This window comes from Varanus komodoensis, unplaced genomic scaffold (genome assembly GCF_004798865.1).
Source record: "Varanus komodoensis strain SLA01 unplaced genomic scaffold, ASM479886v1 scaffold133, whole genome shotgun sequence".
In the NCBI taxonomy this organism is placed as follows: domain Eukaryota; kingdom Metazoa; phylum Chordata; class Lepidosauria; order Squamata; family Varanidae; genus Varanus; species Varanus komodoensis.
The window spans coordinates 38,145-178,528 of NW_025335384.1; the positions used below are offsets into that span (position 1 = coordinate 38,145).

General features: G+C 48.6%; 6 protein-coding genes and 2 pseudogenes across 10 annotated transcripts in view; 2 read left to right on the forward strand and 6 right to left on the reverse strand.

Moving 5' to 3' along the window:
* Nucleotides 1-2,398: 2,398 nt before the first annotated feature.
* On the reverse strand, nt 2,399-18,574 carry LOC123019648 (protein ANTAGONIST OF LIKE HETEROCHROMATIN PROTEIN 1-like). 3 transcript variants are annotated; one of them, XM_044422692.1, is made up of 4 exons: nt 18,554-18,574; nt 18,198-18,298; nt 8,860-8,894; nt 2,399-4,107 (listed from the first exon to the last, which is right to left on the reverse strand). In XM_044422692.1, the coding sequence occupies exon 4, from the start codon at nt 4,011-4,013 to the stop codon at nt 2,583-2,585; it is 1,431 nt and encodes a 476-aa protein (XP_044278627.1). In that variant the 5' UTR covers nt 4,014-4,107; nt 8,860-8,894; nt 18,198-18,298; nt 18,554-18,574; the 3' UTR covers nt 2,399-2,582. The 3 variants fall into 3 exon arrangements, 2 of the variants coding, with proteins under 2 accessions (XP_044278627.1, XP_044278626.1); XM_044422691.1 differs by lacking the exon at nt 18,554-18,574 and having other exon boundaries at nt 18,198-18,409; XR_006413945.1 differs by lacking the exons at nt 2,399-4,107; nt 18,198-18,298; nt 18,554-18,574 and adding an exon at nt 12,142-12,620 and having other exon boundaries at nt 8,530-8,894.
* Nucleotides 18,575-24,561: 5,987 nt separating this feature from the next.
* Nucleotides 24,562-73,548, reverse strand: LOC123019660. The gene is made up of 15 exons (XM_044422705.1): nt 73,477-73,548; nt 71,641-72,575; nt 71,310-71,436; nt 68,651-68,718; nt 68,106-68,229; nt 64,857-65,963; nt 59,754-59,822; nt 57,732-57,804; nt 57,411-57,506; nt 38,709-39,097; nt 33,078-33,652; nt 32,759-32,885; nt 31,842-31,912; nt 30,647-30,773; nt 24,562-29,035 (listed from the first exon to the last, which is right to left on the reverse strand). Exons 2-15 carry the CDS (start codon nt 72,382-72,384, stop codon nt 26,616-26,618), a joined length of 6,117 nt encoding a protein of 2,038 aa, XP_044278640.1. The 5' UTR covers nt 72,385-72,575; nt 73,477-73,548; the 3' UTR covers nt 24,562-26,615.
* On the reverse strand, nt 37,248-39,720 carry LOC123019647 (zinc finger protein OZF-like). Its single transcript, XM_044422690.1, has one exon. It carries the CDS (start codon nt 39,637-39,639, stop codon nt 38,182-38,184), a length of 1,458 nt encoding a protein of 485 aa, XP_044278625.1. The 5' UTR covers nt 39,640-39,720; the 3' UTR covers nt 37,248-38,181.
* Nucleotides 44,854-53,849, forward strand: LOC123019643 (annotated as a pseudogene).
* Nucleotides 73,549-79,823: 6,275 nt separating the features above from the next.
* LOC123019641 lies at nt 79,824-86,460 on the reverse strand (annotated as a pseudogene).
* A 5,191-nt stretch (nt 86,461-91,651) lies between these two features.
* LOC123019638 (oocyte zinc finger protein XlCOF6-like) lies at nt 91,652-120,335 on the reverse strand. Of its 3 annotated transcripts, XM_044422670.1 has the most exons (8): nt 120,087-120,335; nt 117,038-117,459; nt 116,741-116,861; nt 116,048-116,118; nt 115,595-115,721; nt 113,184-114,127; nt 94,032-95,743; nt 91,652-91,774 (listed from the first exon to the last, which is right to left on the reverse strand). In XM_044422670.1, the coding sequence occupies exons 1-7, from the start codon at nt 120,328-120,330 to the stop codon at nt 94,580-94,582; spliced, it is 3,093 nt and encodes a 1,030-aa protein (XP_044278605.1). In that variant the 5' UTR covers nt 120,331-120,335; the 3' UTR covers nt 91,652-91,774; nt 94,032-94,579. The 3 variants fall into 3 exon arrangements, with proteins under 3 accessions (XP_044278605.1, XP_044278607.1, XP_044278606.1); XM_044422672.1 differs by lacking the exons at nt 91,652-91,774; nt 94,032-95,743 and adding an exon at nt 111,796-112,652 and having other exon boundaries at nt 112,821-114,127; XM_044422671.1 differs by lacking the exons at nt 91,652-91,774; nt 94,032-95,743 and having other exon boundaries at nt 111,796-114,127.
* Nucleotides 95,753-108,295, reverse strand: LOC123019655 (zinc finger and SCAN domain-containing protein 21-like; the record flags this gene model as incomplete). Its single annotated transcript, XM_044422703.1, has 7 exons — nt 108,267-108,295; nt 106,721-106,824; nt 99,435-99,711; nt 98,930-99,047; nt 98,601-98,671; nt 96,811-96,937; nt 95,753-96,333 (listed from the first exon to the last, which is right to left on the reverse strand). Coding segments are annotated over exons 3-7 (1,164 nt in total), but the record flags the coding sequence as incomplete, so codon positions are not given.
* A 634-nt stretch (nt 120,336-120,969) lies between the features above and the next one.
* LOC123019661 overlaps nt 120,970-140,384 on the forward strand; it is a 35,550-nt gene continuing 16,135 nt past the window's right edge. The window contains 13 exon segments of the mRNA XM_044422706.1: nt 120,970-121,070; nt 122,338-122,774; nt 122,966-123,092; nt 123,467-123,537; nt 123,888-124,014; nt 125,657-126,866; nt 132,567-132,633; nt 132,958-133,172; nt 133,841-134,348; nt 134,482-134,593; nt 135,160-135,254; nt 135,536-135,662; nt 138,347-139,355. Of these exon segments, the coding sequence (XP_044278641.1) occupies nt 121,019-121,070; nt 122,338-122,774; nt 122,966-123,092; nt 123,467-123,537; nt 123,888-124,014; nt 125,657-126,866; nt 132,567-132,633; nt 132,958-133,172; nt 133,841-134,348; nt 134,482-134,593; nt 135,160-135,254; nt 135,536-135,662; nt 138,347-139,355 (4,157 nt within the window). The 5' untranslated portion in view covers nt 120,970-121,018.

The following is a 140,384-nucleotide window of genomic DNA, read 5'->3' on the forward strand; positions in this document are numbered from 1 at the left end:
AAAGACAGTTGATTTGCAACTAATATTTTGTATCTGGAATGAAACAAGCTAAAACACACACACACACACACACACACACACACACACACACACACAAAATATGTCCTGGTAGATCAATAGATTCAGATGTATGTTTCTGACTTGTGACAACAGCATCATTATAGCTAATGTGAGGAATTTTCTCTCTGAAAAACAAACCCACAGAAGACCTGGATCCAAACCCTAGTGGTTTATTATGTAAATTGTCCCAAGAGCCAAAATGCTATTGCAACTGTATATGAGTGTTAAATAAGTAAATAAATAGACCAGAAAACTCACAGGCCTGTGGAAGGCACCTAGATTATCCAGTTCAAATGAAACAAGGATACCTCTCTTTCATCTGCAGAAAAGAGAGACGGCCTGTGACTGCGAATCCACTGTTATCGCATCCCGAGTCCAGTTTTGGGGTCGCAGAAACAGTTCAAGAAATGAAGTGTGGCTCAGATATAGTGCCCAGGTTGCAGGCCGAAGGTCCTAGTGGTAGGGCTGTGGGGCTGGTGCCCAGGGCCCATCTCAAGAGAATGAGCAAGGAGCTCCTGATCCCAGCACGGGAGTTGGCGGAGCACATTTTGAAGGAAGTGGAATAACGCGCTGGACTATCTAAAGGGAAAGATCGGGGAGGCAAAAGGTCATGAGATCCAGCAGGGAAATAGAACCCTATTAAGACTAGTGTCTACAGTTATCAAATTGCACTGCTGGGTCTCTTCTTCTCCACTGAATGGGATCGGGCTTGAGACCCAGAAAAGCCCTTCCCAGACAGGAGAAACAAATCTGGGCTAGACAGATGCATCATCCGACCTTCACCGGGGCAGGTTTTCATGTCCCAACAAAAGCCTCTCCATGAATCACCTGTGCAGTTTCCCTGCCTCCAACAAGACAGGTAAGGTCTTGGCCTCTTCCATCCACCCTGCACTGCAGAAACAGGATTATGGCCACACAAACACTTTGCATCTTTTGCTCAAAAGGGTCTCCAGTTTGGAGCAAACTCACAATACCAAGGCAATTCAGAGCCATTTCACTTTCCAGACAGATGGAATAAGATGGTGAGTCTTGTAGTACTTTTTCCTCCCTTCTCTGTTTGTGGTACTGTAGTTTTGCTCCTCCCCAAATTTCCCCTTTTCTCTAGGAACTTGATCATGACTGTCGAGTTCATTATTAGAGGGCCAAATACTACACGCTTCTCTCTGGGCAGGTCCCAATTTGCTTAAAACGTTTGATTTCATTTATATGTTGTGGCCAACTTGTTTTCATGTGTGTTTGCGTATTTGTAAAGATGCACTTCATTTTTCCAATATGTTTATTGGTGGAAGCTAGTGCTCTTTTATGAGCACAGTCCTCTATTTGAAAGATTGCCAGAGGCTTCTCCATTGAAGTGGCTGCACATAGATAGCAAAATGAGCAAGGCCCCTCAGTCACTTGATCAAGTCTTCTGCACTAGGCCGAAATGGTTCATAGGAAAAACGCAGCTAAAACTAGGCATGGTGACCTATTTACGATTTGGCATCTGGCAGGAATAATTTGCTTAATTACCAGCCCTAGCATAGCTTGGCGTATCATCTGAATCTGGACAGTCTTGCTCATTTCAGAGGGAAAATCTCCCCAAATAACCCATGGCTTGTTGTTATCAACTGGGCTCCGGTGAACATGCGAACTGTGCCACTGGGGCCACTTTGCACATCACAACAGCCCATGGTTTATAGCTTGAGGTGTTTCGTGGTGTGCTTTCCCATCTCACGGGTTGTTTATGGCACCCTCCCCTGAAGTCTTTGTCACTCTGAAGGCCAGCCCAATGGTATTTTATTTTATTTATTCTTAAACGCATATCCCGCAACCAAGTTAGTCCAACAGGGCCCTAGGCGGATTATGTGCAAGGCTTCACTCCGCAAGGCAGCCTCCTCACCGCCGGTTCAGGGTCTGTCCCGTGTTGGTTGCCTTCTGGAAAGCGTCTGCTGTGCCAACAAATTCCTCCCCTTTCCGCTCGCAGCTGCTTGTCTCCCCTCGAAGACTCTTTGCGGCAAACCTCCCTTGCTGCCCACTGAGGTCCAGAGCTGGAAGGGCCGCGACACTCGAGCGCACCTGAAGCGCTGGTTAGACAAGCTCCTTTCTTCATCCGTGCTTCTTCCTCCCGCTGCTTCTCTGCACTTTTCCCCATCCTTTCGACTGCCACATCAACATGTCCGTGGATTCCCCGTCTCCCAACCTGTGTCCCTTGCCCTGCGCATGGCCGTCGACTTCCATGCTAAGCGGCACTGAAATATACCTACTCCTCTTGATGCTGCATTCAAACCGCCCTCCCCTCCGACGCCTCTCCCTTGCAAAGGGGAGCTCCCGAACTTTTAGGACAAAAACACACTCCGGATGCGCATTGCCCAACACGTTTTATTCATAGCTGGTTCAGGTTGGGGAGCTTTTTGCAGCCCCTCTGTCAGCACCGGGCTGTGAAAGCGGGGCTCCCACCCCGGCCGGAAGGGAGTGCTGGCAACACAATGCCCCTCCCGGCCACACGATCCGGAAAACGATACCAGCTGTGGCGGCACAGCACCTTAGCCACAACTAACGTGCGGATTGTGGTCCCAGATGAAGTCCGCTATGGCCGCGTGCACGGCTTGCGCCTCGCGGCGCAGCGCTGCCTCCGAGCGGGGACTCGGCGGCTGCTGGCCGGGCTGCTCGGTCTCGGGCTCCACGGGGAGGGCGTCACTCTCGGCCCCGGGTCCCGGGAGGTGTGGGTTGTCCTGCAGGAGCACGTCTCCCCTCGATTCGCAGATGTTGTGAAGCACACAGCACACGACGATCACGTCCGCTATGAGGTCATCCTCCACGTCCAGGAGCGAGTGGAGAGAGCACCAGCGCGACTTCAGCCGCTCGAAGGCTCTCTCCGCCTGCAGCCTTGCCCTGCTGTGGTAATAGTTGAAGTTCTTTTCCTTGCTGGTCTTCGGACTGTGGAACGGGGCCAGGAGCCAGGGCTGAGGGGCAAAAGACTGGCTGCCCAAGACGAGGGGCCGCACGGCGACGCCGTTCAGCATCACGGGGGGACCGGTGAAGAACGTGCCTTTGGACAGTTTCTCTGCCACTGGGGAGCTCCAGAAGACGCAGGAGTCACGACCTTTCCCAGATAGACCCGTGTACACATCCATGAACCTGCCCTTCGCATCCACTACAGCCTGCAAAACCATGCGGTAGAAGCACTTTTGGTTGTGGTACTCCGGGCCCCGCTGCTCCGGAGCAAGGATTCTTATATAGGATGAATCCAGGCTGGCCCCCACGTACGGAAATCCAAGCTCACGGAAGCCTTGGATGTTCTTCTCCTCATCTCCCACCTTAATAACGTCAGCGAGATACAGATGATTCAGAGCTCGTACCGTGTCTCTGAAAATTTCACAGGCCGTCGACTTCCCCACACCGAAGGTGGTACTCAGCGGGAGGTAGCTCAGGTTGAACGCCAGTTTGTACAGAGTCAGAGCTAACCTTTTCTTGACCGGTATCGCCCGCCGCATGACTGTATTTTGTCTCTGGATGATTGGACTGATTTCTTCAGCGATGGCGTCGAACGTTTCCCGCGACATCCGGAAGCTTCCGCGGAAGCGGGCGTCATCCCAGTTGTCCAGCTCGAGCATGGAGGCCCACACGGCCTCCGTGCGGGGCAGGGTCCAGTTGCGCGTGAAGGACAGGTCTGTGTTCAGGTGGTCGGCCATGGCGATGGTGGCCATGGCCACCTGCGCCTTCTCCACGATGACGTTCATCCTCTGGTGCATCTGGCTGAAGCTCCGCGTGTGGTCCCACAGCTGGTCCCTGTCGAAGTGCAGGACGGCCCCTTCCACAGCCCTGACTGTGCTGAGGTGCTGCTGGAGGGCCTCGGCCGCCATCCGGTGGACCCGCAAGTGCTGCTGGAACAGCTCCTCCTCGGCGTCGTGATTCTCGATGATGCACTGCAGGATCGTGTGCATGGACGCCATGAGTGCGGCTTTCTCGCCCATACTGGCTTCTCGGCCTTTGCTGGTGGAGCTGTTTGTTCAGGGAACGAGCAGGGTGCGCTCAGCTTCGGCTGGAGAAGGAACAGTTGGCGGCCAACTGTGGGCAGAGAAAGGTTTGGAAAACAAGAAGAGCTCACGGTTTAAACAGCCCAGGCTTCGCAACCTAATGACACATCGTGGGTTCTCAGCATGGGTTGTTCATGGCTGACGACAGACACTAAAGCCATCGTGCTGGGTTCACACAACAGGACTGCCTTTATTATTGTTATTACATTGCATTTACAGCCCATCATTTGTCCTCCGGTGAAGAACCCAAGATGGCTTGCACGGCTCCATTTTCACCTCATAAAAACAGCCCTGCGAGGTAGGCTAGGCTGAGTACGTGACTGGCCCAGGTCATTCAGTGACCTTCATGGCCAAGCAGGAACGAGGTGCCCAGGCCAGCAGTCCAAGCACCACACCAGACCTATAGCAGGGGTTATTTATCATAGATTGCCGTCTGATGTAAAACGAGTCTGTATTCCTTTTAAAGTTAATTATGCTTATGATATATTTGTAATAACAATCCAGTTATCATAACCATTATTTCTAAGTTTGTATCTACACATCTTACAATTTACAATGTGCACATGCTACACAATTAGCACATACACATTTTATGCTAATTCATGTCCTCTTTTGCCCCTTTTTTGGTCATACAGTTCCTCCTTTTTCAGAATTCACGTGCCCAAACTGCAAATCTAACAAATAATAATAATAATAATGGACAGCAAATGAACATAACGTAGTCTGCCACTTTTCTGAGTCACACAGCACTCTTCCTCAGCCCAGCCCTATAATAAATCTCCCTGTTCTTTTTTTAATCATTGGAGTTTTTATTCAGAAAGTGCTCAAAGGGACACATCAGTGTATCTGCACCTGTACCTTGCAAGGTAGGACAGGTTGCAAGACACCCTTTTCTGGTCTTCCGCAGGTGTCACACACCCTTATCTTTTTGCTATCCTGCCCCCAGGAGAAGGCAGGCTCCTGGCTTTTATATATGGAAAAAGAGGGGTCCTTTGTCAGAGCATCTTCTAAACTCCCTAACAGACTGATTAGGGTATTTGCAAAGTGGTGAGCCCATGGGAAGACAATTAAAGGCAACTGCCCTTTCGAATCTTCATCATGCATTTGTTGAAGGATCAAGCAGAAAGACATTGAGAAATACTCTAGCTAAAATCTTTCTTTTATATTTTATATTTTTATTTATTTTATATTGTTAATTTTAATTTTATATTGTTATTTTTGTATTTTATTGTATTTTACTGTGTTTGTAAGCTGCCCTGAGGCTTCGGCAAGGGGCGGCATAGAAATGTTATAATAATAATAACAATAATAACAATAATAATAATAAAATCGAGCATTCGAGCATTGAGAAATTCTAAAGCTGAAACACCTAGAGCTTACTGATCAGAGGCCAAAAAAGTGCTCTCCAAAACAGCTCACAAGCTGTGGGAGGGAGAAGCCCCCAGTCTGGGACTTCCTCACACATTTGGGCTGATGTTTGTTTATTTATCTATCTAAAACTTTTAAATGCCGTCCCTTATGCATAGCATCTCAGGACAGCTTACAATCATTAAAATCAAATGCATTAAAACAATCTCTAACAATAATAAATAACATATAGCGAATAAAAAAAATTAAGTAAAAAGCGACTGTACATTAAAGTACTAACTTTTAAAATACCGGTTAAATAAAAAGGGTTTGATCTGGCGCGGAAGGGAGTATAAGCTCGGTGCCAGGCGAATCCCTCCCAGCAGCGCATTCCATAATTTTGCTTCTTCCCTTTTCAAGTGGGAAAAACATGACCTTTTCCAAGGGCCAAAATATGTTTCTGAGGCTGAACAATGCCCAGGGAGGCGAATTCAAACTGACCAATCCTTAAGCGGGGGTGGGGGGGTGTCCTCAAGTATTCATTCTCCCTCTGCCCTCCAAAGCTTCTTTTACATGGGGTGGGGGGTGTTGTTCAAGAAGCACAAGTGGAAGTCAGCCCAGAAGGCACAGGGGTGCAGATTGGGAGGCCACATCTGGCCCTGTTGTTTGTTCAAAGCTATCTCTAGAAAGGAGAGGGGCAGGGTCTGAGGTCTGATCCATCACAGCACTGAACAGAAGTTAAAGCCAAAGGGCCTCGCTTACAGTTTTGCCAACTCCAGATTTCAAGCCTCTTTCAGGAAGCAGGGTAAGGGGACAGATGAATACAATTGTCACATAGTGGTTAGCGTGACAGTGTGGTTTAGTGGTTAGAGTGTAGGACCAGGGCTCGGGAGAGCCAGGTTTTAGACCCCACATGGCCAAGAAGCTCACTGGATAACTTGGGTCAGTTGCCAACTGTCAGCCTAACCTACCTCACAGGGTTGTTGTGAAGATCAAATGGAAAGAAAGAGGACAATGTAAGTTGTTTGGGTTTCTTGTAGGGGAAAATGGTGGGGTATAAACATACTAAAAAGATAAGTACATTAACAAGTGTCTCAAGTACAAACATACACACAATCTCTGTGCCTTCTGGAAAAGGGGTGGAGACCAAAGAAACATCTCTTACTTTCTTTCCTGTGATTCCTACAGAGGCTGTTGCGACTGGAATGGATCTTAGGGAAATATTGGAGAGATGCTCCCAAGGGAACTAGACCGTATTATCATCACATGGCATTTATAGCTCACATCTTCCCCTGAGGAGGAGCTCAAGGCAGTTTACACAGTTCCATCTCATCCTCACAACAACAACCCTGTGAGGTAGGTTGACCTGAGAGTGAATGACTGGCCCCCAAAACCCCATGGCTGAGGGAGGACTAGAACCCAGATCTCCCAGGTCCCCAGACCAACACCCTTATCTGCAGACCATACTGGCTCTCCTCTGGAAGTAAGCTCAGCATAATATTTCCCAATTGTTGCTTTTGATCCTCCCTCTTTTTAGTGCATTAATTTTGTTGCAGGGTGCCCTGAAGCAGTGTTAGATTGTGGTTAAAGTTGCTAGAGCGGAAAGGGTCCCTGGAATATTCTATCCTCCCTGGTAAACTCTACCTCACATAGTCAATGGGATGCTAAAGTGCGACTCAATGTTGAAGGAGATTTTTTTTTCAAATGTCCCCCCATCACATGAAAGCCTAAAACAAAACTCCCTGAAAATTAAAATCCAGCAGAGAGTTTCTAACCCAGCCCTTTTCCTGCTATGCCAGTTTTCTGCTTCTAGGGATTTTAATTCTTCAAAAATGAATATTTCAAAATGAAATCCCCTACCTGCAGCCCAAAGTGGTACAGTCCAGCTTGCCTCCTCATTTTGGTGTATATGGAACGCTAGCTCTGGTTAGCTCAATTTCCCAAATTCTACAGGAACAACCATATGAACATGGAGAAGATTCTCCCTGCTCCTAGTTGTAGCAAATATTAATTCCAAGAATTCTTAGAATTTTTTTCCAGGCAAAAATAGGTCCTTGCAGGAAGAAAAGTAGTCTGTCAGGAAATGCTGCTCCTGTTCCATGATGTGCTAGTTGTCTACATGCAGGGGCTTTTAGTGTTTCTAGGCCTGGTGTGATGCAGCAGCTTTAGTGCATTAGACTTCCATCTGTGCTCAGTTCCCCTTTCCGCTTCAGAGCTCCCTGGACAACTCTCAGTCTAACCTACCTCAATTTTGGGGAAGATTTGAAGTCAAAATGTGGGGTTCTCCATGAGCTTCTTGGAGGCAGGGTGGGTTAAAAATGAAATGTAGGAAAAGCAAAAACCCTAAATTCTAGAGTCTGTTTGCTAACGATATTTTAAGATAGGATAGCTGCTAGAGTTGGAAGTACCTTCAAGGTTGTCTAGTCCACCCCAATGTTTTGTGCAGGAATCTTATCGCTACCTGGCAGGGGGCGTCTCATCCTATGATCACCGTCATCAAAGGAGAACTGGCCGCCTTCCAAGGAGTCTGCTCCACAGAGGAAGAGCTCTTCGGAAATATCTTCTAATGTTTAGCTGAAATCTGCTTCTCATGCCCACCAGAGCAAAAGACAAGTCCCTGGCGGCTTTTTATAGTCTGGCAATACTTGGGTGCATGTCCAAATTTACCACTGCAGCTTAGATGAGGACCCAGAGCTGAAGCATCCCATGAGCAGTAAATCCACTGCCCCACATCAGATCCCCAGACAGGCAGCTCGGGAATGCAAGAGGGAACTTCTGGATGTCAAACCTGTCTCTTCTCTCCCTTCCTCCCTCTTTTTTTTGGGAGGGGGATGTTTGCAGATTGCTGGGCTGTCATGCTACCAATCAAACCATTCTGAGCGTTTTGCAAGCTACCAACAGTATACAAAAGCAGCAAATAAATCAATAAATAAGATTTGTTGCTAGTTGCGAAGTCGTGTCCGACCCATCGCGGCCCCATGGACAACACTCCTCCAGGCCCTCCTGTCCTCCACCATCCCCCGGGGTCCACCTAAGCTCAGGCCTACTGCTTCAGGGACTCCATCCAGCCACCTCACCTTCTGCCTCCCCTCCTTCTTTTGCCATCTATTGTTCCCAGCATGCTATTCTGCTATTCTGTTTTCCTCTCTTTGGCTTTCTCGGATTCCTATGCCCGACTAGGCAAATGCCAACATTGTGGGAGGAGTCATGCATCTCACCTGGCAAGGACGCTTGGGGGAGACGGAGACCAAGGAAGGCTCCAGAGGAATCTTATCCTGCCCTCTTCCGTCTTCTGCCTTTCCCACCCACCGAAGTGCCTCTGCACAAATGAAAATGTAACCGAGAGGCACCTTCCATGCCCATTGTAAAAACTGCACCTGTTCCAGTGATACCGTGGAATGGCGTGCTTTGGTCTTACCATTATTGGGATGTTTACCTTTTCAGTAGTTTTCTGGTTTTCTTCTGGACCACCTAGGAGATTTATTTCCATGCAGAAAAAAACATGAATAAATAACATCAACTGAGGAGATAATTAATATATGAAATGTGCATAGAAAAAATGCAATATAAAACAGAAGTAAGAGGATCTTTAATCTGAATCTCTCAAAGCAGAACTAAGGAAATGTCCTACTGTGAAGGTATTTCTCCCTCCAGTTTCCCAGGGGAACTAGGGCTGCATTTTGTACCCAGTTACGTGAGAGCTGAATGCAACAGGGCTTATTTCTACCGCAGAACATTTTTGCTCCTTTTTAAATTTCAGTGTCCTGAGCTGACCTGTTGCATCTCTTGTGATCTTCTGAAACTCTGGACAAGAACAGCCTCTGAACAGGGTGCAACATTTTAACAACCAAAACAAATTGCACAAAAGTTCAAAAGTTTGATCTGGCAAAAATATATATAGTACCGGGCAGAACAATCGATGCCAACAGTACCTGGGAGTTAGTCCTGCTTGGAAAGATTCTGAGCTCTGAATTGACCTTTAAGTGAAATACGCACATCTGGAGACCCGCAGAGGCAGGGGATTTGGGGAAGAAGGGGCGGGTCTTCTGGAGGAAGTGCATCTTCCTCCTACAGGCCCTTCCTGTCCTCCCTTCCTCCTTCAGAGGCAAGAGTTCTTTTAAATTTTGCAGGTCTTGCTTCCATGATTCTTGTGGCATCAAGTGAACTCCTGCCTTTCCTTGAGTATTTGGGGGGAGTCATTGGGCTGGAGAGGCGAGGAGAGGGATGGGCAGCAGGAGAGTGAGGAGGGGTGCGAAGACCTGTAAGGGGGATGTGTCCAAATTCACCCCCTGCACATCAGATGAGGATCTGACCTTGGATGATGAAGGGGAAGAGGGCCCACCCATAGGAAGGTGGCCTGTGCAGGTAGGTGATAAGAAATTATTCAGTGGTAATAAGATGTACATTTGAGAGAAGCTTTTTCCACACTCCAAACACTTACATGGTTTCTCCCTTGTATAGTTTATTTGCTGTTTACTGAGGTTTGCATTCTTATTTAAACTCTTTCTGCACTCCAAGCACGTAGCATGGGTTGTCCCCTGTGCAAATTCTTTGATATCTAAGGAGGTGTGGTCTTTCAGAAATGCTTCCTGTATTCAGAAGGTCTGGAAATTGTGCTACTTGAACTAGATTTAACATAACTGCTCTTATGGGAGAAGATGGAACAAACTAGGGGTCACCCCTTCCCACTGTCACAAGCAAACCATTCACCATCCTACTTAAGCAATCGGCCAACCCTTTCCACTATCTTTTTATTTCCCCCCTAATATAGCCAACAGCGGCCACAGGATTGGAAAAGGTCAGTTTACATTCCGATCCCAAAGAAGGGCAATGCCAAAGAATGTTCAAACTACCGCACCACTGCACTCATTTCACGTGCTAGCAAAATTATGCTCAAAATCCTACAAGCCAGGCTCCAGCAGTACGTGGACTGAGAACTACCAGAGGTACAGGCAGGGTTTCGAAGAGGCAGAGGAGCTAGAGATCAAATTGCCAACATACGCTGGATCATGGAGAAAGCTAGGGAGTTCCAGAAAAACATCTACTTCTGCTTCATTGACAATGCTAAAACCTTAGATTGTGTGGATCACAACAAATTGTGGCAAGTCCTTAAAGAGATGGGAGTACCAGACCATCTTATTTGTCTCTTGAGAAACCTATATGCGGGTCAAGAAGCAACAGTGAGAACTGGACAAGGAACCACGGATTGGTTCAAAATTGAGAAAGGAGTTCGGCAAGGCTGTATATTGTTGCCCTGCCTATTTAACTTATATGCAGAGCACATCATGAGAAAGGCGGGCCTAGATGAATCACCAGTTGGAATTAAGATTGCTGGGAGAAATATCAACAACTTCAGATATGCAGATGATACCACTCTCATGGCAGAAAGTGAAGAGGATCTAAAGAGATGCATGTGAAGGAGGAGAGCGCAGAAGTTGGCTTGAAACTCAACATTAAGAAAACTAAGATCATGGCATCCGGTCCTCTCACTTCCTGGCAAATAAATAGGGAAGAAATGGCAGTAGTGACAGATTTTATTTTCCTGGGCTCTAAGATCACCGCAGACGTGGACTGCAGCCAAGAAATTAAAAGACACTTGCTCCTTGGAAGGAAAGCTATGGCAAATCTAGACAGCATACTAAAAAGCAGAGACATCATCCTGCCGACAAAAGTGCGTATAGTCAAGGCTATGGTTTTCCCAGTTGCAATTTATGGCTGTGAAAGTTGGACCATAAGGAAGGCTGAGCGCCAAAGGATCGAGGCCTTTGAATTGTGGTGCTGGAGGGGACTGCTGTGAGTCCCCTGGACCGCAAGGTGATCAAACCCAGGGGAGATCAACCCTGACTGCTCTTTAGAAGGCCAGATCCTGAAGATGAAACTCAAATACTTTGGCCACCTAATGAGAAGGAAGGACTCCCTGGAGAAGAGCCTAATGCTGGGAACAATGGATGGCAAAAGAAGAAGGGGACATCAGAGAATGAGGCTGTCAGATGGAGTCACTGAAGCAGTTGGTGTGAGCTTAGCTGGACTCGGGGGATGGCGGAGGACAGGAAGGCCTGGAGGAATGTTGTCCATGGGGTCGTGCTGGGTTGGACACAACTGCACAACTAACAACAACAGTAACAAATATAGCCAAAGAAGCCCTTTTTGTTTTCTCAGATATTTCAGGCACAAGTTTAGATGGAGAGCCTGGGAACCCATCCTATCTTGCCTTAAGAAACATCTGGTTCAGCACATCTGATGAGCACCAGGTTTGGGAGATGTGGTCAAACTTGCAAATACATACTAGACTATTTATATCAGTGCATGGCTTTTTAAAATTATACTAATATATGTTTTAATTTAATTTTATTGTTTCATTGTTTTATTGATTTTATTTATTATGTTATTTTAAGTCTATCATTTAATTAATGTTATTTTTGATATTATATTGTAATGGCTGCTCAGATGTTGCTAACAGGCAGCTTTTACACAAATTTAATAAATAAACAAACCCATACAACTTTTGGCTGCAGATCGGTTTAGCTCAGCAACCTGGAGGATTCCTCTAGAAATACAGCAAAGCACAGACGCTTCACAAGGCAAGGCCAAGAAAGAGTATATGGAGGATACACAAACAACAAGATCCTTTTCTGCATTTCTCAAAGCAGGATCAAGGAAACGTTTCTAAATTTCTTTTTCGCAGAAGAACTAGGAGCACAATCTGGTACCCACTTACCTGGGAACTGAAGTCAGTGGCGCTTACTTCCAAGTAGGCATACACCGGATTGCACTTCGGTACCACCACCCCGTGTTTATGTTTCTGTGTCCTGGGCTGACTTGCACAAGTTTCTTGTGGCCTTTCCTTGGCAAGAACAGGCTCTAAACAGCGAACAAAGTTTCACAAGCCATGTGCCCTATCATGTTGGGCGAACCTAGCAATTAGCTGAACAGTTTTATTCGGGGTGGGGGAGCAGAAAAGAGTGGAAAAGAGTATAAAACAGTCAGTGCCGGCAGCACCCCAAAGAAAGCCGCCCCTCCCAATCACTGTGGAGTAAATGTATTGCGCTAAAGTAGTTCTACTCTGCGAGATCCAGAGAAAAGGCCTCTGCTGCGTGGCCTTCCGAGGGTTAAATGAACTGTGCTAGGAGATTTCTAGAGAAAGGGGATTAGGGGACGGAAGGAGACCCCCCCCATCCTTTACAGGAAATGCTCCTCATTTAACCCTCAGAAGGCCAATCCCACACATACACACGCATACACGCACGCGAAACGCTTTCATTCCGCAAGAAAGCAGAAAAGCTCTCCGTCAGCAACGGAACAAGCGGTTGCTGCAAGCAGCGCTTGCGGGGAAGCCACCCATTAATGCAGACAATGCACGTTTCCTACTGTGAGAGCTCCAGAAGAGGCGGCGGCGGCGGCGGCGGCGGCGGCGGCTGCTCGGATTGCCAAGAGTTAAATGAACTGAACTAGGAGATGCCTAGAGAGGAAGATCATTTGGGGAGGGAAGCCGGGCGCAGGTCCTCCACGCCATTGCGCTTTCCCGCCCCCGTTGCCTTGCTCATCCTGCCTTGTTGCAACGAGTAAGCGGAACTTGGTATGCTTCAGGCATTGCGTTGGCGACCCCCCCCCCCAATTCCGGGATCAGGTGAGCCCCTGTCCCTTTCTGCACTCGGGTGAAGGCAGCCGGGAGGGGGAGATCAGGTGTGGGCATGCCCAAATTAAACCCCCAGCACGTCCAAGGCGGGGAGGGGGATGTGGTTTTGCGTCATGGAGCGGGCGGAAAAAATGCAACCTGGACCAGCCCCTGCGTTCACCAGGGGTTTCTGTTGTCTTCTCTTGGCGGAGCCTGGACGCTGCAAGGTTTCGGGGTGGGGGCGAAATGCCAGCGGCAACGCTGACTTCGTTAATCAAATTGATCAACTGATTGTGCTATTTTACAATTAAATCCATTGCCGCGTGGATTTATTCCTGCTCTCCCTGGTTCGCTACTGGCCCAGTTGGACTGCTGGGAGGCCCGGCGGGGAAATTGGGTAGGCAGATCCTACCCTTGCGCGGAATGAGGGGACACCTCACACTTCGGGCAGAACATCTTTAGTTTTTACATTTGCTTTTACTAGAGCATAACTGCTAGAATAATTTGAGGGGGAGGATTGCCCCAGGAGACAATCCTGTTATTTATTTATTATGCCTCTGTCCTCTCTCTTCTACCACAAGGAAGCCAAAGCAGCTTGCAGAATCCTGCTCCTTTCCGTTTTGTCCTCACAACAACAACCCTGTGAAGTAGGTTAGGCTGAGAACCAGCAACTGGCCCAAGTCACCCAGTAAGCCTCATGCCTGAGCGGAGACTAGAACCCGGATCTCCCCAGCCCAGCACTTTAACCACTGTATCATAGTGTCACACTTCTACCCGGGAAGGAGGAAATATCCTGCCTGAGCCAGCCTAGAGGCAGCTGGAAGCAGAGTCAGTTCAAGGAAGTGTCTTACTATTACTGGGGAGGGAAGAGTACAAGAATGAAAGACAGGCCTTAGAAAGAGAAGCTCCCCAAAGTCCCTGGGTTGGACACCCTCAGTGATTCCCCTTCCTCCATGAGACTACCTTTCCACTGCCTTGACCCCAGCTGCTCTTGCTCTGCCTCCTCTCCCTCCTCCTCGGTCGTGCCTGCTTGCTTGACAGGCGAGAGAGCCACTGAGCAAGAACAACTGGGCATCTCTTGAGCTTCCTCCACCTCACCAGGTTTGTCTGGGCAGAGGCAGCTGAACAGGCAGGTTGCCATGGAGAAGATGGGGAGCAGCTCTTGTCAGTGGGTCTCTGCAGAGGTGTGGGCCCAGCCAAGCCTGTCCCAATGCCAGCCCCGATAGAGAGGCGGCTGGAAAGGAGTCTGTTCAGAAAAGAGTCTTAATAACAGTTGTGGCAGAGCACAACCAATTAGTCCCAGGTTTGGGGGGTGCAAAGCTTGTGGGGTCTTCTAAAGCAGGGTGCTTTCCTGTGCACACATTTGCTGTGCTCTAGTTAGCCAACCCCCTTCATGGACCACTGCCTTGCCGTGGCAAAGGGGCTTGTGCAGCACAATGCAGCCATGAGCCGTGCCGTGCAGGGCCACCCAAGACAGACACGTCATGGCAGAGGGCTCTGACAAAAGCTGATGCAGTGGAGAAGGGAATGGCAACCCGCCCCAGTGCCCTTGCCATGAAATCCCCATGGACAGTATGAACAGGCAAAGCAGAGCACATCATGCAAATGGCGGGCCTAGATGAATCACAAGTTGGAACTAAGATTGCCAGGAGAAATATCAGCAACCTCAGATATGCAGATGATGCCACTCTCGTGGCAGAAAGTGAAGAGGAACTCAAGAGCCTCTTGATATGGGTAAAAGAGGAGAGTGCAAACGTTGGCTGGAAACTCAACATTAAGAAAACTAAGATCATGGCATCTGGTCCTCTCACTTCCTGACAAATAGATGGGGAAGAAATGGAGGTAGTGACAGATTTTATTTTCCTGGGCTCCAAGATCACTGCAGACAGGGACTGAAGACCCTAATGCTGGGAACAATAGATGGCAAAAGAAGAAGGGGACGGTAGAGGATGAGGTGGCTGGATGGAGTCACTGAAACAGGTGGCGTGAGCATAGGTGGACTCCGGGGGATGGTGGAGGATAGGAGAGCCTGGAGGAATGTTGTCCATGGGGTTGCGATGCGTCGAGCATGACTTTGTGACTAACATAACATAAGCGAGGCAACTCTTGGCAATGTGAATTAAGAATGAAGCTTCCATTTGCTGAGGCAGTGTATCTCACAAAATCAAGGAAATCAAGATACTGCATATAGCTATTGACTCTAAAATAACAGTTGTCACACTTCAAATGCTTTTCACATCTGGGCCTCATGAGCTCCATATTGGAATAAGTTAAACCTTTAGAAAGTTTGAATATAAAATAAATCACCTAGAGAAAACCTTTTAATTCTCCCAATATTTCAGTAGTTAGATTTTTATCATCTTTTATTTTTACTGTTCTTCTAAGATTGTTTTAGTCGCAGTGGAGGAGGGTGGATTATTGTATTTTTTGTACTATTGGATTTATTGATTGCATTGTTATAATTTTTGTAATACAGTGGTACCTTGGCTCACAAACTTAATTTGTTCCAGGATTCTGGTCATGACCCAAATTGGTCATGAGCCAAGTTAAATTTCCCCATAAGGTTCAGTGTAAATAAGGTTAATCTGTTCTGTAACCATTTTTTTTAATCAGAAAAATGTGAAGCAAAGTGACAAAGAACATCAAAGATTGTGGCCATCTCCCCATCCCCACCCCAAGGACAAGCACGACCATCTCCCCATCCCCCCCAGCACGACCAAGATTGCACCCGTCATCCCTGCAGGTGCCTGTCATCGCGGAGCGCTGGGGGTGGGGAGAGAGATGGGCGCGATCTCGGCCATCTCCCCCCACAACCAGCACGATCATGGCCATCTACCCACTTGGGGAGGGGGAGATGGCCGCGATTGTACTGGTTGTGGGGGGAGATGGCCGAGATTGCACCTGTCTTTCCTGTAGGAATGTGCCCGTGATCACGCACATCTTCCTTGCACAAACTCAACCACAATCATGGCCATCGCCCCACTTGGGGGTGGGGTGGGGAGATGGCTGTGATCTTGGTCGCCACCCAATGCAGAGTTTGCGACCCACGTCAAAATTTTAATGACATTTTTGTTTGCGACCCGATTTGGTCGTGAACCAAGGCGTTCGTGAGCCGAGGTACCACTGTATGTTTATATTCATTATTGTATTTTTTATTTGTAAACCACTGAAAGAGTCTTTGGGCTGATAAGCAACGTAGAAATATAATAAATAAGTTGCATGTAACATGTAGATTTGAATTATTTCATTCCAGGAATTCTAACAGTCCTCAAAACTGACCAATGAAGCAGCATCAAATTATTTTTTTAACTGCATTTAAGTGTAAAAGGTAATGGAGTACTTGGGCTGAGCAAGGCAGAGGAATTATTTAAGACAATCACTGGTTTGCACATCATGATGTTGGGAAAGCCCAAATAAATCCTCAGATAAAATGATAACGCGTTTGTGTGTCCTTTAACATAAAATCTGGCAGCAGTGCCCCAAGCTATGCCAGTGATCCATCTGCTTTCTTTCACCTGCTGCGCTTCCTTTGCAATGTCAAAATACCTAGTTCATGCTTTGTCTTAAGGAATTTTGTATCTCTGATTGTAAAAACCAAAACATTGAAACCTGCTAGATTTCTGTAACTCCTGATTATTTATCTGTTACTCAAGCCTTCCTAATGCCTGTCATGACTTCTCAATTTTTCTGTATTATTCCCCACTGTCTTCACCTTCTTACCCATTCAGAAGATCATCACTGCCTTGAAACTGTGTATGTGATCCACAACTTATTAAAAAAATCCTGTCAATGATCTGGAAGCTTGTAGCCAATTCAGTTTACTGGCTACCCAACAGCACTTGATTTTTCCTCTGTCAGAGAAGCGTACCTGGGTGTCCTGCCAATGAACTGCTGAGACTGAGCACAGCATCTCCCTGTGAATCTGAACTTACATTCTCCTGGTTCTGCTAATAGAGATTTCCTGACAGATCTGGTGATGAAGGTGGAATTTACAGGTCCCCTGAATGGACAGTAAGATTGGCCATACTTCTCATTTTGGGGCACAGGCACTGGCCATGCCAAGAAGGGCTTGGACATTGGGGTAATGGGCGAGTCTGTCAGACCCACATTGCACGCAGGTTGTATGGGAGGCATCTAGGGGTCCTGGGGGGTTCAGGATCTTGGGAAGTCACCTGATGCAACGGGTGGGGCACTGTGGCTGTTTGCAGCAGTGTGCATCAGGTGACTTCCCAACCTGGCATGTCCCCAAAAGAAGACTGGTCTGCCTGTGTCAGCCTGCTTGGCCCCAGTTAACTGCAGGAGATTCGGATCTCACCTGCCCCCCACCCCAGGTTGTCGGACGTTGGAGTATCAGTCCATCTGGACTGACCAGGCAGAGAAACTAAAGCTAGCTACCAAGATGGGTGTCTGCATGCAGGATCTTGCGTTGGTGCACCAGGAGCCACAAAATATGGGATTTGTTTAAAGATCAACATGCGTAACTATAGGACATTTTTATACTGGGCTTTATGTGCAAGTCTGTTTGCATCTGTCGTGTTTGTCTTGGTTTAAACATGTTCCCCTTTCAGAAGTGGCTCAGAGTGGGTGGTTGGGGGTACCTCAGGAAACAAAAGTCCCCATGTAGCTGCACCACTGATCCTGTGGGGCCAGTTGTCTGATGACCAAGCTTCGTCTGGAGGCAAAGGCATGGAGCCTGCATGCAACCAGCGTGACGGAGGGAAAGATCCATGAGGTCATTGCCTGAGCTCAAAGTCCGGCTGGGGGAAGGCAGTGATCAGGGTGTGTGTGTGAAATCCTCTCCTTTCCCCATCCTTCCTGCTGTGGTGAAAATGAGCCGGAATAGGGAAATAAGCCATACAGGTCCTACCCATCCTGGATGTCCTCAGTAAGCTCATCCTGACTGGGACCCTGTGAGAAAGGGGGTACAGAGGGAAAAACTTGACGCAGGTCCATTTCCTTGCCAAAAATGGGAACACTGGTGTCCTATGTGTCATTAGGAACAGAAACAGAGTGAGTCAGAAGGGGTCTCCTGGGCCATTTAGTCTGACACCCCCCCACCCCCAGCTCCACTCATGACATGCCTACCATGTGTATGTCATCTGTTCAAAGTCTTGCAAGTGGTTAAGCCACCCTCTCTGATCTACCTAATCGCTGCTCACCTAGACAAAGAAGCCTTTTTGTTGATTCGGACAAATGAGTGCATTTGCAATTGCAGGAGAGGAGGCAGATGAGGAGATGGATGGTGACTGGTTTGTCTTTGCTGGAAAAAGCAAAAAGAAAAAGATGCTGAGAATAAGCATGGTGGGGATCTAAAAGACTTCTAGAAAAAAGAAAGATACAGAGAGAAAGGTTTCTTTTACAATATTGGGGGATTGTTGTGGTTGTTAGCCGCAAAGTCATGCCCGACCCATCGCAACCCCATGGACAACATTCCTCCAGGCCGTCCTGTCCTCCACCATCCCCCAGGAGTCCACCCAAGCCCACACCCACCACCCCAGTGACCCCATCCAGCCACCTCATCCTCTGCCATCCCCTCTCCTTTTGCCGTCAATCAGCAACAGGGTCTTCTGCAAAGGGTTGGTAAATTCCTGGGACACTGTATGGTTGCATCTAGCAGATAGCCCCAGCGGTGGCAGCCTGGAGGTCAAGGCAGGAAAAGGTAAGATCAAAAGGGAAGACCGATTGTGATAAGCCATTCGATGGTCCCAGATGCAGCGGGGTGGGGGGGGGCGAGCCCTGAGAACAGGGACTAGCTCTGGGCGCGGCCCTTGCGCCTTCCCGCCCACACTGCTGTTGGAAGTCCGCCTGGCCAGGTAGGAAATACACTGCATCTCCTCTTTCCTTGGGTAGTTCTTTTCCTCCCTGTTGAACACGAAGCTGTTTGGAATGCGGAGCCAGTCTGAAAGGCAGCAAGAATGTTTGCTGGATGGTGGGTGCGTGTGTGCGCGTGCGTGTGTGCGCGAGCGCGCGCGTCTTGCGGGGAGATGGGGTGCGGTAGCGGCTCAACACGCAGGTCCACGCACACAGGACGCCCCGGACGGGAAATCGCCGCGGCGGCACCGGAGGAAGATCCGCAGGCCGGAAGGGGGCAATGCGAGCTGTTTCCGCGCCCTCTTGGGAACGCCGCGGAGAAAGGATCTCGCCGCCTGGCCTCTGAGGGGTTAAAGAGATAGAAATGGAGCTCCTAGAGAGGAAAGTGGGGAAGGGAAATGGCGCCTCCCGCAAAGGCTCTTCCTGTCCCGCCTCCCTCGCGAGCAAGGGGGCGTGGAGCTTGCAGCACGTGCGGCTGGGGGCTCCCGTGCGTGGGGCCGCTGAGACTCGCCCGGCCGCGCCTGCTGCACAAGAGGGAAGCTGCGCTGCGGGGGGGGCAGGCGAGTGAGGAGGGGCTGGGGGGGCCCCTGTCTGTGCAGGCGATGCCCCATTGCAACCCCCCTTTTTCACCCCGTAGGAGGCAGCCTATATGGCTGGTGCGTGTTTGTCCCCATAGAATCTGGGAGCTCACCCCCACCCCGCTTTTCAGCGTGAGACCCCTGGTGCAGTTCTGCATGCGGCTGAGGCTTTCCTCTGGTTCTCTGTTGGACTGGGCTGGGGGCAAGGGCCCGCCTCCCCCAGAAAAGGCAGCGCATTCTTACCGGGAAGGGAAAAGGCACTTGTAAGATCCCACTCTCCCTCCGTCCAACTGGGCATTATATGCCTTGCCTTGCGGTGGGCGTTAGTTAAGGCGGCAAATGACGCCAGCCTCGTGTGGCAGAAGCACTCGGATGCGCACCTACAAACAGCACCTGCAGTGAATCATTTCTAATAAGACGGCAAGGATGGAGAAATGGGGAGAGAAATAGAAGAGAAAGGGGGAAATGCACAAGATAGAAGGAAAAGAACAAGATCTCAACAGAGCACAGCTTGTCAATCCTAGTTTTTGCGGAAAGCAAAGTTTGTGGTCTTCTCAGAATTAGGACATTCTTACTTTGCTCAATAATGCAGTTCCAGACAGTGACTCTTGGAAATGGGGCCTCTGTCTGATAATTAATGGAAAATGTGATGGGTTTTTAAAACTTATTTAATGCAAAGTAAGATGCCTAAAGGAGGTTATGTATTCCTTTCTAGCTATATATAAGCTTGATTGATCCATATGGCTTTGAAAAATCTGACTTAAAAATCAGATGATTAGTGAACAAATTAATTGCACTCAAAGACACTAGAACAAGTAGTTAAGATTTCAAGTAAAAGGGGCTTAAAGACAGCGTGCTTTTAAGGAAAAGGCATTATATAAAAGGGCTGGTGGGGGCAGGGGGGGGGCAGAGGGTTTGGGTGAGGAAGGGCCAGGACCTGGATGGAAGGCTGTGGGAGAGAATGTGTTGATGGGGTCCGGATGTGGAACACTGTGCTGGTGTGGGGTGAGACTGACTCGCAAGTAATTGAAGGAATGTTGTCAGCGGCTTTGAGGAGAAACATCCTCCCCAGTTCTCTGGTCTCTTTGGGGGTCTTTTCATTTGCCTGCCTTTGCTTCCAGGACAGAAACTTGTTGCTAGCTGCGATCATCCTCATTTCATTTCAGCGTGATACTATTACAGTTCTTTAATAAAACCATTTCTTGGCTTTGCAGAGCTTTAGCGGCACCTCTTTTATGTTTTGCCTTTAGCAAATTGGGATTCACCAGCTGTGCTCCATGGAGCATTTTCTTTCTCTATCGGAGCCTTTTTAATACCGACTTTTCGTTTTTCCTCCCCTCCCCCATCCATGGCGCTGCACTTCCTCAGACAGACTCATGTCCAGGTGCCTCCATCAGAAAGAACTGTGGGTGCTTTTAGCAAATTCCCACTCCTCACCTCTCTGCCAAATGCCTGCCTGCCTGCCAAGGCTAAAGGCTGGGTGAGTACACTCAGGCCTGGTTTTGCGCTCTCTCCAGTGCCCCTTCTGCACACAGGTAGCCTTTCTATGGGGTGGAATGGGGGGTGGGGGACCAGCTCATCTCAGATCTCGGATGCAGTTGCAGATCCCACATTGACACGCTGGGAGTTGAACCTGGACCTCCCCCCATCGGATTCTTCCCAGCCCCTCGTCACTGTTTCGCCTCCCTGCAGCCCAGGGGTGCCCGGCCGTTCACCCAATGCTCCAGGCGGGGGTGGGGGGAGGCTGTTTTTGCCAGGCGCTTGCAGCCTCTTGGGGAAGCTCAGCACATCGCAAGATGGCGCCGCTGACATAGTAAACTCCAGCGTGGTCCTACACACATCTACTCAGAATGGAGCCCCACCAAGTTCCACTGAGCTCGCTCCCCGGGAAGTGTGCATGGAAACCTAATCTGAGCTGGGATCCTCCAGGTGCTTTGGGCTGCACACCCCCTGACCTTCCGCTCCGTGGCTTTGGATGACGCAAGCTGCAATCCATGACACTTCGAGGGCACCAGCTTGGAGGAGGTCAGCTCGAAGCTCACAATAGGAAATAGCACCGATTTGCTGATGGAATAAAGGACTGAGAGGGGACATTGGAACAGTGTGTGGACAGGGAGCCAAAGGGGAGCCATGGGGAGGAGGAGCTGATAATCAGGAGAAACCTGGACAGAGAGGGTTGGAGAGGACTCGGCCTCCAGAAACGAGAGAAGCGGCTGAAAGGAGGATGGGCAAAAGCCGCCCAGCGTCCAAAGATGGGCAGAAATTGCTTTACCATTTAATCTTGGGTTAAGTGAAGAAATAGTCCAGACTAGGAGTGGGTGGATGGATCTGTATTGGTTCTTTTCATATCCCAAAGGCTTTGTGTGGATGGCTTCCGATTATTATTATTATAACATTTCTATGTTATATATAAATGAAGCATGGCCAGTCTAAACACATAGTTTTGAAGTGCTCCAGTGGAGGTCTTGGCAAAGGGTAGTTTAGCACCTAGTCCTAGTCTGGGGTATGATTTTTAGTAGAGCGCTAAGTTTCTGGCTCACAAGGAGACAAAACCAAGATTGTGGTCTGACAAATGCAGGCAGCAGGTTGAGAGCCAGTGTGGTGCAGTGGTTCAGAGCAGGGGACTGGGACTCGGGCGATCCGGGTTCGAGTCCCCACTCAGCCATGGAGCCAACTGGGTGACTTTGGGCCAGTCACAGACTCTCAGCCCCACCTACCTCACAGGGTGGTGGTTGTGGGGATAAGAGAGAGCAGGAGAATGATGTAAGCCACTTTGAGTTCTTTAAAAAAAGTGAGAAATCTGTGCCCTGGCATACCCCAGTTCTCTAATTAGTTATTTTGGTTGAGGCTTTTTCATAACACCGGAGCCCAGGGGCTTCCCATGGAATTGACTGGTGGGAGCTGAGACAGATAAAAAGAACTTTTTCACCCATCCCTTAGTTAGCATTATGGAATTCACTTCCCCAAGTGGGGATGCTTGACCAATTGGGATGGCTTTTCCTAGTGTGGACTGCATTCTACTAGCAGTTCGGCCTCTTATGACCTCAGTGGAGGTGGGCAGGTTGATGCAGAAGGGGCTCTTCCGGGAATCGTCCTTCAAACTTGTTTAGGGTTTATACATTGGTACCTAAACCATACATCTCGTCTAGTAGTGAATAGGCAGCCAGTGCAGTTCCTTCAACGCAGGATTTCTATACTTAAAAGGGGAGAGGCTTCTTAACAGCTGAGAAGTTGGAGAGGGCAGGAAGTTTCAGGGGTCAGAAGGTAAGTGCTCCTTCAGACCACCTAATGTTCTTGGTTCCTGCCCGTGACTCCCACAGCCAGAATAAATTCTGCAAAATATACTCCAGATGGAGAAATACTGCTCCTTTCAGCAGTTGTAGGGCAGAGGTCTCTTTATTCTATCTTGGAAATGTCTTGGACTTGTCTCTTCCCAATTAAAGCTCTCACAGCCTTTCTCAAGCAACACTTTCTCCCTCACCATTATTTAGAAAATAGGCAAGAACAACAAGCATTGTGCTTCATTTAAAATGTGTTTGTTGTATATGGTTGCTTTGTTTTTTTGGTTTTCTGTTTTTTGTAAGCTGTCCAGAGACTTTTAGTATTGGGATGACATATAAAAACTTTAAACAAACAAACAAACATGCTACGTCCGCTTCTGGTTCCTCAGTGCTTTGCGATCAACTGTAAGGTAAAGGTTTCCCCTTGACATTAAGTCCAGTCATGCCTGACTCTAGGGGGCGGCGCTCATCTCCATCTCCTAGCCGAGGGAGCCAGCGTTTGTCTGCAGTCTCCATGCTCATGTGGCCGGCATGACTAAACACGGCATGACTAAGTGCACAGAGCGCTGTTACCTGCCCACCGAAGGGGTACCTTTTTATCTACCTGCATTTGGATGCTTTCGAACTGCAAGGTTGGCAGGAGCTGGGACAGAGCAACAGGAGCTCACCCCATTGTGCAGATTTGAACTGGCGACCTTTCGATCTACAGCACTTATGAAGTTCAGTATCCCCAAAGGTGCTGCCCAATGCATTTTGTTACAATTGTCTGCAAGGATTATTTGCAGGAGTTCCTTCCTTCTAAAGATGCATGGCTTATAGGTGTTAATAATTAAGAACTTTGCGATCTAAAAGCAAAAAGATTTCCAAAGTCAGCACCTGATGGGGAGAGCTGTGAGCGGGATGAGATTTACCCCTCATTGGCATCACATAGCAAGTCTCTCTAAGCAAGAAAGCACATATGCTGATGACACATGCTCTGTAGGACAGCAGTACAAGGAACACGTCCAAATCCCGTGGAGTCCTGTTTCCCTTTGCCCAGCTCTGGTCAGGCCTCATCCGGTGTCCAATTCTGGGCTCTTCAGTTAAGAAAGATGCAGGCAAGCTGGAAGGGGTCAGAGGAGGGCGACAAGGGTGATCCGGGGACTGGAAACAAAGGTCTGTGAGGCGAGAGGGAAAGAACTGGGCTTGCTTAGCCTTGAATAGAGAAGACTGAGAGGAGATGGGCTGGCACTTGTCAGGTACTTGAAGGCTGTCACTTAGAAGAGGGCCAGGATCTCTTCTTGACCATCCAGGGTGCAGGACCTGGGATAATGGGCTCAAGTTACAGGAGGCCAAAGCCCAACTAGATTTCAGGAAAATTTTCCTGACTGTTAGAGCAGTATGGCAGTAGAACCAATTGCCTAAGGAGGTTATGGGCTCTCCCACAGCAGAGGCATTGAACAGGTAGTGGGACAGCCATCTGCTAGGGTTGCTTTAATGGGAATCCTGCGCTGAGCAGAGCGTTGGACTCCGTGGCCTTATAGGCCCCTTCCAACTCTACTGTTCTAGGATTCTAAGAATGTGGAGAAAACTGTGTGTACGAAATGGCACCAGGAAAAAGGAAACAAAGGCTCATGACTTAACACTCATGCCCCACGATCAGTGCTGATGTCGTGCAACGTCACAAATTGTGTTTCTTTACAACTTAGCCTCCATAAATGCACCCACAATTCCCCTTCCAGGCACAAATCCACAGGGAGGACTGAGCGCCTGGAAACAGCAAAGACAGTCCATATTACCTGGGTCCTCTCTTGCCTCATCAAGGATCTGAACCGCATGGCTTGAACCCAGTCCTTCAAACACAGACTCTGGCATTGTGTCAATGCAACTCAGTGAGATTCTTTATTATGGAAAATCCCAATATTTCTCCAAAATCATTCAGCTAGTCTGAACAAGTGATTCTACAACATTCCAAAGATGCTAGATTTAAGAGATCCAGAGAATATGGTTTCCCCGTTGTTGTCCCTGTGGCTCAGGACATAGGGCGGGGGCTGAATGAGTCCTGGGGTCATCCATCTCAGGCAGGTGAAGGCAAGGATCCTGGAGAAAAACCTGAACAAACCCATGCATAAGTGCCAACCTTACAAATCGTGCTGGAACCTTCGTGTTCCGAGAACCCAGTCCTATCAAATCGAGGACTCCAAAGACAAGGGTAAGTCCAGAGTAACCTCACACATCCAGTTAACCAGAAGCAATGCCTCCACTTTGGAATCGCCCCAAAGCATGGATCCAGGCACACGAAAGTGCGAGAGTGAGGCTTAGCCCCAAGGCTGGAGGGCTCAGGATTCCTTGAGGCTGAAGCACCACCCAAATTCATGGTCAACGAGAAGTACAGCAGGTATTTCACAGGATGAAGTCCAAAGACGCTAGGGTTATCTGGCCATGTGCTCCCTCCTTCCCCAGAGGTAGCCTGACTGCCCACACTGGATGCTGAGGAGCTTAGGCAGGAGGTCCTGCACCCACAGACAGCTGCTTTGCCCCTCTGAGCAGATTCTGGCTATAAATGTAGGGCCCTCCGCAGAACTGGAGCTGGGCCACAACACTTCACTGGTTTGCTACTGGGCTCCTCCAGTGAGTTGGCTGGCCCGTGCCTGCTTCGTTGTCCTAGCTGTCACACAGGAACACGTAGTGTTATCTGGCTTTTTGGAACTAAAGGAACAGATGTACATTGGTGCAGCACAGAATCCATGCAAAACAGTGCAGCTCTGGCATCCCCGGAGCCTGAGATGATGATCAAACACGGCCAAACTAATTCTGAGAGCAGCTGCTGCCATAGGCTTGAATGGGGCAGGAAAACCTCATTGATCTGCAACCCACCAACCAATAAGAACTCCCCAGAACAAAATGCATCAATAGTTTTCACCCAAGAAATGATCCGCCTTTCCTGAAAATTCGGGAACAAAGGGGAATTGTGTTAACTAAGCACTTTCAAACCTGCTAGTTTTTATCATAATGGCTTGAAATTAGGAATAATGGTAGCTTTCATCAGATGGATCTCTGAATTCAAGAGACACAGTATTAACTCAAGAGGTCACTGTATAAGCCATAAAACATTGGGACTTATCATGCTGGAACTTTTTGTGCATGACTCCACCAAAGGACCAATCCTTTACCCCCTGAAGGTACATTAACTGGATTCTGCAAAGTGCACATATTTAATTAGTGTTGGAGTATGTATTTTTTCCTTCTTAACCCCTTTACAAAAATAATTGACAAGTTTATTGGTGTTCCCTTGATGCACCTAAACCTCTGAATTCAGCAGCTTATGTGCATCTCCTTCCTGCCCTTGGCACACCCCTTTGACCCCTCTCAGGCCCAGATAGAACCAGCATGCATCTACCCACGTTGGGTGTGATGGAGGTGAAGTGGGGACTCAGCCTTTGGAGTTGTGGGACCTCAGAGCTGGGACCCTGAATAGGCCTACAGACTCCCAGAAGATGTTGCAAAGCCAAAACATTGAGCCCTGTAGAAATCTGGAATGCCCTTAACAGAGAAAACCCATCCTGCACAATATTTGGGGAACAGTCATGGTCCAGAAGTCATTGTATTTCACTGTGTGATATAAGCAAAAAATAACAGTTACTAAAGTTCTTTCCAGGTTTTCCCCTGGTGTGAATTCTCTGATGAGCAGTAAGGTCAGATTTCATTTTTTCCGTATCCCAAGAAGTTTTACAAGTTGTCCCACAGTGAAAGCTTTTATGAGATGGGAATGTCTGCTCCCCACCCCTCCTTCCCACAACTGGACTGTGTGGGGTCAGTGGCTCAAAGGGCTTGACCACTAGGCGAGCTGGTTTGGTCTCTCCCTGCTTCTCCACTAGTCTCCCAATTATGGTTCTGCTCCTCCCTGGATCATTCTGCCAATACATTCTCAGTGCTTAACGCTCCGGTCGGCATGATGGCAGGGCAAGCCTCCTTCTCCTTCCCAAGTCCCGGAAGAGCACTCGGAGTGGGTGGAGGCAGACCTGGAGCTACCGGACTCCCTACCATCACTTGAGGTCTCTGCACTTGTAGGGCCTGAACCGCACCCGCTCGCCTGCTCCAGCGCCACCCTATAGCCCAGGCCATTTCCCATAATCACTCCCCAGGAGTCCTGATCAACTTTTTCCTCCCACCCTTGATACTTGATCCACATCCAGGTTAGAGAGGCCTCCTGACTAGAGGAATCGCTGGGCTTCACCGTCAACGTCTCTCCTGCCAAGACCTGAGTAGGCTGCACGTTCTGCGAGGCGACGGTGGTGACGTCTGCCCCAGAATCCCGGTACCCTTCGATCGCAGCTTGGTTGATCTTAATCAGCTCACAAAACTGCGTGCTTCTCCACTGCTCCTGGTCCTCCGCTACAAAATGCATCGCTGCTACAGGAGATGCGGTCCCCTCCCCCTTGTTCTTGCATGGCTGAGACAAGCCGGCTGCTGCAGCAGGAGGAAGGGAGGCAGTGTCTGCAGCGGCACTGGGAGGCGCCATCCTTTTCCCGTCCGCTGCCTGTTGCTCCATCCACACGCCCCGCGTCCTCCGGCCTGGCAAGTCCAGACTGTCCTCATGGTCGCTCTCGCTGGCTGACTCGATGCTGGCGTCACTCCAGTCTGACATTTCAAAGACAAACGGCCGAGTTAAAGGCTGTTCGATCGCTTCCAATTTTGGCACAACGGCCCCCCGTACCTTTTCAGCCAGTCTAGGACAAGACTGTTTCAGGGGTCCCGACTCTTTCCAGGAAGAGCGTCCAGGGGCCTGCAGTGCGCACCTGGCATGGGATGCCCCTTCTTCTCGCCCCTGCTGCTCCTGACCTACAGAAGGAAAGGCCCCATGGCTAGCCTTCCCGTCCAAACATTTATGTGGCTTCTCTCCGGTGTGAATTCTGTTATGTCCATTGAGATGGGACTTTTGCGTAAATTTCTTTCCACACTCCAAACATGTATATGGTTTCTCCCCCGTGTGAATTCTTTGGTGAGCGTTGAGGTGTGACTTCTGCGTAAACTTCTTCCCACACTCTGAACAATGATAGGGTTTCTCTCCCGTGTGAATTCTTTGATGGCAAGTCAGATGATTCTTGTGACTGAAGCTCTTCCCACAGTCTGAACAATGATAGGGTTTCTCCCCTCTGTGAGTCCTTTGGTGAGAAGCAAGTTTTCTCTTCAGACTCAAGCTTTTTACACATTCGAAGCAATGATACAGTTTCTGCCCTTTGTGAGTTCTTTGATAGGAACCTAAATATCTCTTCCCACTGAAGCTTTTCCCACATTGTGAACAATGATAAGGTTTCTCTCCTATGTGGATTCGTTGATGAGAAATGAGAGTTCCTTTCTGACTGAAGCTCTTTCCACACTCCAAGCATTTATAGGGTTTCTCCCCTGTGTGAGTCCTCTGATGCGAAGTGAGTGTGTGATTTCCACTGAAGCTTTTTCCACACTCCAAGCATTTATATGGCTTCTCACCTGTGTGAATTCTTTGATGATAACTAAGCGTTCCCTTCTGACTGAAGCTCTTTCCACATTCTAAACATTTATATGGTTTCTCACCCGTATGAGTTCTTTCATGTTGAGTGAGATTTATTTTCTTAGTGAACCTCTTCCCACATTCCAAACATTTATATGGTTTCTCCCCTGTGTGAATTCTTTGATGGAATCTGAGATATCTTTTACCACTGAAGCTCTTCCCACACTCCAAACAATGATAGGGTTTCTCCCCTGTGTGAACTCTTTGGTGAGAAATAAGAGTTCCCCTCCGACTGAAGCTCTTTCCACACTCCAAACAATGATAGGGTTTCTCCCCAGTGTGAATTCTTTGATGGGAAATGAGAGTTTGATTCTCACTAAAGCTCTTTCCACATTCCAGACATTCATATGGTTTCTCCCCTGTGTGAGTTCTCTGATGAGAAGTGAGATGTGTCCGCCGAGTGAAGCTCTTTCCACATTCAGAGCATTTATATGGTTTCTCCTCTATATGAGTTCTTTGATGACAAGTTAAATGTTTCTTCAAACTGAAGCTTTTTTCACAATCCAAGTATGTTTGAGTTTTTTTGAATGTATCAATTATAGAATGAGTTTTATTTTTTAATTCAGTGTTCAAAGTTTTCAGATGCATATAGTATATATTATTTTCCTGTCTTTTCTGTATTTCTTCTTGAATTTTGGTATTATGGTTCCCATTACTCTGAGAAGCAGAGGAGTTATTTCTTATATTGCAATTTACTTCTATTTTCTTTCTTTGCTTTGCATTATTTTCACATCTGTCCTTTTTTGGTGATGTCTCACACGGTTCTCTCTTACACTCTAGTTCACACATGTCACTTTCTGCAATGCAAGTAAGACACTGGTCAAAGCCTGAAGTAACAAGAGGACTTCAAAGGAATGGACACCCTCAATTACTGCTTTCATAAGCAGACAAAGTGAAAAGAGTTAGATGGGATGCAATTCTTAGTCTATGTCTAACTGCTTCTCTTCACTGGTATTAACTGGTACAATGCATTGCACCGGGACAGTGGAGATCTGGATCAGGCACCAGGATCTGGGCTGTTCTGGAGGGCAGAACAAGCACCACTAGCATATACTCTTTTCGACGCCAGGTCAGAATCTTTTTATTTAAGTGGTATTTTAAAAGTTAATAATGATTCTTCCAGTTCCTTTTGCTTTGTTTTATTTTGATTTAATTAATTTATTTGATGCTTACTTATTGTTTCACACAGTATTACTGTTTTAATCTGTGGGTGGATGTTCTTAGATGTTTTAAATTGTTTTTAAATTGCTATAAGCCGTCCTGAGATATTTATATATAGGACGGCATACGGAAGTTTTAAATAAATAGATAAATATTTGCAGGCTCAGTCCCAAGGCCTGCTGCAGCTCACGTTCTGCTGATAAGCACCAGCTGGGAGTCCTGGGGACAAGCTACGAAAGTAAGCGCAAGCTCTCCCCTCTAGCACTGGCTTCAGCAACACAAGTTGTCCTGCAGCTGCAGAGCCTGCATCCTGCCCCTGCTCCGTGGCCTCGGCAGCACAGGTTTGCCCGTTTCCTGCTGCACCTGCACCCTGCCTGACTCCTCCTCCTCAATAACCTTACAAAAAATGATGTATTTGAGACGACACTTGCTGTTATGGTCCGGGGGGTTCAAATTAGGTTTCTTAAGGTGGGACCATACAATAGCAGCAGAAAAAGGCACTGATGATCAGGTTTAATAGTTCCCTCAGTACCTCCAACCGCTGGATTACCAGCTAAGAGGGACATGATGGAGAAAGAGGGAAGGGAGGGAGGGAGGGGGTGTTGCCACCAGTCCAACCAGTCTGTTAGCATCATCAGGATGGGCAAGCTGAAACTGACCCCCGATAAACTCCTTTTACAGACCAGGCTGCAGCTCCAGCAAGAGGATCCCCCTTCAGCATGCGAAAGAAGAGGAATAATCTGGAGCTAGAGACTCTGAAACACCTTGGGCTGGCTTGCTCTTTCGTTCGTTCGTTTGTTCGTTCCCTCTCTCTCTCTCTCTCTTTCCGTCCGTCCTCCCCTCCCCTCCCCTGAATTCCTCTGCAGAGACTCTGTGCAACCTTCTTGTCTGTGTATGTGGTATTCTTTAGGTAACCAGAACTGTACTGCTGCTAAATACGTGCCACCATTTCTTTTTGTTTAATAGGTTCTACCTCAATTTGGGGGAGGTAATTTGTTGAAGCAACTTCTGTTTCCAGAGCCATGCAGGGTAAATGATCTGGAGGCATCCGTGATCTGCATTAGCCAGTCCGCAGGGCTGCAAGAGCAAGACCATGCCCCAAATGCGTCTTCTGACTTTGACACATGCTGGCATCCAAGGGTGACATCCCTACAGGGCAGCCTTACACAACCGTACTATTTTCCTCCTCGTGGTAATTGCAGCTGGAAGTTGACATGATCCTTACGTAGGAAAACAAGGCGGCTTACCGAGAGAGGCCACGATCCCACGGTTTTCTGCCATGATCTGCCTGTGCAGAGCTCTCTGGTCAGGATCCAGCAGGGCCCACTCCTCCTCCGTGAAGCACAAGGCAATGTCTTCAAAGCTCACCAGACCCTGGAAGAGAGAAAAGGTTCCTCATCACCGGTAATATCAAGTGCTGTGGCCTGGACTTAAAGCGCAGAACTAAAACGAGTCTGCAGTGAAAACTTGTTGCTGGGGGATCACCTGTGAAAAGCCATCCGTGTGCCTCCCAGGGGCTTCCCAAGGAGCAGCTGAATGGGCAGTGCGAGAGACGGGATTCTAGGCTAGGCAGGTCTAGCAACTGGACTGGACCAAAAGCTTCTGGCCGTGGGTTTGCCGGAAGCTGAGGAGAAACGTACTGAGCCTGTGGGAAGTATAATGCAACTGCAGAACACCGCGTTGATCAAGTAGGCCGTGATATGCAGAATTCTTTTGGTATCTGCCAGGAGTGGTGTTTGGGCGTGCCGACTGAGCTGGCTGGGTGTGCCAGATCCCGGCCCTCATTCCGTGGATGCTGTAAGTCCCCAAAACTGGTAGATAAGCCATTGGCAGAAAGCCATGATAGGAGCTTTCTTGGATTCGGCCAAGCAGCAGAAGGTCATGGAGTGAAGCTCAGGGAACCAAGGTTCAATTTAGATGCCAGGAAGCACTTCCTGACAGTTAGGAACCTGAGGGTGTGGAATGGGCTTCCACAGGAGGTGGTCGAGGCCCCATCGGTTGGGGTGTTCAAGGATGGGCTGGGCATGCACATGGTGGGCATGTCATGAGCGGAGCCGGCTGGAGCCAGGGGTCGGACCAGATGGCCCAGGAGGCCCCTTCTGACTCGCTCTGTTTCTATGTCACTGGAAGCCGAGGCAGGAGACATACTCTTTGGTCAGCTTTGCTGCTGATCTTGTTAGATACAGTCAGACACTGGGGTTCCCAGTAGAAGAAGGGACGGACTGTTATGATTTTCTTTGGGAATCTGTTCTTCCCCAATGCTGTGTTGCTTCCTTCTATTCCTTCCTTTGCTTGCTCTTGCTTATAATGTCTTGGCTGCACCCACCGGTGTGCTTCTTGCCACTGAGTATCCTAAGCTGCCTGCTGGCAAACCAGAAGGCAGGCAGGGGACAGAGGCGCCAGCGGTGCTCCATGCCTGCCCCGAGTGACTTTCCCACCTACCTGGTTTGAATCCTCTGCATCACAAAGAAAAAGCGAGGGCTGCATTCCAGTTGCCAGCACCCATCCAGCCCCTGCAAGAGACAAAGGTGCTGCAATGCCTCTGGGACGTGTCTGGCTCAGAGACGGAGAGGACAAGCCTGAACGCACGGGAAGGAAGCCCTGCGGAAGGCAAGCAGCCTGACTCCCCAGTCAAGCACACAGGACTGGGGGTACCTGCGTGTGGGGCTCCGTGAAGATTCCCTGGGCACGGCTCCCCGGGCCGTGGCCCATTTGGCAGCAGCCCAGCCGCACGGTCCCTGCACAGGGCCACGTACCTGGAACGGGGTCCCACATGCTGCACAAGCAGCACCCCTCTCTGGAGCCAGGAAGAACTGCTGTGCGGGGCCAAAGGAAGGTCCGCTGGTGGAGGGTTGCCAGGAAGGCAAACCATCTGCCACTGCTCCTCTGGCAGGGTATCTTCCACACCGGCTGCTGCAGCGGTTGAGGAAGAAGGCCGCCATTCATGCAGCTGGGGAACCACGAGCCACCGTGGGCTTCCTCTGGGTTCGGCTCATTTTGGAAGACCAGGCTGAGCACAAGAGGAAGCCCGTGAACGCCGGGAGGAATGGATTCTGATCGGGGTTGTCCCAACCCTGCTCACGAGCACTACAAAATACCTTATCCTTAATTTGCATTCTGAGAGTCCCCCACTGGGGGAAAATGCTTATTTCCCCATTTCAGTTCATGGCTACAAATCAGATGTTGCTTTCCTTATATAATATCTCCAAAGGATGAATATTAAACATAGCTTGGAACCGTGGAAAATGCTGGAGACTGGCATCTTCTGCACAAAATAAAAGCAGACCATGCATCTCTTCTATATTCCAGATCTGGAAACAGCCAAAATGCACCCCTAAAACTCCTGTGTTAATTCCTACCACTCAAAGAGGCACGATCATCTTCCTCCCGCTTGATCTCCCTTTGCGGGGGGCTCTGCCTGGTGTCTGCTGGGGTCGCTTTGGCTGCCGGGAAATCAGGTCCTCCTTCTGCAAACAGTCTCTTTACCTGAAAGGGCAGGGAAAATCCAGGACATGGAATATGGAGAAAAATTAGAAATGGAACAAGAGATGGAAAAATGCAGGGTTGTGGTATGGGAGATCTCTCTTTGGGTGAGCTCCAGAACAGGTGAGACAATCAGGAGAGAATTTTCGGATCTCCCCCCTCCCATTCTGGCCCCCTTGGATGAAACGCCCTCACCTGCTGCTGCTGCTCCTGCCTCCTGTCCTCGGCCTGGCTCAGGAGGAAGCCCTCCGCCAGGGCCACCGCCTGGCAGCACGTCTCCGCTCCGCATTCCCTCACCCAGCTGGCCATCTCCACCGGCAGGATGGCCAGGAACTGCTCCAGGATCACCAGGTCCAGCATTTGGTTCTTGGTGTGTCGCTCCGGCTTCAGCCACTGACCGGAAAGGTGGTGGAGCTGGCTGCACACCTGTCGAGGCCCCTCCGTTGCCCGGTAAGCGAACTCTCTGAAACGCTGGTGCTGCACATGCGAGTTGACCGTGTCCTTTCCCGGGATCATCTTCCCTGTTTTTTCCGGGAATTCTTCGCAGTTCCCAGCATTGACTGGGTCTCTTCCTGCTTCAGGGCCAGCTGAGTCCTCCCCAGCCATCTCTGATCCGTGCTCCAAAAAGCCAAAGAATCTTATTTCTCTTCTGTATATGGGCAAAAACTGCGTGAATGAGGTGCTGTTCTTGAGACTCTGTAAATGCAAGGCATTGTTCTGTACAGGAATTTGTAAACAGTCAGAGCAAGAGGAAATGTCCTGGACTCCAGCTGATAAACAGGTCTCATCCAGAAAGGAAAGGCAGGTAAAGGCCCAAACTTAAAGACAGGGGAAAGATTCTTCCCCTGCAAGACACTGGAAAGATTCTGTCCCTTGCTATAGAGCGAGAAGATGCCTCATATGGTCCATGAGCCCCCACACCCACCCATCTCTAACCATCTGTCCCCCAAGCATGTACAGTTCCCCTCTTGCCCTTCCCTTGGGAGGCCTCCCTCCTTCTTCCACTGTTGCCATTTGCATAAGCATCCATTCTAAATTTCCTTAAAATGGGTTGAAAGTGTGGCCATCACTCATTGGAAACAAGCTTATAAGGATTACTCAAACTGATTTCCAGCGGGCAGTGTAAAAATCCACAGAAGCTAGATACATTTCTCTTTTATGCGGAAAGGTTTGGCTTTATATTGGATAATTTTAAAGGCAGATTTCATTTTCTCACATTTTGTGAGGTGGACTGCCTTGTATACTTCCATTTTTAAACGTCTTGCTTCCAAGCAGACCAGAAGTGTTGTGCCCCAGGGGAACTGGGTTTTGCCACTAGTGCCCTGCAGAAGTTTGCTTTTTTTCTAGTTCAGGATTCTTAGCAGTGCTTTTATTCCTCCCTTGTCCTTTATTTATCCTCAGCCTGTCTCTCTGTGCATTCACAGAGAGAGTCCACCCAAGAACTTCGGCGGCATTCAGCAAACTCCCCCCACAAGTGCATCACAGCCTTCCCAGCATGCAAATGCGGGCCATGCTCATTGCAACAACAACGAATGCTCCCGATTCAAGGTCCCCAAATCAGCTGCCAAATAAAAGGGCCAGCCTTGGAGAGGGGGGGCTCGTCTCCCCCCGCCCACCTTTGTTTGCTTCGGCCGCTCCGGCAGAAAATCGGGGAGGGGCTCGAGACGCGCATTTGCCGAGAAGGGCGCCGCGGGGGGATTATTTACACAAACCCGGAGCAGCCCGAAACCAGCTTCGCAGCCCGACCCTAAATCTCTCCCCCACCTCCCCACCCCCGTTGCCAAGCCGCAATCACGATGCGTGTAAACGGGGGACGGTACAGCTCCCCTCCCTGGTGCAAAATCAGCTCCTTCTCTGACATGCTGCGGGTTACATTCGAGCATCTCCCCCCAGCCCTCCCCTACTCGGCCTCCCCCCCCCCGCAGCCCTGGGGCGCCCCTTCCCCAAATGCACCAGGCGGGGGAGGGCGGGTCTCACCTGAGCTCCCCGAGGAGGCCCTGATGCAGCACCTGCAGAAGCCCCAAGTCCCTCCTCTGGAGGAAGAAGGCGGGACAGGAAGGGCCTTTGAGGGAAGGCGCTTTTCCTGCGGAGGACCCTCCCCTTTCCTCCCCAAACCCGCATCTTCTCTAGGAATCCGGTTCGGCCCCTTCCAACCCCGGGAGGACACGCGCCGGGATCCGTTTTGCAATGCATTGCTTTGCAAGCGGCACCAGTTTGCATGGCCCCGCGCCGGCTTCCGGCAGCCCCCCCCCCCCCCCGGGCCTGCTGCAGCGGTTTCGCTTCTCTCTCCTGGGCATTTACTCTTGCGGTTGCAGGAAGCTGTGCAGCCAGCGCATGTTTTGGTTTTGGTGGCAAGCGTTCTCTGTGCAGAGGCTGTTCTTGGCAAAGGCCCTAAGAGCTCCAAGAAGCCAGCCCGGGGCACTGAAGCCTTAAGGAGTTTGGGGAAGAAAGCTCCAGCACCATCCCGCATCTGTCCGCTCACAAGAAAGGCCCAGTCAGCTCTATGGAGTTATTTCCTGGCAGTGTGCAGCCCCCTCTAAGGCTGGCCCTGGCACAGTTGGAGCCATTTATGGCTCACGACCTAAGTGACCCCTTGTCGCTCTGGGACTCAGATCCCTGGTCCTAATTCCTGCTTGCCCTGCTCTTGCTTTAGCACACTTTGCATCAAAGTTTTTGAAAAACCTGCTCAGGAGGATGTGCCAGCTAGCGACCTTTCCTTCTTCCTGGAAAAGAGATAAAGAGAAACGTGGAGGGATTGGGGCAATACAGGATCTGGCACAGACTTGTTTTCCTTTTGCAGCTTGTTAAGGAAGGTAAACAGTCATGTTCTCTCCTTTGTTTTCCTTTCTGTTCTTCAGAGTCATTCCGTACTCCAGAGTAGACAGTTACTTGCATGGAGGTGGTTTGTTTATTTGGGCAGCAATCACTAATTCGTTTCTGGAACTACAGATCAGAACTTGTGAAATCAAAATTAGCATTCTCATGCTTGCACAATACATAATGAGCTTTAAAAAAAAAAACAAGCTTTCTCAGTCAATGTCCTTCAGGAAGTGCCCTCTGTTAGCGTGTTGGACTGGGGACCTGGAAGATCTGGGCTCTAGTGCCCCAACAGCCATAAAGCTCACTAATTGGTTTGACTGTTGGCTTAGTATATTGTGCCAGTTTGGCCCCCAAGGCCGCTGAGGAACTGCTAAACCCTAAAACAAGCATGGGTACTTGGGCTGTTTGTAAGGGAAGTGGGAGGGGGTTCACATGAGATGCTAAGGCAATCTCTTCCCAGTGGCTTTGCATCTTGTGTGAACCTGGTCAAAAATAAACGTTTCAGACCTGGTGAGATCAGGAAGGTATAAGAACTGAAGCTTAGCCTCGGCTTTCCTTTTACAGCTTGTGAGAAAGAGGTCTTTTAATGTCTTGGTTTATTTATACTGAAATGGTTATGGCTGAGAGGAAAAGAGAGAAAAGGGGGCAGAAGTCTTACAACTTCTTCAAGGCCTCCTTTCCAGTCTCCCAGACCAGGGGAGGGAAGACAGACCGAATGAGAGAGGTGGCAGGAGCTTCATCACGGGGACTTTTTAAAAAAATCCTTTATTCACATTATTTCTTGTAAGTATTTGCCATTTGTAGTACCTGCCTTTCAGATCCCTCCTTTAACGTTTCAGAATAAATCAGGAACTTTGGGAAAGAACACAATAGTTTAGATTCCTGGGCAGAAGTGCTTCGGCTGAGACAATCGGCATCCCTCCCTGACACATTAAATGCCTCATAAACACTTTACCCATTTTCTGCTCAAATGGGGAAGGAACTCTCCTCTGGCAGCTGATTTGGGGTATCCTGAAAGAACATCAAACATTTTATTAAGTCTTATTTTTGCTGTCAGGGAGCAAAGATCTATATGCAGATGCATAGTCAATAGATCAGTTTGATCAACTGATTCAGTGAGTCGGATGTCTTGTATCCATCCCTGTAGATTAAAGCGTCCCCCTGGCTTTGTCGTGAGAAAGAGTCAAAGCAGCTCCCAGAGAAGCACTAAATGCTACATTTATCCTCTTCTTGCACTTACTTGCCAGCCTCCCCTCCGATCCTGATCTCTTTCTCCATTCACTGGCTGGGGATTGAATCCAGGCATGGTCCCCCACTCCCTCCTCGGCTGCCTGCCTCCCTGTAGCCCAAGGCTCCTATGCCCCTCAAACACACCAGGCAGACATCGAAGAAAAGAAAACACAGGCTTATACTGAGGCTGGTAAATGCACATGTAGTTAACAAAGGTTCTGTTTCAAGTTACAGGAACAACAACGTGTGTTTTAATGTTTAGTGAATTTTTATTATGTTTTTACAGTTACTTAAGTTTTATGAGTCATCCTGTGCTACTCAGCGCTCAGCTACTGGGTGGTATAGAGATAAAATAAATAACAATTATGATTGTTAAGTAGTGTTCTTCTGGGATTAGTTGCTCTTGTATACTTGTCTTTAGCCAGTCTTTAGTCTTATCACTAAAAGGAGACTTTGAACCAAAATCACCCTATGATAAGAATCCAGAGAATTTATCTGTATAAAGAATGTGGCATTAGATCAGAATATCAAGTTTGTTTCCCTGCTTTCTACATATTTTATCTGATTTTGTAGGATAGCCTGAACTGGGTTCCCCTTCTACATGGAGAAGGTGCAGGGTGTGAGGTCACATATGAAAGAATAAAGATTTACCACTGAAAAGCAACTGATTTGTGAACGGTTGCATGATTTCTCTGATGCGCACATTGTGCGCTCCGACTGAGGTTCTTCCCACAGATAGACGAAGGAAAGCACTCTCTTGCGCTATACTTTAAAGTGTGACCTATAGCACATCCTTGCCCAATCTGATGCCATCCAGATGTTTTGAACTACAACTGCTGGATAAAGCAAGTCCAGTTTATCTTTGACCTATATAACGTGTGAGAATAAATAGAAGCTTCTTCAACAAACGTGTTCTTACATTTTCTGCACAATAACGGTTGATATATCAATGCAGCTTTCATCACAATGAGGAGACTGGGACACTTCCTTCTCCTTTTATGCAGAAGCCAGACAGATCAATGGAATTTTGCCCACATTCTGAACACGGACGTAAGTCCTTTTGCGAGTGTGTTTACACATGCTTGACCAGTGCTTTTTTGTACAGGAAACTGTGCCCACAATCTGGACATTTAGGTAGCTGTTCTCAAGGGTGGATTTGCTGATGTTTTATAAGTCGAGAACTGACACCAAAACTTTTCCCACAATTGGCACACTGATACGGTTTCTCTCTTGTATGGGTTTGCTGGTGTCAGAGGAGGCAAGAGCTTAGATTAAACCTTTTCCCACAATCAGCACATTTGTACGGTTTCTCCCCTGTGTGAATTCTCTTATGTGCAACAAGGCTGCCCTTCTGACTGAACATTTTCCCACAATCCAAGCATCCATAGGGTTTTTCTCCTGTGTGGGTCCTTTGATGTCTAATGAGGTCATGTTGTACAATGAAGGATTTACCACAGAGGGAACACTCATAAGGCTTCTCTCCTGAGTGGAACTGTATGTGTGCCGTGAAGTTTCCTATCCAACGAAAGCTTTTCCCGCAGTCCAAGCATTTGTATGGCTTCTCTCGTGTGTGAAGTCTCTGATGTTCATTAAGTTTAGAGCTCACGCTGAAGGACCTCCCACAGTCCAAGCATTTACATGGCCTCTCTTTCCTATGGGTTTTCTCATGTGCAACAAGGTTTCCTTTCAAGGAGAAGCTTTTCCCACAGACCAAACATTTGTATGGCTTCTCACCTGTGTGGCTTCTTACGTGTGTAACCAGATTGCATTTTTTACTGAAATTTTTGCCACACTCAGAGCACTTGTACCGAGTGTCTCCCGTGTGGGTTCTGTAGTGTCTAATGAAGTCCGAGTTCATGCTGAAAGACCTCCCACAGTCCGAACATTTATATGGTTTCTCCCCTGTATGGTTTCGGTGATGTCTGAGAAGGTCAGCATTTTTGCAGAAGGACTTCCCGCATTCTGAGCATTTGTACGGTTTCTCTTCTGCATGGAGTCGTTCATGAATAACAAGGTTACCTTTCTGAGAGAAGCTCTTCCCACAGATGGCACAGGTGAACGGTTTCTCTCCCGTGTGCATGCGCAGATGAGCTGCCAGGTGGCTTTTTGTGCCGCAGCTCTTTCCGCAGTCTGAGCATTCAAATGTTTTCTCTCCCGTGTGGGCTCTGTAATGTCGAATAAAGTCAGCATGCATACTGAAGGATTTCCCGCAGTCTGAACACTTATATGGCTTCTCCCCACAATGGTTTCGTTGGTGTCTGATAAGATCAGCGTTCTTGCAAAAGGATTTCCCACATTCTGAGCATTTGTATGGTTTCTCTTCTGTGTGGATTCTCTGATGAACCACGAGGTGTCCTTTCTGGAAGAAGCTTTTCCCACACACTGAGCATTCATATGGTCTCTCCCCTGTGTGGGTTCTCTGATGACTAATAAGATGAGCATTCATACTGAAGGACTTTTCACAGTCTGAACACTTATATGGTTTCCTGTCTATGCTGGTTTTAGTATATACAGTTCTGTGTGAGCTCTTCTCATCTTCAGCTGAAGTCCTTACTTTATCCTCCTCAAACTCCTGCTTGACTTGGGTTTTACGAAAGCTTTTGAAGCTTTCTCCAGACAGAAAGGATTCATTCGTTTCCATTCCTGGACACTTTTCCTGTTGCTTCTCAGTGGCAACTGAGTTTACATGATGCTGAGAAATCTTCATTGGCTGATGCTGAACCTACTTTCTTTTTTCTGCTTACAATCTTGGTGATCTTTATGCATAGATCCCTTTTCTGAAGAAGAAAAGATATTCTGAAATAATCTTATCATAAGCCTGGACAGCAAAGAATAACTGCAGGAAGGAGACTTGGGCTAAGATTTAAAAAAAAGGGAAAGGCATAACTATAAAGGTTCTTTTAAATATTGTAAGTCGTCCTGAGATTTTTGTATAATAGAATGGCATACAAAAGCTTTTAATAAATAAAAAAATAAAAAATCAATAAGGGTGATCCATGCAAGAATCACAAGCATCTTACTAAAGAATGGAATAATGATGATGATGTCATGTTCTGTCCACAGCTACATAATTCTGTCCACAGCTAAAAAATAATAATTCTGTCCACAGCTACTAGCTATGCTAGATAAATGGAGCGTCCATGTCAGGAAGCAGCAAACCTTTGCTAACAAATGTTGAAGTCACACTTACAGGGGCCACATTTGTGCCACGCTTGTGACCTTCCAAAATGAAGCTGCCCAGTTGGCCTTGGAACTTGATCTTAGGCAAGAGGGACCTTTGACCTAATCCATAACGGCAGTTGTTGTGCTGCCTTTCTCATGAAAAGACATTGGAATTTCGAACTTTCAACCCCATATTCTAGATCAGACTACTTGTAAATTGTTGAAAAGCAGCCTTCTCCAACTTGGGAGCCTCCCAATGGATTGGACTGCATCCCCCCAGAATGTCCAGCCAGGTTGAGAAAGGCTATTGTATAAAACCAGAGGTGGGAGGGCCTTGTAAACTATCTCAATACACCTTGAATGCCATTTTTCCTGGCAGGAAGACAGAGTCCGAATTAAGTCAAAACAAAATCAGCTCCCCTGCTTTATGCATGAAATGCTGAGCTAGAGGGATCCCAACAGATGGCTGCCCACCCTCTGAAAGCCCCCAGTGAGAGTCTGGGTGGTATACTGGTTAAGAGTGCCATCCTGAGAGTCAGGGAGTCAGGTGTATTGGGTTCTCATCCCTATTCAGCCACGTGAACCAGCTCTTCAGGCTCCAAAAGGTAGGGAAAGGGTTAATTCAAAAAGTAGCAGCAGGTGCCTCTCCAAATTGGCTTCAAGGATGCAGGAGAGAACTGGATAAGGACTGGCACCTGGAGTGAAAGGCTGGACCCAGGAGACTGAGTCAGGCCATCACCCCACTGTTGGTTGATTTGGACTACAGAGGAATGAACCCCAAAGAGTTGAGCAGCTTTTGTTCCTCTCTTAAAGAGAGGTTCTGTCCTGCCGCCATTTCTCTGTTTTGAACACTGCTGTGGCATCCTGCATTGGCCGTGCTGTTAGAAGGTAGAGTTACCATGTCCAAGCTAGAAGTTGCTCGATATTTTCTTGTCCAAGTGGGTCAACAAGGCCCTGGGAGTGGAGTCTTTGGTTGGCTGTGACTTTTCTTGTTGCTGCTATCCGAATCCCCTTTCTCCTTCTCTTTCACCCTTTTCCCTCCACTCCCATTTTGTACCTTTTCATAAAGTTGTTTGTTTCCCCAAGCTTGGGATTGTCGTGTGCTGCATCCAGGGATTTACTGGAAAGGATTGGGCCCAATTGGCCAGGGGAGTGGAGCACTGTGACTGGCTTTCTGTTACAAGCTCACTGGGTGACTTTGACTCACTGGGAGTCGCCACTCTCAGCCCAACCTACCTCACAGGGTTGTTGTTGTAACAGTAGGATGGAGAGGAGGAGGAAGAGAATGATGTGAACCATCTTTATTTCCTTGGAAGAAAAAAAAAAGCAGGCTACAAATATAATTCATAAATCCAGCGCCTTATAGGAGAGACGGCTGACTTTGAGCTGCCCTAGGCTTATATAGTTGAACAAGGAAGGGTACAAACCTATGCATATCTAGTCAGAAAAAAGTCCTGTCCTTTCCAGCACGGGGTGCTAGGAATCTTTCTGTCTTAACATGCACTACGAAACAGGAACGATAAAGACACCTGAGTCCCTCATCCGCCCTTGAATAAAGGCTGGTCAATCCGCAGAGCATCGCCCTTGGAATTTCTTGCTGCTTGCAGAAAGGAAGACAACAGTGCAATTCCTCCGTGGGATTTGGAACACGGAGCAATGCCAGCAAAAATATGACTGGGAAACTTAATAGTCCATAGGAAGCAGGATAGGGTTTCCCCCTCCCAATGTGCTCCCATTTCTCCCCCCGCCACTGTTCCCTTTCTTCGTCTGACAGCGGCTGCAACTCACCTCCTGCAGCCATTCAGAAGTTGGCTTCCCTGGACCAAGGGGGCGGACCACGAAGAGGCTCTTTCCCATCAGCCTTCCTAACATTTCCAGGCCGCTCTAGGCGCTCCCCTTTATCACTTTAACTCTTTAGCCGTCCAGAGGCAAAACGCCTGCACTGTTGGCCCCATTCCCAGATTAGGAGTCCTCGGTGCAGTCAGCCGGGTTTTGAGCAAACAAGCCAAATGCATTGTTTAAATGCCACAAGTGTCATTTTATTCCGAGCAGTACCTGCACCAGGTTTTTGAGCGTCCTTGGGCAAGATGCACAGAGGACCCTGTGCAGAGGCTTGCGCTCTTCCTCTTCCTCCTCCTCCTCATGGCCGCCACCTGCTGCTTTGACAGGCAGAGAGCAGGTACAAGAAGCATCAGCAGCTCTTCCTTCTGATTCTGACTCTGGTCTAAGCCAGAAGAGTGACGAGCCAGCTGTGATGGACCCCTTGATGAAAATGTCAAGCCAATGCATGGCCGTGTTGGGCGGAATTAGGAAAGGAATTGAAAATCAAGCTGCCAAGATCATACAGCCGCTGTACAACTCTGTGGTACAACTGCACTTATGACACTAGTTTTGTTGCTGTGCCTAAAAGGGGGTATTGCAGAATTGGGAAAAGGACAGAAAAGAGCCACCAAAATGAGCAAGAGGCTGGGGCAGCTTCCGTATCAGAAACGGGGGAGCTTGACAAAGGTGTGTGAAATGATGTATCATGGGGAGAAAGCGGAGAGATTTTCCTCCCTCTTATAAAGGGGTCATCCCATGAAGCAGGGGGACTGAGAGAAGAACTTCTTCAAATAGTACATTACTAAAGTATTGAATTCTCTTCCATGAGATATCATGATGGTCAGCAACTTGGACAGCTTGAAAAGGGGATTAGACAAATTTCATGAAAGTGATGGCTAGGAGTGGCTATAGGCCCAGGTAGCTACATGCCTCTTATTATAATTAGCATATAATATACTAATTTCATTTCTATATTGCCCCAGTCAGTCTTAGAGATCAACCCTGACTGCTCTTTAGAAAGCCAGAAACTGAAGATGAAACTCAAATACTTTGGCCACCTAATACTCCCTGGAGAAGAGCCTAATGCTGGGAACAATTGACGGCAAAAGAAGGAGGGGACAGCAGAGGATGAGGTTGTTAGATGGAGTCCCTGAAGCAGTGAGCTTAGGTGGACTTCGGGGGATGGTGGAGGTCAGGAAGGGCTGGAGAAGTGTTGTCCATGGGGTCACGATGGGTCAGACACGACTTTGCAACTAAGAACAAATTGCCCCATAGCCGAACTCTCTTGAGTGGTTTTCAGCTGTGTATTAAAACAGCAATGCTAAAAAGAATTTAAAATGAATTAACAGCTTAAAATGCAGTAAAAACAGCAAAGAAGAAATGTGAATTCTTCAGATGACCCTCAGCCTCCTAGATAACCAAGGAGATATTTTAAACCCTCCACATAGAGGGCTACCATCACAACAAAATGAACAAAAACTTTTCCACAATATGGCTGCTAAAAGCGTGATTAGACTGAAGAAGTTTTCTAAAACCCCGTAATTGGAACAACTTTTGTCTCTGGTTTTCCTTTCCTCCCCTATTCTGGAAGACTGGGAAGCAGGTGACCTGGGGCTGGAAGCTATCCCAAGAAAGCTTCTATTTTCTTAGAGAGTCATAAAGATTAAATGTATATAAACTTTAAAAGGAAAGGAAATATAAGGCAAGGCTAAGCATCAGGCTCTTGTATTTCCCTGGCATTACCATATCTTAAATGCTTATTTTTGTCTCTTTTCTAGGAGGAAATTAAGGCCAGCTACTTAGCAAGTCCTTCTCTTCTTGTCCAAAACGTTTGGTTCAGAGACAAGTAACACCCAGCAGTTGAAGGTGGTTTTATTTTCAGAGTTAGTGGAATAAACTTTACAGATTCTGTCTTCCAAACAAACTTAAATTTTCTTGAAACTATGCCTTTAGCAGGAGCAATCAATGTCTACAGTCACATTCTGGTTCCAAGAAACAATAACCCACTCTCTCGTTGAACCCAGCTGTTCTTTGATGTTGTTGTAGTGTTTAGTCCAACTGAAAACACCCATTAGTATTTATATATTAAATCCTGCCTTTCCCCCCCTACACGTAAGCAAATTCTCCTCTCCATTTTACCCTCAAAACTGCTCTAGAAATGAGGAAAGGGGAAGAACCAACAACTGGCCCAAAGTCACCAAGTGAGCTACATGGCCAAATTTATTTATTTATTTATTTATTTATTAAAACATTTTTATGCCGCCCCATTCGCCGAAGCCTCGGGGCGGCTTACAACAATAAATTAAAAGTAATCATAATATAAATTACAATAAATATAAACATTAAATTAAAAATACAAAAATACAAATGGGAGCTAAACCTCGGATCTCTTGAACCCCACACATAGAAACATTTTTAAAAAGTGAGTCAGAAGGGGCTTTCCAGGCCATCTAGTCTGACCCCCAACCTCCACCACGAGGTTGCCCACTCTTTCCTTGAATACCCTCCTTGATGGGGCCGCTACCACCCCCCTTGGAAGCCCATTCCATTTCCTAGGCGTCATAACCTCAGGGAGAACTTCCCGACCTCCAACCCGGAGCCTGGTTCCCTGAGCTCCACAGTCCAACACGCTCTAACCACTAGGTGACTCTCTCCAGGCCTCTTGTCAGGGATGAGCCATGGAAAGGCCCGACCTCTACCAGGGAGGAAGCCCCACGGACGTGAACGGGCCTTCCTTGCCGGAGAGTTCTGCCCCAAGCTCCTCCACGCCTGGGGGGTCCTGGGCGACTTGCTGGGGCTCCCGGAGCTTGGCAGCCTCCGGCGGAGAAACGCGCCGAGCGGCGCCGGAGCGCGAGGGGCGCACGCGGCGCCGCCCGGGCCCCGAGCAGGAGGGGCGGGCGCGTCTGGCGCGGCGATGCGCCTCCCCCCCCCCCGGGGCGCTTCCTGCCCCGCCTGCTTCCTCCTCCGGAGCGACGTGACTCGAGCCTCCTCCGCGTGCAGCTTCGGGGCCGCCGCCATGGGATCAGGTGAGACCCCCCCCCAAAAAAAATTCCCACCCGGTGCATTGCAGGGGAGGGGCTGGGGAGGGCGCGTCGGGGGCTCGCCCGGTTTCCACCCCGGAGCCGAACGAGCAGCTGCTTTGCCTCCTCGCGGGCCCCTTCCTGGGCTCTGGGATGGACTGGCGCATAAAGGGCCGCGTGCGTGGGCCCGGTGGCAGGTGAGTGGGTGGATTTTCTTTGCAAAAACAGCCTGTGTCAAGGCCAGGAGCTTCGGCTATGGCGGTACGGAAATGCGATGGTGGGGGTGGTGGGGGGGTGATCGGCGTTCAGGGTGGATGAGTGCAAGGCCTTGCACTTGGGGCATAAAATGGGTGTCATAAGTACAGGTCAGGGGACGAGTGGCTGGAGAGCAGCACTTGCGAAAGGGGCCTGGGGTGCGGGTTGACTGCAGGAGGAACATGAGTCAGCGTGTTCTGAACGTGACCCAGCAGTCAAGAGGGCGGACAGAAGCAGGCAAAGGCTGGGGGTGGGAGATGAGATGCCCCACCAAGGACAGCCATCCCGTGAGGAGGCAGATCTGGGGACCTCTGAAAAAGGAAGCACATGTTTAGTTTCTTATATGAATATCACGAGCATTTTTAAGGTTTTGCAGGGGAGGGGAGATCAGAGAAGCACATTTTTTTGCAAAAAGCAACCAAAGTTTGGACCAGCCCTGTGATGTAAGGCCTGCAGTGTGCAGCAGCCGGGAAGGACTCCTTTTGGGAAGGAAGAGAAGGCTGGTAAGAAATAGACAAATGGAGACGTGTTAACATCTGGGAATGAAAGGTCGCTCTTAAAACTCCAGAGCAGGGAAAAAGCAAACTTCAGCACAGCAAGAGTGATGAATCCCAGATCTTGTGGATCCCCAGGCTTGTGATCTCTCCTGTGGGAAATGTTGCTCAGTTTCACTACCATCTGCCAAGCTGTTATGCCTGAGGAAATCAGGGAGAAATGTTACAGACCTTTCTAATCCTTTCTTCTTCTTTACTTCCTCTTTCACCACTTCCTGTGTTGCGGGAGATGCAAAATAAGACATTATTTACACTTAATTCTTTAATGTAAACAATTTCCTCCCAGAGTAAAGGGAAATGTATATCTTTCTTAGAATGTCCACCATCTTGGCATCTGTCAGTTTGACAGTACCAGAAGGTATTATGGGAAGACTGCGTGGCTGTTGTATTCGGAAGAAGATCGGAAAGAAGATCGGATAAGACCTCACAGTGGTTTCTTTGGCCTGTTTGGAGGTTTTCCACGCAACAGAGATCAAAGATGCTCAAGCAAGAAGCAGTTGCCCCTGAATCTCGGAGTGCTGCCAATGCTGTTGAGACTGGGAATAGTGGGGAATTCTGGGAAAGAGCCGTGGAGAAGGTCCTGGGTGACGCCCACGGTAGCCGAGACACGCAACCCCAGCACTTCAGGCAGTTCTGCTACCAGGCTAGTCAGGGCCCCCGAGAAGTGTACACCCAACTCCACCATCTTTCGTGTCAGTGGCTGAAGCCGGAGCAACACACCAAAGCCCAAATCCTGGACCTGGTGGTCCTGGAGCAGTTCCTGGCCATCCTGCCGGCGGAGATGGCCAGCTGGGTGAGGGACTGCGGAGCGGAGACGAGTTGCCAGGCGGTGGCCCTGGCGGAGGGCTTCCTCCTGAGCCAGGCTGAGGACAGGAGGCAGGAGCAGCAGCAGCAGCAGCAGGTGAGGGCGTGTCATCCAGGGGGGCCAGAACGGGGCCAAAGCAGAGGTGTGCCGTGCATTGTGCCTCGCATCCTGCCTCTCCCATTTCTTTCTCAGCCCTTCTGTCATCCTTCTCCTTGTTCTATTACTTGGATCCTCATTGCTCTTTCATGTAAAGGGTCTCATTGCAGAAGTGGCAGCTGCTTTTCCTGAAGTGCAGAAGGGTCCATCAGAAACCGGAGGGAGCCCCCCACCAAGGGGGATCGGGCAGGAGAGGGACAGAAGTGCTGCACTGCAAGGTAAGGCTTAATATGGGATGGACGTAGTGCAGCTTTGCCCCGTCCTGTGGAGCAGAGAAGAGATTCCGGGCTGATTTCACGTCCTGTTTCCCGTTTTGTTCAGGAAGAAGCTTGCTTCCTGCCTTTTCCACAATTCATAACTACATTTAATTTCCAACACTTATTCTTGATTAAAACCAAGTTTTAGTTAGTTTGTTTATTTAAGATTTTTGTGTGCTGTCTCAATTACTAAAAAAGTCTCTGAGTGGCTTGCAGAAAGCAAACCAAAAACAGAACCCATAACAATGACCAAAATGAAAAAGTGCACTGCATATAAACTGGGAATAAAAACAAGAACAAAACCAGATTAATTACTAAAAGTCTAGGAAAATAAAAAGTCTTTTCCTGGCACCAAAAAAAAGAGAGCGATGGCGCCAGGCCGTGTGTTTTCAGTTAGTGGCCAACCCCATATCAGGCAGTGTGCTTTTTTGTCTAACTAAACTATCAGAATGCAGATTAAGGGTGAGACATCCTGAAATAGCGATGGGTTCTTAGCTGTAGAAATGCCTAGTTAGGCAGTTCTGTGCATTTCACTGAGAAGTTTGCCCTGTTGTGTTCCCAGGGGTTCCACTTGTAGGGAGTTTAGGACGACGGTCCCTCCAATCTCCGTTGTCTCTCACAGGGGCTGGGATGACGCTGGCGAGGCACACGTGGCCACCTCTGTGTATTCCTGATGGAGGAGTGGAAACGGATCAGGTAGGGGGAAGAGTCCCTGGGAGGACAGGCAGGGAGCAACCTGGGTGTCCGTGTTCCCTGCTCACCGTCTTGGCCAGAATACATTTTTCTCCTCCGGACCCTTCTGCAACTCATATCATCCCAAGAGCCCTACAGAATTGGGCCGAAATCCCTGTCCAGTGTCACGACCAGCAGCCTCTTGGGATGACCACAAGCACGGCAGGAGAAGACATCCAGCCCATTGTTTCTCCAGCAACTGGTTTGCACAGCGATCCAGTTCTAGTCCTGCTGTGCAATGCCCACCCAGCTCCATTCATCTCATTCTTAAAGAAACATTTTCTTTTTTCATGCAGGATCCGGTGACTTTTGAGGAGGTCGCTGTGTGCTTCACGGAGGAGGAGTGGGCCCTGCTGGATCCCGACCAGAGAGCCCTGCACAGCCAGATCATGGAGGAGAACCAAGGGATTGTGGCTTCTCTTGGTAAGAGTTCTTGATTTTCCTGCTTATTGATATTCTAGGTTTCCAAATAAATCATGAGGAAGAAGATGACATTAACTTACATGGCACCCTCCTACGTAACTTAGCATTTTGAAACTGCCTTTTTGGACAGAACCCTCAGATGTAGTGTTCTGAAAGAAAATATGATACATTCCATCACATTAAAATCAGCACGTAAAATCAGAAGCTGTAAAAGGCCACAAAAGAAATTGGAAAGCGCTTTGATTTAATAGAGTAAGAGAAAACAATGTATGCTGAGGTTGCTAGGATGTAGGATAAGAACAAATCTCTTATCCATGACACTGTGAGAAAAGACGTGTATCTACAGTATATAGAACATATTTGCTTGCTTGTTAGTCGCGAAGTCGTGTCCGACCCACCACGACCCCATGGACAACATTCCTCCAGGCCTTCCTGTCCTCCACCATCCCCCGGAGTCCACTCAAGCTCACACCAACTGCTTCAGTGACTCCATCTGACAGCCTCATTCTCTGACGTCCCCTTCTTCTTTTGCCATCCATTGTTCCCAGCATTAGGCTCTTCTCCAGGGAGTCCTTCCTTCTCATTAGGTGGCCAAAGTATTTGAGTTTCATCTTCAGAATCTGGCCTTCTAAAGAGCAGTCAGGGTTGATCTCCTCTAGGACTGACCGGTTTGATCGCCTTGCAGTCCAAGGGTCTCACAGGAGTCTCCTCCAGCACCACAATTCAGTGGCCTCAATTCCTCGGCGCTCAGCCTTCCTTTCAGGACCTTACATTGCAACTGGGGAAACCATAGCCTTGACTATATGCACTTTTGTTGGCAGGTTGATGTCTGTGCTTTTTAGGATGGTGTCTAGATTTGCCATAGCTTTCCTCCCAAGGAGCAAGCATCTTTTAATTTCTTGGCTGCAGTCCCCATCTGCAGTGATCTTGGAGCCCAGGAAAATAAAATCTGTCACTATCTCCATTTCTTCCCCATCTATTTGCCAGGAAGTGAGAGGACCGGATGCCATGTTGAGTTTCAAGCCAACTTTTGCACTCTCCTCCTTCACCTGCATCAAGAGGCTCTTTAGTTCCTCTTCACTTTCTGCCATGAGAGTGGTATCATCTGAATATCTGAGGTTGTTGATATTTCTCCCAGCAATCTTAATTCCAACTTTATTATTATTTATTTATTTATTACATGCATTTATATCCTGTCCTATCGCTTTAAGCATTCAGGATGACTTATAAAATATATAAAAATACAATAAATATAAAACTACTATAAAACATTAATTATCAAAACAATATAAAACATCACTATAAAATGCAACTGAAAAGGGGGAAAGAAATAAAATACAATCCTAAAACATCTAAAAAATAATTGTTAAAATAACAATCAAAGGGCTTTCCCTTCTGCCGGAAAGAATATAGTGTCGGTGCCAGGCGGACCTCTCTGGGGCGGAGATTCCATAGTCTGGACTGTGGAATATGGTCATATTCCAACTTGTGATTCATCTAGTCCCGCCTTTCTCCTGATGTGCTCTGCATAAAAGTTAGGCAGGGCGACAGAATACAGCCTTGTCAAACTCCTTTCTCAATTTTGAACCAATCAGTGGCTCCGTGTCCAGTTTTCACTGTTGCTTCTTGACCCACATACAGGTTTCACAAGAACCAAAAAAGATGGTCTGGTACTCCCACCTCTTTAAGAAGTTGCCACAATTGGTTGTGATCCACACAATCAAAGGCTTTAGCATAGTCAATGAAGCAGAAATAGATGTTTGTCTGGAACTCCCTAGCTTTCTCCATGATCCAGCGTATGTTGGCAATTTGATCTCTAGCTCTTCTGCCTCTTCGAAACCCTGCCTGTACCTCTGGTAGTTCTCGGTCCACATACTGCTGGAGCCTGGCTTGTAGGATTTTGAGCATCACTTTGCTAGCATGTGAAATTTATTTATTTATTTATTTTTCGATTTAAATCCTGCCTTTTTCCTACAAAGGGCTCAAGGCAGCTCACATCATTCTCCTCCTCCATCTTATCCCCACAACAACAACCCTGGGAGGTAGGTGGGGCTGAGAGTCTGTGACTGGCCCAAAGCCACCCAGGTGGTCCCATGGCTGAGTGGGGACTAGAACCCAGATCACCTGAGTCCTGGTCCCGTGCTCTTAACTCTTAACCACACACCACACTGGTGCGCTCGCGCGCGCGCGCGCTCTCTCGCTCTCTCTCTCTTTTAGTCCACTTTTATTTGTATCTGCAAATTGTAAGGCAAGAGCCCTGGATTTCAGAAAATTACAAGATGTCAAACTGAGGAGAAAGGAGAAAGTACAGGTGCTCAGGACACTGATTTTAGGAGATGTCAGTCGCTTCATGGATGCCATTTTATCGATGAAGCAAGCACTGAAGGAAGGCAAGTTCAGGATGAAGCGTTTCTGAAGCTCCTCAAGACATTGCTGGAGAACCTCCACTCAATGTCTTGAGGAGCTTCAGAAACGAAATGAGTGCAGTGGTGCGGTAGTTTGAACATTTTTGGCATTGCCCCTCTTTAAAATTGGAATGTAAACTGACCTTTTCCGATCCTGTGGCCACTGTTGAGTTTTCCAAGTTTGCTGGCATAGTGAGTGTAGAACTTTTACTGCATCATCTTTTAGGATTTTGAATAGCTCAGCTGGACTACTGTCGCCTCCACTAGCTTTGTTGTTGCTCAGACTTCGTAAGGCCCATTTGGCTTCACATTCCAGGATGTCTGGCTCAAGGTCAGTGATCCTCCCATCATGGTCATCAGGGATGTTAAGCTCTTTCTTGTATAGTTCTTCTGTATAATCTTACCACTTCTTCTTAATCTCTTCTGTCTCTGTTAGGTCCCTGCCATTTTGGTCCTTTATCATGTCCATCTTTGCATTAAATGTTCCCTTCATATCTCCAATTTTCTTGAAGAGATCTCTGGTCCTCCCTATTCTATGGTTTTCTTCTGTTTCTTTGCACTATTCATTTAAGAAAGCATTCTTATCTCTTCTAGCCATTCTCTGGAATTCTGCATTCAATTGGGTGTATCTTTCTCCCTTGCCTTTCGCTTCCCTTCTTTCCTCAGCTATTTGTAAAGCTTCCTCGGACAGCCATTTTGCTTTCTTGCATTTCTTTTTCTTTGGAATGGTTTCAGTTGCTGCCTCTTGTACAATGTTGTGAAATTCCGTTCATAGTTCTTCAAGCACTCTGTCTATCAGAGCTAATCCCTTAAATCTATTTGTCACCTCTACTGTATATTCATCTGGAATATGATCTAGGTAATACCTGAGTGGCCCAGAGCTTTTCCCTACTTTCTTCAATTTAAGCCTACATTTTGCAACAGGAAGCTCATGATCTGAGCCACAGTCAGCTCCTGGTCTAGTTTTTACTGACTGTATAGAGCTTCTCCATCTTTGGCTGCAGAGCACATAGTCAATCTGATTTCTGTGTTGACTGTCTGGTGATGTCCATGTGTAGAGTCGTCTCTTGGGTTGTTGGAAAAGAGTGTTTGCTATGACCATCGTATTCTCCTGACAAAATTCTACCAGCCTCTGCCCTGCTTCATTTTGTACTCCAAGGCCAAACTCACCTGTTGTTCCGGTTACCTTTTGGCTTCCTACTTTAGCATTCCAATTCCCCATGATGATAAGGACATCATTTTTTGGTGTTATTTCTAGGAGTTGTAGGCCTTCATAGGACCGGTTAACTTCAACCTCTTCAGCACCAGTAGTTGGGGCATAGACTTGGACTACTGTGATGTTGAATGGTTTGGCTTGGATTCGAACTCTGACAAAAGGTGATCCACTGGAGAAAGAAATGTCAACCCACTCCAGTATCCTAGCCATGAAAACCCCATGGACAGGACCAAAAGGCTCAAGTATTATTATTAGGAAAATACAGTCTTTTTTTGGTCCTCTTTCTCAAACCATAGGTTTCATACGTCACTTCCTCTTCTTTTTATTTATTTTCATTGTATCTTATCTTTTATTTCCATAGTAGCAAAATAGCACAGAGAAGCTAGTCCTGGGACATTAATTAACGTTGATAAATGTTTCTCGCAGCTCTGTCCAAATATTTTCCTTTCGGCACCTTCTCAGCCTTCCAGCTGCGTGGTGGGAGGGAGAGAAGTCTCAAGAAAAACAGCCTCCACTTTTTTCCTCACTCTTCAAGCTGCTTTTAAGATTTTTATAACAAGCAGCCGAGATGTTTATAATGTGAGCATTCTTTCTCAATCCACAAATAGCCGAGGTGCAGCTTACTCTGGTCCAGGCCTGGCAGTTTCAGATTAGGAAAACAGCTTTTAGTCCACATCTGAGTTTCAAATCTTCCCAGGAGAGAGACAAAAGCATTAACTTATGTTTCATGCATTTTTCAGTATTTCTTGATCTTAATTTATTTTAATCATATTTTTCCTGATGGTCAGGAGCAGTAAGAATTCAGCATCCGGAGTCCATCCAAGCTAGCTCTGCCACCTCACCATATAAATGCTTGGAGTGTGGAAAGAGCTTCAGTTATAAGACTAATCTCACTCGTCATCAAAGAATTCACACAGGGGAGAAACCATATCATTGTTTGGAGTGTGGAAGAAGTTTCATACGGGAGAAATGTCTCATTGAACATCAAAGAATTCACACAGGGGACAAACCATATAAATGCTTGGTGTGTGGAAAGAGCTACTGTCGGAAAAGGACTCTTAATCATCATCAAAGAATTCACACAGGGGAGAAACCATATCATTGCTTGGAATGTGGAAAGAGCTTTGCTGAGAAGAATGTTCTCCTTTACCATCAAAGAACTCACACAGGGGAGAAACCATACCATTGTTCTGAGTGTGGAAAGAGCTTCAGTTGTGAGAGAAGTCTCACTTCTCATCATAAATTTCACACAGGGGAAAAACCGTATCATTGTTTAACATGTGGAAGGAGCTTTAGTCAGAAGAAATATCTCATTTCTCATCAAAGAACTCACACAGGAGAGAAACCATATCATTGTTTGGAGTGTGGAAAGAGCTTCTTTGAGAAGATAACTCTCACACGACATCAGAGAACTCACACAGTGGAGAAACCATACCATTGTTTAGAATGTGGAAAGAGCTTCAGTCAGAAGAAATATCTCATTTCTCATCAAAGAACTCACACAGGAGAGAAACCATACCATTGTTTGGAATGTGAAAAGAGCTTCAGTAAGAAGACACATCTCACTTCCCATCAAACAACACACACAGGGGAAAAACCCTATTATTGTTCAGGGTGTGGGAAAAGCTTCAGCCAGAAAACGTATCTCACTTCTCACCAAAGAACTCATACAGGGGAAAAACCATATATATGTTTGGAGTGTGGAAAGCACTTTGCTTTGAAGAAATACCTCACTCAGCATCAAAGGAAGCACACGGGGGAGAAACCACATAATTGTTTTGAATGTGGAAAGAGCTTCACCCAAAAGATAAGTCTCACTCGTCATCAGAAAATTCACACGGGAGAAACCATGCCATTGTTCGGAGTGTGGGAAGAGTTACACTGATAAGAGGACTCTTATTTCTCATCGAAGGACACACAAGGGAAAAACCATATCAATGTTTGCAGTGTGGGGGAAGCTTCAGTCAGAAGAAACATCTCACTTGACATGAACATGATCACACTGGGGAGTATCTGTAAAATTCCATTTTTTAACACAAATCATACATTTTTGTTAAAGCTTGTTTGCAGCCATCTGCATTAAACCATCTCTTGTGCATATAGAAACTAAATATGATGATGGTAAATTCCTATCCATATCTAACCCTCAGTCCTAACTGATAATTCCAAAAGGAAGAGATTCCACTTCCTTTACATTCTGGGCATCATGCATAGCATGTTTTAACTCTCTGGAGAGTTAAGAAATAATCTTGGGCTGCATAACCCAAGCATGGTCATGCACACGTGACTTAATTGCCTGTTCTGGCAAAATGTTCTGGCTGCTTTTGCTTGGCATTCTGAGTCACATGATAGGGAAAAGACGTAACCTTTGTTCCGTATAGTCATTAGTGCCCATTTCCATTAAAGAAAATAGACAGCTGTTCCACACCTGTTTAGATTTGATTAACATCATAACCTTCTCCAGGCCACAGATCATAACATTCTCCATGAGCCAACACTGCGATGCAACCGCCAAAAGGGCAAATTCTATTTTGCGATGGATTAACAGAAGTATTACTTTCAAAGCAGGAGGAGGAGTAGTTCCTCTATACTCCTCACGAGTCAGACCTCACCTGGAATGCTGTGTCCTGTTCTGGGCACCAGGATTTAAGAAAGATGCAGAAAAGTTGGAAAGGGTCCAGCGGAGGGCAACAAAAATGATCCAGGGCTTGAAAAGACTCCCCTATGAGGAGAGGCTGAGGGAACTGGGCAGGTTTAGCCTTGAGAGAAGAAGACTGAGGGGGGACATGATAACCCTCTAGAAGTACCTCAAGGGCTGTCACAAAGAGGAGGGTTAAGATCTCTTCTTGCTGGTGCCAGAGTGTAGGACATGGAATAATCAGTCCAAGTTGCAGCAACCCAGACTCAGGCTGGACATCAGGAAAAGCTTCCTCACAGTTAGAGCAATACAGCAGCTGCCTAGAGAGGTGGGGGGGCTCTCCCACACTAGAGGCATTCACAAAGAAATGGCAGCCCTCTGAGTAGAATGGCGCAACTTGGTGTCCTGCAACAGCAGGGGGTTGGACTTGATGGCCTTCATGGCCCCTTCCAACTCTACTATGAATCTATGAAACACATGTAATGAGCAGCTTGCTGGAAAATGGGTAAAGGCCTCTTGGAACAGGGATCAGTAGACAGGGCCCTGGTCTTGGGATGCTCGAGCAAAACTAATGCATAAGAGAATGAGAGGAACAGAAACTTGGAACAAGTTCATTGAGATGTGGTTCCTTTTCATAGCATATATTAATAGAAGTTATCTTAATACGCAAGGCAAATTCTCAAGAGACTATAATAAAAACAGATCAAAATAACAATGGAGTGTAATTTATGCCATCCATATAAATTAGTATTGTACTAATAGAATAATGTGTCATAAACTAGACCATAAACAGCTATAAATAGGGATGTGATAAATGCAGAGGAAATTTCTAAAAACTTCTGGGAGAGCAGGATGGGATCCTTGAAGCAGTGGAGGTGGGAGGGGTGATACAGAGGTGACTGCACTGGCTGCATCGCTTCAGAGAGGTTTTTGGGTCCTATTTAAAATGCTGATTTTGTCCAGGAAAGCCTTGTTTTTAACTGTTGCATAGTATGTTGTGAGATGCCCAGGGAGCCTTTTGGGTATTAGGGCAACATACAAGTCAAATAAATAAATGCAAAAATAAATAGAAAAACTAAGACAAGGCTCCATTAAGGGAAAAAGACATTGATTCTTTGGTGAGTGGGAAAAATTACAGATGTAAGTTTCAACTTGTTATTGTTCAGAAAATCCATACCTTTGATAGGACCTTTGCCTTATCTTCTTAACGATGTAGTTGTCCCAGACTTTAAACCTCTGTGGTAAAAATGGGACAGCTAGAACAATTTAAAAAGTAGATTATTCATTTTTGTCAAAGTTTGCTGAAAACTAGTTTGTTGCATTGTGTTCTGTCTTGTCCAGTAACTTGTGTGTGGGGGTTAAATAATGAGTCAAAAGCTAATAAGGATTTCCTGCCCCTGTAAATCATGTGGCAGTACCTGCTGTCTCTTATTCCATGCGTGCCCACTTTAATTTTAAATGTATGATGCAGCCCGTATTTTTCATTTTTATTAAAAGCTTTTCTATCCCGTCCCCTACAGAATGTCTCGGGACGGCTTCCAATAAAATATGCCTCTGATTTGGGGCAGGTTCTGTATTGCAGAGGAAATGTAGTGGATTTCTTGTGTTGCGAAAGGTGACTTCACGGGGTCCAACCATACTGTGTTGCTGCAATGATGGAGGCTCAGAGGAGACGGGAGGGGCCCTCAAGGCCACCCGCTGCTCAGTGCAGCGCTGCAAGTTGAAGCATCCCTCACGGGCGGCTGCCCAGCGGCCTCTCGGATGCCTCCCACGATCTCATAGAAACAGAAACACAGCGAGTCAGAAGGGGCCTCCTGGGCCATCTAGTCTGACCCCCGGCTCCAGCCAGCTCCGCTCACGACATGCCCACCATGTGCATGTCCAGCCTATGCTTGAACACCCTCACTGATGGGGCCTCAACCACCTCCCGAGGAAGCCCATTCCATGCCCTCGGGGTCCTGACTGTCAGGACGTACTTCCGGGCATCCAAATTGAACCTGGGTTCCCTGCGCTTGGCTCCTTTGGAGCGTGTCCTGCTTTCCTCTGCAGGGGAGAACAGGTCTCTACCCACCTGTGTGACACCCCCTCACTTACCTGTATGTCGCCAACAGATCCCCTCTGAGGCTCCTCCAGGCTGAAGAGGCCTAGTTCCCTCAGTCTCGCCTCTCTGGGTCCTTGGTTCCAGGTAATGAACTGAGCAAATAGGCATGGATCAGTCTACAAAAGGAGGACGCCACTAGCAAAACGAGGGGACAGACCCTTCCAAAGACAGGAGGTGCAATGTCTGTGCTGCTTCAAAGCATTTGACCCGCCCCATCTCGATTTGAGCCTCTTCAGTTTTTCTAGCTTTTACTCGGTTTTAACTGTTGTATCGCCAACTTTTTAATGATGTTGTAACATGTTTTATTAATATATTGTTTTTAAAGATGCTGCTCTGAACCACCCGGAGTGCTTTGGCAGTTGGGCATTACAGAACTTAAATAAAACCCCACACAAACAAGCAAACAAGAAGGGAAATCATTTGGGGTGATCTAATTTCTAAACAAATCCAGTTTGTGACACTCTAAATTCAACTCCAATCAAAGCATGCCCAGTAAGGCATCCACTAATGATGGTCCTTGCAAGGCGTCCCATTGGCTGCTCGTTCGGACGGGTTCACATGTGCTTGAACCAGACCGTACCACCTGCCTTCACGCCAGGGCTCTTGGTCAGCCCTTTCTGCTGGCTTTGCAGAGTTACAAGATCTTCATGTCTCCACTGGTCCTAGAAGGATTTAGCAAGCATCTCCACTCTTGTCTGTTGAACTTCGTGCAGCTCTTTGACACGAAACTCCCCAAGAGGTCCTGAGTTTATCTCTACCTTCTGGGTGAGCAGCACGGCACGAGTTACGGTGCTGCGGTTCCCTCGATGAGGGTCTTCCAAGGCTTCCCCCCCAGGACTGTAGGAGGCTAGCTAGTGCTGGGGAAGACCCCACCTCAGCGGACAGGAAAGCCCTCCTTGGGCTGAGCTCCTTGAAAGCGCTCCAGTTGGGCACCTTGCTTTGCGGTGAGAGGACTCTCGGTGGTGGAGCAACGTCAAGGTGTCCCGTCTGCCCTGTTTCTGGCGGAGCAGGTCCACGACGTAGGGCTCCCTGCCACATGGCAGAGGCAAAGGGTGAGGGACAAGGAACTGCGCAGAAGCCCGCAGGAGACCTCAGCCTAAACAGATCCTGCACCCGACAGGAAAGCCAGAATTTTAAAAAAAAGCCTTCAGGGTGGTCTTAAACACCTGTCATGACACGGCCTGGCAGCCCTTGGTGTCTGCTTGTGAAGTCTGTGGCCACTACTGCATCGTCCCTCTCTTGGTCGCCACTCACCGAATTCCTTGCAGGACCCCCTTCACCTTTCTCTGCCTGTCACGCGTCACGTGAGCAAGAGCTTCCTCCTCCCCTGCCCGTGGGTGAGGACATGGGTCGGTGAATACATGGGAAAGGGCCCTTTCTGCAGTGGCCCCTCACCTCTAGAACCAGTCGACACCAGAGGCCATGAGGCTGCATCACGGCAGGCTTCTGCGACACTCTGGAAGGCTCCCCCCACCCCAGCTTTGGACTTCTGCTTATGATATTTGATCATCCTGGGTTATAGCTGTGATTGCTTTGTGTGTTGTGTCTTATGCTGGTGTCTGTTTTGCAGAAAGGTTGCTGCTTTTCTGATTGCATCAGAGGGTTTTTTTAAATTATGGATTATTTTATATATACAGTGGTACCTTGGCTCACGAACTTAATCCGTTCCAGGACTCTGGTCATGACCCAAATTGGTCGTGACCCAAGTTAAATTTTCCCATAAGGTTCAATGTAAAAAAGGTTAATCCGTTCTGTAACCATTTTTTTTTTTAATAAGAAAAAGCAAAGTGAAGCAATGTGACAAACAACAACAAAGATTGGGGCCATCTCCCCCCCCCCCCCCTTCCACCAGAGCACAAGCGTGGCCATCTCCCCACTCGGGGTTGGGTGGGGGGGGAGATGGCCGTGATCATGCTGGTTGGGAGGGAAAATGGCCAAGATTGCGCCCGTCTTCCCTGCTGGGACCGAACTGGGCGCCTATTTACTTCTGAATGGGCCCACCTAAGTCCCACAGAGGCAAGCCTGAGTGAAGCTCTCAAACCAGACTTCCTCCATGCTTCAGCAATAGACACATTTACATGTGTAAGCAGACCAGGGATGGGTTCTAATTCCTGGAATTTACTCAACTAAAGCGTCAACGCACTGCAATTAGAAGTACTGTACTCTCATTGTCACTGTATGTTTGGCCATCTTATTTGTTCTGTAAACAATGACCTCAGAATCTCATTGTAATGTCTGCATTCTGTCATCTATTGCTCTGTACTTGTGTACATGACCAGGAGAGTATAAAATGCTCTGTACTTGTATTGCAACCTTGCAGTTGAGTTTGCCTCTGCCTGGTGATGCAGGGAATCTTGGGGCTTCCGACAATCAAGCAGCGGAGGGTTGAACGTCTGAGCTTTCCCACGAACCCGAGTTTTTATTTCCTCCTCACAAATTGAAAACCGAGATTCTGTCAAGTTCACAAGCAGCCTTCCCCCCACTTTTGCAATGCAATGATAATTTGCCAAATCAAAGGGGCCAGCTGGTCTGACCAGCTGAATGGGCCAAAGGACATTTCCTGATAGTGTGTGTGTGTGTGTGGGGGGTGCATCCCTAGGCGGTGAAATGGGGAGACCAGCTCCCCTCTGTTTCATGAAACACAGGAGGCTGAATAGAGGGGCTTCCCACATCTGCCCCACACTCCTGTTTCCCCAGCAGCCCAGGGACGCCCATCACTCCAACGCACAAGGTGGGATTTGGGGGTCTTCCCTACACCCACAAACTAGGCTCAGGTTTGGCACTTCAGGAAAGTGTCCTTCCTTTCTAGGGAGGGAAAGTGAGGCACAAAGGGCCTTGCAGGAACGGCATTGCCTGTGGAGGACCCCACACCCCACATCACCTCCTCCTCTAGGAATCCAGCTCAGTGCCCTCAGTTCTTGGATGACCATGGAAGGGCCCTTCATGGGCTTCTCTCCAAGCAGGACGTGGAAGCATCTTGCGCGACTTCCCCCTTTGGCCTTTGGCGTCCCCGTCTCTGCTCTAGGCTTTTTCCCTTCCTGCCACACAAACCCACTCAGCCAGTGCGCGTGTTGCTTTTGGATGCCAGACCTTGTCCTCTGCTTACAGGCTGGTCCTGCCAAAGCTCCCAGGAGCTCCAACCAATCAACCCAAGCACCAACACCGAAAGAGCTTGGGGCAGAAAGCTTCGGCACCTTCCTCTCTCCCTGTGTAAGCAAGGCCTATTGAGTTCCATGGCCTTACTCCCTGGTAAATATGTAACTTTCTCCAACTTACCTCTTGTCACTGCTGGGGCAATCTTAGAGTCAAGCTGGTTCGTGGCCCAGCCTGGCTGGTCCCTTTTCCCTTCATGGCAGAAATACCCAATCAGTTACTGGGCTAAAAACCACCTGCAACTGCTGGTTCTCAGTTGACCTGAAGCAAAATATTTTGAAAAACCAGGATGAAAGACTCATCAGCTTAGAGAAATAGGTACAGAGAAAGGCACCAAAAGGATCAGGGGCTAGAACAGCTGGTTTGCTCCCCTGGTAGGGTGTTTGCTTTCACAGATAGTTTGATTTCCTTTTAATTAATTTCAGTGTCCCTTAATAACTTGTCCTTTTTCTCATTATTTTTCTTTGTTTTTTTACTTATATAAAAAAGAAAGAAAGGATAGTTCTCGATTAAGCTCTTTTCTCATTCCAAGTATTTTAATGCTTCATTCCCTTTGTGCGTTCTTCTGACTGAAGCCCTTTTCACACTCTAAGCACTTGTGTGGCGAGATCTGGCCAGGGCGACTTTTCTTTTCTTTCATAACTTTTCTTTTCTAACTTCTTTTATATCGTTTATATTTTTTATTTATTTTATATTATTAATTTTAATTTTATATTGTTATTTTTATATTGTATTTTATTGTGTTGTAAGCCGCCCCGAGGCTTCGGCAAGGGGCGGCATAGAAATGTTATAATAATAATGATGTTTCTTCTGACAGAAGCTTTCTACAGTTAGAAAACTGAGCATCAAATGAACATTTTGATTTGCTGGCCCTTTAGAGCCAGCTAGCAAATTCTCCGTTTAGGCAAAGATGTCAGCCAAGGATGTCTGGCCTCAGGGCTGCCCGTGCCATTATTTCTTTTCCGACTGTCTGATGAGATCCATAGCAAAGGTTGCAGCCGTGGAAGGGAAGCTGGTAGGCACGTAATAAGTGCCTCCAGTGCCACAACGCTGCTAGTGTGACTCCTATGAAATAAATACTGGCTTGACTCGAAGGGATGGAACTAGGAAAGAGCAGGGCTGCAAGGAATTCGTATCGATAAGCGTGGGAAAGCTGAAGCAGCTGGAGCTGCTGTTGTCGTGAAGGCCCCGGCCAACTTGGTTTAGGTAAAATTCCTACATGCTTTGTGTTGGAGGTGAATCCACATAATCGATTGCCCCTCCATCCTCTTCCTCTCTCTGAATCCCCTTCCTTTTCCCTTTAGCACCACTGAATCTTACGTGGAGAGAGCCACCCTACACATCTCTCCAAGGAGAAGCCTCTCGAACTGTCCCAGTGTTGCCCCTGCAGCACCTTCTCTTCTACGATGGGGGTATTTCCCCTTCTTTCTGCAAGAATCTGCTCAGCCACCACGTCTTTTCCTTTGGGTTCATTTACTTGATGTATCTGTTTCATTTCAACACCACTCAACAGCCGAAGTTCTCTGGGTGTTGAACTTGACAGAATCATAAAATGGTAGAGTCAGAGGTCAAGAAGGCCATCAAGACCAACCCCCTGCAGGTCACCAAGTTCCACTGTTCCACCCAGGTGGCTGTCCAGTTTCTTTCCGAATGTCTGTAGTCTGGGAGCCCAAGACCTCTCCAGGCAGCTGCTTCCACTGTTGCATTGCTTTGACAGTGAGGAAGCTTTTCCTGATGTCCAGCCTGAATCTGGGTTGTCGCAACTTGAATTGATTCTTCCATGTCCTTCAGTCTGGGATCAGCAAGATCTTGACCTTCCTCTCTGTCACATCCTTTGAGGTACTTAGAGATACCATGTTCCCCCCTCAGTCTCCTTTTCTTGAGGTTGAACATGCCCAGTTCTCTCAATCTTTCCTCAGAGGGCTCTGTCTCCAGTCCCTGAATCATCCTTCTTGCCCTCCTCTGTACCCTTTCTAGCTTTTCTGACTCTTTTTAAAACTTAGGTGCCCGCAACTGAACACAGTAGTCCGGGTGAGGCCCGACCATTGCTGAGTATAGTGGAACTGGTACTTCCCACGTTCTGGAAGTGATGCTTCTTTTAAAAGAGCCCAAAATAGCATTTGCCCTTTTTGCAGCTGCATCACATTCTTGGCTCACATTTATCTTGTGATCTACAACCACCCCAAGATCCTTCTCATTTACAGCGCTGTCAAGCCACCTGTTCCTTATCTTGTAGTGGAGCATTTGGCTGCTTGTTCCTGAGCGGAGGACTTGGCCTTTGTCCCTGTTGAATTTCATTGCGTTGCTGCCTGCCCAGCATTCTAACCTATCGAGACCACCCTGTACCTTTGTCTTCCAAGGCATCTGCTATTCCACCTGGCTGTGTGTCAGCTGCAAATGTAATTATTGCACTTCCTCATCTAAATCAGTAATAAAAGTGTTGCAGAGCCCTGCAGCACCCCACCTGTCACCTCTCCCCAGTTTGAGAACGTGCCACTGATGCGCCCTCTCTGAGTCCCATTTCGCAGCCAATTGCGCTTGCACGGTCTAGCCGGCTTTTTGCTGGTCCGTCCTGTGCTCTGCATCTCCCACGGAGTTTCACAGGATGAGCCCTTTAGGGTCTAGCATGACACGAGGGGGGGGGGAAATGTCGCCTCCGCTTTCTGCATTCTAGAAGCTGAAACTAGAGACAGGGAGCAGAGGTGGCTTTGGTTAACTCGGTGGTACAGGCGCCATGCCACAGAGCCAGGCGTGGGTTACGACACTATAGCAGTGCAGCAGAAGTAGAACATGGGGACACAGAGTGGAAAACTGAGCTTCAGGGCAAGTTCCTTGTCCAAAGCGGCAAGTTTCTAGCCCTTAAGACACAGCAGTTAGTTGAAATGCGGGGATGGGGGTAAAGGCTGCGAAGTCGCAAAGGCTGGAGAGAGAAGAGGCTGACAGGGCCTTTATAGTTTTTTATAGCACTTTAGCTCTACTCATGACTCACAAAGTCAAAATACATGCTGCAGAGTTTGCTCTTTCTTGAAATAGGCCACTCATTTTCCAGGTGCAAGTTAAATATATAGCAAGATTAATTTCAATATATTTGTTTAAAGGGAACACTTCAGACCTGGATCATGCCTTCAACACATAATCTTATGCATGTTTCCCAGCATGGCCAACAAGTAGGGCTAGCTCAGTCTTGCTGGAAGCCGTGCGCCTTGTCTCCATCTAGACTATGCAGTTAAAACATTCATCAGTCAGTGCCTGATTCTTTCTTGAAAATCAGAGAAAGATAACACATGTTGAACTTCTCTGTCTGTAACATTCATATATGGTCCTTCATATGAATTAGGATTTCAGGGCAGTGTACAATTCTACTGCACCACAAATGCAACCATAAAACCACCGGTACAATCTTTAAAACAACTACAGAAATTACAAAAACAACCTGAAGTTTTGGCACCAGACCTGCCCTTTTGGGAAAGGCATTACAACTTGGGTGCCTCTTCCAAGAAAGCTGACAGGACAAATGGCATTCCTTCAGCTATAATTTGTCATGAGAAGAGAGGCATTTGAAAATAATGAAAAATAGAAAATGCAAATTTCAGATACTGGTTTTACAACACAAAGAAGCTATACGAATACATAAAGATCAATAGGTTTGGCCAACTCCACAAAAGTATTCAATAGTGAAATATGCATTGTTTTTGCTTAACTCTTTTGTTGCCAATTTATGGTGACCCTCCTGTCCTTCATGGAATTGCTCAGCTCTTCTAATCTCAAGACTGTGGCTCCTTTTATGAAATTGAGTCATCCTTTTTGGAATTCCTCTCCCTCTCCTGCCCTCCGATTTCCCCAGCAGGACTGCCTTCTCCAGTGAGTTTGCCTTCTTATGATGTATCTGAGGTGCCCTCAGTTTTATCATTTTTGCTTCCCGGGAAAGTTCTGGCTTGATTTAACCTCAGGTCCACGTCATCTTTCTGTCAGTCCAGGGTATTCACAAAACTCTTCTCCAGCACCATTTTGAAAGCGTCCATACTCTTCCTGTTCGCTTTCTTCACTGCCCAGCATTCACAGCCACACATTGTGATGGGAATGCAAGAGTGCAGATGCGCTGCAGTGACTGGATCATCTTTCCTAGTTCCTTCATTGCTATGCTCGTCTCGGTCTTCTTCGAATTTCTGGGTTGCAGTCTCCCTTTGGTGACTGAATCAAGGCATGCAAAATCATTCACAGTGTCTATTGCTTCATTGTTGACATAATTCTTTTGTGGTCATGATTTTGGCTCTCTTAATGCTCAGCTGCAGTCCTGCTCTTGCACTTTCTTCCTTCACTTTCATCAGGAGTCATTGCAATTCATTGCTGCTCCCTCCCAGCATAACTTACTGCTATGTCTTCTGCCAATTTTCACCCCTTTCTCTGAGTCTAATCCAGCTTTCCTTATGGTATGTTCTGCATACAGATGGAAGAGATAGGGAGAGAAAATACAGACTTGTCTGATGCCTTTCTATAGGAAACCATTCTGTTTCTCCATATTCCGTCCGAACAGTAGCTTCTTGTCCACGATACAGGTGAGGCATCAGAAATGCACGTTCTTTCAGAACCATCCATTGTTATTACGATTACATTTCTACACTGGCCAAAGCTGAAGCTCTCTTGGTGATCCACACAGTCAAAGGCTTTATGTAGACTGATCGTCTCAAGCTCTCTGGTGCACTTCAATAGCCAACATATATTTGCGATATGATCTCAAGTGCCTCTTCTGTTTTGGAATCCAGCTTGAACATCAGGCATTTCTGGCTCCATACTGCAACACTTCAAACATCTCTTTGCTTGCAGAGGAAATTAGTGCAATGGTCCTATGTTTACTGCACTCTTTTGAATCACTTTTATTGGTAATTGGAATGTATACTGATTTTTTTATGGGCCAACTGTGTCCAGTTTTCTGACCAGTTCAACAAAAATGTAATATTTATGAACGAGATGTGCAAGACAGGAACACTTAACTGAAAAAAAAATCTATCTTCCCTGGTCCACTTGGAAATATCTAGCCTGTATGTTGTTCTTTCTCACTATGCACTGATATAGGAAGAAGCTCTCTAAGTTTCTTTTTTGTCAACATTTTGGCATGGCTTCTTGCCCTACATTAATTTATTCACTGCATCCTGTAAGTTGATTCTCCAACATAAGCTATAGATTAAATGTCTGACAATCTGAAATCATATTCCAAGCATTTCTATCATTTGCCCCCTTTATGAATTCTTTGATGAGAAGTGAGGTTTGTCTTCTGACTGAAGCTCTTTCCACAGTCCAAGCATTTAAAGGGTTTTTCCCCTGTGTGAATTCTTTGATGTCTAGTCAGCTCTGATCTCTGAATGAAGCTCTTTCCACACTCTAAACATTTGTATGGTCTTTCCCCTGTGTGAATTTTTGTATGCTTACTGAGGTCCCCATTCTGACTGAAGCTCTTTCCACATTCCAAACATTTGAATGGCCTTTCCCCTGTGTGAATCCTTTGATGATAAGTGAGATTAGTTGTGTGATAGAAACCTTTTCCACATTCCAAGCATTTAAATGGTTTCTCACCTGTATGAATTCTTTGATGGTACATAAAACTCTGCCTGAAGTGGAAGCTCTTTCCACATTCCAAACATTTATATGGCTTTTCTCCTGTGTGAATTCTTTCATGAGAAGTAAGATCTTTCTTTTGCCCAAAGCTCTTTCCACACTCCAAGCATGTGTGTGGCTTCTCCCCTGTGTGAACTCTTTGATGAGATGCAAGATTCATCTTCCGACTGAAGCTCTTGCCACATTCCAGGCATTTATATGGTTTCTCCCCTGTGTGAATGACTTGATGAGAAGTGAGATTTATCTTGTGACTGAAACTCCTTCCACACTCCAGGCAATTATATGGCTTCTCCCCTGTATGGAATCTTTGGTGAGAAGTGAGATTTGCCTTCTGACTGAAGCTCTTTCCACATTCCAAGCAAGTGTATGGTTTCTCTCCTGTGTGTATTCTTTGATGTTTAGTGAGGTCGATACGCTGACTGAAGCTCTTCCTACATTCCAGGCACTTATAGCATTTCTCTCCAGTGTGCATTTTTTCACGAGAGATTAGAGTTTTCATAGTAATATCATCTACCTGACACCTATTGTTTTTCTTTCTTTTATCTACTTTTTGCTGAATTTCAATATCATGGCATTCACTGCCTTGAGAAGCAAAGGGTGCATTCCCCTTCTGACTGGCTTCAATTTTCCTTCTTTGCTGTTCACTCTTTTGACATCTGCCTCTCTTCGGTGACATCTCACATGGTTCTCTCTCATTGTCTGCTTCACACCTGTTTCCATCTGGAAAAAGAGACAAGAAATTGGTAAAACTCCGAGTCAGAAATAGATCTTCAACAGAGCTTTGGATATCCTCGGGTAGTGATTGCAATAAAGGAGGTTCCTGAATATACTTAGCTGGGTATTTGAGAACCTCTGTTGACTGGCATTAACTACCAGCTAATGTGCTGCCGGGCTGGTTGCGTTCCCGTTGCTCCCTCCCAGCTCCTGTCAGCCTTGCAGTTCGAAAGCATGCAAATGCAGGTAGATAAAAAGGTACCACTTTGGTGGGCAGGTAACAATGCTCCATGCATCTTGGTGTTCAGTCATGCCGGCCACATGACCACAGAGACCGTCTGCGGACAAACGCTGGCTCCCTCGGCTAGGAAGCGGAGATGAGCACCACCCCCTAGAGTCAGACATGACTGGACTCTAATGTCAAGGGGAAACCTTTACCTTTACCTTAATGTGCTGCAAGCCACTGGACTGGGTCCATGGGGACCTGGGGCCAGCTCCCCGTTCTGACAGTCACTGCCAGGAGAGCCATACTGGTGGCTCTGGTTGCCCACCCCCAAGAGAGGAGCAACCCTTTCCCTCTTCTCCAAGGTTGCTTTTCCAACCCTGGAGAAGCAGCCCAGCTGGCTCCTTCTGCGCTGGCTGAGGGGGGTGGTGGGAGGGGACTCTGAGCAGCTGCCCAGGGCCAAGGCTGGAGTCCTGTCCCCAGTCTGGGAGTCCGGAGCGTCCCGTGGAAGAAAGAAACAGCTGTGCCCGTGCTCTGAAAGGTAACAGCGCTGCTGGCCACCTCTCTGGGGAGCTGAGGCAAGGCTGTGCAGCATGAGCTGGCAGGGCTGGTCCCACCTTTAGGCAGCGTGAAGCGAGCACTTCAGGCGGCAGACGCGGGGAGGCAGCAGTGAGAGGTTGCAGGAGAGAACTCTGCATGCCCCAGGTCAGCCTTCCGCCTTCGGGTGTAGCAGAGGGTGCTCAGGAGCGGTTCGGTTCGGCTGCCAGGCCAGTTGGCTTTTGTATGGGGATTGGAAGGCGATGCCCGTTCCCTCCTTAGCTTCAGGCAGCAAAACATCTTTCTTACTTACTTATTATTTAGAGAACTTCTATGCTGCCCCATTTGCCGAAGGCTTGGGGCAGCTCACAATCATAAATAAATAATATAAAACAATATAATTTAACAATATAATTTAAGTCGCCCTGGCCAAAGAATAAAATAAAGGAAGGAGATGTTTCTTCAGGTATCCTGGTCCCAAGCTGTTTAGGTCTTTATAGGTCAAACCAGCACCTTGAACTGACTTCAACTGAAAGCCGGTGGAGCTGGTAGAGGACCGGCGTCATGTGAGAACAACGGCAGGTCCCCGTCAGCAGCCTGGCCACTCTATTTTGTACCAGCTGAAGTACCCTGAGCGTTTTCAAGGGCAGCCCCACGTAGAGCGTGTTGCAGTAATTACGATCCGATAGGGTTAATGTATCTTATTTAGGCTCAGCTTGGGAGCACAATACCCTAAAAAGTAGCCTCAAATGCCTAATGCAGATTAAAAATGCATCATCTTCATCATCACATCTGTAAACAAATGTTAACATCAACCAGGGAAAGAGGCATATTTACCTCTTACATTTTCCTCTTTTTTATCTCTTACTTTTTCCTGTTTGCTCCATTCCTTTTTCTTTTTGTGTCTTATCTACCGTATTTTTCCGTGTATAGGACAAGACCTTTTCTTTAAAATATTTACCTAAAAATGGAGGGGCGTCTTATACACAGGGGGCCGAGAGGAGAACTGCGGGTGCGCTCGGGGTGGGGGGGGGAGACTGGCGCGATCACAGGTGCGCCAGGGGGAGAGGTGGGCACAGGGGCGTGATCGGGGAAGGTGGGCACGACGGGGGGGGGAGGTGGGTGCAGTGCGATTGGGGGAGCAGGCGCGATCAGGAGAGACTGGTGCGGGTGCGTGCATGCGGGGAGGTGGCAGCAACTTGCTTGCTCAGAGATCATTAAAACTGGGGCGCATCCTATACATGGGGGTGTCTTATAGTCTGAAAAATACGGTATTTAGTCTCTACGCTTCACAGCTGCAACTGTCTTGTATAGCGATTATATCTTTAAGCCACTTCTAGCTGAGGAACGGGATCAAAAGTACCTTAAATAAAGAAAAAAACGATTACCAGGATAGGACACGATCCCACAGTCCTCTTCCATCATTTGCCTGCGTGGGGCGCCCTGGTCAAGAGCCGGCAGGGCCGATCTTTCAGTGAAACACACCGCAAGCGCCTGAGAGATCCGTGGGCCCTGGGCCAAAAAGAGGAAGTGTCTGGCTCAAGGATGACATAGAGACTGCACACCTGGCTAGGGAGAGGCGGTTGGCCCGGGAGGAACCATTTGTGCAGGGTGCTTTCCTAGTGGAGGACCAAGCTGCTGGTCACGGTGACTTTCTGCCGCCCCAACCAACAGCCAGAGGCTGGGCCTCTCTGACCACCAGCGGCTGGTGAAGAACAGCAAGAAACCCCCGGCCCTTCTGTCCTGCTTGCGCATTTCCCAGGAGGCATCTGGTCGGCCACAGGCTGGGGCAGATGGGCCTCTGCTCTGATGCAATAGGGCCTCCTTAGCACTTTGGTTTTGTAGAATCAAGCAGGTCATTTTTTCAGACCCTGAGTGGCAGGTGGGGACCAGGGCTGCTCCCTCCCCGCCTTCCAGCGATCCAGCCTCCTACCCGCTCAGGTTCCGCTCCTTCTGGAAGAAGAGATGTCTGAGGACTTATTGCTGGCATCCTTCCTGTACCTGAGGGACACAGAAATGGTGGGAAGCTGGCAGAATGTTGTAAAAGATGCAAGTCAAAGTACACTGGGGCGTTTGGAGATGTCCACTCTTCCTTCGCATTTTAGATGGGTGAAGGAAAAAAACTGGTTTTACCTGAGGCAGGCAAAAGTTATCGGGTTTGGACAACACGATAATCCACACTGGGTACACTGGGTTCTCATTGAACCAAGGACTGTTGTTGAAACATGGGTTATTGTATCGTCTGAACCCCGTTGAGCGAATAGGGTGAATGACTCGCAGGGCACCGTTCAGCCACAAATTATGGGTTCTCTTCTTGGCTTAACACAGCTGGATTCAGATGACGAGAACCCACAGTTCAACAAGGGCCCACAGTCAGCTCTTGAGCACGGGGCACTGTGTCGTCGGAACCCAGTCGTTGTTTCCTTTTGGCACAGTGACTCCTGCACGAAGGGTGAAGGGAAAAGGGGGAAATTGTGTATTTTATTTTGACTGGGGCCAGAGGAATGATGCACACTTTGAATGTTCAGATGGCGTCTGCCAACCGATAAACAACCCTTTTATTGCTGTTACCAGCGCCGTGCAGCGTGTCTGTAAGGTCTCCTTTTTTCTTATACCAGAGTGTGGATTCAGATATCATTGGTTAACTTGTGGACATTCTCCCGGCAACGTCTGATCCATTATTAAAGTCTGGTGGTGGTAAGGAATTCAACCTCACCATGAGACGGTTGGTTGGAGGGGTCTGGCTGGACAGAATCATAGACTAGTAGAGTTGGAAGGACCAGAAGGCCATCAGGTCCTACCTCCTGCTATTGCAGGACACAAAGTTACACCATCCCGTTTAGATGCCTCTCCAAACACTTTCTGAAGGTCTCCAGTGAGGGAGAGCCCACACCTTCCCCAGGTAATTGGCCCCATTGTTGATTCCTTCCGGTGTCTAGTCTGCATCTGCTTTCTTTTAACTTGAGTCTGTTATTCCATGCCCTGCACTCTGGAATGAAGAAGAGATCTTGGCCTTCCTCTTTGGGACAGCCTTTGAGGTACCTGTAGAGTGCTATCATCCCTCCCCTCAGTCTTCTCTTCTTGAGGCTGAACATGCCCAGTTCGGTAAACAAGATGTACAGAAAGAGAGTATCTAAAGAGATGTACAGCACGGGGAAGGCCAGCAAAGCTGAAAAGAAACACGCCGGCGTTAAGCAGCCCAAAATCCATGAGCAGCATCCAGAACTGGGAGAAGAGCTGGAAAGAGGCCGAAAGGCAGGCCTGAGGCCGAAACCATTGGCTGCAAGAGGTGAAGAAGGTCTGTGGGTGATGCCTGACGGGGCCTTCAGGAAGCCAGTGCGACCGTTGGGCGCAGTGAACCTGAGGCCGCAACCAGACCAAACCGAGGCCTGCAGAAACCTGAAGAAGGCCTTGCAGCTGCCAGGCGTGGGGGACTCCTGGCCGAAGGGAGCCCTTAGCGCAGGGGTCCTCAAACTTTTTGAATAGGGGGCCAGTTGAAAGGCTGCGGTGACCATCGTGGGCTGGTGAGGTGGGGGTGCCTGGGGGCACGGGCTGGTGAGGTGCCGTCGGGTGTGTGTGAGGCAGCATCGGGCACGCGCGGTGGTGGCTTGCTCACTCGCTCGCTCAGAGATCTCCCAGGAAGTCCAAAAACACCTCCGAGCAAGTGAGCCACCACCTCCCTGCCCCCGCTGCGAGGCAGTGGCGAGTGCGCGTGTACAGGGGGCAGGTGGTGGCTTGCTCACTCAGAGACCATCTTCCCACCCGCGCAGCAAGCACACACGCGGGCAGCAAATGGTGGCGCGGTCCGGCTGGAAGGCCATGGTGGGCCGGATCCGTCGCGCGGGCCATAGTTTGAGGACCCACGCCTTAGGGCAAGTGGAGATTTAACTGGGCTGGAGCTTGGTGGGGAAACTGACTTGCAGACAAGCAGGGAACTCAAACATGGCCAGCTTCTTAAGGCAACAAAAACCCCTTTGTTGTTTTGGAACTAAAGGAAAGAGTGGGGTATGGTAACCAGTAGTGATGTTAAATTTTCTCTATATCTAAGTAAGCATATTCTGCTAAAGTTTTTTTAAACATAAACTTAATATGAACTTTGGTTCTGTTTTGCCCTTTCTCAATCCTCACCTACTACAGGGTTAAAGCTAAGCAGGAGTTCATGTTTTATGGTGATCATAAATTGATATGAAATAATGAACAGGTGGAGTGAGCCTCCACATAATTATAAATACTAGTCCTCATTAAGGCGATGGTCTAGGGATGTGATAATCTGAGACCTCTTCTTATGCTAGATTGGGTGCCACAGGCAGTGGGACACCCTAAAGAGGAAAAGATCCCCACAGGAGGGTTATACATATTCTATATTTCTGTTGGATGAAAACACACCTCTCCCCATTTGGTCTCTTGGACATAAATAAAAAAATGTACTAAGTTTCCAAGTGTTTAAAAGAGAACACAACTTTGAATGGTGTGGCAGGCTTGGAGACAAGCCCCTTCCTCACAAAGGACTCTGGAAAACAGCCCAGAGATCCCTGGCATCATACGGGGTGGGAGAACAGACTGAAAGTCGCCCACCTCTCATGCATCCTCACCCTCCACGGAGACACGTCTGCCGCCCTCCTGCTTGACACCCCTCAGCAGGGGACTCTGCCTGCGGTCCGAGCGAGGCTTCTCTGCCCTGCGAGAATCAGGGGCCACTTCTGCCAGCGGACTCATTGCCTGAAAGAGCAATGAGGATTCAGAACAGGGAATGGGGAAAGGGAAGCATATATGGGCCACAGATGCGACAACCAAAAACGGGGTGAACTGGGGTTTGGGATTCACGGGACGTGCTGCCTTGCAGGATCTGCAGAGGAGGTCGGGGGTCTCTCCCACATGTCCACGTGCTTCTTTCTGGGAGTGGCCAGGACAAAAGGCCCTCACCTGCTGCTCCTCCTGCTCCTTGTCCTCAGCCTGGCTCAGGAGGAAGCCCTCCGCCAGGGCCACTGCCTGGGAACTGGTCTCGGCCCTGTACTCTCGCACCCAGCTCGCCACCTCCGCTGGCAGGACGGCCAGGAACTGCTCCAGGACCACCAACTCGAGGATCTGCTCCTTGCTGTGCCTCTCCGGCTGCAGCCACTGGTGGCAGAGCTCCCAGAGCTGACGCCAAGCCTCTCGGGGCCCTCCTGACCCTCCGTAGCAGAACCGCCTGAAGCACTGGCGGTGGACCTCTGTGTCGAGCGCTTCCTCCCTCTCTTCCTTCACCTTCCCACTGGGATCTGATGTGATGCACGTTTCCTGGGCTGCTCCCTGGAGATCCATTGCATACTCTTCTTTAGGTAGCTGACAAGCGGCTGCAACGGCCTCGTCAGGCAGCAGGGAAGTCTTAAGACCTCTGCACAGACCCATTCCTGGAAGCTGTGAGTTTCCCACCACACAGGAAGAGGACTCCATTGCCTTGAGGAAGGCTCGCAACTGGGCCTCCCAGAGCAGCTGCTGCTCCTCAGGCCCAATGGACCCTGCCTGCTCAGCTGTTCTGGTATCTCTTCTTGGCTCACTGGATCCCAGTCCGGGGTTGGGTGTTGCTGGGTCTTTTCTCTCCTTCTTGATTCTGGGCTTCATCTCCTCTAGCACTGCCTGGAACTGGGGACGAGGGGCCGCGAACCCTTCTTCCTTCTCTTCCGCCATCTCTTCTGCAGGTGGATGATTCTAATTCAGTCCAGCACCACCATTTTCCCCAGCAGCAAATACGTTAGAAGCATCTGGCCACTAAATTGAGGCCTGTTGTTATGCTGGTTTTACAGAGCAGGTCCAGAAAGAAAGGCGGCCTTTCCAAAGTGATGTTTGTGTGAAATGTGTAGAGTCCCCAAGATGTTCTCCTACTTGATGGAAGAAAGCAAAATAGGCACAAATGACAGTGAGTGAAGCTTGTGTGGCAAGTTTGGCTTTGGAGGGCAGAAAACCTCACCCTTTTTTTTTCCATTCTGCAACCTCTCACTTTTCTCTCTGCAAGAATCCCGCTATTTTACGTGCAAAAATGGGCTAGGAAAGTGAATGAGGGTCTGGAGCAAATCCCTTAGAAGGGCAGTCTGGGACTGTTTCTAAAACCGGGGAGAACCGGGAGGCAAGACAGAGGAGCACAACATGATGAATGGTGTGGAGACCGTGGAGAGGGAGACACCTTTCTCCCCCTGGCACCACGCTGGGGCCCAGAGGAGCCATCCCATGAAGCGGTCTGGCAGGGAACCGGTCCAAGAAGGGCGGCTTCGCACGGTGAACTGTGGAATTCGCCCCCGGAGGATAGACCGGCGGCCACTAGCTTGGGCGGCCTTAAAGGGGGTTGCATAATGCGAGCAGAAAGAAGGCTGTCCGTGGCTACTAGTCCTCATGGCCATAGGCTGCCTCCAAGACCCGAGGCAGGATGCCCATGCACAGCCGCTGCTGGGGAACATGGGTACTGGGCTGCTGTTCACCATGCCCAGCTTGTGGGCTGCCCCTCCCTCGTCCTCGTCCTCGTTTCCCGCCCTCCCTTCACTCACCGCGCCGCCTCGTTGCCCCGGGAAATGCCGGAGGGATTTCCCCTCTGCGGGGGGCGGGGCCAGGCGGCTCGCCCTCTCTCCCCTCTCGCTCCCGCTCGCTCTATGGCGATGACGCCTCTTCCTTTCTCCCCCTCTAGGAACGAGACCGCGACTGTTCCCTTAACCCTTAGAGGGCCGAGTCTCAGCGGGCAGCCTCGCTGGTTTAACCCCTCTTCAAATGGGTTCTGCTGGCGCATTGTACCTCGTCCCTTCGGAGTCCTTGGTTTGTTTCTGCTCTACGTATTGCCTGAGAGCCAGTGTGGGGTAGTGGCTGCGGCCCAAATGCTCCGGGCTGTCGTACCGGCTTGGCCTTGAGGCTCTGCGAGCTCCTTCTCATCCTATCCTCCTCACAGGGTGGTTGTTCTGAGGACAAAACAGAAATCGTCGGCTACGGAGCAGTATAAAATGTAAGCAATAAATATATGCATTAATTAAATAGAGAGGAGGCTGTAAGCTGTCCTGGGCTCCTTGCAAGAGGAGGAAAGGTGGAATATAAATGTAATGTAATAATAATATCGATAATAAATTGGTGCTGGTGGCCTCGAGCAACACTTGCTGGAAATAAATGCTCAGCAGAAATGCTTCAATAAGTAACAGAACAATCCTGATGCACAAAATCAATAGATGGAACTTTCATTGGTTAAATCATGCAGTCCTTGACACACAGCCAGGCCTGAGAAAAACCCTTTTCCAGAAGTCACCATGTGTGCATCCTTGAAATGTAGCTGGCACTGACCAGGCACCAGTCCAGAGAAAGCTGGATGGCACTTGAGGCATTTCACACCAGCCCACCCCATCCTCCTCCTCTTCTCTTCAACAGCACCGCTTCCTCCCCTCTCCTTCGGAACATGTTCTTTGGTGTCCAAGCAGGACAGACCACGCCATTGCAACCTTTTGCTTCTGTAACCTTTTGGAAAGTGTTAACCGTGTAACGTGTGACCCTGCGATGGTCAATGCATAAAAGGGCCAACGGAGGACTGCTCGGGGCGCCATCCGGAACGATGCGCTGGTAGCTGGTTATTCCCGAGCATAAAAGGAAGCCTCCCCCCGTTGTGTGCTTTGGGCGTCGGCACACCAGGACAGGGACCCCGTGGGTCTTCTGGAAGCGCGGCTTTGGCAGCCCGCGAGAAGGAACCACGCAGGCGGCCCCTGGGGCTGGGAACCGGACCGTGGGGAGGGGAGTGGGGCGCTGCAGTGGCGCGCAAGGGGGGCACCGGGGGACCAGAAAGCCGCACCTCTCCGGCCCCCTGTCCTCCTCTTGTGGGGCGGCCTCAGGCAGAAGAGCCCGGCTGGCAACCAGCAACCAGCCCACCGGCCAGCAGCAGCGGCGCCCCCAAGCACCGGCGGACAGCGAGGCTCCGATCCGGCCGCTGCTCCCGCCATCAGGCGAGCCTCGCTCCAGCAGGCGCCGGACTGGCCGGGGCGGAGCAGCTCGCGGAAGAGGCGCGGGGAGGGGCCGCGCTGGCTCCCGCGGCCCACCCGCCATCCCACCCGCGCTCCCGCCGAGGCGAGGCGGTCCGGCCCGGAGGAGGGCTGCGGCCGCTCTCCCCGCGGGGCTCGCCCGGCCGCGGGCTGCCCTCGGGCGGGGGCCGAGGGACGCCCCGCCCCGCCCCGCAGGGCGGGCTCCGGGGCTGGGGAGGTGCCTGGCCAGGGAGGCGCCCCCGCGCGGCCACGGGCGGAGCCGGCCTGCCCCCGCCCCGCCCCCGCCCCGAGCGCGCTGTCCGTGGTGCTGAACGCCGCCCCGCGCAGCCCGCCCACTCGCTCGCTCGCTCGCTCTCACGCGCACGCGCAGAAGCGGCAGCCTCCCGCCGATGCAGCGGGGCAGGATGCGAGCCGGGGCTGCGACGGGCTCCTCGCTCCCTTGTCCTAAGCAGCCAGCGCCCATTCCAGAGCCCGCTGGGCTCGCCATCGCCCGCCACAACATGCCCTCTCCCGCCGCGGCGCCCAGCCCCGTGCGCGCTGTCCGTGGTGCTGAACGCCGCCCTGCCCTGTTTACCACCGTGTAGCTCTCTCGCTCGCTCGCTCGCTCGCTCTTCCTCTCACACACGGCAGCTTACGCAATTCTCCCCCACCTCTCAATCTTATCCCCACCGCAGGCACCCTGCGAGGTACGCTCTCCCTCTTCTTTCGCTTTCTCATGGGGTCTATTCTCTCCCACATCCTGCATAAAGCAGAAAGGCTTGCTGGGCTGCCCCACTGACGAGCCTAACACACCCTCCTCCAGGTTGCTGACCAGTTGCGGTGACCGCCTCTGAGGGGAGCAGGGGAGCCATAGCAGCTCCCCACGGACCCGTCCCTGGCAGCGGTGGGTCCCCCCCTCCCAGAGGAGGCGGAGTCCACTGTCCTGCTGCAGCCCCTGGGACCCAGTGGGTTCCACCTGCACAACTGGGCTGGGCTCTTGCTGATTGAAATTTATTTATTTATTTTTGGATTTATATCCTGCCTTTTTCCTACAAAGGGCTCAAGGCAGCTTACAACTCCTCCTCCATCTTATCCCCACAACAACAACCCTGTGAGGCAGGTTGGGCTGAGAGTCTGTGACTGGCCCAAAGTCACCCAGTTGGCTCCATGGCTGAGTGGGGACTAGAACCCGATCGCCTGAGTCCCAGTCCCACGCTCTTAACCACTGCACCACACTGGCGCCAATGTAAGGGGCTCACACTGACATACAAAGCCCTAAATTGTTAGGATCTAAATATCTGAAGGGACACAGAAACAGAGTGAGTCAGAAGGAGTCTCCCTGGCCATCTAGTCTGATCCCCGGTTTCAGCCAGCTCCACTCAGGACAAGCCCACCATGTGCATGTCCAGCCTATCAATGATGGTGCTTCAACCACCTCCCATAGAAGCCTATCCGTACCCTGGTGTCCTAAGCACCAGGAAGTGTTTCCTGGCATTCAAATTGAACCTTGGTTCCCTGGCACCAACATTATACATCTTTCAGAACCAGGCAAAATCCTTTCTGTTCGCCCAGTATTAAATGGTACTAAAACAGGATGAAAAATAACAATCTGATTTTTCATTTTTCTATTTTTTTTTCATTTTCTAAAATAATTCATTATTTATTACAGTTTCATTATTGACTCAGTTTCACCACATTAATTAACAACTGGCATTTGTTTATGTAGGTCATCTCATAAGTGAATCCTCTAATGCGAAATGCGTTGTTTCCAAATTAATCAAACTCCCTTTCTAAAAACATTTGTGGTACATCCCTGAATGCAAATCAGAGCGATACATTTCTCATTACATTCTGAACAGTTTTAGACATTTCATGCTGAGTTATGTATTTGCTCAAAATGCATGACCTCATGAATGAAGCTCTTTCCACACACCATACCTGCCTGGTTTCTCCTCTAAGCGAATTCTTCAGTAGGAACTGAGAGAAAGTATGTCTCTGAAGCTCTTTCTGTACACAAAACAATGTTACTGTTTCTCTCCTGTGTGTGTCATGCGCTGAGGATCCTTCTTTGAGCAGTCAAAAGTCACAGGACGTTTTCCTTTAGGACTCCCAAGTACTCTCAATTGCCCAAAACACGTCTCTGTGAAGGTAGAGTGGCTGTTGAACCCAGTCTCCCATATACACCTACCTAATCCCTTAGATCACCTGCACCAGGGGTCCTCAAACTTTTTAAGCAGAGGGCCAGTATACTGCCCCTCAGACTTTGGGGAGGGGGGCAGACTATAGTTTGAAAAAATATGAACAAATTCCTATGCACACTGCACATAAAAATAATTAAAATTAATTAAAATTTTAAAAAATAAACAAATGTTTGCTGCGCTGGCTCGGGCGGCAGCAGAGGCCCAAGATGACGCCATGCCGCCTGACAAAAGGGAGAGCGCAACATGAGGGGGAGCCAAGATGGCGCGCTCGCCTCGGTCGAGGCCTTCCCTGCTCCTGGCTACCGCCCTGCTTCCGGGCCGGAGGAAGGTTCCCTCGCAGGTGCTTCCCCGGCTCCGGGAGGGGGAGTGGGAGTGGGAGGCTGGAGAGGCGAGCGTGGGGGGAAGAACCATGGCAGCCGCTTGACGGCAGTGGCGGCTTGCCCTGAGAAGGCCGCGGCAGAGGCGTGGGGGCCATGGCCCTGCTCTCACTCTGCCTCGGCCCGTCCGCCTCTGGGTTCGGCGAGGCAGTGACGGCTTGGCCCGCAGCCCAGGGTCACGGCTCACAGTTAAAAATAGATTTAGAAAGTTGTATTTCTCTCACCTTCTATCCTTTTTTAGTGTCTTCATCTCTCTCGCTCTTTCGACCTCCTCTCTTCTGTATTCCTTCTCCATATTCAGAGCCAATGCGTGTGTGCAATAAGGGGAAAAGGAGCTGTTACAATTTGGCGCATGCACTGGCTCTCTGCAAGGCTCCCAAACTGAGAGTTTCAGAGCACACCTGCACAGGCTCAGGGATCATTTTCTCCAAGTCCAAAAGCTCTGAGGTAGGCCGGGTAAATGACCTTGGTGGGCCGTAGTTTGAGGACCCATGATCTACGAGGATACTTCTCCGTGAGCTACCCCTGAAGGAAGTCAAGAGGGTGGCTATGAGGGCAAGGTTCTTCTTGGCTGTGATGCCCCACTTGTGGAATCAGCCCCCCAGGAAATTTCCCCGTCGCCGACACTATATAGATTCCTGTGGCAGGTTTAAACTTGTTTATTTTCCTGCCATTTTAATTGTTGACTTCTAGTTTTATACTGGCTTTTGCAATGATTAGTACATGCGGAATAGTTATTTATTGTACTGTATTGTTGTTGTTATTGTATAGGCCTGCAAAAATTTTATTGTGTAGAGATGTTTTTATTGCAGGCCAATCTGATTTAAACTATTCTAATGGCGCAGTGGTTTAAACCACTGTGCTGCTGGGCTGGTAGATTGAAAGGTGGCCGGTTCGAATCTGCACAACGTGGTGAGTCCCCATTGCTCTGTCCCAGCTCCTGCCAACCTTGCAGTTCGAAAGCATGCAAATGCAAGTAGATAAAAAGGTACCCCTTCGGTGGGCAGGGAACAGCGTTCCATGCACCTCGGTGTTTAGTCATGCCGGCCACACGACCACGGAGACCGTCTGCGGACAAACGCTGGCTCCCTCGGCTAGGAAACGGAGATGAGCACCGCCCCCTAGAGTCAGGCATGACTGAACTTAATGTTGAGGGGAAACCTTTACCTTTACTTTGCCTTCAATGGTTAGATTTTGCATACTTTATTTTGCAAACCATTTTGAAAGGATTATGCTAATCAAATGATGTACACATGCTTTAAATGAATAAATAATCTAGTGTTTACCTCGAGGAACACTCCTTACAAACCTGCCAGGGTTCCAGCCCTTCAGAAGAGCCTCTGAAAGCGAACACACTTCCGCGGGGGTTCTGCTCCCTCGGGAAGACCCAGTCATAATCTGACAGACTCCCCCATCCATCGCTGGAGCCCAAGCGGCCTCACAGCACCTTCCCCTGGCAGTTGATTGGCAGCCCCAGCCCAAGAGACAGAGCTTGCACGCTCAGGCACAGGGAGCCCAGGGCTGGAGTGCTGCAAAGCGGCCCCTGTGGTGCTACCCTCCCCGACAGGGCTGGCCGGCACCAGGCCACTGCCTGGCTGGGCGGGAGCTGCCCCTCGCCAGCACGGAGCTGCTGTGCAGAAGGAACGGCACTGGCTGCCTCTCCGCTACCCGGCCAGGTCCCAGGTTCTGGGTCAAGCATACAAAACCCTGAGCCACCCCAGGGCAGGACGTTCAACAGAGCAAGGACTAGCAGTCACCCTGCTGTGCAGTCACACTTTCACCCTTATTTCACGTATTGACACACCACCCTCAATCCATGTGCGATCTCAGGATGGTTTACAGAAAGATCTGTGCACGTGCTATACAAATGTGTTAGAAACACGAGTGTACCTGATGCTTTGGATGCTCTGTGGAAGAGTCTGCGTAGCCAGAGAGTAACCCCGATCTTGTTGCACTGCTTTTTATTCAGCCTAAATGCATAAAACACCCACAGTTTATTTACATCCAGAATGGATAGGCCTAGCAGTGCTCTGGTTTGGGATGCAAACACTCTGGCAGCCATGGCTTCCACAGGCTTCCGTGGGGAAGCGCGGCCTTACCCACTTTGACCCGCCTGCTTAGAACATCACCAAACCACAGCAAAGACGCTTCCCTAATCAGACAGGATAAAATGCACCTGAAACGTTCGCCAATATTTAATGAAAATATATGATCTGCCTTTCCAAAGAAGAAAAAGGAGAAATGCGTCCATTGTAGGCACTGATGAACAGCAAAATTCCCATGCCAATTCTCTCTGCTTTGAAATTTCACACAATTCTTGGTTTTATCAAGTAAATCTCTACAACAAAGACTCATTAGATTAAGAATGGACGTTTTATAACTGATACAATTTAGAGACGTTCAGTGATGAGCCATTTTTACTGCCACACGTCCATTCAATATCTGAACACATTCATTCCTCTTAACTCTGTTACAACCATAAATGAGACATTTATCAAAGAAAGTGGACATGGCCTTACTTGAAAAAAACCACCTGGCTCCACCCAGGAATTAATCTAGGTTATTATTTTTCTTTTTGTGTAAAAGAAACATCGTTCACTGACATTTCAGCAGTTGTCAGTTAATTGGCAGCGACTGGCTTTTGTTCATGTAGCTCATCTCATCAGCCAATCTTACGTGATATATGAGTAGCGTCCACATTGATCAAATTCCCACAGAACTTGAGCTCTTTTCACATTCCAAGGCATTACAGGATTTGTCACCTGTGTGATTTTTCTGTTAGAAAAAAGATACGTATTCAAGCTGAATCTCTTTCCACACTCCAGACAATGTTACTGTTTCTTCCTGTGTGAATTCTTTTATGCAGTCCAAGAGTTCCCTTCTCACCGGAGCTCCTTCCACATTCCAAACAATGATAGGGCTTCTCCCACTTATGGATTTTCTGATGGGAACGAAGATACCTATTCTGATTGAATCTCTTTCCACAATCCAGACAATGTTATGGTTTCTCCTCTGTGTGGGTTCATTGACGACAACTGAGAGTTGCTTTTTGAATGAATCTCTTTCCACACTCCAAACAATGAAATGGATTTGCCCATGTGAGTTCTTTGATGCTGTGTGAGACTTACCTTGTGCTTGAAGCTCTTTCCACATTCTAGACATTGATGTGGTTTCTCCTCTGTGTGAGTTCTTTGATGGGAATGAAGATGCCTATTCTCACTGAAGCTCTTTCCACATTCCAGGCAATGATAAGGTTTCTCGCCTGTGTGGGTACTTTGATGCCGGGTGAGACTTATCTTGTGATTGAAGCTCTTTCCACATTCTACACACTGATGCGGTTTTTCCCCTGTGTGGGTTCTTTGATGGGAACGGAGATAGCTATTCTGACTGAAGCTCTTTCCACAGTCCAGACAATGGAACGGTTTCTCCCCAGTGTGGGTTCTCTGATGCAAGGTGAGCCTTGTCTTCTGCCCAAAGCTCTTTCCACATTCTAAACACTGATGTGATTTCTCTGCAATGTGGGTTGTTTGATGGGAATGGAGATGGCTGCTCTGACTGAAGTACTTTCCACACTCCTGACAATGATGCGGTTTCTCCCCCGAGTGGGTGCGTTGATGACGAGTGAGAGTCACTTTATGACTGAAGCTCTTTCCACATTCCAGGCAATGATATGGTTTCTCCCCAGTGTGCGTTCTCTGATGCCGGGTGAGCCTTGTCCTCTGCCCAAAGCTTTTCCCACATTCTGCACATTGATGTGGTTTCTCCCCTGTGTGGGTTCTTTGATGGGAACGGAGATGGCTATTCTCACTGAAGCTCTTTCCACATTCCGGACAATGAAATGGTTTCTCCCCCGTGTGCGTTCTTAGATGGCGAGTGAGTGTTGACTTCTGCACAAAGCAATTTCCACATTGTAAACACTGATGCAGTTTCTCTCCCGTGTGAGTTCTCTGATGGGAATGAAGATGCCTATTCTCACTGAATCGCTCTCCACACTCCAGACAACGGTATGGTTTCTCCCCCGTGTGAGTTCGTTGATGACAAGCGAGGCTTATCTTGTGTTTGAAGGTCTTTCCACATTCGAAACACTGATGTGGTTTTTCCCCTGTGTGAGTCCTTTGATGGGAACGAAGATAGCTATTCTGACTGAAGCTCTTTCCACATTCCAGACAATGGAATGGTTTCTCCCCTGAGTGGGAGCGTTGATGACAAGTGAGAGTTGCTTTATGACTGAAGCTCTTTCCGCACTGCAGACAATGAAATGGTTTCTCCCCTGTGTGAATTCTCTGATGTCGGGTAAGACTTATCTTCTGCCCAAAAGTCTTCCCACATTCGAAACACTGATGTGGTTTCTCTCCAGTGTGGATTCTTCGATGGCAAAAAAGCTGGCTACTCTTACTGAATTTCTTCCCACATTCCAGACAATGAAATGGTTTCTCCCCCGAATGGGTTCGCTGATGACAAGTGAGATTTGCTTTTAGACTGAAACTCTTTTCGCACTCCCCACAATGATACGGTTTCTCCCCTGTGTGCGTTCTCTGATGCCGGGTGAGACTTATTTTCTGCCTGAAGCTCTTTCCACATTCTAAACACTGATGTGGTTTCTGACCCCTGTGAGTTATTTCCTGGGAATTAAGATAGCTATTCAGACCACAGCACTTTTCTTTGTGTTTTCTTTCATGAGAAATGAGTGGTATCTTCTGACTAAAGCTTTTTCCGCACTCCAAACACATATAGGGTTTTTCTGCTGTGTGAATTTTTGACTGAGCTTTATTGTTTGACTGAGAATTGGCAATTTCCACCTGGCTAAGGCACCTGTCCCTTGCCTGACTCGTATCTGTTTCTTCCGGGATTGTGACATCTTCATAGCCATTGTCCTGAGAAGTCAAGCAATTCTCCAGCCTATTCCAGTTGGTTTCAGTTTTCTTTCTTTCCTCTGTGATGTCTTTCCACGGCTCTCTTCCAGGGGACGTCCCACATGGTTCTCCCTGATTCTTCACATTCCAGGTGTCACCTTTTGCAATGAAAACAAGAAATTGGTAAAAGCCAAAATTCACAAAGGGAATCCAAACTGAGCCTGCACAACGAATGATTCGAATAGAAGAGCTATAAAGACTCAGACAAGATGCAGTTCTTCTCATTTGCTCAACTCCCTCTATTCAGAGGCACTACCTGAGGGTGCCAGCCCTGGAATAAGTGTCCGGAGATTTGCATAGCCCCCACTGCTCTATTAGGAGTGCCTTAAATTTCTGAGATGGATGCATCCTTGGATAGCTGCAGCTCAGCACCTCTGCTCAGGAACACCCTCCCAACTCAAAGAGGATTGAGATGTCCCGGACAAGCAGGTACACACCTCTTCCCACCACCTAGGAGTCTTTCTTGTACTCCTTTGTCATCTTGAAAATATGCAACCTGTTACCCTTGCTCAGTTTTGTGGTAATTTTATAAAGCCGGGAGGTTTATACACTTGGAGTACTAGTTTACCAGAATGGCCTCAGTTATTGTTCCTCTTCTGGGATATCTTTTCCCAAGCAGCATTTTCTCACTGCTGTTTTTTTTTTTAACACCTGGAACTATTCCAGTTTGTCTTGTAACTTTCTTATGGTCTCCCTGAGGCCTTTCTTGAAGCTGCTGCATTAAAGTACAGTGTAATCATTTGGTGATTCCAAGATTTCATAAGTCTCATTTTCTTTGGAATGTCTTCTTCTGGGGGTGATTTCTTAAAAGGCAGCATCAAAATACCAAGAGATGCCACACTCTTTTCCTTGCCATTCCTGCATTTGGAACCTGACCTCATCAGGGAGAACGGGGACGGGGAGCTTTACCGAGAGAGGCCAGAATCCTGCGATTCTCCTCCATGATGTGGCTGTGCAGGGCTCTCTGTGCTGGATCCAGCAGGGCCCACTCCTCCTCCGTGAAGCACACGGCGACCTCCTCGAAAGTGACGTGGCTCTAGATGAAAAAAATCAAAGGTTTCCTTCACAAAGATAACCTAACACGTCCTGCCTCGGCGTGGGATGCCTCTCCTAGGGAGGGAGTGTGGCCTCCCGCCATAAAAACTGTGGCTGTTGCACCACTCCTGGAGAAATCTACTCTGAACCCGACCAATGACAACAAATTTGGATCAATTTCCAATATCCCCTATTTGGGCAAGGAGATTGAGCAGGTTGTGGCCAGGCAACCAGTCTATCATGGGGGAAATGGCTTCTCTGGATGCACTCCAACTGGCCATTAGGTCTGGGTTTGGGTCTGGGACAGAAGCTGCCTTGGTCGCCCTATGGGATGACCTCTGCCAGGGGAGAGACAGGGGAAAGCAACCCCGCTGATTCTCCAGGACCTCTCACTGGCTTTCCATTCCATCTACCAAGGTATCCCTCTGGAATGGTTGGCTGGATTGGGGGCTGTGGGCACTGCCTTGCGGAGGCTCCGCTCCCACCTGGCCAACCGTCCCTAGACCGGGGTGCCGGTGGACTTTTGCTCTGCGACGCTGCCTTTGCATCATGGACTTCTGCAAGGCTCTGTTGTGTCCTCCGTGTTTTTTAACATCCCCATGAAGCCACTGGGAGACATCATCAGAAGGTTTGAGCTGAAGAGTCTTTAGGATGCTCTGCCTCTTGTTTGCATCCAGTCCAGGGGAGGCCGTGACCACTCCTAACCGGGGCCTGAGCTCGTTCATGGACTGCATGTGGCCAATCAGTTGAAGTTCAATCCAGGTGAGATGGAGGTGTTGTTTGTCCGTCTGTTCACCTGAGGAGTTCTTAACCTGTCCTGGACAGGGTTGCACTCCCCCAGAGGACAAGGGTTGCCGCCTTGGAATGCTCCTGGAGCCGGAGCTGTCACTCGCTGCTCGGGTGGACTCAGTATCCGGGAGTGCTTTTTATTAGCTGGGGCTGATTTGTCAGCTGCGTCCCTGCTCGGATGAGGGGAGCCTTGCCGTGGTCAGGCAGCCTTAGTGGCTGGACTACTGCAATGTGCTCTACGTGGGGCTGCTGTTGAAAATGGTCTGGACATTGCAACTGCTTCAGAATCAGGCAGTGCGCCTGCTCACGAGAACCAGAATTCGCAAGCTACACTGGTGCCAAACAGGCCAAACGCAAAGTGCTCATGATATCGTACAAAGCCCCAAATGGCCTGGGGATGCTACCCGAGGGAGCGCCTCTCTCCGCACATACACTCCAGGTCGCTGCAGTCGACATCCGAGGCCCTCTTCTGTATTCCTCCCTCGAGTGAAATGAGGGAGGAACTGGCAAGGAAGGGGGCATTTTCCTGCACTGCACCCCAGTTAATGAATTCTGTCCCAGAGGGGATTATCCTGGCACCGACACTGTTCTCTTTTAGACACCAGCTAAAGACGTTTGTGTTTCACAGATATTTTAGAGCAAGACTCTGTCAGGCTTGATTTCAAGAAATTATTTTGCAGGTTTTCGTTGCCGCTACCGTGCAAATTCTGCATGTATGGGTTCATAATTTTTTGGATGTATATAACTACTTTCTGCTATTTTTTAAATTGCGTTGTATCCCCCTTCGCCGTCCATTTATTTAATGTATTTTTAAGCACGATACTAAGTTTCTTATTATTTTTATTACTGTTAGTGTTACTACTGTTTTATTGTACTGTTGTTTTTACTGTGGTTCTGACTGTATGTAAGCTGCCCAGAGAGCCCATGGCTAATCTGGCAGCATATAAATCGAATACATAAATAAGCAACAGCCCCATGAGATAGCTTAGGCTTGGAGAGAGCGAGTGCCAGAAAGCCACCCAGCGAGATTTATGGCTGAGGGGGTACTAGAACCCGCATTCTCTGTTGTTGGGGGATGAGTGCAGTCCAGGAAGGAAGTGCCAAAGGGGCTCTGGCCCTCCTGTCCTGGCAGGGATCTGGTCAGGCATGGTGAGCAACAAGCTTCTGCAAGGCACAGGCCCCCAGGCGGACCAGGTGGGCACGCCTAATGGTCAGAGCCTTGCCAGAGAAAGAGAAGGAAGAAGAGGGATCCATACTAGCCCTTGAGGAAAGTAACAGGCAGAGGGACCCTGGCTGCTTGCCTCTGTTCCGCCAATGAGTCGCCACCCTACCTGATCCCGCTCCATTCCATCATGAAGAAAAGGAGAAGGCTGAGACCCCGCTGATGCTGTCGTTCCAGGCCCTGCGAGAGACAAGGGAAGCTGGCAGCGTGTGCTTGCTGGAGAGCCCAGGATGAGACCTTGGAAGGGACCCCTTGGAAGGCAGAACTGCCCTCCCTACCAAATACCTGGAACTCTGATGCAAGCATTAGTGCTTGCCTTATGAGTCAACCCAGGCATACTCTCCATGCCCCAGAGCGTGGGGCTGGGCTGGGCCCACTAGGCCAGCCTGAAATACAGCCATGCTTAGATCAAGCCTTACCCTGAAGAAAATCAGCCTGTCCACCACCTTCCCACTGGATCTCACTTTCAAGGGCCCTTGGTCTGGCGTCTGCTGGAGCCTTCTCTGCTGCAGGGAAATCTAGACCCACTTCTGCAAACAGCTCCCGTGCCTGAAACAGCAATGGGGATCCAGGACATGGGGCGGGTTTGAAAAGGAACTGGAGCAGCAACATTTTCGGTGGCAAAGTATGCGGCATCTCACCATAGGTGGATTCCCACTGGGGAGCAGCTTAAAGATGTGCTCCATACTATTCTGGCACCATTGGACAAAATGCTCTCACCTGCTGCCCTTCCTGTTTCTTGTATTCAGCCTGGCTCCGGAGGAAGCCCTCCGCCAGGGCCACTGCCTGGCAACACGTCTCCGCTCCGCAGTCCCTCACCCAGCTCGCCATTTCTGCTGGAAGGATGGCCAGGAACTGCTGCAGGACCACCCGGTCCAGCACTTGAATGTTTGTGTGTTGTTCTGGCTTCAGCCACTGGCGGGAAAGATGGTGGACGTGGTTGCAAACATCTCTGGGAGTGAGAAGCGTCTCTCTCCGTGGTCTCATGTCTCCAATCCTGAAGGGAAAGTGCAAACAGAAGTCAGCTGAATAACTAAGAAACTGCCCCCCTTCAAAGGGCCCCCAATCTCCCTCAGGGAGGGCGGTCCTTGCTGGGGAGCCTGGTCTCCCTCCCGCCGCCCCCCGTCCCGCTCCTGGCAGTCTGGCCAGACCCGCAAACCAAGGAGGGGCGTCGCGCCCCGGGACCCACCTTTGCGCAGCGGCAGCGGCGCCGCTCACGGAGCAGGACGGCGCCCAACGAGCAGCGCCGCCCGCCCCGCCCCGCCCCGCCCGCGCTCGGGCCGAAGGGCCGCCGGCTGCTAGGCCGAGGCGGCGGGGAGCCCGAGCGGGCCCGGCCCTCGCTTCGCCGCCTCGCCTGCCTCGCCGCGGAGCCCTGGGCAGGGTCCGGGGAGGGGCGCCCTCCCGCCCGAGGCTGCGGCTCGCACGGGCCTCTCCCGCGCCCTAGGCCCGCCCCCCCGGCAGCTCCGGGCGCCCCTCCGGCCAGCGCTCCGGGCGGGTCGCGGGGCTCACCTGACCCCGCGGAGGCGGCGCGGCAGCCGCACGAGGCCCACGTCCCTCCGCGGGAGCAGGAGGCGGGAGGGCGGCGGGGGCCTCTCCCGGGGGGCTCGCCCCGCCTCCGGGCCCTCCACTTCCGCTCTAGGAGCCCCGCGCTCCGTCTCCTTAACCCCCTGGACGCCGAGCGGCAGGGCCCGTGCGCTGCATCTGCCCCGCACGGGCCTCGGGCTTCCCCTCCGCGGCTGCCGCGGCGGCGCTGCTGGGCTCGGTCCCGGAGGTTTTCCCGCCTTTGGTTGGCGCAGCCTTCCTTGCGGCTATTGCCGCGCCGTTCGCGGGCGGCCGGGCGGGCTTCTCCCCGTCGCGCTGAGCGCAGGGCCAAATAAGTCAAAATGGTGTGATCCTTTCCACTTGTGTACCAAGGAAGATGTTCCGAAGGAGGGGGGAGGAAGCGGTGCTATTCCATAAAACCGCAGGAGGATGGGTGGGGTGGTATGATCTGCCCTTCGTTTGAGCCCGTTATCAAGTGCCAAGCAGATTTCCCTGGACTGGTGCCTGGTCAGTGCCAGCTACATTTCAAGGATGCTGACAGGCTGCTTTCTAGAAAAGAGGGTTTTTCTCAGGCCTGGTTATGAGTCCGTGATTGTGTGATTTAACCAATGAAAGCTCTACCTTTTGGTTTGTGCATCAACCTGGCTCCACTTGTGTCATGATTTTTCTCCATTTGTCTAATAGAATCATTGTTCATCGAAGATTCAGCAATTGCCAGCAACTGGCATTTATGTAGCTCATATCATCAGCGAATCTTCTAGTGTGTAATATGAGTTCTTTCCAAATTAATCAAATTCTCTCTTCTAAGTACATTCATGGCATCCACATTTGAAGCCGTTTTAGATTTTTTCTGTCTTTTCCTATTTATTCGATTTAGTTTCCGGCCAATAGCTGGAAACATCCTATACTTAGGATATGTAAAGGATATTACAATCCACTTCCATCACACTATACTTACGATCTTCAGTATTTGATAAAACAAATGTTTAAGAAGAATCCCAAGTATCAGTTAGTACAATTCTTGCAAGAAACTGCCTGGCAAAGCACATCGGAAATTTTGTTCAGCAGATGTATTTGCATACTTACACTCTGGAAAACTCATAGTATTTGGGTTCTTTTGGTGGGAGGTTCAGGTGATTTTGGTCCTGTCCTGGACAGGGTTGCACTTCCTCTAAAGGACAGGGTCCGCAGCTTAGGAGTGCTCCTCAACCCGGAGCTGTCCCTGGAGGTTCAGGTGACGGCGGTGGCGAGGAGCGCCTTCCTTCAGCTTCAGCTGATCAAACAGCCGTGTCCTCACCTGGATGAGCATTGCCTAGCCTAGCAATGGTGACACATGCTCTGGTAACCTCCCGGTTGGACTACTGTAACGCACTCTATGTGGGGCTGCCCTTGAAAGTGGACTAGATACTTCATTGGATACAAAATAGAGCTGCCAAGTTGCTGACCGGCCTGCTGTTATTCTCATAACATGGTCCTCTATCAGCTTCACTGGCTCCCAACTGAAGTCTGGGCCCAATGCAAGGTGCTAGTATTAACCTACAAAGCCCTAAACAGCTTGGGATCAGGATACCTGAAGGATTGTCTCCTTCCCTATATGCCCTCATGCCCCTTAAGATGGGCGGGGGAGGCCTTGCTCCGGGAGCCCTCCTTGAAGGAGGTACGGAGGGTGTCAATCTGGAGGAGGGCCTTCTCTGCGGTGGCGCCTGGACTATGGAATGCGCTCCCCAGAGAGGTTCTCCTGGCACTGACTTTATACTCTTTTCAGCGCCAGGTAAAGACCTTTTTATTCAGCCATCATTTTAATAATTAAGGTTTTTAGATGCTTTTAAGATCTGTCCACAGTCGCATTTTCTTTTTCTTCCTTTCTTTAGTTTTATTAAGTGCTGTTTTATGTTGGCTTAATATCTGTTTTAAAGATTGTATTATTATAGTATTTTATTTTAAATCAGTGTAAGCTGTCCTGAGCCATTTGTGAGAAAGGACAGGATATAAATGTTTTATTAAATTAAAAATTAAAATTATTTTATATAGACATATTATCATCTTTTAATACAGTGGTACCTTGGCTCACAAACTGTTCCAGGATGCTGGTCGTGACCCAAAGTGGTCACGAACCAAGTTAAATTTCCCCATAAGCTTCAATGTAAATAAGGTTAATCCGTTCTGTAACTTTTTAATCCGAAAAATGTGAAGCAAAGTGACAAACAACAACAAAGATGGCGGCCATCTCCCCACCCCCATCCTGAGCAAGAACACGGCCATTGTGTCCCCCCGCAGCACGACCATGATTGCGCCTGTCATCCCGACACGCTGGGGAGGGGGAGAGACGGGTGCGAATGGGGCGCACTGGGGGAGGGACAGGCGCAAACAGGGAGCATTGGGGCAGGAAGAGACAGGTGCGAACAGGGTGTGCTGGGGGGGGGAGAGATGGGCGCAAACGGGGTGCACTGGGGGGGGAGAGCCGGGCACGATCACGCTGGGGGTGGGGAGATGGCCGAGATCACGGTTGCCACCCAATGCGGAATTTGCGACCTGAGTTAAATTGTTAATGAGATTTTTGTTCGTGACCCGATTTGGTCATGAACCGGAGCATTCGTGAGCCGAGGTACCACTGTATTAAGACCTGAGGGACATAGTTAATCTTATTTTAGTGGCTGCACATAGGAAGGCAGGAAGTTGCCTTATACAAGGTCAGACTATTGTCCATCTACCCTGGTATTGTTTCCTTTGGTAGCAGCTTACAGGAGGAGAGAAGTCTTTTACATCACTTGGTACCTTGCTCCTTCGTTAACCGAAGAGAACAGAAGAGGATCCTTCTGCAGGCAAAGCGTGTTCTTTGCCACTGAGCTACATGGTACCTTCAACAGGAGGAGACTTTAACTTCACAAAAAAGAGTTAAAATTTAAACACTGTGGTCAGGATCCAGAGGGCTTGTCTGATCCTCCCTCTCGTTGCTGCTCCTGAGATCAGGAGCACTCGGGGGGGAATTCAACGTGGCATGAAGAGCTGCAGTTCAAATTGACAGCCCGTTCTCATCCTGGCGAAAATTTCAAAAAATACTTTTCTGCTTACATGCAGATCTGTTTGGAACTTGCCATTGTTTGTGACTACCCTTATGCTCTGTATTTTGAATATTCACGAGAACATACACTATTTTCCACTCGTTTTAATTGCACTATGCTCTCTCATGCCTTATAGCATGATATATACTTGCACAACAGTTCATGTTCGCAAATTAATTTAAAATATTTGCTGATTACAACTAAAGTGCCTGGAGTCTGTGTATTTTGTTTGATTGGGCTGCGGTTGTAGAATGCTTACATGGAAATAAGTCTTATTGAACTCAGAGCAGATTACTTTTGAGCCGGCTTGTATAGAATTGCACTTTTAATTGATAAATGTTCTTTTTAAATTTTTATTTTTTTAACTTATACAAATACATAGAAGAAAATGTAGAATGGAAAAAAACTAATATAAACATAACAGACTAAAGTGAACAAATAAGCAAAGTTGCCAAGGGAATTATAAACAAATACAGCCTATGTAATGCATCCCCCAAAACTGACTCTCTTCATATCTTCCCACACTCTATTAGAGTTTGCAAAACTTTAAAAAACAGTATTCTGTACATCAACAGGTTTTTCAATCAGTTCAAGTTCTATTGCTTTCATTTTCCTTTCCAAACTCCACTGAGCTCCCATTAGTCTTGCTAAGAACAATAAAATTTCCATTTGTCATTATATTCTTCTAATGGTCTTGTTATGTACGTGATTAATTAGATTAGCAGAATATGCAGTGATGGCAAAGCCATTCTCCATCGTCAGGATTTGCCAATTCCAACTTCACTCACCTTTCATTAGCATTTAGAATCCAATCTGCAATATCGAATCCTACTTCATTACAGTATAGCTTCAAATTAAGTACAGTGGTACCTTGACTCACAAACTTAATCAGTTCCACGGCTCTGGTTGTGACCCAAATTAATTGTGACCCAAGTCAAATTTCCCCATAAGGTTCAATGTAAATAAGGTTAATCTGTTCTGTAACTAATTTTTTTTTAATCAGAAGAATTTGAATCAAATTGACAAAGAACAACAAAGTAACCAGGCACTGTACAGTACAGTGGAGAACACTAACCTGGGTGGAGGGGGAAGTTATTATTTTGAGGGAGAGTCCCCCTCCATAAGGACACTGGGGAGATCTCCTTCAGGGGTTTCCTCTCTTCTTTGTCTCTTAGCTGCAGGGTCAATTTTGGCGAAAAATCTGTCTATAGTCACTTGTTTTTTCCTGCTCTGCATAACCCTCCGGAAATGAGAGACCACGTTATCGTTCATCAGATTCAACACTCTGTTTGTTACAGTTACGTTGGGGTGGTGCTTCTCAAAGAAATCCTGGCACTCATTCCATTTTTTCATAATGGATTGTATCACATCACTGCTAACTTCCTCCCTGTCTTCCTCTTCCTCAGTGGAATCCTCCTCAGCAAGCGCCTTCTGCTGCTCACTCTGGAGTTCAGCGAGTTCTTCTGCCGTCAGCTCCTCTATGTCTTCCCTGCACGAACATAACTACGATCATGGCCATCTCCCCTCTCGGGGGTGGGGGGAGATGGTCACGATCGTGCTGGTTGCGGGGCGGGGAGATGGCCAAGATTACACCCATCTTTCCTGCAGGAGCGCGCCCGTGATCACGCACGTCTTCCCTGCATGAACGCAACTGCGATCGTGGCCATCTCCCCACTCGGGGTGCGGGGTGGGGAGATGGCCGCGATCTTGGTTGCCACCCAATGTGGAGTTCGCAACCCGAGTCAAAATTTTCATGAAATTTTTGTTCGTGACCTGATTTGGTTGTGAACCAAGGCGTTTGTGAGCCGAGGCACCACTGTACGTCAAGGCCTCCTTTCTCCTTTCCATCCTGAAGGATTTTAAATTGTGATCCCTGGGTTCTTGCCATTCCAAATAAAACGATTTAATTGCAACTGCCAATCTTGAAAAACTTTTTCTGGTATCGCAATTGGTAACACCTGGAAAAGAAAGGTCAGTTTAGGTGACACATTCATTTTTATAACTGAAATTTTCCCCAACCAAGATGCTTTTAGTTTAGTCTATTTTTGTAAGTCCTTTTGAATTTTCATCCAAGTTGTTTGAAATTTGTCTTGAAAAAGTGCATCATTATGTCCTGTGATGTTTATCCCTAAATCTTTGACTGGGTTTTAAGTTATCTGACATCCTGATAATTGTTTTGCTTTCTTCTTCCAGCTTTGTTACAAATATTAATATAATTTTGGGTTTTTTAAGATTGATCATATATCCTGAATAAAGTCCAGATTATTCGACTTGTTCCATTCTGTGCTGTATGGACTGATGTGGAGCCAAAATGCTCAAGATTATATCATCTGCATAACATTTTATTTTATATTTCCCTCCACCTGTTTTAAAGCCTTTGATTCTTGGATCCTGCCTTATCTTTTTACCTAAGATTTCCAGTACAGGATTAAATAAGAGAGGTGATAGTTAATACACCATTGAGTAAAATCTTAGCATGTTGTCTAGCATGAATTGTGTGCATCCAATTCAAAAAGCTTGAGCCACGGGCTAAATATGGGAGGCTTTTCATTTAAAAAGACCAAGCCACATTATCAAAGGCTTTTCTGCATCCAAAAAAATAAATACAGCTTTTTCCCTTTCCTTCCTAACCCATTCAATTTCATCAATCAAGCACTATTAGAAATTTTGTGGGGAGTCAAATGCCAAAGATTGTTCGAACTACCGCATCATTGCACTCATTTCACATGCTAGCAAAGTGATGCTCAAAATCCTACAAGCCAGGCTCCAGCAGTACGTGGACTGAGAACTACCAGAGGTACAGGCAGGGTTTCGAAGAGGCAGAGGAACTAGAGATCAAATTGCCAACATACGCTGGATCATGGAGAAAGCTAGGGAGTTCCAGAAAAACATCTACTTCTGCTTCATTGACTATGCTAAAGCCTTTGATTGTGTGGATCACAACCAATTGTGGCAAGTTCTTAAAGAGGTGGGAGTACCAGACCATCTTATTTGTCTCTTGAGAAACCTGTAAGTGGGTCAAGAAGCAGCAGTGAGAACTGGACATGGAACTACAGATAGGTTCAAACTGGGAAAGGAGCACAGCAAAGCTGTATATTGTCCCCCTGCCTATTTAACTTATATGCAGAGCACATCATGCAAAAGGCTGGGCTAGATGGATCACAAGTTGGAATTAAGATTGCCGGGAGAAATATCAACAACCGCACATATGCAGATGATACCACTCTAATAGCAGAAAGTGAAGATGAACTAAAGAGCCTCTTGATGCGGGTGAAGGAGGAGAGTGCAAAAGTTGGCTTGAAACTCAACACTACGAAAACTAAGATCATGGCATCCGATCCTCTCACTTCCTGGCAAATAGATGGGGAAGAAATGGAGGTAGTGACAGATTTTATTTTCTTGGGCTCCAAGATCACCGCAGATGGGGACTGCAGCCAAGAAATTAAAAGACCCTTGCTCCTGGGGAGGAAAGCTATGGCAAATCTAGATAGCATACTAAAAAGCAGAAACATCACCTTGTCAACAAAAGTGTGTTTAGTCAAGGCTATGGTTTTCCCAGTTGCAATGTATGGCTGTGAAAGTTGGACCATAAGGAAGGCTGAGCGCCAAAGAACTGAGGCCTTTGAGTTGTGGTGCTGGAGGAGACTCCTGCGAGTCCCTTGGACCGCAAAGCGATCAAACCGTTTAGTCCTAGAGGAGATCAGCCCTGACTGCTCTTTAGAAGGCCAGATCCTGAAGATGAAACTCAAATTCTTTGGCCACCTAATGAGAAGGAAGGACTCCCTGGAGAAGAGCCTAATGCTGGGAACAATTGAGGGCAAAAGAAGGGGGCGGCAGAGGATGAGGTGGCTGGATGGAGTCACTGAAGCAGTTGGTGTGAGCATGAGTGGACTCCGGGGGATGGTGGAGGACAGGAAGGCCTGGAGGAGTGTTGTCCATGGGGTCGCGATGGGTCAGACACAACTTTGTACCTAGCAAGCAAGCAAATATGGTTGGGAAGGGAATGAAGTGCTTGCCACACTTCAAGCATTTCTATGCATTTCCTCCTAAGTAACTATTGGCTTGATGAGAACAGAGAGAACGCTTGTCACTGAAGTGCTTTCTGCACTCCAAACAATGATTTTATTTCCCTCCTGTGTGCACTCTTGGATGAGAACTAAGGTGTGTCTTCAGACTGAAGCTTTTCCCACATTCAAACACCGACAAGGTTCTTACCTGGTGTGCATTCCTTGATGCTGGGTGAACTTGGCTGCAGTTCTTTCCAGAGTCTGAACAAGGACAGGGTTTCTCCTGCGTGGGTTCGTTACTGCAGATGAAGATGGGTATTGTGACCAGCTCTCCTTCTGCGATCCTGACAATGCCAGTTTCTCCCCTGTAATATTTGATGCTGAGTGAGACTTCTATTCCCACTGATGCTCTTTCAACATCTAAGCATCAATGTGGTTTCTCCTGCATGGGGGTTTTTTGATGGGAACAAAAATGATTCTGTCTGAAAGGCTTTTAATTTTCCAAAGAAAGAGATCATTTTCCCACACGAATACTTTGATGGGAAGTGACAGTTACTTTCCTACTGAAGCTCTTTGTACAGTCTAAACAATGAGATGGTATTCCACAGTGTGAATTCGTTGATGACACACGAGAAATGACTGAAGTCCTTTCCACATTCCAGACAATGATTAAGGTTTCTCTCCCCTGGGTACGTTCTTTTTTGGGGGGGTTGGCGGGGTCAAGTTTTTATTATTTTCGACCAATAAAACAAATAATCATTCAAAAGACATTCCTGGGTGAGTTCTTTGATGCCGAATGAGACTTACTTTCTGACTGAACCTCCTTCCACATGCCAGACAATGGAATGGTTTCTCTCCTGTGTGGGTTCTTTGATGCAAACTGCACTGTGTCTTACGACTGAAACACTTTCCACAGTCCGCACATGTAAATGGTTTCTCTCCTGTGTGAGTTCTTAGATGGCAACAAAGCTGGCTACTGTGACTGAATCTCTTTCCACATTCCAGACAATGATACGGTTTCTCCCCTGTGTGGGTTCGTTGATGACTAGTGAGATACGTCTTTCGAGTGAAGCTCTTTCCACATTCCAGACAATGAAATGGTTTCTCTCCTGTGTGAATTCGCTGATGCAGAGTGAGACTTATCTTGTGTTTGAAGTTCTTTCCACATTCTAAACATTTATGTGGTGTCTCCCGCATGGGGTTTCTTTGATGAGAACAAAGATAATTGGGACTAAAGTGCTTTCCACACTCCAAACAATGATATGGTTTCTTCTCTGTGTGGGTTTGTTGATGAGAAGTGAGAGCTGTTTTATGTTTGAATCTCTTTCCACATTCCAGACAATGATATGGTTTCTCCCCTGTGTGAGTTCTCTGATGTTGGGTGAGACTTGCCTTCTGCCCAAAGCTCTTTCCACATAGGAAACAATGATGTGGTTTCACCCCTGTGTGAGTTATTTGATGGGAACGAAGATGGCCATTTTCACTGAAGCACTTTCCACACTCCCAACACTGAAATGGTCTCTCCCCTGTGTGGGTTCGCTGATGAGTAGTAAGATGTGATTTATGCCCAAAGCTCTTTCCACATTCCAGACAATGAAATGGTTTCTCCCCTGTGTGAATTCTCTGATGTTGGGTGAGACTTGTCTTGTGCCCAAAGCTCTTTCCACATTCTAAACACTGATGTGTTTTCCCCTTTTTGTAAGTTTTTTGATGGGAACAAGGTTGATTGTCACTGAACTGCTTTCCACACTCCAAACAATGAAATTCTTCCTCCCCTTTGTGGGTTTGTTGATGAGAAGTGAGATTTGATTTATCCCTGAAGCTCTTTCCACATTCCCGGCAATGATAAGGTCTCTCCCCTGTGTGAGTTCTTAGATGGGTACGAAGATGGCTATTCTGACTGAATCTCTTTCCACATTCCGGACAATGATATGGTTTCTCTCCTGTGTGGGTTCGTTGATGAAAGGTGAGATTGGATTTATTCCTGAAGGTCTTTCCACATTCCAGACAATGAAATGGTTTCTCCCCTGTGTGGGTTCGTTGATGAGAAATGAGATTTGCTTTTTGAATGAAGCTCTTTCCACATTCCAGACATTGATATGGTTTCTCCCCTGTGTGGGTTCGTTGATGACAAGTGAGATTTGCTTGTTGAATGAAGCTCTTTCCACATTCCAAACACTGATATGGTTTCTCCCCTGTGTGGGTTCTCTGATGGTGCATGAGACTTACTTTCTGCATGTAGCTTTTTCCACATACTAAACACTGATGTGGTTTTCGCCCCCCGTGAGTTTTTTCACGGGAACTAAGATGGCTATTCTGACCACAGCGCTTTCCTGCATGATTTCTTTGATGAGAAATGAGTGATATCATCTGACTAAAGCCTTTTCCTAACTCCAGCCTATTCCAGTTGCTTTCTGTTTTCTTTCTTTCCTCTGTGATGTATTTCCATGGGCCTCTTCTGGGGGACATCCCACATGGTTCTCCCTGATTCTGCCCATTGCAAGTGTCCCCTTTGGGAATGAAAACAAAAAAAAGGTAAATATCTCAATTCATAATAAAATCGAAAGCGAGCCTGCAGAATGGATGATTTAAACAAAATAGCTAAATAGACTCAGATGGGATGCAGTTCTTCATGTGTGCTTAACTCCCTCTATTCAGTGGCACTACCTGAGGGTACCAGCCCTGAAATGATTGTCCAGAAATCTGCAAAGCCCCAGGTGCTCTATTAGAAGTGTCTCAGACTTCCCAGAAGAAGGATCCTTGCATAGCTGCAGGCTCAGCACCTCTGCTCAGGAATACCCATCCCAATTCAAAAGGTTTGAAAGGTTTGAAATGTCCCCCACAAGGAGCTACGCAGCTCTTCCCACTACCTGGGAGTCCTTCTTGAATGCCTGTATGGCCTTGTAATGATGCGACCTGTGATCCTCGGTTGGTTTTGTGGGAAGTGTATAAAAGCAGGAGTTTTGTGAAGGAACAGGAAGCCTTACCTAGAGAGGCCAGAATCCCGTGATTCTCCTCCATGATCTGGCTGTGCAGGGCTCTCTGGCCAGCATCCAGCAGGGCCCACTCCTCCTCCGTGAAGCACACGGCGACTTCCCCAAAAGTGACGTGGCCCTGGATGAAAAAAATCAAAGGCTTCTTTTGCGCAGGTGACATAACACGTCCTGGCTTGGTGTATGATGCCTCTCCTAGAGAGGGAATGTGACCTCCCGCCTTAAAAACTGTGGCTGTTACCCCGTTCCTTGAAGAAAAAGTAGAAGAAACCTCCTCTGAACCTGACTGATGACAACAGTTTTTGACCAGTTACCAATATCCCGTTTGAGCAAGAGAACATTGTGGCCGAGCAGCTTCAGGCTCTCCTAGGGGAAACAAATTCTCTGGATCCATTTCGATGGGGCATTAGGCCTGGTTTGGGACAGACACTCCCTTGGTCGCCCTATGGGATGACCTCTGCCAGGAGAGACGGGGGAAAGCAACCTTGTTGATTCTCCAGGACCTCTCAGTGGCTTTCCGTTCCATCAACCAAGGTCTCCATCTGGAGCGGTGGGCTGGATTTGGAGTTGGTGGTACTGTCTTGCGGAGGTTCAGCTCCCATCTGGCCAACCATTTCCAGACCAGGGTGATGACAGACTTTTATTCTTGGTATTTTGGAGGAAGATTCTGTCTGGTTTGATTTTATAGAACTGGTTAAAGGTTTTAGTTGATAAAAGGTAAAGGTTTCCTCATGACATTAAAGTCCAGTCATGTCTGACTCTACGGAGTGCTGCTCGTCTCCGTTTCCTAGCTGAAGGAGCCAGCGTTTTTTCGCAGACATTTTCCATGGTCATGTGGCCAGCATGACTAAACACCAAAGTGCATGGAATGCTGTTACATTCCCACCGAAGTGGTACCTTTTTATCTACTTGCATTTATATGCTTTCGAACTGCAAGGTTAGCAGGAGCTGGGACAAAGCACAGAAGCTGAGCCCGTCTGAGGATTTGAACTGTCAACCTTTTGATCAACCAGCCCAGCAGTTTAACCCACTGCGCCACCACATCCCCAGTGGTTGATACGACCAAATACGACCAAATACCATTTTAATTCTGGGTTAATTTATGGTTTTGTAATTTTATAGAGGTGTATAATTATTTTCTGTCAATTGCTTTGAATCCCCCTTCTCCACTTAAACCAGTTTGTTTAATTTACTTTTAATTACGATTCCAGCTTGTTATTTGTATTAGTTGTACTGCTTTCAGTGTTACTATTGTTTTATTGTACTGTTGCTTATATTGTGGTTCTGAATATGTGTAAGCCTATGGCGAATCGGGGGCAATATAGATCAAACAAATTTTAAAAAATAGCAACTATCTATTGATGTAGCTTTGGAGAGAGCGAGTGCCAGGAAGATACCCAGGGAGGTTCGTGGCTGAGTGGGGACTAGAACCCATGTCCTCTGAGTCGCAGGTCAGCACGCCAACCACAGTGCCCACTGGCTCTATTATGCTGCCCGATTTTTGGTATCGGTACCAGATGTTGGGGGATGAGTGCAATCCAGGAAGGAAGTGCCAAAGGGACTCTGGCCCTCCTGTCCTGGCAGGGATCTGGTCAGGCATGGTGAGCAACAAGCTTCTGGAATGCACGGGCCCTTAGGCAGACCCAGGTGGGCACGCCTAACGGTCAGAGCCTTGCCAGGGAAAGAGAAGGAAGGAGAGGGATCCATTCTAGCCCTTGAGGAAAGTAACAGGCAGAGGGACCCTGGCTGCTTGCCTCTGTTCCGCCAATGAGTCACCACCCTACCTGATCCCGCTCCGTTCCATCATGAAGAAAAGGAGAAGGCTGAGACCCCGCTGGTGCTGTCGTTCCAGGCCCTGCGAGAGACAAGGGGATGGGAAGCTGGCAGCCTGTGCTTGCTGGAGAGCCCAGGATGAGAGACCTTGAAGGGGACCCTGTGGGAGGGAGGGCTATCTTCCTGCCAAAAGACTAGGATGTGAAGGGGAGTGCCAGCCTTACAAGTCAACCAAAGCATCCTCTCCATTCCCCACAGCATGCGACCGGGTTGGGAGGCACCCACCCACTTGGCCAGCCACGCTGGCTTGAAATACAGCCACACTTAGCTTGATACTTACCAGCTTGCTCATCACCTCCCGGCTGGAACCGCCTTTCAGGGGTGCTCCGTATGGTGTCTGCTGGAGCTTTGGCTGCTGCAGGTAAATCCGGACCAACTTCTGCAAACAGCTCCTCTGCCTGAAACAAGAACAGGGATCCAAGACATGGGGCAGGTTTGAAGAGGAACTGGAGCAGCAAAATTGTTGGGGGCAAAGTATGGAGCATCTTGCTGTAGGAGAATTCCAGAAAAGGCTGGGCTATTAGGAGGCAGTTAGTGGAAATGCCGCTTTCTATTTTGGCGGAATTCGATGAAATTTTATTTATATTTTATTTTATTTAGCAAACTTATATGCCGCCGCATTCGTCGAAGCCTCGGGACAGCTTACAAACATAAATGAAAAAGTATCAATAATATGATTATATAAAGTCAGAGACATCCTGGCCAAAGTTGTTAAAATCAATAAATAAAAAGAACAATTAAAATGATGTTTAAATAAAATGGTCTTGGCCTGGCAATGTTCTCACCTGCTGCTCTTCCTGTTTTTTGTCCTCAGCCTGGCTATGGAGAAAACCCTCTGCCAGGGCCACTGCCTGGCAACTGGTTTCTGCTCCACAGTCCCTCACCCAGCTCGCCATTTCTGCTGGCAGGATGGCCAGGAACTGCTGCAGGACCACCCGGTCCAGCACCTGACTGTTCGTGTACTCTTCCAGCTTCAGCCACTGGCGGGAAAGATGGTGGACGTGGTTGCAAACATCTCTGGGAGTGAGAAGCGTGTCTCTCCATGGTCTCATGTCTCCAATCCTGAAGGGAAAGTGCAAACAGAAGTCAGCTGAATAACTAAGAAACTGCCCCCCCCTTTAAAGGGCCCCCAATCTCCCTCAGGGGAGGGCGGTCCTTGCTGGGGAGCCTGGACTCCCTCCCGCCGCCCCCCGTCCCGCTCCTGGCCAGACCCGCAACCCAAGGAGGGGCGTCGCGCCCCGGGACCCACCTTTGCGCAGCGGCAGCAGCAGCGGCGCCGCTCACGGAGCAGGACGGCGCCCAACGAGCAGCTCGCCGCGGGGCCCGGGCAGGGTCCGGGAAGGGGCGCCCGCCCGCCCGAGGCTGCGGCTCGCACGGGCCTCTCCCGCGCCCCTCCGGCCAGCGCTCCGGGCGGGGGCGCGGGCTCACCTGACCCCGCGGAGGCGGCGCGGCAGCCGCACGAGGACCACGTCCCTCCGCGGGAGCAGGAGGCGGGCGGGCGGCGGGGCCCTCTCGCGGAGGGCGCGCCCCTCCTCCGGGCCCTCCACTTCCGCTCTAGGAGCCCCGCGCTCCGTCTCCTTAACCCCCTGGACGCCGAATCACCCTGGCTAGCCGGGGTCCACTCCGGTGGCCTTAACGAACCCCAGTGGGGCAATGCTGATCCCCTCCCCAAACTATTGAATGTGTCCCTAAGACAGCGCTCTGTACCCTTCAAGGCCTCCAGGGCGGCAGGTTGCCTGGGCCGCTTTGTCATTTTTTAGGCACAATTTACTTTGTAGAACTGCGCCTGAACACAGGCGGTAGCGTATACGGTCATGGTTACTCTTTGAAAGAAGAGATTCCCTCCTTCGCTGCTGTAGGAGGTGCAGTCCATGGCATGTTTCCATGGTCGTGAAACCAGTTCAGCTTCAGGGGACGTCGGAGGAGGCCTGCTCACTATTGGTGTCCCTCAAGCAGGAGAAACTGCCCAATTCCTACATCTGTTTATTCATCTCATTAAACTGTTATGAAAGCTGCCTGTTTCTACATCAGCATCCAGACTGAGTGACGGAGTGGATGGGGGCCAGTCATCTGCAGAGAGGCCTCCCGAAACACAAGCTGTGTGGGCAGGTCTGGAAGGGAGGTGCATTGCCTGTTCTGGACGGAGTTCTGCTCGCTCACAAAGTCCTATGAGAGGCTCCCCAATCCATCACTGGAACCACAAGAAGCCTCACAGCACCTTCCGCCGGCCTCCGATCGCCAGCACTGGCCTCAGAGGCAGAGCTTGCTTGCTCAGGCACAAGGAACCCATGGCTGGAGCACTGCATGAAGGGCTGGCCAGTGCACCATGTCGCCGCCTGGCTGGGCGGGAGCAGCCCCTGGACAGCATAGAGCTGTTTTGCGAAACGAACAGCTCTGGCTGCCTCTTTGCTACCAAGCCAGGTCAAAGGTTCTCGTGCAAACATGCATTTCCCTGAGCAACTTAGGCCCAGGATATCAGAGAGAACATCATCTGCTTCACCAGTCACTGAGTTCAGCAGAGTTCCTGGTTGGTGCCACATAAAGCTGCTGGCCGGATTGGGGTCCTCTTCAAGGAGAGCCGCAAGGGTGGCAACCCTCCTGCTGCGGGACGCCTGGCTCTGGACGCAAGGCAGGCTCCGCCGCTGCCTGGGTCCCCACGTCGCAAGCAATCCTGTGCAGGTGTTGTGTGTGGACGTGTCTGGCAGACCGAGATGCCCATCGCGGAAGCTGCCCTCCCCGCTGCCGTTCTCTTTGCTCTCGGTCCACCAGGTGGTATTCCAGGAGGTCCTGCAGGGAGGAACATGGCTGCTCCCTCTCACAGGTTGGGGCTGCCTCTCTGGCCAGCCAGAGTGGGAAAGGGGGACGGCTGGGGGATCTGCCGTGGTGTGCAGCCCCCACTAGGCCTCGCCATTGCCCACCGGCTGCTCCTGCACCGGGGCGGCTCTCAGTGGCGCTCGCTGGCCGGCCACCGCCGCGCTTCTGGTCTCAGTGCCATGATGGGCTCCATTTTCTGGTTTGGACAAAGCAGCCAGCAATTGTGGTACGGAGAAACCATACCCCCAACGGTAGTTTCTGGTTGTGGTTGCTCAAGGCCGTCAGTTAAATACCATAATGGGTCTTGGACAACATGTCAGCCCATCAAAGGTAAGAAAAGCATCACTGCTCATCATGTCATATGGACCTACCTGCTAATTTGTTTACAATTGTGATGTTATCTAGATTTAATACTAATGTTGACTAGTAATTAATGTTGATTAATTAACTAAATGATACATTATTTAAAGGCAATCTTATTTTTGTGTTTGTCACTACCCAATCAATCTAGGTGTGGCGCTGTAGATTGAAGGTGTAAATTAATAAATTGATACCTCTTCATTCTATTTACATTCAGACTTTATGCATCAGCACATTACTAAATGGACTCCACAGAGCTGTCTCCCCTGGACTTTCATTTTTAGATATAGATGTATGTCTGTGGAACAACATTTTGTTCAGTGTAAGAAGGAACTGGTACATCAATGAATGAATCGCTTGCCTCAGAAAAGACGTAACTGTTTTAGCCTGGGAGGACCTCGTTTTTGGCTTCAAGCACCCCTGCCTGAGTCTGCGAAATCCCAGTTGATGGCTGCTAGTTTTTGTTGTTAGCGCCTTCCAGTCACTTCTGACTTATGGCGTCTCTATGAATGAAAGCCCTCCAAAATCTCCTGTCCGGGACAGCCCTGCCCAGCCCTTGTAAACTCAGGGCTGTGGCTTCCTTTACGGATTCAATCCATCCCGTATTTGGTCTTCCTCTTCCCCTTCTGCCTTTGACCTTTCCTAACAGGATTGTCTCCTCCAATGAGCCTTGCCTTCTCACGGTGTGTCCAAAGTACGACAGTCTCATTTTGCTGCTAGGCAATGCTCTGGGTTGATGTGATCTGGGACTCGGTTGTCTGTCTGTGCCTCAGCCCTAAACCTAACCCAGTGATGGTGAACGTTTCAGAGACCGAGTGCCCAAATTGCAACGAAAAACAAACTTATTTATCAAAGAGTGCCAACACTGCAATAAAACCTGAAAACTGAGGTTTAAGTTTAGAAAAAACACATCACAGCCAGTCCAAACAAATATCCTTCGCAGCGCACTGACTGTCCATGCGAAAGTTGGACGAGTCACAGATAATGAGTCACGGCTTGTGGCGTCATTGTCTGGTGCCACTACCCCTCTCACAAGTGGGCCCAGCGTGTGCCCTTATCCGATGCTCGGCTGATGCAGTGAAGCTGCAGCGATGTGGCTCGCAAGCCGAGGAAGAGGGCTCCGCATGCCCGCTGCAGTGCATGCACAACAGATTCGACAGACTGGCAGACGCCGACACTGGTGCGCCCCCCTGACCCTAAAACATGGGTAAAATACCAGTGAAAGGGGCGATTATGAAAAGGTTCTCCTTGAAAAGGTTTTCCTGCACAACTCAACATTTCAGCCTACATGAACACAACCCAAAAATCAAATACATGCCAGGACAGAACATTCTTCTATCCCTAACCCAACCTTGGTACAAACCTGTACCCCCAAAATACCATCAAAATAGTTGATCACGAAAAAAAATTCGAGGAGTAGCTTTTTCTGCACAGCTCATCATTGATGCCCATGCAAAACACATTCGATGTAGCAGAATTATACCAAAAAACCATGTTTTTGCAACCCTAACCCTACCTTGGAGCACACCTCTAACCCTAATATACTGGTAAAGTCCCACTGAAGAAAGGGCAATATTGAAAAAGCCTTTCTTGAGTAGCTTTTCAAGCACAGTTCATCATTTCTGCCCATTCTAAAAGCATTCCAACAATCAAAAACATACCAGAACACCATATTTTTCTAACCCTAACCATATACTGCTTCACAGCCCTAACCCTAATGTAGTGGTAAAGTCCCACTGAAGAAAGAGAAATTTTGAAAAAGCCTTCCTTGAGCAGCTTTTTCAGCACAGCTCATCATTTCTGCCCATTCTAAACAGGTTCCAACCATCAAAATTATACTAGGACACCATATTTGTCTAACCCTAACCCTAGCCTGGGGCACACCCCTAACCCTAATACAGTGGTAAATTCCCATTGAAGAAAGGGCAATTTTGAAAAAGCCTTCCTTGAGTAGGTTTTTCAGCACAGCTCATCATTTCTGCCCATTCTAAACATCTTCCAACCATCAAAATCATACTAGGACACCATATTTTTCTAACCCTAACCATAACCCTACCCTGGTGCACACTCCTAACCCTAATATAGCGGTTAGATCCCATTGAAGAAAGGGCAATTTTGAAAAAGACTTCCCTTGAGTAGCTTTTTCAGCACAGGTCATCATTTCTGCCCATTCAAAACACATTCCAACCATCAAAATCATACTAGGACACCATATTTTTCTAACCCTAACCCTGCCCTAGTGCGCACGCTTAACCCTAATCTAGTGGTAAGGTCCCACTGAAGAAAGGGCAATTTTGAAAAAGCCTTGCTTGAGCAGCTTTTTCTGCACAGCTCATGATTTCTGCCCATTCGAAACACATTCCAACCATCAAAATCATACTAGGACGCCATATTTTTCTAACCCAAGCCCTACCCTGGTGCACACCCCTAACTCTAATTTTCCGGTAAAATCCCACTGAAATTAGCGGTCTTGAAAAAAGCTTTCCTTGAGTAGCTTTTTCTTCACAGCTCATCATTTCTGCCCTTTCTAAACGCATTCTCATCATCAAAATAATACTTGGGCACCATGTTTTTCTCACCCTAACCCTAATATAGCGGTAATGTTCCACTGAAAAGAGGGAGAGTTTGAAAAAGTCTTCCTTGTGCAGCTCAACGTTTCCAGTATAAACACATTCCTAACATTAAAATCATATCAGGACCCTATGTTTGCTAACCCTAATCCTCCCTTCCCCTTCATGGATCACTGCCTTGTGATGGCGAAGGGGCTTGTGTAGCTCAATGAAGCTATGAGTTATGCCGTGCAGGGCCACCCAAGGCAGACAGGTCATAGCAGAGAGCTCTGACAAAATGTGATCCACTGGAGAAGGAAATGCCAACCCACTCCAGTTATCCTTTCCATGAAAACCGCACAGACAGTACCAAAAGGCAAAAAGGTATGGCGCTGGAAGATGAGCCCCTCAGGTCAGAAGGTGTCCCATATGCTACTGGGGAAGAGCGGAGGGCTAGTACTAGTAGCGCCAGAAAGAATGAAGTGACTGGGTCAAAGCCAAAAGGACACTCAGTTGCAGATGTATCTGGTGGTGAAAGGAGAGTCTGATGCTGCAAAGATCTATACTCCATAGGAACCTGGAATGTAAGATCCATGAATCAAGGCAAGCTGGATGTGGTCAAACAAGAGATGACAAGACTGAACATCGACATCTTAGGAATCAGTGAACTAAAATGGAGAGGAATGGGTGAATTTCATTCAGATGACCATCAGGTATACTACTGCGGGCAAGAATTCCTCAGAAGAAATGGAGTAGCCTTCATAGTCAATAAAAGCAGTACTGGGATACATTCTCCAAAATGACAAGAATGTTCTCTGTTCGAATCCAAGGCAAACCATTCGACATCACAGTAGTCCAAGTCTATGCCCCAACCACTGGTGCTGAAGAGGCTGAAGTGGACCAGTTCTATGAAGGCCTACAACACCTTCTAGAATTAACATCCAAAAATGATGTCCTTATCATCCTGGTGGATTGGAATGCTAAAGCAGGAAGCCAAAAGATAACCAGAATAATAGACAGTTTTGCCCTTCGAGTACAAAATGAAGCAGGACACAGGCTGGTCGAATTTTGTCAGGAGAATACAATGGTCATAGCAAACACTCTTTTCCAACAACCCAAGAGACAACTCTACACATGGACATCACCAGACGGTCACACAGAAATCAGATTGACTATGTGCTCTGCAGCCAAAGATGGAGAAACTCTATGCAGTCAGTAAAAACTAGGCCAGGAGCTGACTGTGGCTCAGATCATGAGCTTCTTGTTGCAAAATTTAGGCTTAAATTGAAGAAAGTAGGGAAAAGCACTAGGCCACTCAGATATGACCTAAATCATATCCCTGATGAATATACAGTAGAGGTGACAAATAGATTGAAGGAATTAAATCTGATAGACAGAATGCCTGAAGAACTATGGATGGAGGTTTGCAACATTGTACAAGAGGCAGCATCTAAAACCATCCCAAAGAAAAAGAAATGCAAGAAAGCAAAATGGCTGTCTGAAGAAGCTTTACAAATAGCTGAGGAAAGAAGAGAAATGAAAGGCAAGGGAGAAAGAGAAAGATACACCCAATTGAATGCAGAATTCCATCACTATAGCTTGTTTAGGTAAAAAAAAAAGTTTCCCCACTTTGGGTCCGGGCCACAATTCAAACTGTGAGTTTCCATGTGTAACATCTCTAAGTTTTCAGAATTAAAACGTGCTTTTGTATTCTGCAACTGCCTGGAGACTATGTCTTCCCACATAAAAAAGATCCATAGGTGGAGAGAGAATAACGGCAGCCCAAACATCTGGTCTCCACTCGAGAGAGATCAGGTTTCCAGGCACCGGTCCTCCCAGTAATCTTCCCCATTGCAGGCAGCACTTCCTCCACCCTCCTGCTGGATCCCCCTTTGTGTAGAGCTCTTCCTTGTGCAATTGGAGTCTTTACCTGGAACAGCAACAAGGGGGCGAAACAGAAAGCAGACAAGCCAAAATGTTGGGCGTGAGCTACAGGACATCTCTCCTTGGGTGATTCTGAAAGCAGGTTGGTCGACTGGGAGAGTGCTGGGATCTCCACCTTCCCATTCTGGCCCCCTTGGATGAAACGCCCTCACCTGCTGCTGTTCCTGCCTCCTGGCAGCATGACTCCGCTCCACATTTTCTCACCCAGCTCACCACCTCCGCTGGCAGGACGGCCAGGAACTGCTCCAGGACCACCAGGTCCAGCATTTGGCTTTTCGTGTGTCACTCTGGCTTCAGCCACTGATGGTGGAGCTGGCTACAAATTCCTTGGGGGTCCTTGACTGCCTCATGGCAGAAGCGCCTGAAATGCTGGTGCTGCGCACATGAATCAGCCACATCCTCACCCAGTTCATTCTGCATCAGGTTGCCACACAGCTCTCCAATCCTCCCAGTTGCAGTAATATCAGGGTCTCCTTTGATTCCAAGGGTACCAAAGACGTTCTGGAACCTGCCCATATACAGAAAGGCATAGACATACAGTAACCAACTAAACAAGGCAACAATTTCCTCTTCTTGTCTTGGCAAACACTGTGGTTTGAGGTGGCTCTACTCTGGCCCTGTCATGGCATGACGTGGTTCTCCTAAAGAATTATCATGCTGCCAGGACAGTGAAATAAGCACACTCCAGTTAGCCAGCAGGTCTTGTCCAGTGAGGGAATGCAGGTAAGGCCAAGCCTCAGAGACTGGGCACCTGGCGCTGGTCCCCCACCTGGGAGCCAGACACCCAAGCCTTCATCTTGCTGGAGAGTCCAGAGCTGCGGCATCCAGCCACCCCACAGCTCCCCCTGTGCCCCCAAAAGCATGTTTCCGCTCTCAGCCTTCAGCATCCATAACCCTCTCCATGCACCTTTTCCTGCTCCCATCTTGGATTTTATCTGGCCAGGGCGGCTTATTTTATATTGGTATTTTTGCATTTTTAACTTAATGTTTGTATTTTTTTTTAATTTAATGTTATAATTATTTTTTAACTTAACGTTGTAAGCTGCCCCGAGGCTTTGGCGAATGGGGCGGCATAAAAATGTTTTAATTAATAAATAAATAAATAAATAATAAAATCTTCTCCTTAAACATGCTTTCAGTGAAATTGTATCAAGGCTTTCCATCACTGAAAGCAAACATTGCTCATCTTTGATTTTTGAAGATCAGTGTATCGATCAAGTGAATTGACACACGCAGAGGAGTAAGAAATTCTGAAGCTGAAGAGAATTAAAAACACAAGATGTTCTCTTTGACTGGCAGGTACGCTGTCTCAGCAGATGGAGGTCCCAATCCTATCATAGCCAGGAGCTGCTTCCTTGCAGCTGAGCAACAGTTTACACAGGGCAGCACTTGCTCCTGGGCAGATCGCAAGCTGGTTGCTCTCTGAAAGTGGGTCTCACTGCCTATGCTCTGTTGAGGTTTTATCCCCTCCTTTCCCTTCTGCTTTATTTCCCCCCACTCCCACTTATTTCTCGCTCTCTCCGTGGGCCTGGTTCACTCTCCCTGCCTTCACCACAGGGAAATGCGACCATTCGTCAACTGCGGAGCTCAGCATGGGCTCCTCTTCAACCCAGCGGCCGGCCGTGTGGGAGGGCCAGCCTCGGGGGGGGGGGGCGCCCCTTCTCCCCCGCCCGCCGCGGCCTGCTTTCGCCGGTCGGGCCCCCCTGGCCGTGCCCAAGCGGGACCCCCGTGGGCGCTGCGCCCAGGCCCCATTTCGAGGCGCGAAAGCCTCCAGCGAGAAGCAGAAGCGGCATCCACCGACCCGCCCTGCGGGGAAATGCTCAGGGCTCCCCGCCCCCCGAGAAGTCTCGGGCTGAACCGGGCGCCCCCTCCCGCACCGGGCGCCTCCCAGCCCTCCTCGCTCCCCGCTGCCCCTGCGGCGCCCCTGCCCCAAAGGCACCCGGCGCGGACCGGCGGGTCTCGCCCGAGCGCACCGAGCAGGCCCCGCGGCGGCACGTGCAGAAGGCGCCAGGCGCCGGTGCCTCCGGAAGGGGCAGGAAGGGCCCTTGAAGGGAGGGGCGTATCCTGTGCAGGCCTTTCCTTAATTCCCGCTTCCTCTCTTGGAAAATCTCCCAGCTCCGCCTCTGGGAGAGCAAGAGCTTGCCTCTCTGCGGGCGGTGCTCCCCTCTCGCTGCAGGAAACCTGTTTGCAAAGGCAAGCCGCACCCCGCGTGATCCTCGCAACAACCCTGTAAGGTAGACGAGGGTGAGAGCGGGCAGCTGGCCCAATGCACCCACTGGGCCTCATGGCCAAGTGGGGATTCGAAGGCAGCACCCTTGAGTCCAAGGCCAGTGCTCTAACCGTTATACCACATTGGCTCTTTTCGGTGTCAGACTTGTTCTTCTCTTTCAGAACCCCTCTTTCCACGAGGCTCAAAAGCCCCCGCAGCCGGAACAAATCATCCCAAGGCACTGAAACCCGAACTGTTTGGGAAGAACGCTCCTGCACAGACTTAAATATGCTTAGTCCTGCAGGCTGGCCTGGGTTACTCACCTGTCACAGCTGGAGCATCTTGGAGCCAACAGGTATGATGGCAAAGCCTGATCAGCCGCTTGTCACTTAGGGCTAAAAGGCCTGATCCTCATTTATCCTTGCAATTACTGCACTAACGCACGCTTTGAACTGAAGTCATCTGTGTACAAACGGTCTGCAAATGCAAGACAAGGACTTGTGAACTAGTGGGCCTTTCCTTCTCACTGTTAAGTTTCAGATACGGTGCAGTTTGGGAGACACAGGATCAGAATTTCAACCTTGGCACAGCTTCCTGTGTGCAGCTTCAGTGGGAGATACCTGCTTAAGTTTCTGAATAGCTAAATTTCTGGTGACCAAGGCAAAGACAGAACGTTTTCTTGTGTTCTCTTTTCAAAGTCCCCACAATTGGAATCCATCACTTACTGAAAGCACCAGGAAACATTGCTTTGATTCCTGGGCAGGGAGTCTTAATTTCAGTGTCCATAACATCCCACATGGACCTCTTAATTTCTTCCCGAAGACTCTGAGGTAGTTTGAAGATGAAAGTGAGGGACCTGGGCCAGCAAGGGAGCTTGGCAGCTAAGAGGGAGTACAAATTTGGCTTCCCAGATCCAGCTTCTGCTGCAGTGCCCTGCCACAACATGGCTGCTTTGCGGAGCTGGCCACGTCCAGCAACACAGCAAGCCAAGCAGCCTCTTCCCCTCCCCATAACAAGCACTTCCAAACCCTTCCCAACTCCACCAAGGCACAGCAGCTGCTTATGGATGCCTTTTTTTGACCTAGAAATTCAAAATATTCTTCCTGGCAGGGAAACTGTCATTGTCTCCCTTCTCAGGGCTTTCTTCTGTGTGTCAAGCCAGTTCAGCCCTTGGGGCAGCAATTCATTTCAGTGTCTTTCTCAGTTCTTCAAATACTTGCTAACTCTTCTGTTCATGGAACTATGGCTTAGCACTCATGAAAAGTAACCAGGTTATTCTTTGAAATAACGGACTTGACCAATTAATGTTGTGACACAAGGAGATGACTGTCGTCTTCTCTTCCAGAGAGGCAGCCCTCTGCAGCCTTGCCAAACGGCACGGGACACCCAAGCGAACATGCTCTCCATTCCTGCTAAGATGGAGCTCGGGGAGGCTGTGCAGGTGCTGGATCAGCCTCCGGATGAGGCCCAGTAACCTGCAGCAGAATCATGGCGAGATGGCCATCAAGTGGGCAAGTGCTTCCCGAGTCTGGGAGAGGCTCATTAGCTGTCCCGGATGGGGTCAGGCTCACTCTGAAAGTCCAGGCTCATACTGTGAGGGTGCTCCTCCGTCACAGAATCCTAGAGTTGGAAGGGGCCAGGAGGCCTTTGGGTCCAATCTCCTGCTCAGTGCAGGGCACCAAGTCACACCATCCCTACCAGAAGGCCACAAAAAGCCACGCAAGGACAGTGAAGGTTGCCAGGAGAAAGCCCCCCTCCCCGCGGTTTCGTCCATCCTGCCAGCAGGTGCACAAGCAGCAAACAGCCAGGGCTCAGTGCATCCCTCCAGCAATGCAGGATGGCTCGAATGCTTCAAGAACTGGATGCCGACCATTTTGCTGGTCCCCGACACTCTGTCCCCTCTGACTGAAGGATCACCACCTGGAGATCTTTACCAGGAGATGGGAGGAATTCGTGAAGACAAGCATTGGCTTCTAGTCCTGATGCTGCCCCCTGTACCTGAAGCTGCTGGCCTATGTACACCAGTCTGGGGAACATGAGTAGGAGGATGCTGTTACGGACATCCTCCTTGTCCACTTCTGGGTTAATCAGGGGCTGCTGTTATATCGGCTATAAAACCTTGAGACTTATGATGGGCCATGTTTTCTATCTGCCTCTCTTCTTCAGGAAGAATTGTCTTGGTTTTGCTAATCCTGTTAATATTAGAATATGTCTTTTTTCTACCCATGTTTTACAACACTGAAAATAATTATTAAAGGAAATAGAAATAAGACTTTAAAAATCTACCTTGCCTCATATTCTAGCAAATATTCTAGGTAATTTTTGCTCATTTTGTTATGAGAGGATTCTAAATCAAACATGTCGTTTTCTATGCCTGGGGTATATCATTGTGAGAGTGATGAGGTCAGAAGAAAGATCTGGTACATTTCTCTCCACATTCCAAGCAGTTCTAAAAATGTTACGCTAGGTTATATATCTGCTGAGAAGTGAATGACCTCATGATTAACGCTCTTTTACTTGATGAGACTTGAGACAACTCATGTCCCTGGAGCATTTTCTGGACTCAGATCTTTCTTTCTGTGATCTTTTAAATGAAAATTAAGCCATTACTTCTGTCATTTTTTCTCTTTGCACATTTTAAGCACTAATAGGTTCCCCCACCCATGTGTATTCTTTGATGTTGTTAGAGAGTTCCTTTCTGACTGAAGCACTTTCCGTGTTATTTAATGTTTTTAAAATCCTATTTCTAAGGCGAATCTTAAGCTGGTTTAGCAGATTAAAAACAATTTCAGTATAGAAAATATGCAGTAAAAACAATACTGTATTATATAACAAAATCATTCAACTAGCAAAATGCTCAGTAAATAAACAGGTTTTGGCCTGGTGCCAAAATGAAACCATTGGCACCAGGCACTCCTCTCTGGGAGCAGATTCCACAGCTGGGGCACTACCACTGAAAAGGCCCTTCTCTGGGTAGCCACTCTTCTAACCTCTTTTGGAGAGAACTCCTGAAGAAGGACCTCAGTGGAAGATCTCAATGTTCAGACAGGTGTATATGGAAGGAGACATCTAGGCCCTAAACCATTTAGGGCTTTATATGTCAAAGTTAACACCTTAAATCCAGCCTGAACTTCAATTGGTAACCATCTTCCATCTGTAATGCTGCCACCAGAAATTTAATTCCAATCTAATTAAGTCCCCTTTCCCTCAATATTGTGCCCAAGCTATAAGGCTCCTTCGTTGGACTATGTGGTCGTGTGGATGAAAAAATAAATCAAACAAAATTTTATTTGTTCAATAATGTGTATGAGTTTCTAGATGTTCTGCAGCTTATTTCTTTAGTAATAAAACAATGCATAACAACTTCTGACTGAGGTATCTCACTCTTTCCCCTCACAATCACTCATCACTCAAATCCACCTTTCTCTTCTGAATATACTTTGACCAGTCTTTATTTTACTTTACTCAGCTGAATATTCCCCTTCTGAACTCAGGTTTCTGTCAGCTTCTATCTCTGACATACCTGACAATATTATACTTCCCTTGTTTCAAACATTAATATGGTTTCTCCCCTGCATGAATTCTTTGAGTTGTGTCTTCCAACTGAAGTTCCCTTCTCATTCCGGGGCATTTATGAGCTGTGTGACCTAAGTGAATCTTTTCATAAGGATGGAGATGTTTCTTCTAACTGAAATGTTATGGTTCCCCCATGCAAATCCTTTGATGATATGTGAGATATACCTCCAGACTGAATCATAGAATAGTAGAGTTGGAAGGGGCCATGAAGGCCATGGAGTCCAGCCCCCTGCTGTTGCGGGACACCATGTAACACCATCCCACTCAGATGGCTGTCTACTTTCTTTCTGAATGTCTCTAGTGTGTGAGAAGCACTTTCCACATTACAAACAATATGAAGTTTTCTCCCTGGTGTGAATTCTTTGATGCTGAGTGAGAGAGTTTTTCTGACTAAAGTGCTTTCCGCACTCCAAACAATGAAATGGTTTCTCCCCAGTGTGGGTTCTTTGATGAGAAGAGAGATTAGTCTGCTGACTAAAGCTCTTTCCGCACTCCAAACAATGATACGGTTTCTCCCCAGTGTGAGTTCTTTGATGATATGTTAGATGTATCTTCTGACTGAAGCGCTTTCCACATTCCAAACAATGATAGGTTTTCTCCCCTGTGTGAGTTCTTTGATGCTGAGTGAGGGAGTTTTTCTGACTGAAACTCTTTCCACACTCCTTGCATGTATATGGCTTCTCCCCTGTGTGAATTCTTTGATGTGTATTGAGAGTTATCTTCTGACTGAAGCACTTTCCACACTCATTGCATGTATATGGTTTCTCCCCTGTGTGAGTTCTTTGATGGGAACGAAGGCTACTATTCTGTCTGAAGTTCTTTCCACACTCCAAACACTGAAATGGTTTGTCTCCAGTGTGAGTCCCTTGATGAGAAGTAAGATTCTTCTTGTGATGGTAAGTCTTTCCACAATGCAAAGAAACAAATTTCTTCTGTCCTGTGTGATTTTTTTGATGAAAAGTTAGATTCTTCTTGTGACTGAAACTCTTTCCACACTTTGAACAGTGATATGGTTTCTCCCCTGTGTGGGTTGTTTGATGATGTGTTAGATGTATCCTCTGACTGAATCTCTTTCCACACTCTAAGCAATGAAACGGTTTCTCCCCAGTGTGTGTTCTTTGATGTGTAGTGAGAGCTATCTTCTGACTAAAGCACTTTCCACACTCATTGCATGGATATGGTTTTTCTCCAGTGTGAGTTCTCTGATGAGAACGAAGGTTAGTATTATGACTGAAGGCCTTTCCACACTCCAGACACTGAAACGGTTTCTCACCAGTGTGCGTTCTTTGATGAGAATTCAGAGTCTTCTTCTGACTGAAGCTCTTTCCGCAATGCAAGCAAAGGAATTGTTTCTCCCCTGTGTGAAGTGTTTGATGACTAGTTAGAGTTACCTTATGACTGAAGCTCTTTCCACATTTCATACAATGATAGGGTTTCTCTCCTGTATGGGTTGTTTGGTGATGTGTTAGATGTATTTTCTGACTGAAGCTCTTTTCACACTTCAAACACTGATATGGTTTCTCTCCACTGTGAGTTCTTTGATGACGTGTTAGGTGTATTTTCTGACTGAAGCTCTTTCCACATTGCAAGCAATGAAATGGTTTCTCCCCTGTGTGTCTTCTTTCATGACAAATGAGAGTTATCTTGTGACTGAAACCTTTTCCACACTCCAGGCATATATATGGTTTCTCTCCTGTGTGAGTTCTTTGATGACATGTTAGATCTATCTTCCGATTGAAGGGCTTTCCACACTCTGTGCAAGTATACCTTTTCTTCAATGAGGTACTTGATGTAGAAGGGAAAGTTTTCTTATTTTCATAGCACTGATCCTTTTCCTGAATTTTATGGATTTCTTGTTTGATTGTGATATCATGGTCGCCGTTGTTCTCAGAAGCAAAGAAATTATTCCTCCTATTCTGATTTAGATCCGTTTTCCTTTCCTGCTCTTTGCTATTCATACCTTTGTCTATTTTCAGTGATATTCCACATGGTTTTCTCATACTCTCCATTTTCCACCTGTCACTTTCTGAAAGAAAATAAAAAATTAGTAAAACATGGAGTTAGCACAGGAGCATCTAAACACCCTCATGTCCTAGTCTGGATTAAAATGATGAGATTAATGAAATTGGAAATAGCAGATCTTGAAAAAGTACACAATTATAAACAAAAGGATCTATACAAATGCTCTGACCCCAAATAATAGTTGTGTATTTAGGGGTGGCTTAATAAAAATTTGGTATCCCAGGGGAAAAAGAAAATGCTTAAAACTGATTTTCCAATGAATGCCAAGAATATGTTACTGAATACAGTACCAGGGACTACAGAGCTATTTACATATATGTTAACAGTGCTAAGAGTAATAGTTTCTTTAAAGTGGAAAACTGAAAATTGCCCAACTGTCCAAGATTGGAAAAATAAATTGGCTGATTATACAATGGTGAAATTAACCAAATACATTAGCAGAAGGCCAATTAAAGAATTTAATCAAAGATGGAAAACTTTTTATGTACAATTCAATTAATTTTAATAATTTTATAAATTATTAAAATTTACAAAATAATTTTTATAAATTATGTTTTATAAATTATAAATTAAATACATCACAACAACATTTATTGTAAGCCGTCCAGGGACGAAAGTGATGGATGGCCTAGAAATAGCCTAAATAAATAAATAACATATATAAATGTCAGCGAACTCCATTTTTAAGACAAAGCAGACCAAAACCAAACTGACCGAAAACAGAGTGGCTCGCACAGACCTATGGCTGATGGAAATCTCTGCTTGTTTATGAATGAGTTTAAATGTTAATGTTACATGCTATGTTTGTGGATTGAAACTTGGCACATGCTTTTCTTACATTTCCTTTTTTCTTATTCTACCTTATGAAAATAAGTTTTAAAAGATTTGGGGGGAAAAAATCCCTGTCTGAGCCAAGGCAGATGTAACAGCAAAGTTGTCTTCAGGGAAAGTCTCATTGCTCACTTATCTAAGGTCAGCCTTGGGATCACCAAGCCAATCCAAAGTGCACACATGTTGGAAGTCTCAGGATAAGCATGACCAACCCCAGCGACCAAACATACATTGGCCAGCAAAGAATTCATCTCCTCGACATGAGTACATTGCTCAGTTGTGGGGTCTGTCAGGTCTATCTTAGGCTTTCAGGAAAGGAACGAGTGGGTGATTCAGGATTGGTGCACCTGCTCCATGTTAGCTGCTGAGCTCTTAAGCTGGCAGGGACCTTTGCCTGCTAGAATCATTGAAGGCTATACGTGCAGGGCAGACGGAAACACACACTTTCTGACCTGCAAAAACCGTCAAATTAATTTTTAAGAATCAGATGTTTTGAACTGCCAGAAAAATACTGTAATACTCCTCATAATACTAAATGAACTCCAAACATAGGACATGTGTGAAAAAACAGAAATATTATATTCTTCATCATAATGCCATTTGGAAACTTCCCATAAAGCAGAAGAGTAGGGAGTCCTACCGAGAGAGGCCACGGTCCCTCGGTTCTCCTCCATGATCTGGCTGTGCAGGGCTCTCTGGTCGGCATCCAGCAGGGCCCACTCCTCCTCCGTGAAGCACACGGCGACCTCCTCAAAAGACACGTGACCCTGGATGGAAGAAGAAAAGGGTCCCATCTCAGGAATAGCATTAAGTGAGTTGGATGAGCAGGGTACTGCAGGACTGACACCTGCTTGCTGTGACCACCAGCTGCTGATGGATCAACAGCAAGAAACTGCACTGGCCCGCCTGAACTTCCTGTGGGCTTCCCAAAAGGCATCCAGTTGGCCAATGGGAGAAAAGGGCGCCAGGCTCTCCTTTTCCGCCTTGCCAGGGGAAAAGCGGACAGCGATGCTCCCCAGCCCTCAGAGGCAGGCAGGGGATGGAGACATGAGGGCTGCTTCCTGCCCCTCCCCTTCAGGAGCCTTCCTCGTACCTGCTCAGGTTCCACTCCATCTGGTTCCACAAGAGAAGGCTGAGCACCCACCGCTGGCCTCATTCCAGCCCCTGCAAGAGGCAAAGGAAAGTCAGGAGCATGTAGTGGTCCCAGCACCTGAGACTGCCCCCCGAGGTTCTGAGAAGGAATCCTCTTGCAACTCGAGAGAACTTGGGACTTGTCAAGCACACAGAAGTGTAATGCACGCAGATGTACACCTGGGTAAAAAAGGAGCCCATGTGGTGTGCCAGTTCAAGGGCTGGCGTCTGGACGTGGCTGATCCGGGTTCAAGACTCCAGTTGGCTATGATGCTCACTGGGCAATACTGGGCCAGTCAGGCTCCCAGCCTGCTCTACCTCACAAGGTAAGAAAGGATAAAAGTGGAGTGGAGGAATACTGTGGGCACTGCATTGGATTCTGTGCAATAGGGAGACACAGCATATAAATGCAAAGGTAACAACATTAAAATTTTCATAGTTCAGACGGGACTGGACTAGAAAGCAAGCTGTTGCTTTCCTTCTGTGAAGTCTCCATGTAATGAAATTTCAACATTCTCTAAAAGCCTAGAAAAAGTGAGTTTCCACAGAGAAGATGCAGAAATGGTGGGAGAATAAAAGCAAGCCCCATCTGGCTTCTCTTTCCAAGACTGAAAATACACGGTAGAAATACATGCACTCCCAGAGGAATATTTACCCTGCCAGGCAGCACATCCGTCTTCCTCCGGCCAGATCCCCCTTTGTGCCAAGCTCTTCCTTGTGCCCAATGGAGCCTCTTTCCATGCAGGGGAATCAGGTCCCAATTCTGCAATAAGATCCTTTACCAGAAATGGCAACCAGGATGCAGGACATAAGAAAGGGAAGAAAGAAAATCAGAGACACAAAGCATTGGGCACCTGTCCCTGGGCGATTTCCAGAATGAGCTGGGGAATCAGAAGGGATGTGGAGCATCTCCCCCCTCCCATTCTGGCCCCCTTGGATGAAACGCCCTCACCTGCTGCTGCTGCTCCTGCCTCCTGTCCTCGGCCTGGCTCAGGAGGAAGCCCTCCGCCAGGGCCACTGCCTGGCAACTCGTCTCCGCTCCGCATTCCTTCACCCAGCTGGCCATCTCCGCCGGCAGGACAGCCAGGAACTGCTGCAGCACCACCAAGTCCAGCATTTGATTTTTCGTGTGTCGCTCCGGCTTCAGCCACTGACTGTTAAGTTGATGGACTTGGCTGCAGGCCTTCCGGGGTCCCTTGGCTGCCTCGTAGTGGAGGCGCCTGAAACGCTGCAGCTGCACGTGTGGGCTGGCCATGTCCTCACCCAGGACCTCCTGCGCCATTTCCTCCCCGAATTCTCTGCTTCTCCCAGCCCTAATGGCATCGGGGCTTCTTTTGGTTTGGGTCTCCAGTGGCACCAATGCTTTTCCGTAACCTGCCCGGATATGGAATGGGATGCAAATAAAGCAAAGTTCTTTTTCTTGTTCACCTCTCAGCATACCTTGCTGCACAAGGAGAAACTACGGCTCGGTAACAGCAGGCCACTTTCGAAGAAGAACTCCTTTGCTGCCAGGCCACGATGAGACAGGAGGGAGGGAAGCAGGCCTTCTGCAGGCAGGGCAGCAGGTTCATTCCCGGTTCCCCCGGTTCCCCGAGCTCTGGGGAAGGGAGAGGGGCGGTGGGCAGAGTGGGGGCGCTTCTGCCCGCAGCAAAGCGGCCACAAGCTCCTCTCGCCCCCCCCCCCCCCCCCCCGGCAGCGGCGGAAGTGTCTCCGCTAGCCGCCTCCGCAGCGCAGCGCCGGCGCGTCCGTAACGGCGCCCCCCAATCAGCGCCCTGCCGGCGAGCGGGCCGGCCTGGGGCACCGGGCTCCCTGCGCTGTCCTGCGGGCCCGCCGCCTCGGGAGGGGGCGAGGGGCCCGGCCGTGCCCAAGCGGGACGCGCGGGCGCCGCTCGGACCCCCTTCCCGCGCGGGAGGCTCCGGCGGGGGCGGGAGCGCGTCGAGCGGCGGCTCCGGCACCGGTCCAGACGCGCGGCCCCTCCCTCCCCGGCGAGACCGGGCGCGCCTCACCTGCGCGCCGCCGAGCCCTGGGCACACCGCGCGGAAGGGCTGCGGGGCCCTTCCGGGAAGGCCCCGCCCACGCCCCGCCCCGCCCTCTCGGGCGCCCCCGCTCCGCCGCGGCGGGCACTCGGCCCTTCCCCGCGCCCCGGCGAGCGGGGGCCGCGCTCTCGGTTCCTCGCCCGGGCGGCGCGCTCCTGCGGGGGCGGAGCAATGCCCGGCTACCTTCTTTCCCGGCCGAGCGGCCTGGTCCCGCTCGGCAATGGCTGCGCTTCGGCTCTTGGTCCCTTCAGCGCCTGGCCCATCCCGCAGGAGCCCCTCCTTTCTTCCCAAGGACCCGCCCGGGGCAGCGAGGGAGCTCGGCAGCGACGACGGAGCGCAACGCCGGCCTCCCGGATGCAGCTGCAGCCGCAGGCCCCTGCGCTGACACGGCCACGTCCAGCAACGCAGCAAGCCAAGCGGCCTCTTCCCCTCCCCGTGACAAGCACTTCCAAACCCTTCCCAACTCCACCAAGGCGCAGCAGCTGCTTATGGATGCCTTTTTTTGACCTAGAAATGCAAGACATTCTTCCGGGCAGGGAAACTGTCACTGTCTCCCTCTCAGGGCTTTCTTCTGTGTGTCAAGCCAGCTCAGCCCTTGGGGCAGCAGATCGTTTCCCTGTCCCTTGATTCTTCTCCACAAATGCTTGCTATCTCTTCTGTTCTGCAACCATGGCTTAGTACTCCAGAAAAGGAATCAAGTTATTCCTCAATAAGACATTTATCAAAGAAAGTGGAAGTGCACAAGTGAGGAAAGCCACCTGGCTTCACCCAGGAATCAATCTAGTTCGGTATCTTTCTCCGTTTGTCACCAAGAAACATTGTTAATTGGATATGAGCAGTTGTCAGTGAAGTGGCAGCAAGTGGCATTTGCTCCCGTGGCTCACCTCCCAAGCCAGCCCGCCAAGGTGAAATAGGGAGAGTTTCCAAACTAATCAACTTCCCTCTTCTAAGCACATGCATGGCATCCCCTGTCATGACTGATACCTGCATTTATCCAGTCAATGTAGGGGTAATTTAAGCCACCCAACCCTGTAATGGAATTGCATTTGCAGCTCACTCTGATGTCACTTCCCATCTCAAGACCACTCTGAATGTTCTTCTCTGGGATATGAAAACATGCTTTGCATGCTGGCTGAGAGCCAGCGTGGTGTCGTGGTTAACAGCGCAAGACTGGGACTAGCTTTGGACCAGTCACAGACTCTCAGCCCAACCTACCTCACAGGGTTGTTGCTGTGAGGATGAGGTTGAGGAGAGGAGAACCATGTACGCCTCCCTGAGTTTTCTTGAAAGAAGGAAGGTGGGATATGAATAGAAATAAATTGTCTGCTCGCTTCCTTCCTTGTATCCTGCTCTCTGCAGACCAGTGCGGGGACTAGCGGTGCTCTCACCAACTCGTCCTCGGTTTAAGAACTGTTCTGCCACCATTGCTCTGTTTAGTGCTAGCAGTCTGGTTCCACTCTGGTTCTGACAGTGCCCATCCCTCTTCCACAGGCCTGGCTCATCCCAAGCTGTTCTCCAGGACCTGACGGAGCGAATCAGTCCTGCCTGAACCACCGTTTCACTCATGCATGGAGCCGCCTCAGCTTTGACCCATCTAGCTGCCCCTGCACACAGAGCGCAGAGCATTTCAGAGGAGGCCCCCTTGCTGGTCCTGGACTTCAGCCTCCCCACTAGCAGCCTCAGTGGCTCTTCCTGGGCCCTACAACTGCCCTTCCCGTTCTCAGTGGAGCTGGCAGGGAGCACAACCGCCCGCTCTGCCCCACCACCACCGACAGATGGATGGGGGCTGATATTTGGGACTTTCCTGCCAGGCGCACAGTTCCCATGCAATCCACAAACCAGTCACAGAACCAGCCGTCTGTGTGCCAGGGACCTTGTTGGGAGAGTGGAAAGTGCTTCGGAGAGAGGGGCACTGCTGCCGTTCTCCTAGCGGCCCTGGAAGAGCCAGCTTGCTGTTTGGCTTACCATTCACGGGCCCCATCCCCTGCCGGCCCCGCATGAGATCTTCTGACTTGTGTCCTGCACTGAGACTCGCCCCTGTGGCTGGAGCCGGCAAGTGGAGCGGGGCAGGGCAGCCACTGGTGCCCAGGGGGAGAAGGGGCCAGTGAGGCGGCGCCGCCCACCACGTGGGCTCCACGAGGACTCCGGCTGAGACGGAGGTGAGCCCCGCATTCAGCGGGGAATAATCCTCAGGAGCAGATGCAAGCATGCGCCGTCGCGCTTCACTTCCATGTCACCCGATGGCCGGGGCTCCCCGGGCGCCCCACGGCAATGCTCTCGCTTTCCCCCAAGCCCCTGAGGGGTTCAGAGCCCCGGGCGGTGGCGGAGCTGCGGGGCCCTTTGCAGCCCCCCGGCGAGAACCGCCGCCTCCCTCGCCTTCGCCTTGCAGGCACGCGCAGATCCGGGCAGCGGGAAGGGAAGAGGCGCGCCAGGCCAGGCCAGGCCAGCGGCCTCCGCGGAGCTGCCCGGGGGCGCCGAGGGTGCACCGGCCCGCTCGGCTGCAGAGGCGGGAGGGAGGGAGCCGAGCGGCCGTTCCTAGAGAGGCAGGCGATCTGGGAGGAAAGGGGCGGGCCTCCCGCGGCCTTTTCCTGCCCCCCCCCCCCCGTCTTCCTGCAGCTTGAGCTTGGAAGGGCCGCCTCGGGCCTCCCCGGCGGGACTCCGTCCCCGTTGCCCCGGTGCGTTGGAGTGAATCGGGGCCCCCGCCTGGGTGCAGGGGAGGAGAGCGCGCGAGGAGGGGCGGGGAGGCCCGGGGGGGCGGCCCCCCAGCTCAGTCCCTGGGGTGCGTGGGGGGGGGGGTCTGATTGCACGGCACTGGACCCGCCCCCGTCCCCGCCCCACCGCATAGAGGGAGGCCCTGTCAGGCTGGCCCACCTTGATCGCCCCCAGCGCCGGGGGAGATGCCCCTCCTTCCTCCGCTCGGCGGACGGAGCCGCTCCCCGGATTTGGCAGGTGCGCGGGGGGGGGGGCTTTGAAGTGAGCCGCGACGCCGATTAAACGGCTATTTAGATTGTCTAAAATCACCCCCTCATTCACCGGGCTCCCCCCACCGCAAATCCTGCATGTGGGCGGGAGGCTCCCCTTGATTTCTGTTGGATTCGCTGGAGAAACAGCAACCAAAGGTGGACAAAATCAGACGAAGGTGGGAGAGGGATCGCCAAGGCAGCTGCTGCTGCAGATTTGGAGTGACTCCAAACGGCAGGAATTTTTTTTCCAGTTATTTAATGGATTGCTATTGCCATTGCATAGCTAAAGGTCAGAAAAGAGCTGGAGCCGACCCTGTGATTACTTGTTTGCAGACAGAATTAACTGGGTAGGTGTCCTTTCTAGATGCAAATGGCTGATGATAAATTAATCCATACATGTGAAGGGGTAAAATAAAAGAGGTAATAAATGAAAAAAGAAAAAAACAAAGAGGTGCTCAAAAACCCCAACAGGAAGAAAGCAAGCCTCAACAAAGCACAGTCCCACTTTCTGATGCGAATGAAACTTCTGGTCTCCTTGGAAATTAGGAGCTGCATCCCAGTGAGGCTATGACAGGATTGGACCCTCCATCTGCTGGTGCAGTGTAGGTCAGAAACCAGGAGATATATTTTGTGTCTGTTTTTATTAAGTATGAAAAGGTTTGCCTGAAATAAAAGAGAAATATAGGCATGTATCAGAATTTCTATCTCACAGGCATAGTTAATTCAGCCTGCATCGTGTATTGACCTTTAAACGAAACAAGGATGGTTTCTTCAAATGACTGACAAATGTCAGTAAGCCAAGCTTAAGGTAGTTTGGTGTAAGAGAGGCTTGCGGAGAAGAGGACAGGAGTGGAAGGGGTCACTGGGGCACTGATAAAGAATAGGTAACGCCTCAAAGGAAACCCTTGAGAAGAAGAGAACTATTAGGAAGTTGCATAGTGTCAGGATCAGCGGAGCTGGGTTGGGGTTAGGGAGAGATCTTCTGGCTTTTAAGCAAGGGAATGGGTTTTATCCATGATCAATGGTGAAGGTTCCTGCTCAGGTCTCTGGTTTCCCTTTGCCTCCCATTCTGGCCGGGATGAGACCTGCTTCTTAGCTGGAGTCCTGCTGATTTCTTCTTATCCTGACGATATAACAAGTTTCCAGGACAGCACTGTTTCGCCTTTATAGTGCCTTAGTAGCTCTACCTCCTAAGGCAAGCTTTGCCCATTATAGAGAAATTATACAGAATAATTTCTTTGCCCCCCTTTCAGTTTTGTTGGAACACGGATCAAAGATGGCAGAGCAAAATTCAGCTGGCCCTAAAGCACAAAGCGAACGTGGTGCCATTAAGACTGGGAACAATGAGGAATTCCTGGAAAGAACTGCGGAGAAGATCCAGGGTGAGGAGCAAGTCAGCTCACATTTGCAGCTCCAGCATTTTAGGCAGTTCTGCTATGAGCCAGCTGAGGGCCCCCGAGAAGTTTGCAGCCAGCTGCACAGTCTTTCCCGTCAGTGGCTGAAGCCGGAGCGACACACCAAGAACCAAATGCTGGACCTGGTGATCCTGGAGCAGTTCCTGGCCATCCTGCCGGCGGAGATGGCCAGCTGGGTGAGGAAATGTGGAGCGGAGTCCTGCTGCCAGGCGGTGGCCCTGGCGGAGGGCTTCCTCCTGAGCCAGGCCGAGGACAAGAAGCAGGAGGAGCAGCAGGTGAGGGCCTTTCGTCCAAAGGGACAGGGATGGGAGGGGGAAGACCCGAAAATTCTCTCCCAGTTGTCCAGCCCTTTCTCAGAGTTACCCAAGGTGAGGCGTTCCATACCTTGCCTCCAATATTTCCCCTCTCTCTTTCTTCTCTAATTCTTCAATTTGTTTCATGGCCTGGATCTTTGCTGCTCTTCCAGGAAAACCGCCTGCTTGCGGAAGTGATCCCGGAGTTCCCTGCAGGAGAGAAAGCCCAATCGGATACCTGGCAGAGGCCCCCACAAAGGGTTCTCAGCCAGCGAGGTCGTGGGCAGGCCACCTTGGAGGGTAAGCATTAATGTGGGGTGTCGATATGCGACAGATCCTTGGGCTATTTTACCTTGTCCCCGAGTTCGGTGTTAGCAGAGATGCTTGTCTCCAGCCTTTTTTTTTTTTTTTTTTGGTAGCTGAACACTTTGTTCCTTAAGAGGAAAGAGGAGCAATTCTATGCTATGGAACTATCAAGTTGCATATTAGAGAGAAATATTGTGGCCTCCAAGTATACGAGTCTTGCATCCGATGCAGTGCAGTTCTGTGCTTTTGATGGGAACATGGGAGCCGCTGTACTCCTAGGGGCTTCCTTTTGAGCAGTTTGGGATGTCGCCCTCCGCCTCTGAGACAGGCATGTGCTCCCAGCTTCCCATCGCCTTTGTCTCTCACAGGGGCTGGACTGACGCTTGCAGCAGCTGCTCCGCCGTCTCTGCCTCTTCCTGATGGCGTGGAACCGGATCAGGTAGGGGGGAAGATCCCTGTGGGGACAGGCAGGGAGCAGCTGGGGAACCGTCGTCCCTGCTCACTCTCTAGGGCCAAACTGCAGGTCTCTCCTCCGGTTTCCTTCTGGCAAAGCTGAGATCTTAAGCTGAGCCCTGCGGGGCCGGGTCCCGTCTCCCAGCTCTCTGTTTCTCTCAGGGGCAACCAGGCCCCTTGGGAATCCCACACACTACACAGGAGAGCTGGAGCCCTTTTTTGCTCTCAGGCTTTGCTGCAACGGGTTTGCCCAGCAAGGCGCTCCAGCCCTGCAGTGCGATGGGAGCCACCTCGCCCCATCATGGCCGACGAGAGAACATTCTGTGTTTCACCCAGGGACCTGTGACTTTCGAGGAGGTCGCCGTGTGCTTCACGCCGGAGGAGTGGGCCCTGCTGGATGCTGGCCAGAGAGCCCTGCACCGGCACATCATGGAGGAGAACCTTGGGATCGTGGCCTCTCTCAGTAAGTCTCCTGCTGGATTTATGATACTGTAGTTCCAAGTTAGAGAGATACTATCCCAATTTGGGACACAGCTATATTAATTTTTGATTTGAGGCTGCCTTTTAAGACACAGTCTTGGAAGATGAATCAAGAAAATGCTATATATAAATATATTAAAGCCACCAAGTTATTAAACAATCTTCTAATATAGTGGTTTAAAGACAGGGGCCTCAAATGTATCATAAACTTTTGTATAAGATGCTTTACAACGACTCAGATTCTAAAAAAATGCTAAGAGCAAAGCTTTGATTAGGGAAAAAAATTGAGAACAAGCACCGGCATGTGGAGTTTGGTTGCATATTTCAGTACCTCCAGTTCTCTTCTTCCAGTGTATCAGGATTTTTCTATTCTTATTTACCAAAACATTGATAGTCCTGCCTTGCCGTGAAACTACAAACTACACAGGAGCTTCTACTGGTGAGAATTCAGAACAAAATATGAAAGGCACAACATAATTGAAAAAAATGAATAGCATCTGGTCCTCAAATTGTTAGGACACATTCAGAACTGCACCAAAACACCCCCTGACCTCGCAGAGGGGTGGCTTAGCAAGCACCCCAAAACGCTCTTATTTCACAGAACTCAAGCCAAGAGGTTCTCTCTCGGTGCCGTTTCTTCAAATTGCAGTCCCTGAGTTCTGCTGCTCTTTGCCTGAACTCCACAGAACCCACAGGGTTCCCCAGACTCTGGAAACCAACTGTAAATCTGCTGGGAGACCAAGGTGGTGTCCATAGCATGGACCCAGGGAAATGAGGGGTCCACCTGAGCTGGTGGTTGATTTGTTCCAGGGAGATCACTGGAGGACTGGCATCTGGTTCTGTACTTGGATCTGACTTTGCCCATTCAAACGCTATCTGAATATGGGCATTTTTTAACCACTTGGCGATGCTGCATGATTGTCTATGCAATTGACAGGACTCATAGATAACCTGAATTTCATTCAAGTCTGCAGTAGCAGTCTTCCAGACAAGCAGCCTGCAATGAAACCTGAGAGCAGGCTGAGAGAAAGTAGATAGATTGTGCTTTCAGCTGAAAGTTTAACTCAGTTCTGCCTGGCCTCAGTACAATACAAATTAACACACTGAATGCCAGTCAACAGAGGCACCTAAATGCATGGTAAGTTTTGCATACCATGTTGTAAATCTTTTCAGTTCTTTTCTCAAAATACTTAAACCGAAGTTAATTCGATTAATTCTTGTCTAAATGTAAAGGTAAAGGTTTCCCCATGACATTAAAGTTCAATCATGTCTCACTCTTGCGGGTGGTGCTCATCTCCATTTCCTAGACGAGGGAGCCAGCGTTTGTCCACAGACATTTTCCGTGGTCATGTGGCTGGCATGACTAAACACCTGTTACTGAAGTGGTACCTTTTTATCTACTTGCATTTGCATGCTTTAGAGCTGCAAAGTGGGCAGGAGCTGGGACAGAGTACGGGAGCTCAGCCCATCTGGGGATTTGGACTGTTGCCCTTTCGATCAACCAGCCCAGTGGCTCAGCAGTTTAACCCACTGCGCCACCGCATCCCTACATTATTGTCTACTATTAGACTAATGAAAGCCTCCTAGTAATTCAGGCTTTTACCAATCTCTTGTTTTCCTTTCAGAAGAAGGCAGATGGGAAGAGGAAAAGAGAAGAGAACCATGTGGAATGTCACGAAAAAGAGGGAAATGTAAAGAAAGCATAGAGCAGAGAAGGAAAACGAAAGTTAATTGCAGTAGGAGAAATCATTCCTTTGCCTTTGAGGACAATGGCTACTATGATCTTGAAATTCAAGAAGAAATACAGAAAAGGCAGCCAAATGAGGAGTTCCAACTCACCAGGAAAATATTGAATTCTGAATCAAAAAATAAAGCTCATTCCAAAAGTCATACATTCAAGGAACCATATAAATGCCTGGAATGTGGAAAGAGCTTCAGTCAAAAGGCAAATTTCACTTGTCATCAAAGAACTCACACAGGAGAGAAACCATATCATTGTTTGGAGTGTGGAAAAAGTTTCAGTCAGAAGAGGAGTCTCATTGAACATCAAAGAATTCACACAGGCGACAAACCATATAAATGCTTGGAATGTGGAAAGAGCTTCATTCGGAAAAGAACTCTTACTCGCCATCAAATAATTCACAGAGGGCAGAAAATATATAACTATCTTGAGTGTGAAAAGAACTCTTTTCATAAGATAAGTTTAACTTTTCATAAAAAAACTCACACTGCAGAAAAAACACACTATTGTTTGGAATGTGGTAAGAGTTTCAGTCAAAAGACTTATCTCACTTCTCATCAACATATTCACACTGGGGAGAAACCATTTAAGTGCATGGAGTGTGGAAAGAGCTTCAGGCATAAGAAAACTCTCACTTCTCATCAACGTATTCACACAGGTGAAAAACCATACAAATGTTTGGAGTGTGGGAAGAGTTTTAGGCATAAGAAAACTCTGACTTCTCATCAGAGAATCCACACACGGGAGAAACCATATCATTGTCTGGAGTGTGGAAAAAACTTCAGTCGGAAAACAATTCTCACGCGCCATCAAAGAACCCACACGGGGGAGAAAAAGTATAAGTGTTTTGAATGTGGAAAGAGCTTCCGGCATAAATCAACTCTTACTTCTCATCAAAGAATCCACACAGGGGAGAAACCATATGAATGTTTTGAGTGTGGGAAGAGTTTCACTCGGAAAACATACCTCAATTCTCATCAAAGTACTCACAGTGGGGAGAAACCATATAATTGTTTGGAGTGTGGAAAGAGCTTTGGTCGAAAGACATATCTCACTTCTCATCAAAGAATACATGTGGGAGAAGACATTCTTTAGCATGTGGAATGAGTTTTAGTGAGGAGAAATTTCATTGTATATTAACAAACTTACATAGGCAAAATAATATCCCGGGACAGAACAGGCCCACCACCACCGCCCGGGGACTGACCGGCTGCCGCAGGCGCCGCCGCTGTCCCGACAGACGGCGGCCACCGGGGACCGGGGATGCTGGTGGCCTGCGGCTCCTCCACCTGTGCCGGCAAGTTCTCCATGGGTCCCGCCCTTGCCCCTCCCCCCACGTGGGTGGCAGCCCCGCCAAATTGGGGGCAGGGCGGTGCACAGGGAGGGGCCATGGCTTAACTCACCGGACGCAGCCAGAGGCCTCAGGCCGGCGGCCGAAGGGCGACTGCCTAAGGACGTTGTCACCATTTGGAGCTGTTCGGGGCTGGGTTGGGCCAGGAACTTTGTGTGTGTGTGTGTGTGTGTTTGTAGTGGGTGGGTTGGAGGGTTTTAATTGTATGTTACTGTATTTGTACAATATCTATTGTATGGCATAGAAGAAGGAGGGACAGATGGTTGACACCTGTTCCTCCTTTTGGTTATTCCTCCAACTGGAAGGTTCCGGGTAAGCTTATCAACCGCCCTTTGGGCCTGACGGTGCTGCTGCTCAGTGCCAGGTTGGTCCATAATAAAACATCCCTCATCCACGACTTAATTGTGGATGAGAGGGCTGACCTGGCTTGCATTACAGAGACCTGGGAGAGACAGCTGTGCCCGCCCGGGTATCTAGTTCGGCACCAGTCATGTCTGGAGGGGAGGGGAGTGGGGGTCATTTTAATTTACCGAGCTCCAATTTCCCTCACGGGGCTTCCTGTCCTCTCGAGACCACGTCTAGAGTGCTTATACCTGGTGCTGGGCAACCAAGACAGATTGGGGATTCTGCTGGTGTACCGTGCACCCTTCTGCCCATCAGACTCCCTGCCTGAACTGACTGAGATCATCTCGGACCTGGTGTTGGACCCCCAGGATGTTGGTCCTGGGGGACTTCAATCTCCATGCCGAGACTGTTCTGACCAGGGCGGCTCAGGACTTCATGGCCCCCATGACAGCCATGGGGCTGTCTCAACATGTCACCGGCCCAACCCATGAACGTGGTCACATGCTGGACCTGGTTTTCTCGACGGGGCAGGAAGAGGGTGGTCTGAGGGTGAGGAATTTGTGTCTGACTCCCTTGTCATGGTCAGATCACCTCCTGGTGAGGTTTGTGCTCGAGAGCAGCCTCTCCCTCTAAGGGTGCGGACCCTGTCGTAATGTTTCGCCCTCGGAGCCGGATGGATCCGGTTGGATTCCTGAAGGCTCTGGGGGATTTTCCGGTTGATAAAGCTGGCGCTCCTGTTGATGCTCTGGTTGAACTGTGGAACGGGGGAATGGCCAGAGCAATTGACATGATCGCCCCTAAGCGTCCTCTCCTGCCACGCAGAGCCCATTCATCCCCATGGTATACATCTGAATTACGGGCGATGAAGCGGGTTGGGAGACGTCTAGAGCGTAGGTGGAGGAAATCATGGGATGAATCTGACCAGACACGCTTACGTGCTCATTATCGAGCCTATGCTGTGGCGGTGAGGGTGGCGAAGAAGAAATTCTTCTCCAATTCCATTGCCTCCTCACAGTGCCATCCAGCAGAGCTTTTTCGAGTGGTACATGGGCTGCTATACCCCTGCCCTAAGAAAGATCCTGTGCCACCATCGATGGCCCACTGTGACGACTTTGCCCAGCATTTCAAGGAGAAAATCACTCAGGTTCATCACAAGCTGGACTCCACAAGTGATTCAGATCCTTTAGGGGAGATGCCAATGACCCCATCTGGTCAGGTATTAATGGATGAATTTCAGTTAATGCGGCCCGATGATGTGGACAAGGTGCTCGGACAAGTACGTCCTACCACCTGCTTACTCGAACCTTGCCCTTCGTGGCTGCTGACCAAAGCCAAACACAGGATTGGTTCCTGGATCCTGGAGGTTCTTAATGCTTCTCTGAGGGACGGCTGGGTGCCCGCTCCTTTAAAGGAGGCGGTAATCAGGCCTGTTCTAAAGAAGGCGTCTCTGGATCCAGAGATGGCCGCCAATTATAGACCCGTGGCCAACATCCCATTTCTGGGCAAGGTGTTGGAACTGGTGGTGGCGGGACAACTCCAAGCACTCTTGGATGAGATTGATTATCTGGACCCATTTCAGTCTGGCTTCAGACCCGGGTACGGTACTGAATCTGCCTTGGTCGCCCTGTATGATGACCTGTGCAGGGAGAGAGACAGGGAGTGTGTCCCTGTTGGTTCTCCTGGACCTCTCAGCAGGTTTTGATACCATCGACCATGGTATCCTCCTGGATAGGCTGGCGGGAATGGGAATAGGAGGCACTGCTTGGCAGTGGTTCCGCTCCTACCTTGACGGCTGATTCCAGAAGGTAGTGCTGGGGGACTTTGGCTCTTGCCATGGCAACTTTGCCATGGAGTACCGCAGGGTTCCATTTTGTTCCCCTTGCTATTCAACATCTACATGAAACCGCTGGGAGAGGTCATCAGGAGGTGTGGGCCGCGGAACCATCAGTACCCTGTTGATACCCAACTCTACCTCTCATTCTCCACCAATCCAGGTGAGGCAGTGGCTGTGCTGAACCGGTGCTTGGCCGAGGTAATGGGCTGGATGAGGGCCAATAAACTGAAAATCCGGATAAGATGGAGATTCTGATGGTGGGTGATTCGAGCTCCTGGGTAGGTGACTTGGGCCTTGCCCTGGACGGGGTTGCACTCCCTCTAAAGGACAGGGTCCACAGCTTGGTATTGCTCCTCGACCCGGTGTTGTCCTTGGAAGCTCAAGTGACAGTGGTGGCGAGGAGCGCTTTCCTTCAGCTTCAGCTAATCCATCAGCTGCGTCCCTACCTGGAGGAAGATTGCTTAGCAACAGTAACACATGCATTGGTTACTTCCCAGTTGGACTTCTGTAATGCGCTTTATGTGGGGCTGCCCTTGAAGACAGTCTGGATACTTCAGATGATGCAAAACAGAGCTGCCAGGATACTGTTGGGGACTGGGCGTTATTCTTATATAACCCCAGTCCTCTATCAGCTCCATTGGCTTCCCATCGAAGTCCGGGCTCAATTCAAGGTGCTGGTTATTACCTATAAAGCCCTAAATGGCTTGGGACCAGGATACCTAAAGGAATGCCTTCTTCCCTATTTGCCCTCCCACCCCCTGAGATCGGCAGCAGAAGCCCTCCTCCGGGAACCTTCTCTGAAAGAGGTTAGGAGACAGAGTACCTAGAGGAGGGCCTTCTCTGCGGTGGCACCCCAACTATGGAATGCACTCCCTAGAGAGGTCCGCCTGGCGCTGTCATCATATGTTTTTCGGCACCAGGTTAAGACCTTTTTATTTCATCAATATTTTAACAAGTTTGAATTTTGAATTTTATTACTGTTGTTGTAAGCCGCCCCGAGGCTTCGGCGAATGGGGCGGCATAAAAATGTTTAAATAAATAAATAAATAAATCACCATATTTTAATTGCAGCCAGAGTGGATCATTAATTTATTTATGTTATACTGTTATGTATAGGTATTTTATTTGTGTAAGCCGTCCTGAGGCTCTCGCAAAGAACGGCATACAGATATCTTAAATAAATGATGCAGGGGGACCCCAAAAAACAGGAATTTATTTATTAAAATTGTCTATTTATTTTGGCATGTGCAAACTTCCATTGCTTTCAAAGCACTCTTCGTTTGATGCAATACACGTATTGAGATGTTTTTTCCACTGCTCATTCAAAAATGAGTTGTTGAACTCATTGATTTGGATGCCCTTTAGCGCTTCTGCTGTTCTTTGTTTCACCTCTTCCACATAGGCAGAACGTTTCCCTGTAAAAACTTTCTTCCTCCGGGGAAACAGTCCAGCTTCACAGAGAGGGTGGGGCGCAAGAGTCGGGGCCTTTTTGGTCAAAACCTACTGAACACTCGGCTGAACAACATTCCACTGCCACAAATTGTTCGTGTAAAACGGCCATCACGGGATAGCCAAATGCATTGAGAGTCTCCAGAAAACCCTCACTGAAGCCGAACGCAGCCTCACAACCCAGCTGAGCGCACTGAGGCCGGTGGGTGCCTAGAACACTCACCTAGTGGGGGAGGCCTGTACTGCAAGGGGCCCACCTTCTGGACCACAATTCCTGGTTTTTGGTTTTGATTTTTTTTTTTTTTTGGCATTCCCGTCCCCCCCCCCCCTTGTGTGAACACTGACTGTGGAAAGAACTTCTGCTGGGGTGATGCATTGACTTTACTTACATGGGGGAAATGTGTTGTATAAGCAATGTGTTGTGTAAGGAAATGCCAACCGAGTCATTTATTAATGTGCTGAAACTCAGATCATGGTCTGACTTATAGTATTAATGCACCGTGAAAAAAGAGTGATGTGTAGACCATATAATGTTCTTGAATATGGGGTAGAACAGATTTTTTTCATTGAATGTATATTTCAAATTTTTGAATACATTTTTCAGCCTTATAAAAGGGTTAAGGAAAAAAACTTATCAGTTCCATTATATTTGTGAGCAAAACCAAAATAATGCTTCATTCAAGACTGAATGGACCTCTCCTTTGTTTGAGGTTAAAACTAAAGTGAATTCTACAATTAGGCTGCATTTCAAACCAGCCTGAAAAAAACTGGGACAAATTAAAGACTGCTTAAAAATGACACCCCCATCTAATTTTCAGAGCGGCAGGCCATAATACATTTCAGGACCTGGATGGTCTGGGACACCATTGCTTGTTCCAGGTAGTCAATTCTCCTCCACTGGAATTGGGCCTAAAAGAATAGCAAAAAAAATCCTTGCCCACTCGGGGTGGGTGGGAGCCAAGTTGTATTGTCGCCAGTTGTGCTTCCTTACCTTCCCATCTCATGTCTGTGAAGGCCTTCGCGTCTAGTTAACTGGCCCTGTGCAGTGTCTGCCAATATATATTCAGGCATTAAAGCCCTGCTAGTTTGAGGTTTTTTCATGTGGGTTTAAATTCCTCAAACCAGGAACGTGAGTGACATTCCCCACGAGCAGCGAGCATGGCATGGAACGTCCGCAACTTGTGCGTTCTCATACTCCACCGATGCACCCTTAAATTCTTGCATTCTGTTCTGTTAAACCAACAGAATATTAAACTAATTTTAAACCATGCTTTTAATAGCATGGCTTATCCTGCTGCTGCACAGAAGATGGCTTGTCACATCACAGCTTAATTATTATTTCATCATTTCATTAATAGAAATGTAAACCCATGTGGACATTCATCCTCATACTCTCAAGTCCTGAACCGCTTTGAGGAATTCCAGAGAAACACAGGAAGAATACGGGGAAAAGGGTTTCTACATCAAAACAATTCATTTGTCACCATCCGCAATTTCTTCAGTTCTGCAGTAGTATCCTGGGAGAGCCGGGTGAGCCTGCCTCTCGGAAGGAGGGAAGTGAATGCATGAGATCCAGTTGCGTGAGGTTTGTGCACTGAAGAGGCGGGCAGGAGCTGCAGCGTCCCTCGGTTGCCCGCCTCCTCCTGCCTCAGGGCAGCGCGGGATGTTTCCGCGCCCTCCCGGGGGAGATGCAGAGACAGGGCCCTGCGGCTCGGCGTCTAAGGGGTTAAGGAGACGGAGCGGCGAGGCTCCTAGAGCGGGGGGGGGGGCAGCGCTCCACCGGAAACGCCCCTCGCCCCCGCCTCTTCCCGCGAGCCTCCTCCCGGGGGGCGGGACGTGGGTCCTCCTGCAGGTGCTGCGTGGGGCTCCTCTGCGGGGCCAGGTAAGGCCCCCATCCCGCCTGGCGCGCTGGGGCGGGGGGGCGTCCCTGAGCTGCTGGGGGGGGAGGGGGGGGCTGGGGGGGGGCGTCCCTGAGCTGCTGGGGGGGGGGTGGAGCGCTGGGGGGGGCAGATCCAGCCGCCGCCGTCCGCGGTGGCCATTTCTCCGCCTGGGGGCGAGCGGCGCCTTCCCCGAGAGCGAGGGGAGCTGTGCTCCTGGCCCGCTTGGGGCCTCTGCCCCGCCCTGTAATCAGGGAGCTCCCCCCTCTCCCCCTCTCGGCAGTCCGGGTGCCCCCGCGGATTTGGGAATGGGAAGGGGGACGATCTAGAGGTCTTGCCGGGTTAACCGGGTCCTGCTCCCGCTCCGCATAGGGGGGTCCCCTGATGCAACTCTGCATGTGACTCGGACGCTCCTCCTTTTTTCCTGGTCTAGCCAGACTGACAGCAGCAAGGAAGAGTGGCCTGGGGGAGACGAGGTTCCCCCCCAAGGCCAGGCCTCCCGTGAGGCAGCTGAGTGGGGACCCATCACAAGGGGGCAAAACCAGTTCTGTAACTTATCTATTGTGGTTTACATTTCACTGCAGGGTTGTGGGCAGGGGAGGAGGTGGGCATGCACTCGCGGGATGCTTTTAACTAAAGGCAGCGAAAGATGCTGAGCCAGCCCAGTGATGCCGCCCTGCAGCGAGAGTGGAGAGGAGTCTTTTTGGGAAGGAGGAGAGAGCTGAAAAAGACATGCTTCGGTGAACCTCAGTTTCTGACTGGTGCCAAAAGTTGAACCTCCTCAGAAGCAGGGCCCTGCCCTCTGGGAACATGGGTTTTGTTCCAGGGAGGCAGCTACTGGCTGCACCTGTCAGGTGTAGCAATTTCATCTTTGATCCTGTGTACCTCAGAAAATCTGGGACAATTGTTAGATGCCGTCTTATTTCCTGACAAATTCTACTAAGTCGACCATGGAAGGCTGAGAGAGGGAATGTAATTTTTGTGAAACGGCTGTTTAGAGATGAACTGGCAGGGGTGGGGGGATGCGATCACTTCTGTTTCTTACACAGGGAAAAGACAGGTGATGCTTGCATGTTCAGGATCTCCCTAAACCTCTAGTTTTCCTGTGAGGCTTGGTCAGCTGGGGCAAGCTGTGCTTGCTGCAATAATTTTCAGATGTTATCTTGGTCTGTAAGTTTAATCATGATTGAACATAATGTTGTTCTTTCACAGATCCTTAGTAGGACAATCTGATGCAGCAATATTTGCCCAGATAAGGAGGAGGAACTGTTCCTTAGGCAGTGTTGGCGGTGTTTTGGAACACAGACGCAAGATGGCCAAGCAAGATTCAGCAGGCTCTGAAGCACAAAGACACTGTGTCTTTAAGAGTGGGAGAATTGGAGAACTCAAGGAAAGAGCAGTGCAAAATGTCCTGGGTGAGGACATGGTTGATCCATATCTGCAGCTCCAGCGATTCAGGAAGTTTCACTACCAGGAAATGGGGGGACCCCGTGAAGTGTGCAACCAACTCTGCCATCTTTCCCGTCAGTGGCTGAAGCCAGAGTGTCACACGAAGAACCAGATGCTGGACCTGGTGGTCCTGGAGCAGTTCCTGGCCATCCTGCCAGCAGAGATGGCCGGCTGGGTGAGGGAATGTGGAGCAGAGACATGTTGCCAGGCGGTGGCCCTGGCGGAGGGCTTCCTCCTGAGCCAGGCTGGGGACAAGCAGCAGGAGCAGCAGGTGAGGGCGTTTCATTCAAGGGGTCGTGACTGGGAGGGAGAAGAACCTAAAACTCCTAATTGCCCAGTCTGTGCTGGAAGTTGCCTCAGGAAAGACGACTCATTCCTCACCCCCAACTTGTTTGCTGTTTCAGGCAAAGAGTCTGTTTGCAGAAGTGACACCTGAATTCCCAGCAGCAGAGGAGGCTCCACCAGAGACCAGACAAGGGGGGATCAGGCAGGAGGGTGATGAAGGAGGCTTGCAGGGTAAAGATTGCTTTGTGGATGGGTGTCTTTCAACCTGTTCTCACTCCCTGGATTAGGCAAGAGTTCCTCGGGCTGATTGTGTTCTCGCCCAAGCTTGTTCTGGGTAAAAACGTGTGTCCAGCCTTTTCCAGAATCCAAAACTTTAACTTTACCCAACTAAAGTATTGACAGGAATTGACAGGCAATTAAAGATATGACCTGTTGTGGTGAACATCACCTTCAGAGTGATTCTATGCATTTTGCTGGAGGTCTGTCCTCTTGTGTTCCAAGGGGTTTCCTTCTTAGGAGTTTAGGACTGTAATCGTTATTTGTTTTTCGGCGCCAGGCTAAGAACTTTTTATTCAAACAATATTTTAACAATGCTTAATAGTTATAAGTTTTAATTGTGCAGCCAGGCTGTTTCCAGGTTTTAATTGTATTTGTATTGTATTTATTTACTTGTGTGAGCCGTCCTGAGGCTATATAGCAAGGGGATGGCATACAAAAACTTTAAATAAATAAAATAAATCTTAGCCTATGCAACACCTGTGAGTTACCAGATCCCTGTCACTTTTTGTTTCTTACAGGGCCTGGACCGGTGCCAGTGGAGGTGACTTGGACATCTCTTCTTCACGATGGAGTGAAACTGATTCAGGTGGAGGAAGGAACACTGGAGAGGCAGGTCAGCAGCAGCCTGGGTGCCTCCCTCCCCTTTTCACTTTCTAGGGCTAGAACATGTCTCTCCTCCCGGCAAGGCTCTTCAGCTGAATTCCACAGGAATTTTCAACCTGCTGCTGCTTGAGAAGCCCACAAGGAGGATGGTAGGCCCAGAGTCTTTTCTTCGCTGCTCCTGCAGCAGTTGATTTTCACAACAAACAAATTTAAATCCTGCAGTTTAACGCCCAACTGTTTTGCTTTGTTTTATCCCAGAGAAGGAAACATTTCCTTTTTTCCTTTTCCTAGGCTCTGGTGACCTTTGAGGAGGTTGCTGTTTGCTTCACGGAGGAGGAGTGGGCCCTGCTGGATCCTGACGAGAGAGCCCTGCACCGCCAGATCATGGAGGAAACCCATGGGTTCGTGGCCTCTCTCCGTAAGACTGACTTTTCTGCTGAATGATACTGTCAAGTACCAAATGCATAGATGACAAGGAAGGCAATATTTGCATTTATGGCACACATTGAATAATATTGGTTTATTTAGGGTTTTGCTGCTGCTGCTGCTGTAGTAGGTTGAAAATTGCTTTTTTTGTTTGTGTGGAAGTGCACGCGATATTTGTAGATTTGCCTGGATAGTTTCCTTGTCAGTTTTGGGAAGATGAGACGAGATGGCCTATTGGATAACTTCTGTTGAGTTGCCAGGATCTCAGTGCTTAGCTCTGGATAGAAAAGATAAAGTGTGTCGGGGGGGCGGCATCAACAGAAAGGTGCACTGTCAGTTCAAACCTTGAAATTGAGAGGATGACATGGATAGGTGGTCGTGTCCACAGTTCTGTCTTGGTGCGTCTTCTGTTGCCACTTTAGCCTCCTTTTCTGGAGCTTTTCCGTTTGCCGCTGGCAACCAACCGTTTGCTTATATGCCGTCTTCTCGTGTCCTCGCTTTGGTAGCTGAAATTGGCTGGGAGCCAATTGATGAGGCAACCCTGCCGGCATCAGCTAGCTTTGAGAGCACACTTACACAGCTGCAGACGACTGACAATATACATACACATATACATTTAAATGCACATCCTCAGAAGCTGTGAAAATATGGCCCCCATTGCCCTTTTTGCCGTTCCAAAACGAGCAAGAAAAGAGAAGAAACTAGTGTAGGATCCCAAATGTGAGTGATGGGATTCTTCTGCTCTGGTCAAGCAGTCCTGGAGGGGCTCCAGATAACCCACGGTAAATTCACCCTGCCTGGCCCAGGCAACCTATTTATGGAACAAACATTCCCTAGAATAAATCATGGATTTTCAGAACGGATTGTTCATTAATCATAAGCCACCCTGCAGAAACAACCCTGGATTTGGATGCCGCAACTACCCACCATTGTTGGTCACTCATGGCTAGATGTTGTGTCTCGCAAACCAGGTTGCTGATACTCACATTACATTCTTCCCAGCTGAGGGGGAGGGATGGGAAAGAGAAGCGCCCTTCTTTGGCTGTGACCAACAGAACGGCATGGTTTGTGAAGCTCTGAAATGTGGGTGCAATCCTGGAAAGAGTCGGGAGGTCAGGAGACCAAGGTGGCTTTAGGAGCATGGACCTCAGATGAAACTGGTCCAGTAGTTTTGAATGGACCTGCTTTTAGTGAGCCGACACACGGAATTCATGAAACTCTGGAACTACATCCAGTTTCCAAAATCTTCACAGGCACAAAGGATATTACAAAGCCACAGAACAGTTATAGGACAGTTTGTAGGTGGTGATGGTAATTGTGCTGTGCCGCAAATAGTGGCATTTGGACAACTTGCCAGGGCCATCTAACATGGAATCCTCTGCAAAGGAATTGCTCAGCATGCAGCTATTGAAGATTGCCTCCTTTCTGAAACGCTAAGAAATTCTGGGTCTAGCAGCCTCCCCTGGTCATTGGTTGCATTGTTTTACTGCTTTGACAGTCAGGAAGTTTCCCCTGAAGTCCAGCTGGCTTCCTGTAAGTTGAGTCCTTTATTCTGTCTTGTGCCCTCTGGGATGATCAAGAAGAGATTGTGGCTTTTGTGCTTGTGATGGCCATTCAAGTATTTGAGAGTGCTGTTGTATCGCCCCTTAGTTTCTTCTTCATGAGGCTAAACATGCCCAGTTCCTTCAGTCCCTCCACACAGGGCTTTGTTTCCAGTCTCTGAAACACCCTTGTTGCCCTCCTCTGAGCCCTTTCCAGCTTGTCTGCACCTTTCTTCAACTGTGCCCAGAACGGCACAAAACATTCAAGACGAAGCCTAACTTGTGCCAAATACAGGGGAACCAATGCCTCACATATCCTGGAAGCTATACTTCTGCGTAGCTTCAGCTGTAGAGTGGTACACAAAACGCGTGCATGCATGCATGAAGGAAGCAGCCCAATAGAGCATTTGGGTTTTTTGCAGCTGCATCACATGGTTGGTTCATATTTAACTTGTGATCTACAATTCACGATCCTTCTTGCTTGTCATATTGTTGAGCCAAGTATCTCCCACCTTGTAAGTATGCATTTAGTTCGCTTATCCTATGTATAGAACTTGGCATTTGTCCATGTTGAATTTCATTCTGTTGCTTTCATCCCAATACTCCAGCCCATCAAGATCACCCTGAATTTTCTTTCTGTCTTCCAGTATATTTTGTGACATGGGCAGATTTGATAAGCATTTCTTGCACCTCTACATCCAAGTCAGTAATAAAAATGTTGGGGAGCACTGGGCCCGGGAGTGGGCCCCCAGCATGCCATTGCTTTTCTTGTGTTGGTGCAGAAAAAGAGTTTTTTGAAGAAAGAATGCCTGTGGTGGTCAGTTTTTATTGAAGTCTACAGTATCTCCCCTTCCCACAAGCCATCTGATCAAAAGTGTTTGATGTAAGTTAGGCTGAGAGAAAGAAAATGGCCCAGAATTTAATATCTTGGTTGAAAAGCTGACGCCAGATCTCTATGGTTCCAATCAAATTCATTATACCACAAGACAGTTAATTCCAGTCACCAGAGGCAATTAAATACTTTCTTAGCATTTTCATTTCTTCTCATTAAGGAAAACCATTAACCGAAAGTGCTCAGATATCTGAAGTTCTATTGCTAACACTGGCTTTTATCAATTTCTTGTATTCTTTTCAGAAAATAACAGGTGGGAAGTGAAGACTGAAAGAGAACCATATGGGGTGTCCCTGAAAAAAGACAAATATAAAGAGAGCAAAGAGCAGACAAAGAAAATTATACATAATCAGAATTGGAAGAATAATTCTTTTACTCCCCAGGGTAATGGTGACCATAGTATTACAGTCCAAGAAAAAATCCATGAAAGACTGGAAAAGGATCAGTGCCTTATCAGTAGAAAAACTTGCCATTCTGAATCTAACATTAAAGCCGATTACAAAATATACACATTAAAGAAACCATATAAATGCTCTGAGTGTGAAAAGAGCTTTGATCAGAAAGTAGCTCTCACTTGTCATCAAAGAACTCACAAAGGAGAGAAATCATATAAATGCCCGGAGTGTGGAAGGAACTTCAATCGGAAGACCCATCTTACTTCCCATCAAAGAACTCATACAGGGGAGAAACCATACCACTGTCTACAATGTGGAAAGAGCTTCAGTCACAAGATAACACTTACACAGCATCAAAGAACCCACACTGGGGAGAAACCATTCCATTGTTCAGAGTGTGGAAAGAGCTTCAGTCAGAAGAAACTTCTCACATGTCATCAGAGAACTCACACAGGGGAGAAACCGTATCAGTGCTTGGAGTGTGAAAAGAGCTTCAGTCAAAAAATAAGTCTCACTCAACATAAAAGAACACATACAGGGGAGAAACCCTATCATTGTTCAGAGTGTGGGAAAAGGTTCAGTCAGAAGACAACTCTCTCTCAGCATCAAAGAACTCATACAGGGGAGAAACCCTATCGTTGTTTGGAGTGCGGAAAGAGCTTCAGTCAGAATCAACATCTTAGTTCTCATCAGAGAATACACACAGGGGAAAAACCATATACTTGTTTGGAGTGTGGAAAGAGGTTTAGTCGTAAGGTAGCCCTCATATATCATCAAAGGTTGCATACAGTAGTGAAAGCGTATTAATGTTTGGAGTGTGGAAAGAGTTCCTCTCAGCAGCTAAGAATTCACAAAGGGTAGAAGATCTTTCATTGTCTGGAGTGTGGAAAGACCTTCAGTTTGATTAAACCTCAGTTTTATTCAAATCCACACAAGGGAGAAACCATATCCTCCTTTTAATATAGTGGGAAATATTGACATGCAAGCCACAAATATTCCCAGAATACAGAATGTACTCAGTGCTTTTTAGCTTTCTTTAATCAGTCTTTGTAACAGAAAACAGGTACTGTGGGGATGCAGAGGGCTAAGAGCACAACAGTTATGCACTATAATTCTGGTGCCAATTCAATGGGAATCTGACGACCAAGGACTTGGGAGGAATTTGCTCCCTTTTGTGACAGCCTCAAGGATGCCAGAGATGGCAGAGCTCAATATTAATGTCTGGCAGCTGGGGCAGATGATTGGCTTCAAAAGACTGGGAGGTGGGCCAGCTCCCCATGGGTCAGCTGGTTAGGCTGGCGGGGAATAAAGGGGAGTCATGGTGCGCTTTGTTCCTCTTTGGGCGCTCCGTGTTGCTGAAGAACTTGGTGCCTTTCCGTATGCTGCACTCGTGCTAGAGGTGGAAATACTCTGTCTAGGTTAGAAAAGAGTTTTCTTGTTTTGGGTCCTAGCGAGACAAAAAGACCTCAGGATTGGGGGGTGCTTGGTTGGCTCTATTGTAATTTGCTGCTTTCCAACTTCCCCCTTCCTTCCCCCGTTTCACTTTGTTTTATCCTTTTAACTTCTATGTTTTTTAAATCCCTCCACCCCTATGTTTTATCCTTTTAATGAACTTGGCTTATTCCACATGTTTAGGTGATCATGTGGTGAAATCCAGTGTCCGGCGGGATTTGGCCCAGTTGACTAGGGGAATGGGGAATCCCTGATGGCTGTCCATTATAATGTTTATTCATGATTGCAATATGGTTAAGAAGAAACTACATTGAATGAATTTGAATATGTGGAATTTGAGTGAATACGTGGAATTAGTAAAACGAAGAGAGTACTTCATTAAAGTGGAAGCATTACTCCTTTGGTTAAAGAAAGTAGAAAAAGTGTTCTGACAT

What these genes read in the sequence shown, in the direction of transcription:
- LOC123019648 (XM_044422692.1), bottom strand. Translation starts at nt 4,013, where the DNA reads ATGGGCGAGAAAGCCGCACTCATGGCGTCCATGCACACGATCCTGCAG.
- LOC123019638 (XM_044422670.1), bottom strand. Translation starts at nt 120,330, where the DNA reads ATGCTTGCATCTGCTCCTGAGGATTATTCCCCGCTGAATGCGGGGCTC. An exon ending in GGGGATGGGGCCCGTGAATG is followed by an intron (nt 117,460 to 120,086) that starts GTAAGCCAAACA and finishes ATATCCGGGCAG; the next exon opens with GTTACGGAAAAGCATTGGTG. An exon ending in AGGGACCGTGGCCTCTCTCG is followed by an intron (nt 114,128 to 115,594) that starts GTAGGACTCCCT and finishes ATTTTCTTTCAG; the next exon opens with AAAGTGACAGGTGGAAAATG.
- LOC123019647 (XM_044422690.1), bottom strand. Translation starts at nt 39,639, where the DNA reads ATGAAGATTTCTCAGCATCATGTAAACTCAGTTGCCACTGAGAAGCAA.
- LOC123019660 (XM_044422705.1), bottom strand. Translation starts at nt 72,384, where the DNA reads ATGGCGGAAGAGAAGGAAGAAGGGTTCGCGGCCCCTCGTCCCCAGTTC. An exon ending in AATTCATAAAGGGGGCAAAT is followed by an intron (nt 59,823 to 64,856) that starts GATAGAAATGCT and finishes TCTGCCATGAAG; the next exon opens with GGAAAAGGGACCAGCCAGGC. An exon ending in TGCCCCAGCAGTGACAAGAG is followed by an intron (nt 57,805 to 59,753) that starts GTAAGTTGGAGA and finishes ACCCACGGGCAG; the next exon opens with GGGAGGAGGAAGCTCTTGCT.